The sequence below is a fragment of the Myotis myotis genome, unplaced genomic scaffold (assembly GCF_014108235.1).
Source record: "Myotis myotis isolate mMyoMyo1 unplaced genomic scaffold, mMyoMyo1.p scaffold_m19_p_1, whole genome shotgun sequence".
In the NCBI taxonomy this organism is placed as follows: Eukaryota; Metazoa; Chordata; class Mammalia; order Chiroptera; family Vespertilionidae; genus Myotis; species Myotis myotis.
The window spans coordinates 9,874,052-10,018,230 of record NW_023416313.1 but is presented as its reverse complement, the minus strand read 5'-3'; positions in this window follow the sequence as shown (position 1 = coordinate 10,018,230).

The following is a 144,179-nucleotide window of genomic DNA, read 5'->3' as shown; positions in this document are numbered from 1 at the left end:
TGAAATGAGAATAAAATGTTATTTTCTTGTAAGAAAGAAGATAATCTATTTCAGATCTTGGAAACTAATAAAATTATGAATAATTCTATAAAGACTTTCACATTAAAGTCAATCTCAAGGAAAAATTCAAGAATGCCCAATATCATTGCAAGAATTTAGTTGTGTTTTGTGACTTGTGGCTAATCTATCAGCATTAGAATACAAATAGGGGAAATCTATGCAATATATATTCTTAAAACCTAAAAATCACAACTAAACAACTGACAGCAATTTAATAGTATTATAATTTTGAAAATTAATAATATCATTTCAACATATAATTGTGCAATGAATAACTGCTGTCTAATAATATGAATGTATCCAAACACTCAAACTTCTCTATCATTAGAAAAATGAGCATTTAAAAATAATATGCCTATTTTATTGAGTTGACAGGCATTTTCTTAACGATAATAATAAAATGCTATTTAAGAAAATTCATGTTCTTTGTCATTGCTGATGCCAGTATAAATTATTTAATATTTTCAGTGGCAATTTAGCAATATAAATGAAAGTCTTCAACTCTGGCATTTCTTTTACCTATCAATGTCATTTCTACATAAACCCTCATAAAAATCAGTTGATAGGTGCCATCACACATATAGGGAAAAAAATCTTCACATTATAATTATGACAATGAGAAGTTCTTTAAACGTAAAATGATCCCAACTGGTGTGGCTCAGTAGTTGAGTATCAACCCATGAACCAGGGGCTCATGGTTCAATTCCTATTCAGGGCACACATACCCAAGTTCCAGGTTTGATCCAAAATGTGTCATGGGGGTTCATTCTCAATGACTCTTGCATGCTGTTCTCTTAAAAAACCAGTTCCAGAGTACCATAGTTTCACAAAACATCTGTGTTTCATGCTTTCTTGGCATCATTCACTTACTTATGCAAAGTGTCTTGTCTTATGTCCTCTTGAGTCATCATGTCTTATTCAATTAATCCAGCATCCAGCATTTAATACAGAATCTGATGCATTGTAGACATATAGTAAGCATTTACTGAATGGAAAAAAAAATAATGAATGAATGAATAGTGAATTTTATCCAACAAGCTTACTACACAATTGAATGGAAAATTCCTCACACTTTAACATGGCATTGCCTTTGAAGACAAATCAGAGTAAAATGACTTTCAGGTTACATCTATCTAAGAAACAGAGAACCAGAAATAAGATTGAAACAAAATATTTTGTTAAATCCCCAAATAACCTAAATAACAAAAATTGAGCCAACCTTTTCAAATAAAACAAAAATTCAGAAACGAGTTCAAACTGATACCAGGTATATTTATTTTAAAAATTATTTTACTGCCCTAGCTGGTTTTTCTCAGTGGATAGTGCTTCATCCTGCAGACTAAAGGGTTTTGGGTTCGATTCTAGTCAAGGGCATGTGCCAGGGTTGCAGGCTAGATTCCTGGTGGGGGGCATGCAGGAGGCAGCCCATCAATGATTCTCTCTCATCATTGATGTTTCTATCTCTCTCCCTCTCCCTTCCTCACTGAAATCAATAAAAATATATTTTTTTAAATGATTTTACTGAACTGATACAAAACAACCTAATACCCTGCAAGAGTTTATTTCAACCAGGACAGTAATAAGTAAGTCATGATGGGACTATTTGGGAAGCACAAAAGTCACTGTTTTGTTTGATATTCTCTCTGGCCTTAAAAGTAAAAGTAAAAATGTAATAACTATTTTATTACAACCCCATACTCCATAGTCCCAGTGATGACCAGATAATTAGGATATATCTCCTTTCCCAAAGGGTAAGGATTTCTGTGGAGCAGCCCAAGGACTTCTCTAGCTTCTGGATTTTTCTCTTATGTATCCAGTCATCTTGTGACCAAGTACTCAGATAAAGGCATGTAGAAGAAGAAACCACTCTTGAGACATTCCTATTTTCATAGTTGCAAAATATTCTTGAAAGAACACAAGAAGCATAGGGCCACACCACAGAAGTTGACGATCCGGGCGTTTCTTTCCTTGTTACATGATCATTTCTAGCCTATGGTGAAGGATCATAAGCCTTTATAAGCAAATGAGATATACAGACTGCACAGCATTACTGGAGGCTTTGAGTAAAAGGCAGAACTGGCTCTTTCATAAGCTTAAAAATGTCTTTGCTAGCTAACTATTCGAGGCTTGGAAGTAGGCACTTTGCATATGGATATTTCCAATGATGCTGACCACGGTGTTTTAGATAGGGCAGTGAATCAATAATGGTTGAATGAATAAGTAAATGAATTAATGGATACAATATCTTTAATGAAACACATTTTGATATAAGGCTGGAGGTGAGCTATTACTTCTAATCAATAATACCATGTAAAACCCCTGTGGCTAAAACTTTCTATACTAAGCAAAATTTATATATGGACATGAGCTTTGTATCATAAACTATACCTATATGAATTTATGTGTCAAAATTTATGAGAGACCTTAACCAAGACAGGAATCAGGAGGGACTGTCGGAGCTCTCACAGCCTATGTCAATTCCAAAAGTCTTACAGGAATAAATCTATGGTTAGAACTCTATGTAAAAACTCTCCTTCTAACTTCCTCTTCCCCTCTATACACCAGCTTTCTCTTCTATCACTCACTCCTCTTCTTTCAGGTGGCCAATCATGCCTATACATACTGGATTGCAATCCTTTCTTTTTTACAAATAAATCCTTTTCTCTGAAGAATACCTAGCCAACCTTTTGTTTATGGTCAACATGTGTGTGCATGTTTATGCATATATGTATTCAGCTTGAATATATGAGCCCAACGTTATGCAAAAATGTGTATCTTTAAACAATAAATACTTCATGGTTACTTTATAAAAATATTAATTTTTTCTGGTGTGGGTATTTTTAATTTCTTAAATTTGTTATCTACATTTTATAAATGTTCTAATATATATATTCTTATTATAATATTAATATTTTATTAACAAAAACATTCATTGAGTTGAGAAAGAACAGAGACTAGAGTCTCTGTACTATAAGGGGAATAAATATTATTCACTAGATTGAATGTATGAGACAGAAGTCCAAGTCAATAGTTGTTTTGCTTTGTTTTGTTTTGTGTACCATTCTAGGTGGAACTCTATGGGTGCTTTTCTCAGAGGATAGTTGTAGATATGACTAAAAATCACAGATGCTCCTTGCCTTACAATGGGTTATATCCTGATAAACTTATTGCACGTTAAAAATACCATAAGTTGAAAATGCATTGAATACAGCTAACCTACTGAACATCGTAGATTAGCTTGGCCTACCTTAAACATGTTCATAATACCTACATTAGCCTACATTAGCCTACAGTTGGGCAATGAGACCTAACGCAAAGCTTCTTTCACAATAAAGTGTTGAGTATCTTATATAATTTATTATGCATATCACTTTCACATCATTGCAAATTCAAAAATATTAAGCCAAACCATCATAAGTCTGGGACCAATTTTTCACCAAAAGAAGTGTAGGATAAAGCTTTTCTTAATGAGAAAATCTAATTAACTGGCAGCCTCTGATAAACTGAGGCTCCCCTGTCTTTGTGGGCAAGTATATATGTCTACTCTTGAGTTGGCCACCTCATTTTGTTTCAGAATTGTTCTTGGGAACAGGGCAGAGAACTAGAAAAAGAGGCCGTGTCCCTTCAGGAGGAGAAAGGATTTGCAATGAACTCAATGGAACCTTTGGCAGGAACTCTAAGAAAGACCTTGGTCCTTCTGACTGCCAGATTAAACAAAGCAGAGGATGTCGTTTATTTTACTTAAGTCAGCTCAGTTGATTCATAATGCTAGTGGTAAAAGCATCTTAGAGGAACAGGTCAGAGATCACTAATCCTTTCTCCGTGGCTTTATTATCTTATTAGATTTAAGCTAAAGGAAAAACAATCCGATAAGCAGCCAAGATACTTACAGAGAATTAAAGTGCTTTCTGAGATTATTTGAGATTGAGCACAGTTTCAATCTTAGCTTAAAATAACAAACAACTTTCCTTCCATTCAGTTGAATAAAAGAACACTATCTGTGTATTAAAATGTGAAGTATTTGGAACTTATAATCTCCTTCATGGCCACTGAAATAATCTTCTAATTGTTCTCCTAGTTTCCCAGTCCTCATTGGCCAGTATCCATCACACTTCTGTTCACCAGCCTCTCCTGGCTACACTACACACTGTTTACAGACAGATTTCTCAAAGTGTGACATCTGCAAGCCTAGCCTCAAAATTTTCTAGGGTGCAAGGAAAATAACTTTGGGAATAGGTTTCAAGCTCTTCCTGTGTTTCCTTTGCAAAGTAAGTATTTAGAACGACTGGCCTACCACCTACTATATAAATCCCTTAATGTGGCATTTGATATCCTCTGAAATCTGTCCCTTAGCTCATTTACAGAGGGCATTTCTCACTATCTCTCTTCATGCATAGATGGCTCAGATTCTTCTTTGCATCATGATCTCACCATGGCCTCGCAGGCCTGTGACTTTCTTCATTCTGTCTTTTAGTTGTATTTTTGAATTCCTTCTAATCCTGAGAGGTTTCTGAAGTCATCTTCTAGTACTCAGACTGTTAAGCCACACCAGAGACTCCCACTGCCCCCTATCTAGCCCTCAGAGCACAAGAGAAAAGATTTTGAACCGTGGGGCTGCATGATTTAGGGTTGTTTGGGAGATCAGTGATTCAGGTGTATGAGTATTAAGGTCATACTCTTGCCAGGCTGATGTGGCTCAGTGGTTGAGCATCGTGACCTATGAACAGGAAGTCACGTTTAGATTTCCAGTCAGGCCACATGCCCAGATTGCGGGCTCCATCCCCAGTGTGGGGCATGCATGAGGCAGCTGATCAATGATTCTCTCTCATCATTGATTTTTCTATCTCTTTCTCCCTCTTCCTTCCTCTCTGAAATCAATTAAAAATGAATATATATATATATATATATATAAAATTTAAAAAGTATGGGCTTTGGAGTCTAATAGTTCTGTAATTGGTCAATAGGAGTACCACCTACCACCTATGTGCTTTTGAACAAGTAACTTAATCGCATTTACCTCAGTTTACCTTTTCCTGAAATGGACATAATATCTCATCATTGTTATAAAGATAAATTGTAGAATTCTTATTTCTATTTTATATGTGTCTCCACATTGTTATTTCACAGAGGATAATGTAGTTTTCTGCTTCACATTGATATTTAAGAACTGCTAGCTAAACTTATTAATTAAATGAGTGGATGAGATGTTCTAAAATACAAATTCCCTTAAAAGTATTTGCTTTGCCTTTGCATTGCCATCTGTTTTGGGCTGAGTTATATCCTCCAAAAATTAACCAGCAGAACCTGGGAATGTGACTGAATTAGGGCATTTAAAGAGGTAATTAAGTTAAAATCAGGTCAGTAGGATGGGTGGTAGGCTTATAAGAATAGAAGATTAGTTTTTAGCTAATATGATATTTTACATCGGTCATCTTCTATTGGACAAGATGTGAATAAGGCTATCTAAATATATCCATTTCCTGATTTATGCAAACACATACGTACTTAGCACTATTATGCTCTTGGGACTGTGGCTACATGATAAACTTAGTTCTTGCTCTGGAAAATAGTTTTATTAATGAAAGAAAGCATTATACCAAATGGTGCATACTTATATAATTTATAAATATAATGAGTGCCATATTGGAAATGTACAGGACACTATAACAAGGAAACTAAAATTGTATTTTAATGACAAAATTTACTATATTAACCAGTTAATACACTTAATCTGATAAAAAAAATTAGCATTCTGTCCAACATACATGCAATTCATCATTTTTGTTTTCCCATTTTACACTCATCATGTGCCTAAGTTACATCATGAACTCTATTTAAATTACCATATCAAGGACCTCTATTTTTGTTAACTTGGTAATAAGGCCTTTATTCATCTTTATAACAGTGCTTTGGGCAGAACATTGCTAAGATCCATAAATTACATTGAAGACTTTGTTTCAAGCAGGTCACTCAGATGTTCATTTTGTTAATAAGAGGCAGGCCGAATATTTTTGCCTTTCCTGCTCATTTATATCAAAAGAACATCAGGAGAAAATTACCCCCTGGCCTTGTAGGTTTTGCCTGGCATATTATAATTACATATCAAGACTTTGCCAGGTTTGAGGAATGGGGACCAAAGTCAGGCCATGGGTGTGTGTGTGTGTGTGTGTGTGTGTGTGTGTGTGTGGCTGGAATTGTTTTAGTTATTAAACACTTTATTATATACTCTAAGTGAACAACTAAGTTTCTCTTTTAAGTAAAAAATAGCAGAGATGGCCATGTGGTACAGTGAAAAGATTAAGGTATTTGAAATATTTCAGAATGAAATTCAAAGCCAGGTTTAGACAGTTATCAAATATATGTCTGTAGGTAAATTACTTTGTCCGATATTCCATATTAATCTACCTGACTGCCCATCTAACTATATATGATAAAAATAACGATAGCTACTTCTTAGTGTCAACTTAGAATTCAATGAGTAAATAATCTCAAGTCTACAATGCCTGGCACATAATGGGTCCCCAGTCTGTTATTATTATTATAACTAAACTCTATAGACGCGTTTAAATTGAAGACATCAGTGAAATCAAATGAAGAGAAACCTAATGCTGGGGGGTTTTCTGATTTTCTTCTGAAATTAAATTTCTTATGTAGCAAAGATGGAAAGAATAGCAGATGTTCATTTCTGAATTTTGTAATCTTTAAACTATTGACAAAAATTTTTGGTGGTCTCATTGAGCACCAAAAATATTTAAGCTAATCGAGATGCTGGAGCTAGTCTATCACAGTTAAATTAGTATCACAGTTATTCAAAACTTTGTGAAGACGTAAACAACTGCGCTCTGCAAATGTTGACAGAGAATATCCAATTTAGAGTATATAGCAAGAACACCACAATTCACAGAAACTCTAAAAATGCTTAATATTTATCTGAGATGTCCAATATGACATATTGAGGGATTCATTTTCAATAAAATGATAAGATCCAACATATTGAATTTATATAACCAAGCATACAGATGAACTCACTTAAAATTACATAAAGGAAAATTTGCAATGGTTTCTGTGGACATGTGGACACATGAAAAGTTAAATTTATAAAAGGTTCTGTGTTAATTCATTTTGGTAAGAATGCAAATGTGTATGGAATCTTTACATGTTAGTATTTGGTGACAAAAGGTGAAAAATATTCTTATTAATTTTTTCAGACATACATTTACTCATTAATTCATTTATTTAATAAACACATACTGATCATAGTAATAAACATCAGTGTTATGGATATTAATAAAAGTGACTCCAATAATTCTTGCTGCTGACCAGTTGATGAGGGTTTCACATACAGACTCATAATTACAGTGAAAGTAAATATTATAGGAATAATATGAAATAAATGATTAATCCTTCACAGAGGGTTTTTCAAAGATGCTAATATATGAATTGAATTTTTAAAAAAGAGAAGTTTGGCTGCTGGAGAGAGAGAAGAAGGATAAAGATATTATAGACAGAATAAAAAGCATATGCTAAAGCAAGGAGGAAGTGTATGAATGACATTCAGTGTACAAGGATGGTATCTGTTAGTGTAGATTGATCAAGGCAGGTTTAGACCATATTGTGATGGTTCCTGTATGCTAATTCCAAAGAGGTAGTATCTTACTTCATAGTTCCCTTTCCCAAAGTCTCCCACACTATCCATTGAGCACTTACTATATGCCCACTACTGTGCCAAAAAAAAATGTATTGACACTTGTAACACTGGCAACAGCTGTAAGGCAAGTACTAATATTAACTCATGCAAAAACAGGTATTTGAAGCTTAAGAAGATGAAGTATTTGTGGTTGAGTCCAAACAGTCTAATTACAGGACCCATGTGGATGCATGCATGCTACTTGCTGTTGAGTCAGCTCCCACTCCTGGTGATCTATTAATGAGTGATTTCCACAATGTCCTGTCTTCAATCAGCCCTGCTCAACTCCTATAGACTCATGTCTATGGCTTCTTTTATGGAGTCAATTCATCTCATATTCGATATTTCTCTTTTCCTGCTACCTTCCATTTTTCCAGCATTATTGTCTTTTCCAAAGAATCCTGCTTTCTTATGATGTGCTTGTAAGTTCATTTTTGCTTTCAGTGTTGTTTCAGGCTTAATTGGTCCTAGGACCCACATTCATAGCCTGCATGCTATATATGTTTCCAATATAAACAGAGGAAATACAAACACAATAATATTAATGAAATAATTTTATCTGATTGGGCATTTAACAATTAACTTAGGGACATGAACTATTTAAGTTATAAGGGCATTATAGATTAGAAGGTGAAGAGATCGGGAGTTTATTTTCTGGAAGCTAACTAAAATTCACAGGAGTAAAATGAAGTAGAGTTTCATGAATAACTAATATGCTAAATTAATTATAAAAACATTGTCAAGTTCTGAATCAGTGTTTATGTGAGAGATTATATCACTATGAACTGAAATCCCTGGTCTAACTGGGCAGAGTAAAACAGCAAATTCTCCAAGTCCTTTAAAGATAACATTTTAGTATCTGGCTACTCTTTGCTCACTCTGACAGCACATATACTAAAATTAATAACTGGCTACTCATATATCTTGAAGGAACTGAATTTGTATGTTTATGTCTTCAAATACTTGCTATTCAACATACCATTGAATACTGTATTAGGATTTTTAACTTAGTTTTTGCTACTTAACAATCTCAAATATATAAAGAATCTTGGTCCTCTATGGCTCTGATTTAGAATCAACTAGTCTTGGTTCTGAATGGTGAGTTAGGTTCAACTGTGTTGCATGTGTTTTTTTAAATATTATTTTTAATCTGAAGTTGCTCATGTCACATTCTCGTAGCAGACTATACCCACATGTTTGAGTCCACATCATCTTCACTAACATTACTTTATGCAAAGGAAGTCTCATGCCAAGTCCAACATCATGGCACTGGAAAGTGTCCTCCACCCAGAACTGAATTCATCCAGAGCTACATTTAAAAGGGTATGGATTTAATGAAGGGTGGGGCCTTCATGAATGGGATTAGTGCTCTTATAAAACAGGAGGTATTCCTTGTCCCTTTCACCACGAGAAGACAGAGAAGGTGCCAGCTATGAACCAGGAAGAGGGCTTTTACCACCACACAATGTGCTGGCACCTTGATCTTGGGCTTCCAATCTCCAGCCACCAGAATGGTGAGAAATGAGCTTTTGTTTTTCATAAACAGCCTAGTCTGTGTTATTCTGTTATAGCAGCCCCAAAAGACCAAGATGCCAGCTTTTCCTCAAAGCTTATCAACATCGATATGCAATAGCTTGGTTTCTGATGTATGAATCTGAAATGAGAGCTAGGGTCAATTCATAAATATATACTCATCAAAATCATAGAGATCATTATCCTATGAATCATTTTATGACTACCAAAACACCTCTTTATAGAGTATTTGTTAAAACTCCATGCTTTTTAATATTTTATTATTTTTAAATATAATTGTTTATTGATTTCATAGAGGAAGAGAGAGGGAAAGATAGAAATCTCCATGATGAGAGAGAATCATTGATTGGCTGCCTCTTGTATGCTCCCTACTGGGGATCCAGCCTGCAACCCGCCCATGTGTTGTTGACCAGAATTGAACCTGGGATCCTTCAGTCCACAGACCAACACTCTATCCACTGAGCCAAACTGGCTAGGGCCATGCTTTTTAATATTTTAATAAATTAAAATATTTTTTAGTTTCATTTTCTTCTATAAAATGGAGATGACACTATCTACCTTTTAGGATTATTGTATGGATTAAAGGAAATGCTTTCTCTAACAGACAAATCACAGTGCCTAGAAAAACACATTAATTATTATAATTATTTTTATAAGAATTATTATATTTCTGAACCTCAATTTCCTCATATGTACAAAAATATGGTGATGAATCTCTGTGAGTATTCCAGGGGCTGTATAGGCATATTCTGAGTGTATCCAGCTGCCAGTGCCTTGGACTTTCTGATTTCTTTTAACCACGGAACTTGGAAAAAAACCAATAGCATTTCACTGAAACACAACAGGAAAAAAAAAAAAAAAAAAAACTACTGAAACCCAAGAGATAGAATTAAAAACAAAATTAAAACTCAGGACATTCTGGCAGGAAATTGTAGTCTGACTAGAGAGAGGAGAAGCAGGTAGTTGGAGGAAATGAGGACAAGTATTGGACTAGGTAATAAAGTGAGAAGAGGGAACTTCATAAAGAAAAGGGAGGTGCATGTGAAGTTAAAGATGGAAATCAACTTAATTCCTCTGGGAAGACTGGTAGGATTTTGGGCCAGTGTCTTACTAAATAGTTGGGGGAAGAAGAGAGTATGTCTTTTAAAGAAAACTCTGAATATATTACTAAAAGTCCCACCATCCAGTATTATCTTCCAAAGGGAAATAGAAATAAGATGGCAAGTCTTTTCTCATGAACCCATGGCCTTTAAAAACCTTTCTAATGTTATATTGGGAATTTATTTTAGACCCACTTAAAAAATATATCAAATCTGCTTATAGTTTCTTCCACAGATAAACTCTTTCAAATAGATCGTTTACCTTCAAATGACTGTTCTAAAATTGACTGGGAAATTGAATTTCCCAAGTCCAAAGTAGCCTTTAACATTGTCACTTTTGAAATTTGAAGAAGACCCCAATCTGACCAAGTTCAAATTCTGTTCAGGAATAATAAATCATGATGGTTTGGTATCTAACAAAAATACTTTGTACATTTATTTTTATCCTTTCTTTTTTATATAAAGGGCGCCCAGTATATTGGGACATCAAAAAATTCATAAAGGTCATTTAATAAATAAAAAAAAATCATGGCATCTAGTTTTGCTTTGAAAATGACATAAAACAAACAACCAGAGGGAAATATTTAGCGTGAGAGAAAACCCAAAGCTTTCAAAAATAATTTACAACATACTATAAACTTATAAAAGAACATTGGTATTAGTGTGCATATGTGACAGAGGACACAGAAGAAAACATTTTTAAAATACTGTTGAAATATTTTAGGTTTTCAACGAATATCAAATCATTATATTTTTGTAGTATGTGTGAGCAGAAAGATGTGATATATTTGCTAATAATTATAAAGGTAAATCCTTGTTTATGATCACACATTATTAAATAAAAAATAAATTAAGGCCCTGGTCAGTGTGGCTCAATTGATTGGAGTGTCTGTCATCTGTGCACTGAAGTGTAAGCTCTATCCCTGGGCCGGGGTGCTTGTGAGAGACAACCAGTCAATGCCTCTCTCTTTCTCTCTCTCTTTCTTCTTCTCTCTAAAATCAGTAAAAAAGTTTAAAAAATAATAATAAAACAGAAATTAATTACATTAAGAGGACATGCAGAACAGATTGGGGTATAAAATTATTTGAAATAATTAATCATCCTGTAGAAATGTTTTCCTATTTCAAATATTCCCTTCCCTGTGGAATATTCTCTGAGTTATATATTCAGTCTTAACACTGTGCTGATCATTTGGGCTATTATTATATCCAGTTCTTCTTTTCTAAACACATTGCTCTTCCCATTCCGTGTGAAGGTTTAAGTGTGGTCATATGTCCTGTTTGGACGAGTGAAATATAAGGGGAAGTGAAATGTGTCAGCTCCAGGTAGAAACTCTAAGATTCAGTGTGTGATTTTTCATGGATGCCCTGTCATGGTGATTATTAAAGTGTGTGTCAAGATTGAGCCTTTGTTAGCTCCATCCTGGGTTTCCACTATAACTGGAGCAACCTGCCTTCCTGCATTTAACCTACAGAAGGAATGAGAATAAAACAACATGATTAAGTCACATAGATGGTGGGGATTGTTTGTTATCACAGCATAACTTATCTTGACTGATATAACTGTTCTTACCTTTGTGATTTAATGTATCTGTGTATGTATATATTTATATGTTTAGCTGGCAGCTCTGTATACTTTCATTATCTAGTATGTGTTTGTTTTTTCATTAAATTGCAAATATTTTTAGGATCTGGTTTTTGTGTTTTCTTTTAGGCATTACTTAGCATATAGTAGGAACTAAAGTGTGTATTTTAAATAAATACTACTCAATAAATATTACTTTATTGACTTTTATTGCTAAAATTATGGAATTTGAATATTTTATGAGCATTTAATGGCAGTCAAACAAATATATCATTTCTGCCTGAAATAGTAAGTAATTGGCAATTAAAAAAATCCCTCCCAAGTCCATATATACTTTCAATAGAATACAATTTTAAATTTTGTATTGTCAAAATAAGGGTACATGAAACATGTAAAACTAGAAATAAGGGAAGTAGAATTAATAGCAATAAATTTAGTTCAGTTAACCCAACTGAGGTCAAGTCCCCGTGACATGAAAGTGAACTCACAGTCTATTTCACTATCAGTAAAATGTTTTCTCCATATGGTTGCAAAGGAACAATTTAATAAGTCTTAAAGTTGAGCGGTTAATATGTATTTCCATGTAATACATAACTTCCTTTTATATTAGTCAAGGTTTTCCCTCACACTCATCAAAAAAATTGTTTTCCACCCATTTCTAAGCCAAGCACTCCAAGTTGCTTTTCTAATGGAAAGTTCTACACATTTATGAGGCACTCCTCAACTGGACTCTTCAGTCTGTACTCATAACACAGTAGGAAGTATCCGAGAAGACCTCTCAGAAAGAAAACTAACATTTGTGTTGCATGATTTCATAATACTGAACTGAAATATTAGAGTACAATCATCCGTGCTTCAGTCTTTGTTTAATTGATTCCATCATGGAATAGGATGCTGGGAAGAATGTTCACATTAAAAAATGTAAAGCTGATTTTATATTGTATGGTGGTGGTGGGAGTAGTGTTTGAACACCAGCTACCCCTTACTTTCCTGTTGTTGAGACTTGTGACTACTTTCATACACCTACTCCTTTTCCCACACAGTGAAAATTCAAATCATTTTCTTGCAGTTCAGTGGCAGAAAATAGGAGGTATTATCTGGAGTCATAAACAAAAAGCTATGAGGTGGGTATCTAAATTATTCCAGGCAGGCAGGGGAGGGCAGTTAGGGGCGATCAGGCAGGCAAGGACAGGCAGTTAGGGGCGATCAGGCAGGCAGGCAGAGGGATTAGGGGCAATCAGGCAGGCAGGCAGCTGAGCAGTTAGGAGCCAGCAGTCCTGGATTGCGAGGGGGAAGTCCCTATAGGGTCAGGCCTAAACCGGCAGTCAGACATCCCCCAAAAGGTCCCTATTGGATAGGGTTCAAGTGGGCTGAGGGAACCCCCACCTCCATGCACAAATTTCGTGCACCGGGCTACTAGTAAATATGTATATGACAATAAACAGTAACTTCCCAAACCTGAGTCTTCACCTAAAAGTAGCATGTAATAGCCCTAGACCAGGGGTGGCCAAACTTTTTGACTCGAGGGCCACAATGGGTTCTTAAACTGGACCGGAGGGCTGGAACAAAAGGATGGATGGAGTGTTTGTGTGAACTAATATAAATTCAAAGTAAACATCATTACATAAAAGGGTACGGTCTTTTTTTTTTTAGTTTTATTCATTTCAAATGGGCCGGATCCGGCCCGCGGGCCGTAGTTTGCCCACGGCTGCCCTAGACAGTTTGGCTCATTGAATAGAGCTTTGGCCTGTGGACTGAAGGGTCTCAGTTTCGATTCCAGTCAAGGGCACATGCCCGGGTTGCAGGCTCTATCCGTAGTGGGGGGCATGCAGGAGGCAGCCGATCAATGATTCTCTCTCATCATTGATGTTTCTATCTCTCTCTCCCTCTCCCTTCCTCTCTGAAATCAATAAAAATAAATAAATAAATAAATAAATAAATAAATAAATAAATAAATAAATAAATCATGTAATACCTATTTCAGATTTACCATGGGGTTGAATAAACTTGTGAATGTGCTGGGAGACAGCTGCAGGTGTTAGGAGTACAATCCAAGACCCTGTCTTTACCAACCAGCTGGTATAGCTTGTTATAACTTACTCTTTGACAAAGTAAAATAATTGTGACCATCAAATTAATTTGTGCTTAATTTTTAATGAGTGATGCAGCTTTACAGTTTGCTGCTGTGTCAGGGTAATAGTAAGCATTCGGTATAATTACCCCTTTATTAAAAAGTTTTGGTAAATGTTGGTTTCCTTCTTCTGCAAACCCTTGTGAGTTCCCTTTAATAGATTTAGAGAACGTGTTCAATCCGGGCACTTGATGAGAAGGGAAGTTATTGCCTACTATTCTTCCTGTCCTTCCCTCTGATTCCTTGTGGCCCCACACCCTGCCCCCCTTTGCTGTCGTTCTTTTTCTGAAGGATTTGTTTTGTCTAGCGAAGAACTGGAAGGGATGTATAGCAAAAAAGAAAGACTTAAAGTGCCTTTTGGTGAGAGAGCATGCATACCAGAGGGAGGCAAGCTGCCAGGGAGATCTCAGCCAGCTGCCATGGGAAACTCATACCTGCATAATCAGGCTAGATGAAAGTCAAGAGCTCCCTCCCATGATGCAATGGGGGGAGGGGGGCTGGGGCTGAGGGGAAGCCCACATTCAATCACAGCTAGAGAAGAGCAACACAGGGGGAGGCAAAGGCGTTATTAACACTAATTGTGATTGAAAGCCATGGAAGGGTTCAGTGGTATCTAAGGGGCATGTAAAATGACCAGACCTGGAGCCTGCAAAGGATGGCCCAGAGGAAGGCTGTGGGAGCCAGTGTTTCTTTATCAAGGCTGTAGTTTAAATAAAGAGGGGAAACATAGTAAGACTAACAGCCATAATCTCCCCATGCTAGATAGAGACTGTCAGGTCACGGAAAGATTACTCAGCAGATTTTTCTTGCTGGGTAACTTATGGACCAGGATGTGTGTGCTTGAACACGATGCGCACACTCCAGGCAGTATCTCTGCACTTATTCTGAAATCTTTATGTATTACATAAAGTTGTACCTGTTTAAGATTCTATCTATTCCTCAAGAGAATGCATCAAACTGTGGAAGAAAGCCCATGAGACTGTTTTAAAAGGAAAAGGGTAAGAGATCTAAAGTATAAGTTAAAATACAAAACTGAGCAAAGCAACCAAAAAAAGAGAAAGAAATACATATGTATGTATTTTGGACAAAATGTATATATTGGACAAAGTGGAAAGAAAGTTTCTTTTTCTTTAATGACTAATAACATTAATGCATTTATTCATAAGACTAAAATATGAATATAATTTTGATAACAGTTTTCTTCCCAGGAATAAATAGATTTATCTTTTTTTTTCTGAGAAAGAAATTTGATGATGGGTCTGTTCAAGGGATTTGGGCTGATCTAGGAAAAAGGGGTATTACTAACATAGGCAGTAACACACAACAAGCTTTGTTGGGTAAACCTTGACCAGGATTGCATGAGGGGGAAATCCCCTGGGGGACCATGACCCAAAAGGGGAGAAGAGCAAAGGCGGTCCAGGGGAGAGAGGATACTAAGGGGCTCACATGTGCAACAGCCTGTGGGGAGTCTCTGGTCCAGAGAACTCTGGAGGATAGCTAGGCGTCAGAATAGTAGATGTGAAAGGAGGTTGAATGAAACTTACATAGGAGACAGGATCTAATTGATTAAAAATCCACTCCTTGTGTTATTTTTAAAAAAATTGTATATGTAAAAATTTGACCCTGGCACCAGCAAGCTTTTTAGCTCTCAAGTCTCAGACTGTAGTAAAAATATCAACAGCTAGGACCCAATGCATGAAGATCATCTCTGGCTCATTTGTATAATATAGCCTTATGACAGGATAGTGAGATGCTAGGACGATTCCTGGGCAAGAGGAATGAATAAACTGACACATGATTAAACAATGCCCAATGGTTTGTGCACTTGCAGCCAACCCTGAATCACAAGATCCTATTTTCCCCTACTAAGAACACTTGAGAGCAAATGGTTAATACCTCTCCCCCTTAATCAGAGAATACATAACATATATTACCCTAGCCTGGGAAAATAGAGAGCAAAGACCTCAGCTAAACGCAAGGACAAATAATACTTGGGGGATGCTAAGGCAAGAGGAGGTGAAGGGGCTACAAAGGAGAGTTTATCTCACCCACTGAACAAAGAAGTCAGCAGTCTTGGGACTTGCCAAGATAAAATCACTAGATATTCACATAAATTCTGGGAAAAGCCACAAGAAAGTAAAAAGGAGACCTTGAAATGTCATCCATTGCCTAAGATATCCAGCAGAGGAACCTTGAAACCTATAGACCAAAACGTATAAAAACCCTAAACCTCCGGTTGGGTTGTCCACTTGTTCATTATGCCAAGTGTATTTTAAATAAAATTTGCTTTTATTTGCTTCCTTAATAAAATTGCTTGCTTTGCTACAACGCTGCTGTCTGTCATTCATCTAAAACCTTTCTTAGAAGATTGTTAAGAGCCAAGGAGGGGAGAGCCCTTCCGCGCTTAGTCAGGGGGCTGTCCAGTAACAGTGCCACCATCTGGTTCATCTATTACTATTACTGCAGTTACTGAGGGTGTGGCCTAGAATGTGTTCCAAAAGGTACTGCCAGCCTCTATTATGGCTTGGATGTGGAAATCATGCTTATGCAAGCCTTGAGGGGCAAGGGATAAGTGGGCAGCTAACCTACAAAGTCAAGATTCTGTGTTTCCCTCTAGCTCATCTCTGACTGTGGCCACCAATATCTGATCTAAAGCCACAATGAGGATGAGAAAGTGTTTGGATTAAATGAATATATATATATATATATATATATATATATATATATATATATATTCTCCTAAGAATTCAGAGCCTCCCTTTTCCTTCTTTTAAATGGAGTAGGTAAGCCCTAAGAGGAAACTGAGTGTTCCATTTCAGCTCAATAGCACCGAATGTCTGCATACAATATAGATGCCATTTGTATTCCAGGCACTCTGCTAGGAGGCAAATACAAGAAAAGAAGCCACTACTCTTAAGAGTCTTGCAAGCTAATAAGAGGAATGAGACTCAAACACAATGGCTGTAGTAAAATAGCTGGAATCAGGTATGTGAAATACAAGTGATGTCCACAGAGTGTTACTGGGTTCAAAGAGGGTACAGCCACTTCTGATTAACACAGTTCTCAGAAGCAGAGGCACCTGAAAGATATTTCTTGCAGGATAGGTAAGCAGGGTGTTTGAAGGTGAATAGAGCTGAAGACAAGGGGTTCCTGGTGGGTGGAACTTCACTGGCAAGGATATGGAGGTCTGAAGGTGACCTCAGAGAACAGGTAGTAGCACAACCTGGTGGAATTTCAGGGCAGTGGTGAGCTGTGTTTCCATTTTTCTATTGCAAGGAAGGAGCTGCTGGAAATTGCTTCCTAGAGTTAGAGTCTAATTTTGTTCCAAGTAAACTTTCTAAAGTCTTAGATCCTATTATTAAATGTACAGAAATATGTGTATATATTAATGATGAGAGTCCAAGGAATGTGATTTCCTTTACAGAGAATGTGGGATACTTTTTTTCCATTACTATAAAGTTAAGTCTTAATTTAATTACATCTTTGTGCACATTACATAAAATTATTCAACAACGTGCTGCATACTGTTTTTAGAATTCTTCTTAGTGCATGGTATTGATATAATAATGAACAAGTCTAGATTTCCCTCTGTGCTATGGTTACTGTAGGTTTAAATGAGAACCATTTATCCAAGTATTCTCCATGCAGTTGCCACACACTTATACACACACACACACACACACACACACACACACACACACACACATAAATGTTCCTGACAGAAACACGATACCCCTGGTCCAGAGTTAAGCATGGTGGAGAAGAAAGGGTATCCTGTACAAAGACTGACTAAAGGGTTTCAGTTATGTTATGAAATAAGCATGCAATCACTTAATTTAAATTATTAACTTATTTACTCACTCAGCAAATATATCCTGAGCATACACTCTGTGCTAGGTACTGTTCTAGTTTCTTGGCTACCACATAGTGATGCATGCTGTAAAGGCAATTAAAGCTGGGGAAAGTGATTGTCAGAGATTGTTTTACCTAAGTTCACAACAGCAGACTTGGGGAAGACTTAGAGCTTACAGCGACAAATAACTATATATATACCTAATAAGCAAAGTGTCCCCTCGGGAGTTCGACCGATCGGGAGTTCAATCACTCTCTATGATGTGCGCTGACCACCAGGGAGCAGCACCAAACAAAGAGGCCCTGGCTGGCAGCCAGCAGCCCAGGAAGGGAGGCCCCGGCTGGCAGCCCACAGCTACTAGGGACCCTACCCATGCACACATTTTGTGCACTGGGCCTCTAGTAAATGATAATAGAATGAACACCAAAATTAATCAAACATCATGCTTTAGGTCTCACATGGTCTCCTGGCTAACTCAAGATTAGAACCCATGTCTTCCAAATCTTAATCAATGCTTACTAAATACTCATCGTTATAATGGAGGAAGGAGAGAATACATAGGAGAGTGGGAAGGTATCCAAGTCCGAGGCAGGTTCGGGAAGACTAGTATAGTTTGGATAGCATCTAAGGTTTCTATGTGAGACCAGTAGGGTAGGGCTGAAAATATGGATTAAGAGATTGTGAAGCAATAGAATGCTGGGCTAAGAAGTTTGTCTTTGAACTTTTACTTAAATGTGTATTCAGCTTTCACTACACAATGAAACAATGGAAACAGATCCAACCAAAGCTAATGCAAGTTAATTATTGAAAGACAGATAAATTTTTTTCAAGAAAAGATAATTGTCAATAGAAAGCAAGCTGATGTTAGACAGTTATCTCACAATGATTTTGGTATTTGCTGAATGCAATTTTATTCTGCTAGTCCTGTGATCCTGAATGCTCTTCATGATAGCCCTGAACTATTTCAATCAATTTCTCCCTGTCTGAAGTCCTATCTCCCCATTCCCAAATAGAATCTCATTAACTCACATTTATCCCTCAAGACAAAATTCAAACATCTTCTCACCTTTAGTTCTTATCTCAGAAGAATTAATTACTCTTCTTTTTTGGACTCACAGAGGTCGATGGACTTCCCCCAATTACAGAGCAGCTGTCACGTTGTCATTGGCACATCTGTATCTGTTTACGTCCACTCAAAACTTTGGGCAACCTGTAGCAGAAATTGTTAAACACACTGTCCCCACTATACCATATTGCACCTCAAACGGGGTAGATGGATTGAATGAATGAAACAAGTCTGAAGTGCCTCCAGAAAAACTGTTAAATCATTACAGTATGTTCTTTATGTGAATTATGTTTGGTTGTACTCTGGTTATTTGATAAACCATCAGACCTGGCCCATATTTTACAAGTTTCAATTGCTAATACAGTAATGTTCAATTATGGACACTGTGCCAGAAAAAAAAAAATGAACAATAAATATTTCCGTAATGAATATTGATTCAGTAAAACAGATGTCTTATTTTGCCAATTATTTCGAGGGGAAAAATAAACTTTACTTCTCTAGTAAACTACCTAACTACTCTATAAGAAATTTACAATGTTCAGAAATAAATATTTACAAAATCCTGTCACTTGAGTTAAAATACCAACTTCTTTTATTTCCTTTTCCCTCCAATGATGCAGCCTTTATTTCTTCCTGTTTTCTTTTTGGGGCTCCATTGATGCTTTGGTGTACTCTGATGCTTTAACAGTCTCCATTCTTCTGTTAGGTTTCTTTGTTTGCTTGTGTTTCTAATCTAATCATAAATCCAGTAAGCAAAGATTCCAACTGGTATTGCTCTCAGGGTATTTTAAACATAGGATAAGTGTGATTGATGATAGGTTCAAGAAAGTATGACTCCAAAGAACTATTGCAAGTCTGTAATTGCAAACATAACTATTCAAACTGAACTCTAGGTATAACTGAGCTAGTTACTTTGCTAGATCCATGCTGATGAACCAATTTAAGAAAATTAGTACAAGTTCCTTATTTAAACTGGTTTCAGAAACAGGATGTATACCTAAGGAGAACCTGAAATTACTATGCTCTGGGCATTGTCATTGGTTACTTTAGAACTCAATAATATATTGTCTCCATTCTAGATATAAGAAAACTGGTTCATAGAGGTTAAGCAAGTTGGCCAATTCTCCAGGTGGGCAAGGCAAAATATGAACCTGTACTTAAACTTACATATCATTTTATTTTTGCTGTACTATTTCTATTGTTCCAGCTGGGGAACACTGCCTCTCCCACCCCCCAGAATGTTCTGAGCACATCTCAGTAGTATTGGTTGCTAATCATGAAATAAATACATACATGAAAGAGGAGATGCAGCTAACATTTTCTCAGTCACTTACTAAATACTGTCCCAACATGTTCTTTCAATTATACACCCGGCAACCATGCATGAGAAATTTCCCTTTTGCTCTACTAACACTCGATAGACTAGACATTTTTAATTTTTTTCAATATAGTATGTAAAAGGTGGTAAATGTATTTTTATTTAATCACTAGTGAAATTGAGTGCTTTAAAAATGTTTATTATGTATATTTTTTCTCCTTTGATTTGCTGTTTCACAACATTCACTCAAATTTATTGATGTGTCTTATTTCACATTATTTTTGGCACTTTGTATATTAGGTGAAATGAATAACATCTATTTTATAGAGGAGTAAACTGACAGTTAAGGAAATTAGTTGTCCAACTGTCATATACACAATTTTAATTGATATCTTTGTAGCTATGCTATTAATGACTATATTCCAGTATTTACACCCCTCACCATATAAATCTATTTCCCTTAAATTTTGTTTAAAAATAAATCAGATCAAAATAGCAGAAATTTATACAGGATAGGGCAAAAGTAAGTTTACAGTTGTGAGTATGTGAAACAAAGTTTATTTTTGTATTATTATTTGTTATTTATTGTATTATTTTTTATATGAAAAACTGTAAACCTCATTTTGCCCTACCCTGCAGACATATAAACATATGTTGTTTTTCTTATTAATAGTTATTTTGAAAATGAATTTAACAAAGAAGTTCTTTATTACAATTAACTGTTATGCTGATGATGAAAACTTCATGAATAATTTCAAAAGTAAAATTTACTTAGATTTCAATATTCTATTTATCACTTTGGCCTATGATATAATTGCCATAAAAATGAGACTGTTTCTTTAGTATTTTACATACTAATTTTGTTGAAAAAATAATCATTCCTTTTTTTCTTTGATGTTCATCAGTTGTGTATTAAAATGCACTTTTTATTTGTAGAAATGGGAACATACATTAAAATGAAGAACAGATGTGTTATTATTGATTTCCTATATTTAACTCAATATATAATATGTTGGCCATGGGCTGAAAGTGATAATTATGTTTTTTATACTTTCAAAGAAATAAGTCAACTTCTCCTAATAGGAATTAATGATTATCTTCCACCTTAGTGTGTATTTCCTTTTATCTTTGTGAAGCAATACCTAATTTAAAGTTTAATATCTTTCTTCTGTTCCCATAAGCAGCAGATGGTCCAGGCAACTATTTCCTACTATCTAATTCCTTAGTGACATTAATTATTCATCTGTAAGGAAGTTAGGGAACATTATCTTTCCAATTCCTGGCTTGCTTAATCAAATAGTTTAAAGAAAATATCCTAAAGTTAGCCAAAGACAAATATTTAAACCCATAAAAGAATTGAGAAATATAATGGCCATGCATTGGGGACACTTCATTATTGTTCTGCCACATAAATAATTTGGTGGAAAAATGTAACTGATAGGAAACAAATGATAACTGACTTGGCAACAGAGCTCAGTTTACAGAGATATTTAGCTTCGAGCCATGGAAGTTTGGCCTACAATGAAGAGATTAACTTCTTGCCTGTTTCTGTGATTCTCCAATCTCTCCATGTATCTAACTAGAGATCCTACTTGCAGGTCATGGAAAATAAGTTGGATACTGATTCCACTTACACTTGAATCTCAGTGTTATTATCATATGTGCTTTTCAAAGTCAATCTCAGGGAATAGGCTATTTCTATATCTGTGAGTAGGAAAAGACAAAAAAGGAATCGTTTGATGACTGTATTACTTCATACATTATCTGATCCAAAGCTAAAAACCAATTCATCCTGGCTTAAATAATAGTGAATTTTGTTGTCTCCAATAACTGCAAAGATCAGAACTATTTCTCGTCTCAGATTCTGATGATTTAGTAACTCAAACAATATCATCAGTGCTCACTTGTTTTCTATGTTTTAGCTTTAATTTATTGATATTGTCTCTACTTGCAGGCAGTATTCTTCTCAAGATAACATGAGGGCAGCAGTAATGAGGGGCCTATTTTCTTGGCAATTGCAAAAGAAGGGAAGAAACTTTCTATTACCTATGCAGCAAAATAGCCATGATTGTCTCAGGCTGGATAAACTTTTTGCATGTATTTTTCTATGAATTCATGACTGAGGTCAGGATTGTGTAATCTGATTAGTTTAGGGTCAAGTCATATATCCATCCTTGAAACTAGGGAGAGACTTACCACCTTGCCAATCTAATTTCCTTTGAGATATTTTTAGCAGTCTTTGTTAAACTCCAAATATGTGGGAATTTTCCAGCTATCTTTCTGCTATTGATTTTAATGACTTCATTGTGGGCAGAAAATTTACCTTAGATGATTAATCCTTTTAAATGAATTCAGACTTGTTTTATGGCCCAGAATACGATCTGTCTCAATGAAAGTTTTATGAATGCATCAGAAGACTATGTATTCTGTTGTTGGAGTGAATTATAAATGTTAATTAGGTTAATTTATTTAATAGGTTTGTTCAACTATATGATCACTTTACTAATTTTCACTATATTTCTTCTGACAAGTACTATACTTGTGGATTTTGTCCATTTTTTTCCATTCAAATTCTGTCACCTTTGAAGTAATCACAGGGCCCTTTATAGAAAAGTGTTGCCCACCATTGATCTAAAACACAAGGAATCAAAGTTTGTGAACACACTGGCACTTTCCCATCCTTATATAAATTGTGAACTAATATCATGACCCATAAAGTCATTAGAAAATGTAATATGGAGGTTAGATTGTATTTATACCAAATGCAACTTAATACATCCTGTATATTTAACAGTAGAATTTTTATTTCTAGGGAAAGGGATGCAACATGTCAATGGGAAATGGGTTAAAGAATTAATTAAGTTTTAAAAAGCAATAAAATATTGGGAAAATGAAAGGGATAGTTTTTTATTTTTTTTATTGATTTCAGAGAGGAAGCGAGAGGGAAACAGAAACATCAGTGATGAGAGAGAATTATCAATTGGCTGCCTCCTGCACAACCCCCACTGGGGATCTAGCCCGCAACCCGGGCATATGCACTGACCTGGAATTGAGCTGTGACTTCCTGGTCCATGGGTGGACCCTCAACCACTGAGCAAAACCGGCATGATGAAAGGGATTTTTTTTTAATGTTTTACAAAATACACTTATAATCATATAGTGGCAATTTCACATGATTGTGTGACCAATGAGAAAGGACGGCTATGGTTATATTGCTGTATCCAACAAAATTATCTCTAGGCGTCTTGGTGAATGTTCTTTCTCTTCCTGATGACTTCTCTTTGCCTTGGGAGTCCATTCCTCCTGTCCATCCCAAATAAACTCAAACCTTTTGCTCCTCACTCTCACAACTCTCACTTCATGCTCTATGAATCTCTGACTTATATCCAATGCCAAATAATTCATTCTTGCTCTTGGTATCTACTGCTAAGTCTATGCTTCCTTTTTGGCGCTGTCCTTTTTCTAGCCACTTGACATCTCACAATGTTTACATAGGCCCTCGCATGGTTGATGTTGCTGAAATTATGGGCTCCAGGACCTAGATCTTACAGTTGCTTCTACCTCCTTGCCCTATTTCCAACATAGGTATAGCTCTGACTTTCTTTTTTTAATTAATATTTTCTTTATTGATTAAGGTATTACATATGTGTCCTTATCCCCCAATTACCCCCATCCCCTCACTCATGCCCTCACCCTCCCTAGTGTCTGTGTCAATTGGTTATGCTTATATGCATGCATACAAGTCCTTTGGTTGATCTCTCCCCCTCCCCCCAACCCTCCCCTGCCTCTATCTCAAACACCTTATACAGTTCTTCTAAAATGTGAGTGTAGTTAAGGAAGAGAAATAAATTGGAGTAGATGGTGTAATTGCACTGTATTTCAAGGCACAAAATAAAAAGTGGAGACACACAGAATTTGGAAATCCTGTCTGATATCATATTGTATTGACTACTGACATCTCTGTGCCATTTCCTCTCCTTCTATGTTCTCATTGCATCACAGGGGTGGAAAACTGAAAAACGCATTGCCCTGACTTCCTGGCTAGGTGGGCTGTAGCTTAGGGTCTGCCTATAAGGGGCACTTGTGAGATTTAGAATATGGAGGAGAAGGAAAAGGCATTGCCATTCTCTTGTGGCAGAATCTGGTAGAACTGCTGACTTTTTCAAATCACCTGCTTGCTGAGATCATTGACAGTGTCTACAGACAATTTCTGCACCTGCCGATTTCCTGGAAGTAATATGTTCTCACTGAATCATGCCCTCACAACACTTCCAGTTACACTGATTTTTTAAGTGACCACTCTTGCTTTAAATTTCTTCCTATTAAAAATATTTATTGTAGTTGATCTTTTATAACATTTAGGAATCTGGTTTTTTAGCCAGGACATTGTTTTCCTTCTTTGCTATTCTTGAATTTGCTATTTATAAACTTGAAATGCATGGCTGTGTTATCCCCATTGGAGTAATTAAGTAAATTCATATAGAAATATTTAACATGTGAGTGTACGAAGAGTGTATTGTGCATGAGTGTGTGTGTGTGTGTGTGTGTGTGTGTGTGTGCGCGCGCGAGCGTAGGTAGAGCAAAGAAAATGAGGGAGAGAGAGACAAGAAAAGAGTCTTATGATAAATATAGTAGAGATATTCTAGGTTGCTATTGACCCATTATTTGTACCCTGTAGTTTAATGGTTCTCAAGGAAATTGTGGTCAGCATTTAGGGCAGGCTCCTTTTGTAAAGGATCGTTCTTTGAAACAGAAGAAATGCGTCATCCCTGGCCTCCACTTACTAAATGCCTACAACACCTTTGTTTATTGTGACAACTCAAAATAGATTTTAAAAATTTCTCTAGGTGACAAAACCACTTCTGAATCACTATTCTGATCTATTACAAATTCACATCTTTCTAATAGTCTTAAGTGCATGGCTTTTCAATTTTATTCACCAAGAGACTTTGTGAAATGATTTTTTTCAAAATGCCTTTGTATTATGTCTCCAGAAATCCCTGCATACCATTTCTGTCTTCCAAAGTAAATAATGTCAGTGTGGCATAATGTGCATAATGTTCACAATAATCACGGCCTGACTCCTGATGAGCAGTTTTTTCTCTTGTAATCACTATAATTCAATATTTTTAAATTAAATTATATACAAATTAAAACAATATGGCATTTATGTCTATACAACTAGGAAATGTTTAGGAGTTTCCATTCTCATAGTGATGAGAGTACACCAATATAATTGCATATATTGGTGGTGGAGGGGTAAATTGGTCCAAAGCTTCTGGATGACAAAAAACAATGTATATCAGCAGCTTAAGATATATACTTTTGTGACAAATTGATTCCATTCTAGGAAACTTTCATATCCTTATTGTCTGTAATATATACACAAGTTTAAGATCAAGGGTACTCATTCTAGTGTTATTTATAATTGGAAGCAACTTAATGGTCTGACAACATGGAATGACCTAATGAATGGGGCCTTCATATGATGGAAAAGTATACACCCATTTCAAACATGCTTTATAAAATCATCCTATCATGGACAATATTAAATAAAAATACCAGGCTAGCCCTAGCTGGTGTGGCTTAGTTGGTTGGTTGTCATACCTTGAACTAGAAGGTTGCTGGTTCAATTCCCAGTCAGGGCAGATACTCAAGTTGCAGTTTGATCTTCATGGGTGGTGTGTGCAGGAGGCAACCAATCAATGTTTCTCTCTTTCGCTCCCTCCCTTGCCTTTTTTCTCTCCAGAGAAAATATATATATCTTTAAAATTGCATTTTAAGATGTCACCCAAACCATGCATAAAAGATATAAGCAATAAATCTTGTATAAAAATTCATTAATGCCCAGCTGGTGTGACTCAGTGGTTCAGTATAGACCCATGCACCAATAGGTAGATGCTTTGATTTCTGCTTAGGGAACATGCCCAGGTTGCATGCAGTATGGAGCATACAGGCTGCCAATTAATGATGTTTCTCTCTCATTGATGTTTCTACCCCTTTCTTCCTCTCCTTTCTCCTCTCTCTTAAATCAATAAAAAAAAATACCATATTTAAAAAAATACTGTAAGGTATTTGACAACGAGTGTTCCCTACTCATTCCATTTGGTGAAGGAGCAAGAAGATGGGTTAGTACATGTTCGAGTCAGCATTTACTAGCATATGTGCAGTAAAACACATACTCTCATTAACTTATAACAAAAATAATGTATTTCTCACTCGTACCATATGAAAGCTGAGTATCGTACTCCAAAGCATCCCTAAGACACAATGATGCTCTGGGAGTTTTTTTTTTTTTTTAATATATTTTATTGATTTTTTACAAAAAAGAAGGGAGAGGGATAGAGAGTTAGAAACAGCGATGAGAGAGATCGATCAGCCGCCTCCTGCACGGCCCCCAGTGGGGATGTGCCCACAACCAAGATACATGCCCTTGACCGGAATCAAACCTGGGACCCTTCAGTCCGCAGGCCGATGCTCTATCCACTGAGCCAAACCGGTTCGGCTGCTCTGGGAGTTTTAATGTCATCAGACAAATCTGATGAGTAACCTGAAATTATAATCGTGTGGTTAAAACTGTTGAGAACATCCAAAACACCACTGAAGGTGATGTGGGAATAATATAAGAGTAGCATAACTGGACCATGATTTCAATTTGAAAGTGGCCAACTAATAATTTTTATTAAGAAAGACTGTGAATTAAAAGCTACAGTAGTCTGGAAGAGCTAGAGGACACTCCAAAGACCACACAGTGAACACATGATTCCAGCACCAGCAATGCCCAAAAAAAGAGACAGATTTTCCACCCGCCTTAGAGCGGTACCTCCTCACCCTGACCAAACCTACCACTTGCCTTTGCTTTGTTTCCATGCTGTCTCAGCAACATTCCTATTAGGAATCCAGTTTCCCCTGAACTAAAAACTGGGGTGGAAATTCCTTGGATGGAAAAGAGAATAATTCTGGTCATTTGGAAGGAATGTCCTTTTTGAAATTAATTTACTGGTGGATGGTTCACATAGTTCTTTCTCTTATGTGTTTAATGGCTGTGATTCAGCCAATCCGACATCTGTGAATGCTGCAACACTGACATGAGGGTTTGAGGCACCAGGCTGATGCTGTTTTATGAGGTTTCTTTTTGAAAAATGAATTAGCCTTCACCTGCCACCCTGTATTTATGCCATCATCTGTCTCCCCTGTGCGAAATCAGAATCATCTCCTATGACTTTCCCACAACGAGCAAATTATAGCTATCTATAATCCTAAACTGAATTGGCTGATCATAGTATTGGAAGTGCCTTAATACTAATTGTTAAATGTCAGATATATTTCTAGTCAAATGTATAATTCCAGATAAATTTTATTGTCTGGATTCCCTTGATGTGATAACATGAAAATGTGATGAATGGTTCATAATTTTCATGTACTCTGTGGTCGAAGCCCATAATAGCATTATTTTGAGATTTATTTTTTCCTGCTAAGTCAGCTGATTATTTTAACTGCAATTCTATTTGATTACCCCCATACCAGCATTTGTTATGTGGTCTCAAAATGTCCTGGCATAGCCTGAGGTATAAAGCGATGTAACAGGCCTCACTGGTTTGGCTCAGTGGATAGAGCATTATCCTGTGGACTGAGGGTCCCAGGTTCGATTCCAGTCAAGGGCACATGCCCAGGTTGCGGGCTCAATCCCCAATGTGGGGCATGCAGCAGGCAGCCAATAAATGATTCTCTCTCATCATTGATGTTTTTATCTCTCTCCCTCTCCCTTCCTCTCTGAAATCAATAAAAATATATTTAAGTAAATAAAGCAATGTAACATCACTTCACAACACTCAACCATGTGCTACACTCCAGGAAATATAAGAACCTACCAGTGAGCGTCATGGTCACAACAGTTGTGGTTTACCTGTTTGTCCTTGCAACTTCATTTTTTCCTACATGGTTTTATGTAAATTATTAGCTCTTTTGGGTGGGTTATGAGGTTTGTAGAGGCACATTGCCTATCAAAATCTTAAAGATAAAATCGGAAATGGGGAAAATTTCTCCATAAAAGGAAAACCTTATGACCATTCAATGGAATGAACGCATTAATAAATCGTTACTTTTCTACCACATCACTAAATCTTGGCACTGAACAAAAATACCAAATGTAGCATTTCACAACCTATTTTTTTCCATAAATATTCATTCTTTTTACAGTTGGAGAAAAACATTGTCATTTACGTAGAACAAAAAACAATCACTAAAATAAAAACATCTGGTGAAAACAGGCCAATATGCTAAGATCTGAGAGGACGCATTCCTACTTATTAAATTCTATTTCTTCACAAAATATCAAATTCTTCAGAGAACTTTCCATATTTATTATAAATAGTATTTCAAGATAATAATAGCGCTACTAAATTATGATTCCCCACACATCATCTTGTGGTAAAATGTTCTTATAACATTACAACTTTATAATAAGTATAAAAGGAGTATATAATGTGAGTAACGGCTGGCAGGCAACTCGCTGCTCCAGAGACACTGCTTGAAGTTACTAAATCCATATTTGGACATTAAGTGATGTGATGTCTCTTTGGGAGTCAATTCAAAATGCATATTTTATTTCTGGTTAAATTCAGTTTCATGAAATAGAACACTACTTCATAAAACTCAAACACATATATAGTGAAGAACCTTTCGAAGATCAATACACCCCAGAGGAGTGCATAGAGATTGTTTGTTTGTTTGTTTGTTTGTTTGTTTGTTTGTTTGGAAAATATATGTTTTTTAAAAGGGGTTGTTCATTTGTTGTAGTTTATTTAGAATTATTACAAGATTCACTTTGATATTAATCTCTTCCAGGGCTTTCCTAAAGTGTACAAAGATAAAGCGACTATTTTTCCCCATGTAAGAAATAGAATTGACTATTTTTATTAGATAGAAACAAACACTTAAATAGGCTTCATCTGCATTTGAAAAATATTTCATTAGCAAATTTCCTTGTTTTTAGACTACTTTTATAAAAACAATTCAAGACTGGCTATCAGGTTTATGAAAGAAAATTAAAAATTTAAACTACAAAATCATGCTTGACAGTAGTGGTTTTTTTAACTTCTCAAAATCCACTCCATTTCAAACCAGAATGTCCATACTAATAAAAATAATCTCATCCTTTAGCTGGGAAATTATTTTTAGGCATGCATATGTCTCATCTCTGGCCAAAGACACAGGAATTACAGCTACTAGGTTTATTCCAGAAAATACCTGTTTATCAAAAGACACTGGAAAGACAGACACTTTATGCCTCTGGCCATTAGTGTGTCTATATGTGATGTTTGGAATTGGTGCAGCCATACTGGGCCATAAGGGTAACCAGAGCTAAGATGGCAGCATAAAAAATAATTCATTAAGGTTGTCAGTGTAGTGTGGCTGACATGGATCAGTGGTTGAGCATCAACCTATGAATCAGGAGGTCATGGTTAGATTTCTAGTCAGAGCACATGCCTGGGTTGCGGACTTGATCCCCAGTGTGGGGAGTGCAGGAGGCAGCAGATCAATGATTATTTCTCATCATTGATATTTCTATCGCTCTCTCCCTCTCCCATCCTCTCTGATATTGGGAAGTTTCGTTAAATTTGATTGAATTTATCCCACAATGATACAGGAATGAACCTCTACTGGTCATCCTAAGAATGGGGGTCATATAAAACATAAGGTTAATGACTAAAATAATGGAGTTAACATTTAAGGTTAAATGCCAAGCATTATGTAATTTCCTCACATTATGAAGATGGGTCATTAAAGATTCAACAGTTTCAAGCCTGCTTAACCCAAACAACAATGAAAAATACTCTAAACACAATTTCCCAGCTTTCAGATGAATGAGGTTAAATTGGGCAAGACAGCAAAAAACGAGGGATAATAAGGAACTCAAATCATCCAGTACATTAGCGAAGCTGATGTGCAGCTAATACTGAAAAAGATGTATCGCTCCCCTGGGTGAGGAGCAGGAAGAAATTCCTTCCTAAAGGGACAATGGAAGACTAACCCACGTGTCTCTCCAGGTTCAGGTAAAATCCTGCTTTTCAGCCCTCAGCTCATTTGTCATACTTTCCATGCTTCCTTTTCTTGACCCCCAAGCTGTCTGCTCACCTTCACAGTGTTCTATCTGTGCCTCCTTTGTGTGTGGTGGTCTGTCTTGGAACCATCGATGAACCGTTAACTCTGAAGAACAGAACACACGTGCACAGAGTCTCCTCCTGTCTAAGAACTGAGCTAGGTATTTTATTCTCACACCACATCTACGGTATACTGTGGGGATAAAGGACAAGATGAGGAGACGAGTGTCAAAGTCTTATTAAATTCTGAGGTCACACAGACGTGAAGAATCAAGCTGGGCTTCAGACCAGGAATGTCTGACTTCAAAATCATTATCCTTTTGTCCAGGGGGCAAAGCTCAGTGGTTGATCAGGGACCCATGCATCATAAGGACTCCAGTTAGACTCACAGTCAGGGCATGTGCTTGATGCCCAGTAGGGGGTGTGCAGGAGGCAGCCGATGGATGTTCTCTCTCACCCATGTTTCTATCTCTCTCTCCCTCTTCCGTCCTCTCTCTCTGAAACCACTAAAAAAATATTTTTTAAAAATTACTAAACTCTTCCTCAGAGTAAGCCTATTATTTAGATAGGACTTTCATATAGCGGGTGCGTGATAGGTTGGTTAATTCACTTAATAAAATGTTAATAAGTAGATTAGACCATTAATAAAGCATTTCTTTAATAAATTTATGTCCTCCCCCCACAAAAGTAGTTCTATGCCCATACATGGACTGAGAGGTGCAGGCTTGGTTGATTGAAGCCTCCTGTGAGCTTCAAGTTATCATTCGACCAGGGAGAAAACATACAGACATTTTCCAACCTTTTTTGAAAACTTTATAGATTGCTTTACATAGTATTTCTGGTTTCAGTAGCCTGGCACTGAAAAACATAATTGTTTTTTATTTAGCTGAATCTGAGTGAGAAAAATGGATTAGCCAGAATTTCCCCCTGGTGTTTGTTTTGTTTTTCTTCAACAGAAAGAGGCTAATGACATCTCAATAAGCTGATTGGGGTTTTAAAAGATTTTAAAAGTCACTGTGAATATATACTTATGAACATTGAAATTGCTGTCCCAGCCCAGCCTGTGTGGCTCAATGGTTGAGCATCGACCTATGAACCAGGAGGTCACAGTTCAATTCCCAGTCAAGGCACATGCCCAGGTTGTGGGCCCAATCCCCAGTAAGGGCTTGCAGGAACCAACCAATCAGTGATTGTCTCTCATCATTGATGTTTCTATCTCTCTCTCCTTTCCTCTCTGATAACAATAAAAATAAATAAATTGCTGTCCCAGTCTTTATCTATCCAACCTCTGTCAAAGGAATGTAATGTCTATGTGAGATATGTCAAACAGACACTTTATTTGGTCAATATTCCAGTTATTGCAGAAAGAGAAAGACTGCAAGCAAAATGCCTGTCATACTGAAAGAAATGGGGGGCTGGGGGGTTTATAATGAACCAAGTCCCAGAAAATGCCAGATTTTACATTTTTATTTAGACCTCCAAGTACCTTAAGATTGTCAGATTCAAATATCACAGTCATTTTGATTAAAATGACAAATTTCTACAAACATAGCAATGCTCTTGTAATTGCCCTTCCCATTTAAAGAGTCCTGGTAATTGTTTAACTCATCCAAAATGAGTTCAGTTCTGCTTGACATGACCAAGAGTTTTCATACATCTGAGACTGAATGTTGCCAGCTGTCTTCACTAATGATGTATCAGCTGGGAGTGCTATTGGCTTCAAGTAACACAAGAATCTGAGTAACAGCATTTTAAACAAGTAGGAGTGTATTCTTCTCACACAGAAGGATGCGGAGGTGGATGATGCCTGGCTTTGCTTCAGCTGTCCAGTGATGTCATCAAGGAGTCAGATTCTTGGCAGAGTCCTAAGACAGGGGCTCCTGGGAGAGGGGGGAGCCAGGAGAACAAGTTAGTAAAATGTATGCGGTATTAGATGAAAAAAAAAATGCTGTAACAAATAAACCTTAAGATTTCAGTGATTTGACGTAATAGAGGTTATCTTCTCTCTCAACTAATAAAACTGGGTGGTGGGAAGTTAGGCATACCAGCTTTTCTTTCTAAAGTTCTTTAGAGACCTAGGCTGCCTTCTTCAACAAATGCCTTCTACCGTCAACATGTGGATCTTGCATTCCAGCCTGCAGTCACAGAAGGAATAATGGGAGTAGTCTTCAAGCTCTACTCACAGATATTGATGATGACATTGTGAGTATTGGGGTTACATTGTGAGTATGGGAGGGTACCTCGTTTGAGACGCCCTGGCTCACTGTAATGACATAAGCATGGTCTTGTGTTAGGTAAGACATATTGTTTTCAAACCTTATTTCTATGAGAACTATGTTTAGTTATAATTTATTTCTCTCAAGAAGTTTCAAGTCTCAGAAAAACACACCGATAAACTAGAATTACTTCTGATTATTAATATTCTGGCTGTTTAGATTCCAGAAAAAAATAGGAGTTGGCCATGCCCTGTCATGCCTGTGTTCATTGTGAAGCCTTCTCACATTTCTTATAAATCAATTGTAAACTAATAATTTATTTACAATGGCTCTTAAATAAAAATCTTTTAATTTCAGTGAGTGCTGCCACTGTCTACCTCTGTGCTGGGTAGGGACTTTGCATTCTTCCCCTGGAATGTGCCGATGTGATCACAGGTATACATCTCCACGTCACTTAGATGCTGAGGCGCAGAGTGCTGAAATAACCTGCTCACCCTCCTCCTAATCCTATAGTTAAAAATGTACCTATTACTTTGACAACTTCCTCTCCCTCATCCCCCATAACACAACCAATTGCAAAGTCCTAGCAAGTTCATGTCTTTAATATTTCTCAAATTTACTTGAAAAAAGCCATTGTGTGTTTTTTTCCAATCCTGTAACCATTGCATCAATTCAGTTCCCTATCATTTGCCACTGGAGTGCCTGCTACAGTCTCCTACTTGGTGTTCCTAACCCAAGTATGCCTCCCCTGCGATACATTATACAGCCACTAGAGTCAACTTTCTAAAATGAAAACAGCAATCTACCTCTGCGTTGTATAAGGATAAAACATGTCTTTCTTATTCTCATTATTGTTATCATCATGGAGGCTGTCCCTTCCTCCTGTGAGGGAAGTTAAGTGGTTAATAGTTTCTTACTCTGCCTCTAGAAGCCTCAAACATCACAAAACCACTTTGCAAAATCCACAAGAATTACGATAGCACAGGAAACCTCAGCAAGGCCTTCCAAAGGAGGCACGCGGAGAGAAAGGAAATTAGAATGCAGCAAGTATCAGAGAGAGCATTTCCCAGGACTGAAATGGATCAGCTGCAACAAACCAGAGCACACAGGCAACTCCCCCCTCCCCCGGCCCCCGCCCCCCTGGCCTCCCATACCCACCATGTGGCTCTGTTATTAGGAGCAAGTAATTCCTTTGTAATGATGGTGTGATGATGAGAAGGAGCTTCTGGGGGTTATACTTCGAAGGCAAACTATCACAACAAAGGTTGCACTTGTGGGCAGAGGTAGCCTGTCTCTGAGTATTGTGAGCCTTTACCAGATTTATAAAGATCTTGGACTATTACATTTCAATGAGAAAAACTGACATTATCGCTCAGAGTTTAAGAACATAAACGATGTAGGCAAATTGTCCATGTGTTTCAAGCTGAATGCTGACACTGATTGTGAGACGGGCCAAGCTACGTGGTTTGATTCCCTGTGATTCAGTTTCCTCATCTGTACAATGTAGATAACAATGGTACCTAACAAGGAAGGCAACTCTGAGAGTTACCTGAGCTGCTGGTGTGTGTGTGTTGCCCAGAACATTGCCTGGCATATATTTTAAACTTTATGTTTCACCTTAAGCATGCATTTGCTCACCTCAAATTTACCTCAGCCTGCTTCTCTAGTAAAATCCTTTACTTCCAGAGGTTCTCAACCTTCCTAATGCCACGACCCTTAATACAGATCCTCATGTTGTGGTGACCCCCAATTTCATTGTTACAAATTGAACATAATTACAGCATAGTGATTAATCACAAAAACAATATGTAATTATAGATGTGTTTTCTGATGGTCTTAGGTGACCCCTGTGAAAGGGTCATTCGACCCCCAAAGGGGTCGCAACCCACAGGTTGAGAACCACTGCTTTATACTTTAGGAAGTAGAGACCTAGAGATGTGGCTATTTATTGAGAAACTCATTTCCAGTCAGAGGATACATTTAAATGATTTAACCGAGGCAATTCTACTCTTGGTTTGGTGTTCTTGCCAATAAACCGCATTATCTTAACCAATGTCCATGAGGTTCAGCATTTTCCTTGAGAATAAGTGGGGAGAAAGGACCATTTTCCTGGAGGACAGGCCAAAGCAGCTCATAAACCAGGTGATTTACACATAAAGAAACAGCAAAGAGGCAGAGATTCGAACTGCAATCCATGACTCCTTTTCCAAAAGTTCTTTCCCTGCCTGCAAAGTAATGAGCTATGACTTTGGGGATATTATACAAAAATTCACATCTTTAGATGCTCAAGATGAGTCATATCTTAAAATCAACAAACTAAGTTGCAGCACATTATGATCAAAATCCTAATGATTTTCTCCGTTAAATGCAACTATATATAAAGGCAAAAGTTATCTTGCATATGTTTTTCATTATTTTTGGAATGTTGTACTAGTACTTCTAATTCAGCATATCAATATGTAACTGGGGCAAAATCATTATTTTGGAGAGAAAGGGATAAAACATCCCTGTTATCTACTATTAAGTTCTTACATCTAGCAGAGCCATCTCCATAACAAAAGCTATATATCCACAAAAAGATATCAAACATTTGAAAGTATAAACAGAGGAAAATTATACGTAAGTCTGCAAAACTTCAAAGGAAGGAGAGGATTGGGAGAGCAAACATCTCACAAATATAGCTCAAATTCCTTTCTCTCTTTTTTGTACCTGAAGTGTCTGAGACCTTACAGAAAACCTTGGTTTCTAGAAAACGAAAGAATAAAAGTTCCAGACATTTCTCTGTCTTTTTCACTTGTTGTCAGTGAGTCCTGTATGGGGTTGGTGGGAAGAGACAAACCAAAGAACTTGCCTGCATAGATGCATAAGCCATGGACACAGACAATAGAGTGGTAGAGGCCTGGGATGGTTTGGGAGTGGGGGTAGGTTATAAGGGGACATATGCAATAATTTCAACAAAAAAGAGTTTTTAATGATTTTTTTTGTTAATCCTCACCTGAAGATATTTTCCATTGATTTTTTAGAGAGAGTCCAAGAGAGAGGGAAAGACAGAGAGAAATATTTATGTGAGCGAAACACATTGATCGGTTGCCTCCTGCAGGAGCCCACACCAGGGTCCAAAGGAGAGGAGCTTACAACCAAGGTACATGCCCTTGATGGAATTGAACCCAGGACCCTTTGGTCCACAGGCTGACACTCTATCCACTGAGCCAAATCAGCGAGGGCAACAATAAAGATTTTTTAAAAAAGAAGAAGCCGAAACCGGTTTGGCTCAGTGGATAGAGCGTTGGCCTGTGGACTGAAAGGTCTCAGGTTCGATTCCGGTCAAGGGCATGTACCTTGGTTGCGGGCACATCCCCAGTAGGAGATGTGCAGGAGGCAGCTGATTGATGTTTCTCTCTCATCGATGTTTCTAACTCTCTATCTCTCTCCCTTCCTCTCTGTAAAAAATCAATAAAATATATTAAAAAATAAAATAAAATAAAAAAGAAGAATTTAACATCTGGTTAGTTCTGGGGCTCCAAAATGGAAGAAAATCTATTTCCTAAAACTACAGGTTGGCCGAGACTATTTTTCCACGCAAGTCACAGGTCACTGGGAAATGCCCCTCAGCGTGATGGTGCACGTGTCCGTCTCCTTCGAAATGCAAACTGCATGTGTAGGGAGACAAGCCAATATTGTTTGCATGTTTGATTGCCTGTCCCTATCCATCTTAGGGGCAGCAGAGAAATCATTGCTCAGGACTTCAGAGTTTGCATGGCCTGTGCTCACTTAATACTGGAAAGAATAAAATATAATGAACCTGATATGGACAAGGAATGCAAGGAATAAAATATTTCTCTCCAATTGTCGGCAAGCAATGGAACAAATGAGATTTACGGCAGAATTGGATATGTGATTTATAGTTTTGCTTGTTCTTCATTTAAAAGAGGAAATTAAAACCACACTCGCATATGATTCAATCTTTGATCACTAGAGAATAACTGCTGTGAATTAATTATTATGAACTCTATTACCCTTGTTCACCCCAGGTGCTGTCTCCAGAACCTTCCAACTCATGTCCCAGGGGAAATGGTTTTTTTTTTTTGTTGTTGTTGTTGTTAAAAATCTGCAGGAAAATTATCTGGCATTTGGAGTTTCACTGAGCAGTCATTTATTACTTACGGCAGTAATTGAATAATCTCATGTAGAAGACAGAGGTAAAAGGAAGACCCAGATAAAATTCTTAGCAGCTTCTTACTGGCTTGGAGAATGTGGACATTTATTCTCTTTTCATCATCTATAATCCTAGAATCATATGATTAAATGCATGCATAAATATTCTCAGATCTTAAACTCTGATGGTTCCCATTTAATTCTATAAGTGAATGTAAAGCATATCTATCTATCTATCTATCTATCTATCTATCTATCTATCTATCTATCTATCATCTATCTATCTATCTATCTATAAACCTAAGCAACTGAACACCCAAACGAACCGTTGACTGACCACTATGATGCACACTGACCACCAGGAGGCAGACGCTCAACGCAGGAGCTGCCCCCTGGTGGACAGTGTGCTCCCACAGCCAACCTCCTGAGGTCCCTCCCCCCCACCAGCCAATTGGGGCCGCTGACCAACCTCCTGCAGACCCTCCCCCTGGCCAGCCAGACCCCATTAGCCCCACTCGGGACTGGGCAAGATAGCCCCAATTGGCCCCGATCACTGGCCAGGCCAAAATACCCCAACTGTGCACAAATTTATGCACCGGGCCTCTAGTCTATATATATAAAAGCCTAAGCAACCAACCGAACGACCAATCGACCAGTCGACCAGTCACTATGATGCGCACTGACCACCAGGGGGCAGAAGCTCAATGCAGGAGCTGCCCCCTTTTGGTCAGTGCACTCCCACAGCAGGAGTGCTGCTCAGCAGACTGACCCATCCTGGCAGCCCACCATCCTGGCGGCAGCCACTCACTCCCTCAGAAGTCCTGCAGATCCAATATCTGGAGAATGAGCAAGGCACTGATGGACTGGTGCTACCAGCATGATCCCAACAGCACTGTTGGCTTCCTGGAAGTCAGACTTGGGCACCACGGCAGCTTCCCTTCCCTAGATGCTCCACAAGAAAGAAATATAAAAACGGTAGCCAGGTGGCTCCCGACAACTGGCACAAATGTCAACAGGACACATCTGGATCCTGGGTGGGCAAGGGCGTCCCACTGTCGACCCAGAGTGCTGATTGCATTCCGGCCTCCCTACCCTCCTCAGGACGGGCGCCAGACTCAGGGCTCACAGCTGGTGAGTGCTGCTGCAGAGGTGCGAGCCGCTCCTGATCACGACTGACTGAGCACAAGCCTGTGGCAGGTGCAGTGGGGCTGGGATGAGCGGGAGCTGCAGGCAGGAGCAGCAGGCAATGGACTGCTGGTTTCGGCCCAATCCCTGCAGGCCACGCCGAGTGACCCCACCCATGCATGACAAATTTGTGCACCAGGCCTCCAGTTTATTTTATAAAAAAGATATTTTGTTAGTTTAGTCTCCATTTCAGGCAATAAAATATTTTTTTTAATATACTAGTACATATTTCAAGACAGTAAAATAAAACAATAAATCATTGGAGGGGCACTCTAAGATATGGCAAATAAGGAATCTGTTTAAAAGATGCTAAAATATTTTTTCAATATAAATTCAATAAAACACCTACTGTCATAATGCAATTAATCATAAGAAAGCAACACTCTTTAAACAGAATATTTCAAAAACTACTGATGGCATTAGATATAAATAATGAAAGAAACCCAGCCAGCGTGGCTTGCTGGTTGAACCAGGAGGTCACGGTTTGATTCCAGGTGGAGCATATGCCCAGGTTATGGGCTGGTTCCCCAGTGTGGGGCATGCAGCAGGCAGCCAATCAATGATTCTCTCTCATCATTGATGTTTCTATCTCACTCCCTCTCCCCTCCTCTCTGAAATAAATAAATATAAAAAAATAATGAAAGAAGAAACTATTCTACAGAGAGTCAAGAATATAATCAGATATTGTAACTAAGGAATGTCACAATTTAGATGTTTTACATGTTTGAACCTGTGAGCTGAAGGTTGGTGATGATGGAGCCCCCAACATAGACAATAGTGTGGTGAAGGCCTGGGGAGGGGACAGGTGCAGGGTGGAAGGTATCAAAGGGGGGAAAAAGAGACATCTGTATTACTTTTTACAATAGAGATAAATTTTTAAAAAAGTAAAAAACTACATAAAAACAAAGACAAGGCCCAGCAGCAATGCTGCTCACAGCTCTCACTGTTAGAAGTCTCTAGGAAAACGTGAATCCCTAGGAAAATGTGAATCTTTATCCTGGAAGTTGCAGCAGAACCAAAAGAATTGTTTATACTGATTTGTTTGGATTTTCTCCCATTTCTGGATCAATTATTTTTGCCAGTAATGAAATAAAACAACTGACCGTTCCAAGTCCTGTGCCCATCTCCACTCAAACCCCAGAGGTTACAAATATAGCACAAGTGGTCCCCACGGAAACTTCTGGATGCCATCTCCAAAGTACATGATAGAAATGCTAGGCAGGAAAAAACAACAGATGTCCACCACCAGCAAATTAAGACATTTTCCCAAAGTATGTTACTTTTATAGCTATTGCCAGTTGAACTGCACAAAGCTTGCCAGAAAAAAAGATGAAATCATTACTTTATTAAGCTATTAATTAATTTATACCTTAAAAATATAGCTAAGTATTACTGCTAGTTAGTTGTGTTTATGCATGTGAATTTTTTACTTTTTTGGGGGGAAATATGGGTTTTTCTTTATAAAATAACAATATTTTAATAAAGTTACTTTTTAATGCCAGCTTATCACATTTTAAAATATAATAAGGAATAGCCCAACTGGCCTGGCTCGACCGATGAGCATCAATCTATGAGCCAGGATTTCATGGTTCAATTCCCGGTCAGGACACATGCCTGGCTTGCAGGCTCAATCCACCATGGGACAGTGCAGGAGGCAGCCAATTAATGATTCTCTCTCATCATTGATGTTTCTATCTCTCTCTCCATCTTCCTCTCTGAAATCAACAGTATATATATATATATATATGTTTAAAAAATATAATAAGGAATGTAAATGAAAAAAGTAATCGTCCATAGCCCTACTTCCCAAAAACATTTTGGTATCCAGTTTTAGGTATTATTTCATCTGTTCTCTTTTATTCCAAGTTTGTGGTTATATATTTTTAATATTTAATTCTGATTATGTGTTACATATAATTTTATAGCCCATGTTCTTCGTTTAACATTACAGTAGGAACATTCTCATTGATATTATAAACTTTTGATGGGAATAATTTTAATGGATGAATAAAATTCCATCCACAAATATCCTTACTTCTGTATTTTAAAAGTTATATTGCTTTCAATGTTTTATGGTTATAAATAATGCTGCCATTAATATCTTCTTGCCAAAGCTTTGTTTTCTGAATTTCAGATTGTTTCCTTAAGAACATTTTCTAGAAATGAGATTCCTGAATAAAGACTTATGGATGTGTTAAGTGAGGATTGCCTTTTCTTTTAAAATGTATCTCAAATATTAACTTTAAAAATATTAGAATATTGAACTTAGTATTTATTTAGCAAATAGTTTTGGAACACATGTTAGGTGTTACAGAGCACACTGTAGGGATATCTAGTCCAGCCTTGTGAAGATAGTGAAGGCTTCTAAAGACTAATGACTTGTAAACTGAAGAATGAGTAGGGGTGAAGAGAAGAATATATATATATATATAAAAGCAGTGACCGTAACAACCGAAACGACCAATGGACTGACCAGACGCTCTACGCAGGAGCTGCCCCCTGGTGGTCAGTGTGTGGCCCTCCCACAGCAGTAGCAGCCACTCAGAGAGTGGGTTCACAGCCTGGGCTGACCCCCACAGGCTGACCCCCACCAGTGCACGAATCACAGCACTAGAAGTTGGTGGTTACTAAGCACCGTCCTGGCGTGGGCAAAGGCCACATACTCTCCACAGAATCTCAGGTAATCCCAGAACCCGCCTCACAGGTTTGATCTAAGGGTTTCTATTCATAGCTTTCAGAATGGAATGAGATCATCAGCTTGTAAGTAGTTGAGGAAAAACACACACTGCTCCTTTTTCATTCTCTTCCTCCTGCCTTCTTGCAAGAAAAAACCAACTGGATCCCAAGACCCCGCCCTGAGCGCTGTGCGGAGAGCTCACCAGTCCTCAGCTCCACGTGAGTCTGCCTTCCAATGGCCTTCACACCTAACACCACTGCCTGCACATCTTACTCAACCCGTTTCACTTACTGAGCCCCGCCCAGGGAGCCAGCTGCTCTGTCCTACAGCGCGTGTGTTCTGCCAGGAGAGGACAGGGGTGCGGGGAGGAAACAGCCTCGGACAGATGTGAGGTGCAGCTGTTAGAGGGCACGGGCACCATGAAACATGGGAATGAAGCCACATAGGGGCTCCGCGAGGGAGGGGCAAAGGGAGGCTCACTGAGGGAAACTGGACTGATGGAGGAGACCGAGGCGGACGCCTGGAGAAGGGCATCAGGCAGAGGGAACGGCCTATGGAGGGGCAGGAGGAGCAAGAGGCCGAATGGAAGGGGGTCAAGGCTGGGTCAGGGGGCATATCCTTCAGGGATTGAGGGCCCGTGAGAACCTGGCATCCCCTGAGTGCAGGTGGAGGCACCAGGGCTATAGGTGAGGACCAGCTGGCTTCTGTGTCAGGAGCAGACTGAGGGGGAAGAGGAAGCAGGGAGACAGCAGGAGGCGACAACACCCTCCCCGAGGGCGAGGCGGAGACAGTGAACACTGTGGAAGCCAAGGTGGCGGCTTTGGGGTGTACTGGAGGGAAGCCAGAGCATGAGGAATGATGTGGGGGGGAGGGGAGAGGAGGCCCCATGCTCCACTCAGCCCCTGGGAAGGCAGGGTCTCCAGCAGCTGCTGGCAGGGGGCTATCTTTTGAGGGTCTGACTGTAAAACCCAGACCTTAGAGTTTGAGCTCCACATGAGGGACGTGGAATGTTCATGACCAACCTCCCACCCTGAGGTCCAGGAGGCAGGTCATTCCCAGCTGGCTGCCCTAATCCATCCCCGCCCCGCCTCCCCGCCCCCCAAGCTCTCTTCAGTGATGGCAAGTACTTATTGGAAACAAGCAAATGGTTTTATTTTTGGTACAAAAAACCAACAAAACAGAATGTACAGTATTATGGAAAGCAAACATTGAAAACTAGGAAAATGAAACCCCCTTTTGGACACACAGATCAGCTGTGCCCAGAACCAGGTCATGGGTGACACAGAATGTCTCAGGGTCCAATGCAAAGGGCTTGCCCAGGTGATCTGACTCCAATCCCCGACTCCAGTTTCTAGGACAGAGAGGATCCTGTACCACAGAACAGAACAGAACAGTGGAGACCAGCCCCAAGTCCTGCGGCCTAAGGCAATGCTTGCAGTGCTTCTAGAGAAACAAATGCTCCTGAGACGCTGGGACAGGGTGATCAGCATCCAGATCACTGCCTCTAACTCCCACCCGGGGTCTGTGGTGCTCCCAGCTCTGCCCCTCCCTCCCCCTCCCATGCTCCTCCCAGGTGAACCACAGATGGCCCTTCCTATGCTCCACCCTCCTCAGCTCTGATGGCAGGTAGGGAGGGTAGAGGGTCATGCGGGGAATCTGATGGCCTCAAGGAAGTACTGCTTGAAGAGCCAGAGAAAGTGTCTCATGAGTGCGTGTTTAGAACCGGTCCCCCTCCCTCCCTCTGACTCTGTCACTTCAAAATTTGGCTGTCTTGGGCAAGTCGACCTCTGGAGTGTTAATTCTCTCTCCTTTAAAATAAAAACAAGAGCCTGGCAGGCGTAGCTAAGTGGTTGAGAGTAGACTTATGACTCAGAAGGTCAAGGTTTGACTCCCTGTCAGGCCATATGCCCAGGTTGTGGTCTTGATCCCCAGTGTGGGGAGTGCAGGAGGCAGCCGATCCATGATTCTCTCTCATTATTGATGTTTCTCTCTCTCTCACTCTCCCTTCCTCTCTGAAATCAATGGAAGATATCCTATATAATAAAAGTCTAATATGCATATTGTCCCCTGGACCAGGAGTTGGACCAGGAGTTCAACCGCTGGCTATGACGTGTGCTGACCACCAGGGGGTGGCACAGAACATGGTGGGCATTGGTGACAAGGCACTGGCAGCAGATGGCAGTAGAGGTGCTGCCAGCCCCAATGGGCTTCCTGAGACTGCAGGGGCCGGTCTGGCTCACTGTGGGTTTGCTCAGGAGCCGGTCTGCTGAGGCCGGCTGGGAGAGAGCGTGCTGCCCACCAGGCTTCTGTGCAGCGCCACTAGGCGACCCAGAGGCCATGCTGCACCCCGGCCTACGGTGTCTAGCCACACTTACCACATCTCTGCATGTGGACTCGGGCACTGTGACTTAGGCAGAGGGGGGCAAGTGGGGGCCCAGGAGCCCAGGTACTGCCTAGGGCCCAGAGGTCAGCTGGGACCTGCCCTTCCATGCCAGACACTCACACGTCAATCTCCAGCCAGGCCCAGGGACCTTACCCGTGCATGAATTTTGTGCACCGGACCTCTAGACTAATATATATAAGGCCAGTGGCCGGAACACCAGAACGCCAGAACGACCAAATAACTGGTCACCAGGAGGTGCATTGATGGGTCCCGCGGTGGAGGCGGGAGGGACTCTGGGTCCCATGGCGGCGGTTGGAGGGATTCTGGTTCCCATGGCACCAGCGGCAGGACTCTGGGTCCCATGGTGTGGATTTCATGTGCTGGGCCTCTAGTTAAATATAAAAGGAGACTGTATATGGGAAGACTATATCTCACAGAGAAAATAAAATGAGCAGATACATGGCATAACTGGAAAGATCACATGGATTTTAGTATAAACAGAGACAGGAGACTGGAGGGTAACAGAGGCTGGATTTAAAATAAAAACACACCTCACCTGCAGGAAAGGAGAGGGATTGGAAAGGGACTCAACAAAGTGTGATTCCTACGTGGCCTTTGCTCTCTTCCATACTACATAATCCCCCAGATTTTTGTCCTCAGTTTGGTGAACGTCTCTGCCTGACACAAATTTGGAAAAGTGGCATTACTGTATGCCACAAAGGACAGGTTGAAAAAAAAAGAAGAGTAAGAGTCTTGATCAGGGCAGGCCAGTGTCTGATTTGGGAATGTGATGTAGAAACAGCACTGACCTAGGCCTTTTCTTTCTCCCCCATAGAATGATCCCCAAGAATCTCCCCTAGTAAATGGTTGTTGAAGACTATTTTGCCTGAAACCAACATAGGTTCAGGAGCATATTAGTATGCAAATTTCCTAGAAAATTTTTAAAAGTTGGGTGAATACAATAGATTTTGTTGCACCCTTTGCCCATTTCAAACATGAGATGGCAAAGAGACCTATACTATCCATTTGGGGGGGAAAAACATTATTAGCCGATAATTTCTATGGAAAAATTAACTTCTCTGAGCCCTGCTGATATGTCATTTTCAGCTTCCCATGTGTTTGCCTTGTTCTGGCCTCATCTATCTTGGGATGTATAGTACTCAAGCGTCCCCCTCAAAGGCAGTGACACAGGACACAGATGGAGACACAAAAATGAACGTGGCCTGTACATCTCTTGTCCCTAACCCACCTGCCAGAAAGCCCAGACCATGTTTTTGTTTTTTTAAAAAAATCCTTAGTCAGGAAATTGTAACAGCAAAATAGTGATTGAGAGGATAAGGAATGCGTGGCTTTTTTTGGGAGATCTGGGTCCTTCATTCTGTCTTTCTCCACAACTCATTAGAGAACTTAATTGAACCACTTCCCTGTCACACTCCCCTGTCTGTGAAATAAGGAAAATTATGGCTGCCCTTTCCTTTGCCCTTTGATAACTTCACAGGGTGTTCAGGGATGTTATTAAGATTAATAAGCCAAATGCTTGTACAGTACTTTAAGTTCCCCACAGGGAGAGAGCAGCAAATTAAAATCCATTGCGCTGAGAGTGGGCGGGGCCAGAAACCAGCGCCTCAACAATCCTGAGCTCTGGCTCTTTTGTGAATGGTCGAGTGGGGCCTTTCCCTGCGTCCAGCTCTGGCCCATGGAGGATGGGACATCACCCCTATCCCAGCATCCCTTACTAGGTCAACCCCAGAATTTAATCTAATTGACCAGAGCTTGAAGTATTCAATGAACTTTTTTCTTTTTTTAATCCTCACCCGAGGATATTTTTCCATTGATTTTTAGAGAGAGTGAAAGAGACAGGGAAACAGAGAGAAATATCGATGTGAGAGAAACACATTGATTGGTTGCCTCCTGCACACACCCTGACAAGCACCTGGGCTGGAGAGGAGCCTGCAACCAAGGTATGTGCCCTTGGCTGAGATTGAATCTGGGACCCTTTGGTCTGCAGGCTGAGGTCTATCCACTGAGCCAAACCATCTAGGGCCAATGAACATTTTTAACTGGGGAAGGGTATACATGAGGTAGACTGAGTAATACTCCCCAAAATATGTCCACAGCCTAAGCCTGGGAACCTCTGAATATGTGATCTCATATGGTGAAAGGGACCTTGCAGATGTGACTAAGTTAAGGACATTGAGGTGGCAAGAGCACTCTGGACTATTTGGGCGATCTCAATGTCTTCACAAAGGCACTTACTTATAAGAGGGAGAGGCAGTTAGTAGTAAAAGATGTGATGATGGAGTCAGTGGTTTGGAATGATACCAGCATCACTTGGCCAACGAGGGCAGGCAGCCTCTATTCGCTGAAAAAGACAAGGAAACAGAAAGGACACAGCACTGATGTCACCTGATGTAGACTTCTGAGCTCCAGAACTGTAAGACAGCAGAAGTGCTTTGTTGCCAGCTGCTAAATTTGTTGTAATTTATTATAGCAATAGTGGGAAACTGTCACTGTAGATATGGTGCGGTGTGTTGAATGGTGACCCTCAAAAATATAAGTACACATCCTAACCCTCCAAAGGTGTAAATAAATATGAATTTATTTGTTGAGGGGCTCTTTGCAATGCAATGGAGTTAAGGGTCTGAAGAAGAGGATGGCCAGGTGGGACCGGATTTCAGTGATAACTGTCTTTATAAGAGAAAGAAGACACAGAAGTGGAGAAGGATATGAAGAATGAAGCAGAGATTGGAATTATGCAGGCCAGCCAATGAATGCCTGAAGCCACTGACAACTGCAAGAGTCCAGGAAGGATCCTCTCCTAGAGCTTTCCGAGGGTGCATAGCCCTGCCGACACCTTAGTGTTGGACTTTTGGCCTCCAGGACTATGAGGTAATGCATTTTTGTTGTAGTGGCATTGAAAGATATGTATGGCTTCACAGAAACAGGTGTGTAGGTCTGATCCAGCTTTGATCAATGCAGAATAAAAGAGAAAGCAGGAACAGCTCTACCTGTCTCTTTTTGGAAGGGACTCCTAGTTATATACCACTTTCCTAAACTTGGTCATCTAACTACTATCAGTTGCCAATCTGAATGAAATGGGGATGTTTAAACAAATAAACTGGGTGAAAAAAATATTGATTGGGTATCTAGAAAATGTCCAACACATCCCCCCTTTGCAGAATTCTGCATTGAGAGTATCTGTCAGCTACTGGATGAGGAGTACGTGCCATTAACCTTCCTGAGGGTCAATGATTCCTGGTAAGATGGGGAGAGAAATGGATCATGACCATCCATAGAGTAATGGCTAAGTAAGAATATGGGAATTATTGGCAAACTATAAAATGAGCAAGAATTAAATTAAATTTCCCTTATGATGATAATTCTTCAAGTAAGTTAGCATTAGAAAAGTTTGCTTGCCAAAAAAATAGCACTTACATGTCAATAATGGCTTCTAAAATGTTATGGCAACTGCATGATTAATTGACATCTACCACAGCCAAGAACCCATTTGTTAGCTAGCCCTGGGAATGAACAAAGCCTGGCACAGGAAGTAGTAGAGCCATTCCTCCCATCCCAAGGTACAGGTGGAGTCCATATCTGCCAGCTTCCTTTGCAGTGATGTGCACCATCTTCCTGAGTATAAGTAAAGCCTGGCACAGGGAGTAGTAGAGCCATTCCTCCCATCCCAGGTACAGGTTGAGTCTATATCTACCAGTTTCCTTTGCAGTGATGTGCACCATCTTCCTGAATATAAATGATAGATGCCACTCAGAAGCCTGACCTTCAATTTCCTACATGATATTTCATGCTCTTTCACTATCTACAGTTTGAACAGAGAGAATAGCCCCCATAGCATACAAAGAAACAGGATAAAAGAACTTGGCTTTTCAAAAATAATTTCCTATATTTTTAAATAGTTTTCATTGATTTCAGAGAGGAAGGGAGAGGGAGAGAGGGATAGAAACATCAATGATGAGAGGGAATCATTGATGAGCTGCCTCCTACACATCCCACACTGTAGTTAAGGGTCTGAAGAAGAGGTCATCCTGGATTACCCAGGTGGGTACTGACTCCAATGATAACTGTCTTTATAAGAGATAGAAGACACAGGACTTTATAAGAAATAGAAGACACATTATAAGACACTTTATAAGAAATAGAAGACACATGTGCCCTGACCTGGACTCGAATCATGACCTCCTGTTTCATAGATTGATGCTCAACCACTGAGCCATGCCGGCCAGTCTAATTTCCCATCTTTAATTTACTTTTAATAGAATTTATTGGGGTGACATTGGCTAGTGAAATTATATAGGTTTCAATTCTACAGTGCATCATCTATATATTGTGTTGTGTGTTTACCACAACAAGTCAGGTTGTCTTCAGTCACTATCCCCCTTTACTCTCTTCTACCTCCCCCAGTCCACTTCCCTCTGGCAATCACCATACTATTGTCTGTGTCCAGGAGTATTTCTGATTTTTCTTTGCTGGCTCCCTTTACCCTTCTCACCCAGCCCCCTGACAGCTGTCAGTCTGTCCTTTGTATGCATGAATCTGTCTCCACTTTGTTAATTTATTTTGTTCATTAGATTCCACATATAAGTGAAATCATATGGCACTTGTCTTTCTCTGACTGGCCTATTAGCATAATACTCTCCAGGTCCATCCATGCTACTGCAAAAGGTAATATTTCCTTCTTTTTATAGCTGAGTAGTATTCCATTGTGTAAATGCCCCAGCTTTTTTTTTAATATTCTTTTTCTACTCTCCTTCTGGGATTCCAATTATATGAATTTTGTCATCTTTTAATATTGTCCCACAATTCCCTGAGGCTCTGTTCATTATTTTTCAGTTTATTTTCTTTGTTTTTTTTTTCTTTATTGATTAAGGTATTACATGTGTCCATCCACCCCCCATTGCCCATCCACCCCCCCCACTCATGCCCTCACCGCACCCCCCCCCCCCCCCGTGTCTGTGTTCATTGGTTGGGCTTATATGCATGCATACAAGTCCTTTGTTTGATCTCTCTCCCTTACCCCTACTCTTCCGTACCTTCCCGCTGAGGTTTGACAGTCTGATCAATGCTTCTCTGTCTCTGTATCTATTTTTGTTCATCAGTTTATCTTGTTCATTATATTCCACAAATGAGTGAGATAATATGATATTTATCTTTCTCTGACTGGCTTATCTTGCTTAGCATAATGCTCTCCAGTTCCATCCATGCTATTGCAAATGGTAAGAATTCCTTCTTTTTTACCACAGCATAGTATTTCATTGTGTAGATGCATCATGGTTTTTTAATCCACTCACCTGCTGATGGGCACTTAGGCTGTTTCCAAATCTTAGTTATGGTAAATTATGCTGCTATGAACATAGGGGTGCATATATCCTTTCTTGTCCCACTCATCTACTGATGGACACTTGGGCTGCTTCCAAATCTTAGCCATTGTAAATAATGCTGCAATGAACATACGGGCACATATATCATTTCAAATTAGTGTTTTGGATTTCTTACGATAAATGTGAAGAAATGGAATTGCTAGATCATAAGGCAGTTTCATTTTTAATTTCTTAAATACTCCATACTGCTTTCCACAGTGGCTGCACCAATCTGCATTCCCACTAACAATACATGAGGGTTCCCTTTTCTCCAATTCCTCCCCCAAATAACCTGAATAGATGCTTCCTCAGAGAGTAAATTCAGATGGCCAATAATCATATGAGGGGATGCTAAACATCACTAATCACCAGAGAGATGCGAATTAAAACCACAATGAGATATCACCTCACACCTGTCAGAATAGCTATCATCAATAAATCAACAAAAAGAGCTTGGCTTTTTAAAATGACTGCAGCAAACTGAATGCTTAAGAATCTATACACACTGTGATGTGACAGATAAACTGTTATTGTGCAAAAAAAATTGTTTGATATTTAAGAGTCTTTGCCATTGCAGTTGGCTTTGTCTGACCAATACACATGGGTGTCCCAGTGATGGGTAGTGGTTGCCACCCAGGGTGCAGGAAAAAGGGGGATGTTAAGACTTTTAAAACAGCAATAATAAAACTCAGTCTGATTTTTATTATTACCATACACTGACAAATGTAAAGGCTATACATGATAAAATGTTACTTCCCATGTGATGGAAAGGCATTGTGCGTGCATGAGCGAGTGGCGTGTAGGAGACAAAGATAGCTCTCTATTCCCATTGCATCCTGCTTAGTACATGACTGCAAAGGGGGAAAAACAGAACAAAACAAAACAAAACAACACAACACCAGGCTTGTGGACAGAATATATGGCTCTAAGTTTCCACTCTGCCACTTGGAAATGGGGTTCTCTAATACTTCTGAATTCATTAAATCTTCTGAGGATCAGATGAGCCAATATTTGTGAAGAAAATAATAAATTATCATAAAATGAATACTGGTTTTGTTATAACTTTATTTTAAAAATTATTTTGATTCCCCAGGCACAAGGTTTCCATTTTTAGATGTGCGATTAGTCTACTTTATTGAGTAAACTCCCTCTTTTTCTTTTCTTTTTTAAAGATATTTTAATTGATTTCAGAGAGGAAGGGAGAGGGGGAGAGAGATAGAAACATCAATGATGAGAGAGAATCATTGATTGGCTGCCTCCTGCATGCCCCAAACAGGATGGAGCCTGCAATCCATGCATATGCCCTGACCAGGAATCGAACCATAACCTCCTGGTTCATAGGTCAACGCTCAACCACAGAGCCATGCTGGTTGGACAAACTCCCTATTTTTTATACATCCATTTCATAACTCCAGATACACTTATACCAGTGATGGCGAACCTATGACACGCGTGTCAGAGGTGACACGCGAACTCATTTTTTTGGTTGATCTTTCTTTATTAGATGGCATTTAAATATATAAAAAATAAATATCAAAAAATATAAGTCTTTGTTTTACTATGGTTGAAAATATCAAAAAATTTCTATATGTGACACGGCACCAGAGTTAAGTTAGGGTTTTTCAAAATGCTGATACGCCGAACTCAAAAGGTTCGCCATCACTGACTTATACGGATAGATAGTAACAAGCAGACATAAATGACCAAAATGCTCCTTATGAACAAATATTGCCTTCTGGAAATATCATACTCTTTGCGGGGAGGCGCCTTTTACATTTCTTTAAATTATGCCCGAAGTAACAACAATTAAAAGAAAATATCTCTAATGTTCTATTTTCATCTTTTGCCTTTCTTTCCTCCATCCATTCTGCAGAGAATGTCCCTTAAACATGTGCTGCACTCAGTCCTGTTGTCCGGATGAAGAGGGCATGCTTCCTGCTGTCACGAGAGTCTGCAGAGGCATCATCTCCACAAAAAAGCGCTTGAGGTAAGTGTGGACAGGTGCTGCGGCAGATGTGTGGATTTTATAAAGCAGTATGTATGCATCCACTCTCACCTGAAAACTGAAATGTGATTGCTAACTTTTGACTTTGCCAAATACATTGCGGAAACCCAATCACTATTGCATTTTCATAAACTATGAAACAATTTAACAGCAGATGTGTAAGAAGAACACAGAATAAAGTCAGATTCCTAAGTTCACATATGGGGTTTTATTTTTTAAAATCTCAGTTTTTCTTATTTTACTACAGACTCTTGAACATTTTATTTTAGGGTATAGGCCCCGGTCTTAAGATCTTCGTGGCAAAATGGAGCCCTGGGGTGAGGGCTACAAAGGGGCTGTGTCTAAGGAGGATCCCCTCCTGTCAGAGGATTCTCTATGACTGTTGACCCCTAAGGTTGTGGCTCTGAGGAAGGGGAGTGAATTCTAGGAAGGTCAGGGTGGAGTGTGGAGATGAGCAGCAAACTCTATTCACTGGACATTGTCCAAAGGCTGACCGCTAAAAGCTGAAAATGTATTTACCACTGGGCAGAGGATCGGGTACTGGAGGTGGCCTTCCAAGCAGAGGGAAGCCACGTGGACTAAGGCAGGGAGACACACAATAGTACAACACTGAGGTCGCTCATTGTGAGCTAAACATGGTGGGTGAGGGGCTGGAGATTGAGGGTTGCAGTAGAGGAAAGTGACTAGAAAAGGCACCTGCCATCATCCACTTCCTGTATTTCAAAATAATGCTTGCCATTAAATTAGAATAGACTATTATGACATGTGAGATAGTGGAATTGCCATTTGTTATGAGAGTAACACCTTTTAACTAATTACAATTTCAATACCAATTGTAGTGTGAAACACTAAAGAACAGTACATTCTAAGCATTCTCATTATGAATTGTGATGGGATGGCCTTTTCTATCATAAGCCATAGTGAAGAGAAAGAAAAAGAATTATAGGAATAAAAAGAGGGCTATTAAACCACTTTTATGATGCAATTTGTCTTTGGAAAGGGACGGGTACATTCTGAATGTTAAAACAGAGCATTAGTAGGACTTAGCGAGTTAGTAGCTGGCCTCAGTAGAGAGCTGCCTCTGCTATCATTGTTGTTATTCTAAGATATCTGGATTAACAATAGAGAAAAAGCAAGTAATGACCCATGGTCCAGATCAGCTCTTGATCCTCCATCATCCTGAACTGAAGCTCCTACTGTACCTTCCTCAGCAGTAGAAATCCTAAAAGTGGCAAAAGACCTATTAGGAGGCTTAAGACTTAGAAGACCATAAAAAGGAGGCAAGGTGAAGGGCCCCAGGACAAAGAGAAGCAGAGATCAAGGGAAGCAGTTAATTTAAAAGGTGGTTAGACCTTAGTAAAGAAATATTTTTATGGGACCATGCAGAGTCATGGCCAAAACTTTCTGCTTCTGTGGGTATTACACTTCACCTAGCACATCTGTCTTCTTGAAATTCCTCATAAAGAAGGAATATGCCACTTTTAAAATGGAAGGAAAAGCAAGTGAAAGACTGAAAGTTCTTTGGGTTTTTCTGAGTGTCTGCTGGAGAACAAAAAATAAAAAATAAATAAAAAGGAAAACCAGTCAAATTGCCATCACCACTACAAACAATGATATATTTGAAATAGCTCAGCAATAAAAATGAAGAAGCTACAGTTCTTTTATTCAAATGAGTTGAAAACTTATCCTATATAATAAAGAGGCAATATGCAAATTAACCCTCATGCCCTCACAAAATGGATGCCTACAACCAGGCCCCCAGGGGGCTTAGTGAGGGACGACCAAATGACTGAACAAGCAGGCTGTGTGGGGTGACCAGGCTGGTGGGGGGGCCATGAGGAGCAACCAGGTCAGCAGGGGGGGCAGTAAGAGGTGAACAGGGCAAGCCGAGGGGGGAAGTTGGGCATGACCAGGCCAGCAGGGGGGGTGGTAAAGGGTGACCAGGCTGGAGGGGGGGCACTTAGGAGTGACCAGGCCAGCACGCAGAGGCAGTGAGGGGCGATCAGGCTGGCAGGGGGGGGCAGTTAGGGGCAACCAGGCAGGTAGGCAGGTGAGCGATTAGGAGCCAACAGTCCAGGATTGTGAAAGGGATGTCCAACTGCCAGTTTAGGCCCAAATCCAGGCTTAAACCAGCAGTTGGACATCCCCCAAGGGGTCCCAGATTGGAGAGGGTGCAGGCTGGGCTGAGCTAGCGGACCCCCTCGGGCCTCTAGTATCTACATAAAAACCCACACATAAATGTTTATAGCAGCTGTGTTCATAATTGCCAGAACTTGATAGCAACCAAGATGCCCTTCAGTAGGTGAATGGATAAATAAACTGGTACATTCAGACAATGGAATATTAGTCGGTGCTAAAAGGAAATGAGCTATCAAACCATGAAAGGACATAAAGGAACCTTAAATGACTATTACTAAATGAAAAAAGCCAATTTGAAAAGGCTACACTCTGTATGATTCTAATTACATGACATTGTGGAAAAGGCAAAACTATGAAGACAAAAAAAGATCAGAAGTTAAAGGGAAAGAAGAAGGATGAATTGGCAAAGCATAGTAGATATGAGGGCAGTGAAACTGTCCTATATAACATTGGAATGGTGTATACAAGTCATTATATGTTTGTCAACATCAAGAATGAACTCTAAGGTAAACTATAAACTTTGAGTGATGATAATGGGTCATTGTCTGTCATTGTAACAATGGCACCACTCCCTTGAGGGATGTTCATAATAGGGGAGGCTGTGCATCTATGGAGGGAGGACTAAATGGGGATTCTCTGTCTATTTTATGCAGTTTTGCTCTGAACCTAAATCTTCTCTTAAAAAATAAAATCTATTAAAAATAAGAAGGTAAGGCTGAGAATAATGTTCACTTAATCAGTAAAACTGACTCCCATTAGTCTCCCACAATTCTCTTATGGATTACTAGATCAATAAACACATCTATACTGTATGCTATGTGACATGCTTTATAAGTACAATGGCACAGATAAAAGAAAGAACATCTCTACCCTTAAGAAGATGCTGTGTATTGACTTGTATAAGTCATGACATTGGACTAATGAGAAGCTGAATGAATAGCTGGAGAATGAATTCAATGAAGAAATTACCAATCACTAGAGATACAAAGAATCAACTCTTTCTAGGTGATGTTGACTAAACAGCAACAACAAATGATTTCCAATGAAGATATTCGGGGGTTTGTGTCGGGTTCTTCATAGAAGAATAGTTGGTTGCAGTTAACTCAAAGTGGCTTCTAGGCATATGAACTGCGGATCTCAAAGCATGTTCAGACTTGGGAAAAATGGAGTACTCATCAATAACCCAGAGAAATTACCAATTGTTCAAGTTTCAGTTTCTGCCTCTTCAAGGTGGGAAAATGTGTCTATAAGCTTGGTAAAGATTCTCTAAATAATAGATGTGAGTTTTCTATTAATTTAACATTTTGCTTATATGTCCTTTATAATGAGTAGACATATATTCATGGACTTTATTTGAATTGAGGAGCATGAAATACATTTAAAGTTAGGCTTACCAGGCAGAAGAAAACATCAAATCAATAAAAAAAAAAAGTAAAAAAAAAAAATGGTATCATTTTTCTTAGTGGTGTCCCAATACAAAGTAGAAGGAAAGGGGTTTGAGTGTATTTCTGAAAGGGTTGGGCTCAAATTTACAAAATGGTATAAGAACCTTGGAATAATCTATTGGAATTATAATCTAATTTATCTTGTAACATTTGTACAGATCAATCAAATTTGCTCTCAGACTGCTGGAGCCCTGCATTTCTTATTCAGAGGCCTTGCTTGACCCCAGCACAGAGAACAGAAGAGTGCCCTGGAATAGCTCTCATCCCCAAGGCCCCAGGATAAAACACAGACTGCAATGTGAGTGCTAAGCTGACTGGCTCTGTAACGTAAAACAGACTTGCTTCTGTTGGGCCTTTGTAAACTCTCCCTTCTTCCCTTAACACCCCAGAGAACTAAACATCTAATACCAGTGAAAACAAAGAAGATACCTTTGGAATGAATTTAAATATCCGCACATCCTCCTCACTGTGACTCAAATACAACATAAATTTCAATATTTGAAAGTAACTCACTAATGTCTTTCCTATACAACCCTCTTTAAGAAACTGTTATGACAAATGCATATTTAAGACATCTAATTATTTATATTAACTTTGAATTGCAAATAAATATGAAGAAATCCACTTAAGATATCTAGCATTTCTGACTCTCTAATATAGGATAATATGCAACTCTTTGTCCTGTTGTTCTTTTCTTTTAATATTTAATTGCAAAATCACAGAAGTTAATAGGCAATATACAAAGATGTATGCAAATATAAATATGTGTATGTGTGTGAATGTGTATATATACACGTGTGTACATTTATGCATGCCACATCGGAGATTTAGGTCAATGTGTTGCTTTTAAGTTATGGCATTTGCTTTAAAAATTGGTTTCTGTTTGAGGAGTAAATCTCTGGGAATACATTTTATAATATTAATAAGCTCAGATAATTTGAGGTCTCAAGCAATTCTGATGGAACTAGGCCACATATTATTCAGACTTCTATTTTTATACTATATACCAGTAAACCAGGGTTTCAAGGAAATCAAGTTCAGAGAAAATGACAAAATGCCTCTTCATTCTGTGAGACATTTGAAATGTTAGGATTTGATTTTACCCACATTCCTTTTCCTTTATACATGGGACTTTTGTTTTCCTTGTGAGGACTTCATCAATAGTTTGGGGCCTTCAGAACCATTGAAAGACTCCAACTGTCTTCTGTCTTCCCCACCCTACTCCCCTCTTTAAACTCAGCACTGCAGCCAAACAGACCTGATTTGGTTCTACTTGCATTTTCCAGTGGACACAGGTAGGACTGACCATCCAGTATCCCACCTGAAATGATGTGAAACTGGGCCTCGCTGACCTTCTGTTTCCTCATTTATAAAATGCTAATAACAAGCCCTGCCTTGCAGGCTGATCAGGATACTTAATATTTAGAAAACACCTTGTATACAGAAGGCACTCAAAAGACATCCGTTATAATTTTGCTATTAATACCTTCTAACTTCATACTGCGAGCTACTTGGGAACAAACAATATCTCATTAATCTTAAGTCTCCTGGGCCAGAAACGTTTCTATTACATAAGAAGTACATGTTATATTTGAGGAACTGAATAAAGTTGTCTTCCGTCAATCTGAGTCACTTTATTCCTTTCTCATCACTCTTCATTGCCTTTACATATTCCACCTATCTTGGCAAGTCCATTTATAGTCTTCATTTTTATAAGCCTCTCATGCATTGGACCCTCCTTATCTTCTATGCAGCAGGAATTAATTTCCATTTTGTATAGTTTTCTGAACATATCATGTAGCTCATCCTTCACTGTTTTGCATAGTTTATTCCCTCTGCTATAATGGTCTCTCATATAGAGTAAACATTTAATTTAGTAAGTATTTATTGAGCACCTACTATCTGGCAGCTATTCTGCAAAATACTGTGAAGTACCAAACCAGGTATGGCCCCTCCCTTGATGGAATCATCTCCTCTTTCAAGGAAGTTCTAGTCCTTCCTCAGAAGTGCTGTGAGGTGGGGCAGTGGGAAAAATATTTCATTGCCGGCATTGTTCAGACTTGCTGTCTCAGGGCAAATAGTCATTACTTTCAGTATGTTTTATTTTTATGGTAAAGTATCTACAGGCAATGCACCACCTTATCACCTGCACCCAGGGTAGAAGTCTCCTTGGCACCCCCAGTAATAGTAAAAAGAACAATTGGCAAAGTAGCTTAAAACATGAGGGGACATATGTCATCTTTGAGCATAATGGCCAGAAGATAGGCTGGAAGTCAATTAGTATTCATCATGAAAAGCTTCAAATGGCATCTTACTTTTAGACTTTTCACCTAAAAGCCAGGCTACTAGGAGACAGGAGAATCCCCAACATTCTTCCAGAATCAGGAACCAAAACCCTGACTCCTAGCTCCTAGAGCAGCGGTTCTCAGCCTGTGGGTCGCGACCCCTTTGGTGGTCGAATGACCCTTTCATAAGGGTCGCCTAAGACCATCCTGCATATCAGATATTTACATTACGATTCATAAAAGTAGCAACATTACAGTTATGAAGTAGCAACGAAAATAATGTTATGGTTGGGTCACAACATGAGGAATTATATTTAAAGGACCAGAAGGCTGAGAACCACTGAGAGGGATTTATGGATAATGGCACGGGGCTCAAGAGGAAGCAAACGCTTTAAAGTATTAAGAGAATTAGATGGATGTAGAAGGTGAAAAAATAAGATTGAGTGTTAGCCAGGAAGCCCCCCCCCCCCCCCAAGGGTGAGAGTCACCAAACCTTGAGCAAAACTACTAAAAACTATAGGAGTTTGAGATGCAAATTAGAGTTGACAAAAATCCTCTCCTGAAACTGTATTATCTTACGAGCTTTAAGTGTTTTGGAGCATGCTACATGGACTTGAAAGAAAAGTCTGATGGTATGTAGGCTTGGAGAATATCTTACCAGATACCACTAGGACTGTGAAATCTGGAATATGCCAAAAAGAGTTCAATGATGAGATTACATATATACACCTACCACAGTTAACTAACAAAAAATTACTTTCTCACCATCATCTTTCCTCCTTCTCTCTGTTTGTTATTGAATTGAGTCTATCTGCTTTTTTGCCTGGTTCTGGAACAAAAGCAAAGGGCCATGTCTCCCTCAGGGTTCATGTTGAGTGTTTCCAGAAACTCTGGGAATCTTTGCTGACATATCTACATCCCACTTCTAATGAGCAATGGAAGAGACAAGTTGATTTACCAAAGAGATTGTCATCTCAGGGGACATTGGGGAAAAGATATCTCGTTGCACAAGTGAGCCATTTGCTTCTTTTACAATCTGCCACCCACTTTGCTGGTAAAGGTGGAACAGCTGGTTGAAAATGATGGATGACTCTAAATGGGCAGCTACTGAAATCCTGCAACTTCGGTGGGTCACACTGAGCAGAAGATAGCCAGCTTTTCTGGCAACAGGAAAAATTGTCCTCATGTCACATTAGTGTTCCCAAGTGGCCCTGCACGCCTGTCAGATGCAAAAGCCAGGAACATTTCTCTTTCTTTGATTTCCTTTCTTATCTTCTCCCCAGATTTATTCCTCTGATGTCCTTTGAATTTAGGTATCTGTTATTCTTCACCTGAACCTTCAAGAGCCTTACCCACTGATGAGCAATCACCTAGCTGGGATTTAGCAGGCTTCATTTTATAGCTGCTTATATCATGAATGTCAGAAGTGTCTTGTTACCTGACATTGATAGAATTAGTATCTATTCTAGAATAATTTTGTAGTAGCAGGTAGTAATCTACAGTAAATGTTTGTGTTTAACCTCAGCTTCCCTGACAGGTGAATACTCTAATTTATCAAAATATTGTTTAAAAATACCTACTTCATCACATTTCATAGAAATTTTTTAAAAATCCATTTTTAAATTTATCTTATTGATTTCAGAGAGAAAGGGAGAGGGAGAAAGAGGTAGAAACATCAATGATGAGAGAGAATCATCAACTGGCTGCCTCCTGCATGCCCCGCACTGGGGAATGAGCTGACAACCAAGGCATATGCCCTGACCAGAATCAAACCATGACCTCCTGGTTCATAGATCAAAGCTCAACCACTGAGCATGCCAGCCAGGCAAAAACAAATTCCTTTTTTAAGGAAAATAATCTGATATATAATTGAAAATATCTACTCAATAAGCTTTTGATTCCTCCCCACTGGCAGTTCTCCATATATTCCTCTTGGATGACTGGTTCTTTACATAACTGGTTAAATAAAGCAATCTACTCCTAGTGTTCACAGACTTATTCAGAAAATTCAGCATATGATATTTACCACTGTTATATATGACTAGAGGCCTGATGCAAGAAATTCATGCAAGAGTAGGCCTTCCTTCCCCCTGCTGCCGTCACCGGCTTCCTCTGGCACCAGGGACCCAGTCTTCACTCTGGCCCCGGCTTCCTCCCAAAGGACGCCCGGAATGACATCGGTCGATTTAACATAATACGCTTTTATTATTATAGATGACAGCTTCTTGGAGTCAGGAAGACTCCAACCTCCAACCTCCAACCTCCAACAATTCTGAGAATATGAGCATGTACTTTATCTTAGTGTTTGTAAGTATCTTCATCTATAAAACTGAGAAGAAAACAAAACCTAGAAAACGATTGGTGTGAACATTAAATGACTTGTTATAATTTAGCCACTTTACACAGATTCAACACAATGAGTTCAGCAATATATATGTCCTATCTCTTGATCTTCCTTTCACTTTCCTACCCTGGTATGTGTTGCTTAAATGCTACAGAAAGCAAAATTCCATCAAATGAAAACAATATCCACTGAAGCTGGAGAATGAGCCTTTTTGACATTCTTGTTAAAACTAGCAATTTCCTCTAAAAATTGTGCCACATGGCAAGAATAAAGCAGATGTTTCGCTGACCTCACCTTCACTCATGAGAAAATGATTATTTGTTCACCTGTTTTCTTCCAAAAGAAGTAAGTCTGAAAGCAGATTTCTAGCCGAAAGGTTTGAAAAGAATCACTGCTTTTCCGATCTGTATATTAGTCCCCACTTTGAGCCATATCATGGATTTGGTTTGAGAGCTAGAAGGTACACGTACATCACCATGATAAGTGGTAATGGCTTGCATCACAAATACTCCCCACACTCCAAAATAACTGGAATCTTGACAAAGAAAACATAAGAAAAACAGTTGCTTTAATCAAACACATCTTTTGCATTGCCTTTTACTAGTGAATTACTTCTCATTAGCTCTTATTATGTGATGCAGTAACCATGGCAAAGATCTCCCTATTTCATAGATGCCATAAAACACATGGTATCTGGGCAGCTGTGGTGCCATAGTTGTCAGATGTTTTTCTTCTCTAGCAAAGCTGATCAGATAACTACAAAGCAAATTTTAATTTCTGTTCTGTCCCAGGATTGTTGAACATTGGAATAATAGGAGATAAAACTTCAGAAAGCATCTTTTCATAGAACTTTCCATGAAGATGAAAATGGTTCCTATCTTCACTGTTCAACAGATGAATTATTTGCCACTTGCAGCTCTGGAGAACATCAAGTGTGGTTAGTAAGACTGACCAAGATACCAAATTATAATATTTTACCACTGAGGTGATAAATAACTGAATAAAAATTAGGCTTTATAACCATAAAAACCAAGGTCTGAGGCTAGCTCAAGCACTTATTTAAACTTTGGCTACACTCATTCAATTTCTCTGAAACTTAGTTTTTTTCATATATAAACATAAATATTATAATAAAACCTTCTTTATTGTGTTGTATTGAAAGTAAAATAAAGTGTAATATGCAATATACTTGGCAATACACTCAGCATAGCAGGTCTACTAGGTGTTGGCAAACCTTGGCCAATCTGTTTTTATAAATAAAATTTTATTAGAACACAACCACATCCAGTTATTTAGGTATTGCCTGTGGCTGCATCATACTACAACAGCAGAGTTGAGTATGGTCTAAAAAATCCTAAAATATTTTCTTTCTGGCCCTTTACAGAAAAGGTTTCTGACCTATAAGAGACACAAAGTAGTGGTTAGTTTTATTAGTAAACTAAAATTCATAATCAAAACAACTTGATTTTTATGGCAGGTCTTTGAGTGTTTGGGATCAAAGAATAGTAATTAGATATTAAACAATACTTACTATTTTGCTTCTTTTAACTTACTGAGTTCTCAAAACAATGTTGTGAGTTAGGCTCTATCAATATTTCCATTTACCAATGAGAAAAGTAAAGCACAGAAATATTTAATAACTTACCTACAATAGACACAACTAGTAAGCAGTATTGCTGGCATTTAAATTCAGGCACAGAATCCATGCTTTTACATATTTATCTTCAAAGTAAGTCATATAAAATTCTAAAGGATGCAGTCTTTATATCCAGGCAGCATGGGAAGAGATATATTTTGAGTTGGGGGACCTTTGATTAAGTTTAAGATTTATTTTGACCTGGCAATGCATAAATGATCCTGTAAGTATTTGAGAAAACTAGAGAAATGGAAAGCTAACATGACTTTTGAGTTTTCTGAAAGTTCTGGAGAAGCAGAAAGTGGAGATTTTGCTAAAGGAATTCCTATGAGTTTGAGAAAAACTAATGATTTGGATGAGTCAGTGTTGTGTGTGTGTGAGAGGAGAGAGAGAGAGATTGATTTTTGTCCTTGGTGAAAGCTAAGTGTAGTGTAGTACTCTGCGTATCATTTACCGATATCATCCAAGCCCATTGAAGTCCCCATAACCTCCAAGTTGTTTAATAGATATCACAAATTCACAGATAAGCAAATGCCAAGATAAGCAAAGATGAGGAAAGAGGAACAAAAAGCGAGGGAGGAATGCAAGAGATATTTAAACAGGTAGAGCGCTAAAAGTGCCCAAGTAGCATAGGGTTAAAAGAACAGACTGTGGTTAAAGTCAGGTTTGAACCCCAAGATTATAAATGGCGCACTGGGTGACTTTCTATAAGTTGTTTAGTTTTTCTGTTCTTTATTTTCATTTTCTGTAAAAATGCGGATTATAATTGCACCTGCAACGTGTGCTTACTAGGGAGATTAAAGCATGTGCTACTTTTGAAATTCTCGGCATACAGTAAAGAGTAAAAGAAAACGCTTATTGCTATGTTCTAGAGTAGACTGTCAATGCAGGAATTGACTTTTTCATTTCTGCATCTTCAGTGCCTAATGCACTCTCTGGCACTTAATATATACTGGATAGGTGTTGATTAAATTAGAAAACTGCTGATCCTCACTTTCTCTTCTGAGTAGAAACATATCCCTTTCTCTTACCTAAACCCATCCTACCAACCTGTCAGTGGAAAATAGTCATTGTGTAGTAGATAATGTACTGGCAGTAAAATATAAGTACTTGATCTCCTACTTTACAAGCTTAGCTTTAAAGCTGTTAAATTTAATTAATACTATGTGACATATCTATCTCAGAATAATTGTAGACATTCAATTAAAAGTGTAGAAAACTTTAGGGAGAAGATATTATGTAAGTGTAAAAGACTCCAGTATTCTTTGTTAGTACCTGTAACTATTCCTGATTTTACCTTCCTATAGTTCATCCTTCACCCAGTAAGGAGAATAACTTTTTTTTATCAAGATGAAAGCCACAATATGCCACTTACTCAATTCAAATCATTGAATCGCTTCTCAACAGGCTCAGATGAATCTGAAATGATCTCCATGGACTCCAGAACTCCCCCTCCAACTCAGTCTCCTCCCCACTCCCCAGCTCCCACTCCCTGCATTCTAGTTCCTTTGGTCTTCTGTCTGCTCATAAGTGTGCCAAGAACACACCTAACTCAGGACATTTGAACATGCTATTCATTATGTCACAAATATTCTCTCCCACAACTCATTCTCTTAATCCCATGTTGGTGTCTGCTCAAATATTATTGCTTCTGAATGTCCTTCCCTAGCAACTTTTTTTGCAAATTATTTTCCCTAATGCCCTTTCCACTTTTTTAAATTTTATATTATGAAGCACTAGCATTATATTGAATGACTATATTGCATAGTGGTAAGCACTTATAACCAGTCTTTTCCAACTAAAATGTAAACTTTATAAAGCAAGGAATGTTTTCATTGAATTTTTTTGTAGTCTTAACCCCTAGAATAGTGTGTGACACATAATAAATGCATACTAAATACTGAGATGAATAAATAAATGAACTGTGACAGCATGGAAGTCTCCTGACCTGTTGTAATGAAAAGAATGCTACATTATAAATTAGGATATCTGATTTCTAGTTCTAGTTCTGCTAGTTAAATATTATATTGGGCCACTGGATATTCACTAGCGTTCTCACTTGCAAACTAAGAGTTGACTGGTACCTGAAGTTTTCAAATTCTGCACAAAAGAAACAATGTGGGAGAACTTGGTTGAACAAAGGAGATGTTTATGAGTTGGGCTTCAGAACGCAAACTCTACTTCAGCTAAGAATTTTCTGTTCATGCCTGTTTTATAGATTGGTCACCCCTAGCAGCCAGTGTTAGTGTTTGAAAAGTAGATTTTATGGCTAAAGGGAAAGTACAATCTAGCCCTGATTTCTTGGTTTGTTGATTTGCTTAGAATGGATGTCTCTTCTTGCTCAACAAATGCATCATGATTCATTATAATAAAGCAAAATGTAACTATAAATATGATTGTCAACATAGTCTCAGCATTGGAAAAGTTAATTCAATACTACGTTTTCTCTTATGTCTTGGAATTTATTAGCTTTGGAAATTAGGAAGCAGAAAAAAATAATTTTAAGCAATAAGTGTAGGTATAACATTAGTTTTGCTTAAGGGTTTTTAGGACTAAAAGGGAGACAAGTATGAGGGATAAATCAGAGGAAGTGTTATTTCAAATACACATATTAACCATTTTTAATTTCCATAAATCATAAGACAGTCTAAGTATATTAGAGCTTAATCTGGAATCCAGAAAGTAGACCAACAATTGCTGCATTTTAATAGCACATGTGTGAATAATCCTTTGCTGAACTGAGATAATATTTTCAGCATCAATTTCTTTGAGCTTTTCTACAAAAGTTTTATAAAATGTAAATTAAAATAATCACCTACCCCTAACTACATGCTCTGGGTAGCTCTCAACTTTATCTTAGGTAACTTTAAATAAATTTACTAGACTTTCTGTAGGGAGGTTAGATAACTCCGCTGCTACAAAATGCTCCATTGAAGTGGAGAGAGTGGCTTAGTTGGTATAGTATTATGAAACTTGGACAGAATGCTTACTTGCAAGTCCTCCTTTATTATTTTTATATAAACCTGGCTTGGAAACACACTGTGATAGGTTGACTTAGTCCTCTAAAATCTCCTTCAGTCTTAAATCTTCAGCATGCAGGTCCAAGAATTTCAAATTAGGGTCATTGGATATTTGTCCACTTTTGTATCCAAAGCATGTGGAGAGTGGGAGAGGGAACAACTCTGGTTTTTTGTTTTGTTTTGTTTTGTTTTAAGGAGACATAGAAATAATTGAGTTGAAGTCTCAGCTGTTCATGTCCTAAGGAAATGATAGCTCTGGCAGCTCTGTTCTTGGAGATGAGGTAAACTGACAATAATGTCACTTTGCTTCCCACACACTATTCTGACCTATTTGCTTTCACCAGTCTTCATTTGCCGTCAACAAATTTGCAGTGACAACACGCACACACAGATGAAGGCCGTTCATCTGACACAGGCCAGAACAATGTGCTGGCTCCTTAGCAGCAGCGTGGTAATGATTCCTGACAGGGTACCCTTCAATTAGTCCCCAAAAGGTGGGCCCTGGGGAGGTAAATTCACTGAAAGCCTTTAAAAAAATAGGTGGTGGCTGGAACCGGAAAAAATAAATAAATAAATAAACCAATGGGTAATCTAAGTGGGTTGAAACCCTTCTCCAAAGCAAAGGAAGGGCCTGCATCCATCATGCAGTGACATTATAAATTCGTATGCTTTGCAAGGCAATGACATGAAAAATTGGACTGAACAAGCCACAGATGCACAATTTGTCAGCCTCAAAGAAAAGGTTAATTCAAGTTAAATATTGACATGTCAGCAATAAGGATTATGCCAATTATAAATTTACACCAACACCGGCTGCACTTTAATGACGGTGACCCTGACAGGTCAACATAGGGTAGAAGAATGACAACCGAAGAGAACATGATAGAAATGCACACACTTGGACTTTTTAATATCTCAGCTCTTTTTTCACCATTATTTTACACTTATAAAAATAGAAAGGGGTTTGTTATTAGAAATTGTCTCACATGATTTGGGAAACTGACAAGTCCCAGGATCTCCATGGTGAGTCAGCAAGGTTGAAACCCAGGAGAGCTGATGGTGTAGTTTCAGTTCAAGCTCAAAGGCCTGAGAACCAGGAGAGTGGATGATGTTACAGTTCCACTCTGAGACTGACAGGCTAGAGCCCCAGGAAGAGCTGATATTAGAGTCCAAGGGCAGGAAGAAACACTGATGTCCCATTTCAAAGGCACTCAGGCAGGAAGACATCTCTTTTACTCAGAGGGTTGGCCAGGCTTCTTGTTCTATTTGTGTTCAACTGATTGGATGACGCCATCCCACATTGAGGAAAGCAATCTGTTTTACATGGTCTCTTGATTTAAATGTTAATATTATTTTAAAAGAATGCCATTCATGTTTTGATTGGTATTGCAGTGGATCTATAAGTTGCTTTGAGTAGTATGGATATAATCCAGAAAACCCTCACAGAGACACCCAAAACAACATTTAACCAAATATCAGACTGCCTGGTGGCCCAGTAAAATGACACATACAATTAACCATCATAACTCGCAGATTCTTTTGTGAGTAAATACTAGCATCTAACAATTGTCAAACATGTTTAGCACTGTGCTAAACACTTTACCTTTAAGCTTTTGTAAAAAGCATAAGACAATCCTATGAAGCTATTAGCATTTGCATTGGTTCCATTTGCCAAATGAGAGGTTTAGTATAGTAAATGAAGGGTCCTGGATTAAAACAATGGATTGGAACTCATAGTATTAACCACTGTACCATATTGATGTTCTCACTAATTTGTATTCAAACTACTTAGTGAGAAACTTCTATATAATGTTATAAGTGATGGCATCTTCATTTCATAAAATGTTTTCCTGCTTGTGCACCTTCTTCCTATGGAGCATTTCAGGAACTATGTAAAAAATATTTATTAAAATGTAACAAAAATTCATCAAAACAGTTACCTAGGACGGAAAGGAAAATATTAATGACCCAGCATAACTAAATTTAAAATTAAGTTATGATTATTATTTGAAATAAGCCTATTTTATTAAATGAGGAACTTGATGCATGTTGTGTAATTTTGAATCTTTGATACAATATCAGCAGTAGGCACTGTGAGACAACCATTACACATGTCACATGGGTGTGATCGCCTTTATTTTTACTAAAGTTGACTGGTTTAAGCAAAATTATATATCTACCAGAGGCCCGGTGCACGATTTCATGCACCAGTGGGGTCCCTTCGTCTGGCCTGAGGGATTGGGCCCAAACTGGCTCTCTGACATCCCCCGAGGGGTCCCGGACTGCAAGAGGGTGCAGGCCAGGCCAAGGGACCCCACCGGTGCACTATCAGTACCAGGGAGGGAAGCTGGAGGTTGGCCAGCTGGGGAGGGACCACAGGAGGGCTCCAGGGCATGTCTAGCCCATCTCGCTCAGTGTTGATTGGCTGGACCCCAGCAGCAAGCTAACCTACCAGGTGGATCTTCTGACCCCACCAGTGCATGTCATAGAAGGTGGTTGAGCAGCCTTAGCAAATCATTAGCATATTATGCTTTGGTTGAATGGCCAACCAGACGACTGGACACTTAGCATATTAGGCTTTTATTATATAGGATTTAAGAAAAGAAAGTGTAAAATTTTGGAATAAAATGTGGCTAACAAATAAATTCAAAGGGGATGTCTTAAGTAATATTGGAGCATTTTAAGTTACTTCAATGTAACTATAATGTGAAGCATTCAGACGTATAGAGAATTCCTAGTAAATCATCTTTTGGTAAGAGATTGGATGTGATTAATTTTCTCATTATATGAACCAAAATAGACAACTAGGAGTGGCCTGATTTTGCTAGCCATTCATAAAAGTACTGAGATATGTCCTTTAATAATTCATGAACATTCTGAAAAGGCACTTTGGGGACAATTAAAAGTTTGCATACATATTAAGTTTTCATTGTGCACCATCACTCTTATTAGATGCTATTTAATTTAATCTATTGACTATAACTTGTGAGAAGTTATAACATTAAAAAGAAGTCAAAATCTAAAGAGCACTGGCCACTGACCTATTATTTCAGTTTAGTTCTTTGCATCTCTACAGGAAAACACTATTATCCAGGTATCTTCTCATGATTAGTGAGCTTAAAAATGCACAGATCTATAATTCTTATAAATTTGCTCAAAGTAACCAGTGAAGACTTTCTTAGTAGTTGTGTTTGCAGAGTAACTATTTGTGTATCGCTTCCAGAAATCTCAACCTTGTAACCAGGCCCCACAAGAATAACATTATTGCCCATTACTATACAAGATGGAGCTATTGGAAGTCAGTCATAATGTGGACCGATAGGGAAGAAAAATGAGCTGAGAATAAAATAAATGAATCTTATCAAGATAAGGACAAGAACAGGGAAGCCAGCCTGGCTTTGTGGGTAAAGCTCAGCATAAGCCTTACCTACAGATTAGAGTTTAGTTGGTTCCTTGTGGAAAATGTACCATTGTAATAATGTTAGCATAAAATCTTAACCATGGAGAAAATTTGGTGAGGTAGGGTATATGGAAGCTATCTATACTTTGAAACTTTCCTATAAATTTTTAAAATGTTTTAGAAGTTTATTTAAATTTAAAAAGTGGGGCCCAGGCCCAGCATGTTGTCCCAATTGTTTGGAGTATTGTCTCTTATACTAAAAAGTTTGCAGGTTTGATTTCCAGTCAGGGCACATACCTAGGTTGTGGGTTCAATTCCAGTCAGAGTGCATACAGGAGGCAAGCAATTGGGAGGCAACCTATGGATGTTTTTTTCTCTCACATTCTCTCTCACACATTCTCTCTCACACATTCTCTCTCTCTCTCTCTCTCTCTCTCTCTCTCTCTCTCTCTCTCTCTCTCTCTCTCTCTCTCTCCAATGAAAATATCCTCAGGTGATGACTAAAAATACATATGTATTTTTAAAAGTGTGACCCAGGCTTATAGGAGAAAGAATTGCCATGAATCAAATACCTAGTTCCCAAACAATCAGTTGTAGGGAAAATCCGGCCCCTAATGATGAAATGGAGTCAAGAATTGAGTTAACCTTGATACTGTGACTTTAAAACAAAATAATACTTCTGTACACTGTCCATTTATTTATTTATTAAACAAGTTTGTTGTCAAGCCCAATGTCTTGCACAATAACAAGATATGTTCTTTGATTTAAAGAATCATGTAGTCAGTCTAACACATAGGATAGAAGAAAAGCCATGGTTAAATTATAGTGAGAGAATTTCTATGAAATGTACAAAATGAGTATGATAATACAATAATAATAATAGTTGCAATTGATTAGGTATCTTTTTGTGTAGATACATGTAGTGAGAGCTAGGGAAATTGGATATTTAATAAAAATGGAGAAATCAGGAAATATATTCAGAGAAAATAATCTTTGATCTTAGTTTTTTCAGAATTAATGAAATTCAGAGAGGATTATAAGGCAGAGGTAGTCATATCTGACAGAAAGAGTGGTTTATTCTAAGACATAACGAGATGAATTAGCCAAGTAAACTAGCAGCAAGTGACAGAGATGAAGTACTGAAGGTTACACAGGTGACAGAGCCAGGTATTGGGGAGTCCTAATGAGCTAGCAAGGTAGAGACTGTTATCAGGGAGGTATGATTAGAATGGCTGATCTTCTGCCTTAAGAATAGATTATTTTTGTCACTTGAGAAGAGTGTTGAAGCATGATAAGCTCTATTACTAATCAAATAAAGTAAATGAAAAGAATAATCTGATACGAGAAAACAGTTTTCTGTATCAAAATGAAAAGAATAATTTGCTATGAGAAAATGTCCTTCTTCTATCAAAATGACAAAAAGTTTAAGAAAATGTTGCTAGCCAGTGCTGGTAAATAAAAGGAAAATGACATGTTCATTAAAACTATTATAAGAATAAATTGATATGAGCTTTCTGCAAGGTGTTTTGTAGTATAAATCTTAAAACTTAAGAGTTGTTTGACCAAGTAATTTTATTTTAAGAGTATTCTATACATATAAAATGATTGAGAAACAATGTAAATTGTTACATATGAGAAAAGATGTTCATTGCACCATTAGTTATAAAGTTATAATTTCCAAAAAACAAATAATTGGACATGGCCATAGTATATAAAATGTAAATGTTCAATCAAATTATGGCACACCTACATAATTAAAAATTTTGAAACTATTCAAATTAATTTGACTGAATTGTGCCCCTAATAAAATCTGTATGTTTGAGCCCTTACCCACAATGTGAGTGTACCTGATGACAGGGATTGTAGGAAAATAATTAAGGTTAAATAAAGTCATAATAGTGGGTCTATCTATCATCTATCTATCTATCTATCTATCTATCTATCTATCTATCATCTATCACAATAGATCTAAACTGACAATCAGTATATATTTACCTTTTGCTTAGTGGCATGTGAGAAACAATAATAAAAGACTCAAGAGTAAAGAGCTCTATTCAGAATAGCACAGAACGGAATCGAAAATCACCAAGTGTTATGTACATGATTGTGATTGTCCGTTCCATTTAATTTCCATTTTAATTGGAAACGGTGCACTGGAGAACAAAAGAAATGATAAGCCATCACGGAAGTTATTAATTCCAGGAGTAAAGAAGATAATGTTTGTATTTTCCAGAGAAGAGGCAATTAAAGTGAGATGATGATTGAAGGGGATAAGAGGAAAGGCATACAAAGTAGAGACAGTAAAATGTTCAATGGAATAATAGCAGCGAGAGGGGCATGTGACATTGTGATTGGTTATGATAAAACTTTCCAGAAATATAACGGTCTGTCATATAATTTGTCCTATGTGATGATAATAGTCACATTAATAAATGATGGCACAATAAAAGCAGTGTGACATTAGACACACTGAGCAATATGTCATAAGCTCTAATCTGCAGATACATGAAGAATAACAGATCTGTGGCATTACAATAGTAGTGATATCCATAAAACTATAACAATCATAGTAATAATAATTATTAATATTTTTTAAATTTGCCAAACACCTAACTACATCACTTTATTACTTTAGTTTTTAGTTTATACTTGTATTTAAAAGGCTCCTTTAAATTATAAATGAACCTTTGAGAACATGCTACTAAGAGACACCTTGACCCTTATTTGCAAGTATGGAATCCAACCATCATAGTCTGCTTAAGATAAGGCACACATGCCCTAGCCTGTTTGGCCCAGCGGGGGGAGTGTCACCTGCAGACTGAAGGGTCACACCCAGTTTGATTCTGTTTAAGGGCACATCCCTGGGTTAGGCTTGATCCCTAGTGTGGGGTGTGCAGGAAGCAGTCCATCAATGATTCACTCATCATTGATGTCTCTCCCTCTCTCTTCCTCTCTGAAATCAATAAAATATATATATTTTTAAAGATAAGGCACACATGACTTGTCCTTGGAGGTGGGAGGAAACTTGTTCTGGCATTATCCATTCCATATGTCAGAAAATGAACTGTATCTTAAGTGAAAAGGAAATTTATTTTCTCATATATCAGAGAAGGACAGAAATGGATTCTGGCGCTCAAATATGTTATTAGCAGAGCTGAGGATTCTCTCTTTATCTCTACTTGTCTTTCCTTCAGAAAGGCTCTTGCCATGTAATGTGTATATTAAGCACCAGGAGCTTTTTTACTTTTCTATATTTGCAATACCATTGGAAAGGGACCTTTCTCCTAATCACCAAATATCAACATGATTGGTTATATTTGGTCAGATATCCATATCTAAATCTGGTGTATAGAAACCATGCTTCATTGATCAATTAGCTCATTCTCCCATCCTAAAGGTAATAGCAGCATTGTGTTATCAATAGACCTACTGAGACCACATGGCACTAGGGAAAATCTATACTAACTAAAGGGCAATATGCTAATTAGACCGGGTCGACCGGACATCTTTCAGACGACCGACTTTCTTCCTGACAGAGCCATGGTGGCAGGGGCCAAGGCAAAGGCGGTTAGGGGCGATCAGTCCAGCAGGGGAGCAAGCAGTTAGGGGGCAATCAGGCCAGCAGGGGAGGGTAGTTGGGGGCAATCAGGCTGGCAGGGGAGGGTAGTTGGGGGTGATCAGGCCAGCAGGGGAGCGGTTAGGGGCAATCAGGCCAGCAGGCAGAAGCGATTAGGGGTGATCAGGCAGGCAGGCAGAGGCGGTTAGAAGCCAGCAGTCCCAGATTGTGAGAGGGATGTCTGAGGGGTCCCAGAATGGAGAGGGTACAGGCCTGGCTGAGGGACACTAGTTTCTTCATATTTCTTTTAGAAACATGAACTTGGAGAATGGGAAAACATGCCCAAGACACATACAAAATGTCAACTATATTCTACTACGTAGGAAAAGTATATCTTTAAGGAAAATGTTTTCTTTTTATGCCACTTAGAGGTTTTGCTCTTGTGTATTATTTACATCTAACAGATCTAGTAAGTTTCTGCCTTACTCTTCTTTGGTTTACAATGTCACAACTTTTTTAATGATATACCCTTAGTTTACATGGGCATGTACGTGTGCGTGCGTACACATAGACACACATGAACACCATATAAAATGTTTGCAGGATAGAAATGGTGTCACAATTCTCAAAAGCAACACTAAAAAAGAAAATGTAATCAGTGCTTTAAAAAATTCTGAGAGAAAACAATGCCAACCTATAAATCTATAACTAAGCAAACTAGCAATCAGTGTGTGTATATAATAAGGTTATATTCATAAAATAAATCACCTTAGGGAACCTACTAGGCCCTTTAAAAACAGTTCCTCATATTGTGACCCAACCATAAAATTATTTTCGTTGCTACTTCATAACTGTAATGTTGCTACTGTTATGAATCGTAATGTAAATATCTGATATGCAGGATGGTCTTAGGCGACCCCTGTGAAGGGTCGTTCGACCGCCAAAGGGGTCGTGACCCACAGGTTGAGAACCGCTGTACTAGAGGATGTGCTTCAGCAAAATGAAAGTGAAAAGCATGAAAGAACAAGAAACAGGCTCCACGAAACAGAAAATTCAATCCAGAACAGAGGCTGGGAAATTTCTGGATGTTGTGTAAAAAGAGCTGTGATAGCAGTTTGTGATAGGAGCAAACAGTTAGAATTCAGCAGATTAAAAAAGAACAATGCTCCGGAAGATATGCTTCTAAAACATAAGATAAATTTATATATTATTGAATGTCTTTGAACACTGAAAAATACTAGCACTATTGAAAAGTTTGAAAATAAGAGTATGAAAAGGACTATTAACTCTAGGAATGAGAAAAGGTTGTATAACAGTGGAAATATAATAATTGTACAATGTGTGGCACAGATATGAATAATACTTGGGTCACTAAATGAAATCGTCAAAATTTGATTTTGTGCCTGGCCGGCATGGCTCAGTGGCTTAGCACTGAGCTTTGAACCAGGAGGTCATGGTTCCATTCCTGGTCTGGGCACATGCCCGGTTGCAGACTCGATCCCTAGTGAGGGTCATGCTGGAGGCAGCTGATCAATGATTCTCTCTCATCATTGATTTCTCTATTTCTCTCTCCCTCTCTCTTGTTCTTTGAAATCAATCAAAATATATTAAAACAAATAATTTTTTATTTTGCCAATAATAAAACTATAAAAATTCTGTGGTTTGCAAAATGTGCCCTGGACCACCAGTGTTAGGGTCACCTGAGAAATTGTTAGAAATGCAAATTCTTGGGTCCTACCTCAGGACTACTGAATCAGAAACTCTAAGAATGAGTCCCAGTAACCTTTGTTCAAGAAGCCCTTCAGCTGATTCTGGGGATTAATGACATTTGAAATCCTCTGCTCTAATTATAGTAGAAGGATATGAATGGCCTTCAAAGACAAGAGTAGGAAAGTTAAACGCTTATCTTCCTTATTAGAATGTAATGGAAAACAGAATAATCAGAACAGTAATATGAGGATATTCGTAAACATAGATATCAGTACCAAATGGAACAAATTTATGAAAATTGTTTAATTTGGGGGTTCAAGAACTTTACTATTATTTTTCTTTGTGACACTTTCAATGGTATTTGATTTTTTAAATAATGTAAAAAAATTAATAAAAACAAAAATAATAATTTGCAATTAATAAATAAAAATTGGCAAAAGCATTGATTTCCAATAAAAATAGATGAGACCATAATATTTGTGCATGTGAATAATATCAATTTGTACCCTTTGAAAATGTGCTTTTATCTATCACTCTTTCCATTATTTGCCTCACCTAGAGTCTTTTGCATTTGCTACTCATATATTATTTTCTGAAAATAAGGTGTCATAGCTAGAGGTTAGATGGCCATTGCTGGAAGCCTTTTAAAAAATAAAAAAGGGGGAATTTGCCGGGAGCCGGTCCATGCTTGCTGTTTCAAGGGACCTGGCATATATGGCATACTGTTCTTAATATGTTTGCTCACCTTCTTGGCGATATGTGTTTTAACCAAGGTCTCTGAGAAAGGTTGTTTCCCCAGGTAGGGATTTTCCCCTGAAGTTAGGGAGGGAATAAAATCCCTTAACTAAGTGCCAGGCGGGTAATTAATCACTTTAACTACGAACAATCATGCTTAAGCTACATAATCTTTACTCCCTGGAATGGAGATAAGAAACGCCCTAACCTTTGTAATAGAGATTGATAGGATTGAATCAACTGGTATAAATACAGTTGTAACAAGACAGCAAGAGACAGAACTTAGAATACAGAACTTAGAACACAGAACTTAGAACACAGAACTTAGAACACAGATCTTAGAACACAGAACTAAGAAGACAGAACCAAGAAGTCAGAACTTAGAATACAGAACCAAGAGAGATAGAACCTAGGCACAGAACCTACACAGAACGTTCTCTAGAGACAGAAGAACTTCGCTGGAGAGAACATGGCAAAAGATCCTGGAAAGAAACTGGCCTCAGAACCGAGAGACAGAACCTAGCGAGAGAACATGGCAAAAGATCCTGGACTGAACCTGACTACAGAAATTGGCAAGAGAACCTGACTAGAACCTGGTGACTGAACCTGGCTGGAGAACCTAGCGAGGGAACTTGGCTACAGAACCTGGCTGGAGAACTTGGACAGAACCTGGCAGGAGATCCTAAGCAGAACTTCGCTGGAGATCCAGACCAGAACTTGGCTGGAGATCTTGGCTAGAGATCCTGGCTAGGCTGCTGATCAACTGAAGACTGTCTCTATGTCCTTTCTTCTTCGCCGACTCTGTCCACACCTTTGGGGACCCCTGGACCCGCTGGGGTTGGACCCCGGCATCTGGCGCCCGAACAGGGACCCCTAGGTAAGCGCCCCGCACTCGGGACGGATAGGACTCCACCGTAGGAAGAGGGTGGATAGTCTTTGCCCCACAATCGGGACAGATCAGACTCCACCGTAGGAAGAGGGTGGATAGTCTTCGCCGACTCCGTCCACACTTTTGGGAACCCCTGGAACAGGATTCCCCTGGGTAAGCCCCCCCTCCATTGAGAACCCCCACATTCGGGATGGATAGGACTCCACCAGGGTGGTACAGACCCCCCTATAAAGAATAAGTAGGGTAAGAAGGTGGATAGTACAGAACTTAGATTGAGAAGATGTGCCATACTGAGTCCAAAGAAAGAAGACTCTGTATTGATCTTTAGATTAAGAAGATGTGCCATACTGAGTCTAAAGAAAAAAGACTCTGTATTGATCTTTTCACACATATGCTTGCTAGCAGAGGAATTAAGGTTACTCCCAGTTAGACAGAACGTTTTATACAAGAAGTATGTCCATGCTTTTCTGAGGAAGGAAAGGTAAATGTAAAGGCATGGGAGAAGGTAGGCCCAAGGAGCCTTATCCTTAACCCCACTGCAGCCTTTCCACCCCGGGAAAGTGCAGGATTGGCAAGCTCTCCCTGGGGTGATAGATCAGGACTCAGGTAATAGCGGAAAGCGCCAATCCTACTCTTAAAATGGATACAAGAGAGCATTTCGGGGTTTTCTTTTTAATGCCCGCTTTTAAAAAATAAAAAAGGGGGAATTTGCCGGAAGCCTTTTAAAAAATAAAAAAGGGGGAATTTGCCGGGAGCCGGTCCATGCTTGCTGTTTCAAGGGACCTGGCATATATGGCATACTGTTCTTAATATGTTTGCTCACCTTCTTGGCGATATGTGTTTTAACCAAGGTCTCTGAGAAAGGTTGTTTCCCCAGGTAGGGATTTTCCCCTGAAGTTAGGGAGGGAATAAAATCCCTTAACTAAGTGCCAGGCGGGTAATTAATCACTTTAACTACGAACAATCATGCTTAAGCTACATAATCTTTACTCCCTGGAATGGAGATAAGAAACGCCCTAACCTTTGTAATAGAGATTGATAGGATTGAATCAACTGGTATAAATACAGTTGTAACAAGACAGCAAGAGACAGAACTTAGAATACAGAACTTAGAACACAGAACTTAGAACACAGAACTTAGAACACAGATCTTAGAACACAGAACTAAGAAGACAGAACCAAGAAGTCAGAACTTAGAATACAGAACCAAGAGAGATAGAACCTAGGCACAGAACCTACACAGAACGTTCTCTAGAGACAGAAGAACTTCGCTGGAGAGAACATGGCAAAAGATCCTGGAAAGAAACTGGCCTCAGAACCGAGAGACAGAACCTAGCGAGAGAACATGGCAAAAGATCCTGGACTGAACCTGACTACAGAAATTGGCAAGAGAACCTGACTAGAACCTGGTGACTGAACCTGGCTGGAGAACCTAGCGAGGGAACATGGCTACAGAACCTGGCTGGAGAACCTGGAGAACCTAGCAAGAGAACATGGACACAGAACCTGGCTGGAGATCCTAAGCAGAACCTCTCTGGAGATTCAGACCAGAACTTGGCTGGAGATCCTGGCTGGAGATCCTGGCTAGGCTGCTGATCAACTGAACGCTGTCTCCGTGTCATTCCTTCTTCGCTGACTCCGTCCACACCTTTGGGGACCCCTGGACCCGCTGGGGCTGGACCCCGGCAGGCCATCTCAGAATATTAAAGTATTAAAGATCTTACCAAGGACATTGATGGAGAAAATAAAGAAATAGTGTGATCAATGTTTGGAAGAAGGGACTACTAAGTGTGTGGCGAGCTTTCATGGAGAAGAAAAAGAATCAGAGTCAAATATATCTATGACAGTGGCTTTTGGGAACTGGAGAAATTGCCCTGGGAATTGAAAGCAGAAAGCAGGAAGAGGACACAACTTCTCAGAAGATTCAGATACAGATAGAAAAGCAAATGGGTACTCAGACCTGTGGTGTAGAAAGAATAAAAAACTGGGGCTATGGAGTTGTCCACTGTCTTCTCTGTAGGAGAGGAGGTTAAAACTAAGGTCTGAATCAATTGAGAAAGAAGAACAGAACTTTCTTGAGGCTCTTGACATCACTGGTGTGTTCTTTAGTTTCCTCTTCAGACTGTGATGGTTCAATAATATTATTGGTGATTGCTTTCCTAGTGCTACAGCTATGCAGTGTCTAATATAAAACTAACACAAAACGTTTATATTTTCATGATTACTTGATGGTTAACTAAGCAGAATATATATATATATGCAAATAAATTGATTAACCAGTCTCATCTTTCAAATAACCTGTTTTGTATTCAGCTTTAACATAGACTTTTTTAATTAATCAGAAGAGTTAACTGTATATATTACTTGGGTTTACATAGTGTAGAATAAGTTTTAATGAAAATCATTTATCATCTTCGGGACTCAGCCAATATGTGTATAAATCAAGCCTGTTACTCCTTTTCAAGGTTCAGCATATTGCAATGGGCTTACATCAACTCTTAGAACAGGTTGCAGTTTGAACTCAGCATTTAGAAAATATCAGAAACTCAATATGACTTTTATAATGATACCTCAATCTTAAAAGTAATTATTATTCTTAAGCCTTTGTAACTCAGGCTCAATAATAATGATACTAAAAATCATTTATTGAGCATCTACTCCACACCAGGTTCTACGTTAGGAGTTTTTATACATCAGAGGGCTTCCATCTTGATTTTCTTTAAAGCTCACTTAGGTTTCTCTACATTATTGATATAAACATTGAAGTTAGGAAACTATGTGAGGATGACTACATGAAAATATGGTCATGTAGTTGTTATGATAGGAACATTAAACTCTAACCTAAGTTCTCTCTCTACAGAGTTATTATTTCTCCACACTCTGAAACAAATAAGCACCACAAAGAATATAAATTGATCTCCTGTTTATCTGTCTTTAAAGTTCACATTTTTGGGTTAATGTCAAAGTATATCACAAAAGAACTAAAGAAGTCAAACAACTTTATCCAGATACTGCATAAAACTTTCATAATGTTAAATAATTGATAAATGAATGAATGACAATGAGTATTTGCTGGCATATACTAAAATCCTGCCATATATCACTGCAAACAGGAGAACAAAACATAATAGCTATCTGTCATTTATTGAGTATGACTTTACACATGATGAAACAGAGGTTGAGAAAATTTAAATCTAGAGAATAAACAGTCATGGATATGGGGAATGCAGGAACTGAATCCTGGGTTAGCCAACTTCAAAGCACATTCTTTTAATACTATGTTATGCTACCTCAAAAATCGAAGGCAATGTTCCTTGTCAAATTAGGGAGACAAAACTAGCATCCTGGTTTAAATTTACATTGTGCAGTGCAAAATAATGTTGGATAAATTAAGAAATAAACACTGTTGAACTATTACTTGCTGAGTACCTACTAAATCCCATGTGATATGTATAGTGCTTTAAATAATATGCTATTTAATCTTTATCATCATAACTTTAAACATAAGATATTATGTAGAGCATACTAACTGTTATACAAATAGTCTCTAGAAATTACAAGGCTCAAAAGGATTGGAAATTTACTTCTTGCTCACAAAATATTTTCAGATTGGTAGCAGCTGTCTTCCATGCAGTCACTCAAGGTCCTAAGAACGGAGGCCTTCCATCTTTAATATGCATTGGAGATCACATCCAGCCCAGGGGGGAAAGCCCTCCAGGAGAGTCAGGGGGGAGGTTTATATTGGACGAGCATGGAAATGGTGTTCATCACTTCAGTTCACATCCAATGGCTGGACTGTCATGGCTGTACCACTACAAAGGATGCAGAAAGGGTGGCTCTGGAAGGGCAGCCATTTCTCAGCTTCAATTTCCATTATAGAAAGAGAAATATGAATTTTTGGAATCAGCTTATCATCTCTGACACCCTTGAATATAAGTGGCTCTATTGTTCATATAAGGAAACTTAGGCTTAAAGACATTGAGCCCAGCTGGTGTGGCTCAGTGGCTGAGCACTAACCTATGAACCAGGAGGTGATGGTTAGATTCCTGGTCAGGGCATATGCCCATGTTGCGGGCTCAATCTCCAGTAGGGAGAGTGCAGGATGCAGCCAATTGGTGATTCTCTCTCATCATTGATGTTTCTTTCTCTCCTTCTCCCTTCCTCTCTGAAATCAATAAAAACATACTATGCCTCACATATTTTCTATCTGTCTCTTCACAGAAGAAGTTTGCTGATTACATGGGTTTTCTGTTGCTTCTGTAACAAATTACCACATATTTGGTAGCTTAAAACACAAATGTAGTGCCTTATGGAACAATATTAGTTCTGGAGGCCAAGTGTACAAATGGCTCTTCCTGGGCTAAAGCCAAGATGTTAGCAGGAATACATCATTTTGGTGGAGGCTCTAGGGCCCTACCATGCAGACTAACACTGAGCGCTACCCAGAAAAAAGTAGCCCTGGGAGGCCCATGAACACAGCTCAAGTGACCCACTTCTGAAGAAGAGGAGGAGAGCCCATGGGGATGGACAGCCTGGCTTCCATGGGATCACTGAGAGACAGAGCTAGACCAGTGGTTCTCAAACCAAGCTGCATAGAAACATCACTGGGAGCATTTTTGTTAAATACTGATGCCCAGGCTTAGCTCACTTGTGTAAAATTAGGCTCCTTGAAGGAGGCGCCCTGATGTGGACTTTTTTAAAATTCTCCAAAAGTGAGCAAGAGAATCAGTTTCTTTGTCTTTCTCAGCTTCTAGATCAGTGATGGCGAACCTATGACACACGTGTCAGAGGTGACACATGAACTCATTTTTGGGTTGATTTTTCTTTTCTTTTCTTTTTTTTTTTTAATATATTTTATTGATTTTCTACAGAGAGGAAGGGAGAGAGATAGAGAGTTAGAAACATCAATGGGAGAGAAACATCGATCAGCCGCCTCCTGCACATCTCCCACTGGGGATGTGCCCGCAACCCAGGTACATGCCCTTGACTGGAATCGAACCTGGGACCCTTCAGTCCGCAGGCCAACGCTCCATCCACCGAGCCAAACCGGTTTTGGCGATTTTTCTTTTTTAAGTGGTATTTAAATATATAAAATAAATATCAAAAATATAAGTCTTTGTTTTACTATGGTTGCAAATATCAAAAAATTTCTATATATGACATGGCACCAGAGTTAAGTTAGGGTTTTTCAAAATGTTGACACACCAAGCTCAAAAGGTTCGCCATCACTGTTCTAGATTCATCTGTAATCCTTGGCTTGTGGCACCTTCAAATGCAGTGATGGCTGGTCAAGTCTTCCTCATGCTGCATCACTCTTCCTTCTTCTTCTGGATTTGAGGACCCTTGTGCTTACTTTAGGCTCCTCTAGATAATCCAGGATAATCTCCCTATCCGAAAGACAGCTACTAACCAACCTCAATTTCATCTAAAACCTTCATCTCCTTTTGCCGTATCATCTAACATATTCCCTTCCCATGGTTTAAGACATGACATCTTCAGAAAGGCATTATTACTCAGCCTGTCACACGAACCCCTGCTCCATATTCTACATAATCATATCTTTTCATTCTACCATCATTTTTCCCTAAAAGAGATATACACTTTGATACAGTCATAAAAATTGAATCAATGCTACTTAGGAAGTGTAAAATATAGATGCGTAGAAAGGATGGGAAAGAGCATGCAAGGACGGAAATATTTGGAGGAATTACAGGGAAAGGGTCATTGAGTCAGAAATGTATAGGGTATGCAGTGAATGAGAGTTCAGGGATCTGCATAAAAGGAATAGTCAAAGACTGGAAGTTGGATCTAATGGGGTAGACTCATATTATAAGGGCTTTAGGAAGACAAAGAAAAATACCACTCTTTATTGTAAGGTTAAAAATAAGGATGCTATCCCATTTTAGGGAAAGGATATTAAAATAATTTGCCCTTTTGTCTTTCAAATTTGGATGTGCTTATAATAGCAGCAATATCTATTGAACATCTACTCTATATAAAGTTTCCTCTGCAAAGAAGTCATTACTGTTCCTGAGTTATGGATAAGAAAAATGATACCCAAAGTAGTTGTTTTTAAGTTTGGGGAAGCACACTGGACCTAAGCTTTCTACCCTGAAGTTTCAAACCAGGTATTTGTGCTATATAGTCAGGGTAAATATTGGGAATGTCCATCTGTTTTCTCAATTTCTTGGATCCTGAAGTCTAGATCTATCGTGGGTCATGACAAACCCACCTGAAAATACTTAGGCATAGCTGATATCTATAATGCGATGTTTGTCTTCCTTTGTTGATTGATAAGATTCACCAATAAAAAACCTATTTGATTAAAAATATGGGCATTTTAAAGATAACATTTGAAATCATTTTCAGAATACCATTTGAGGATGAATTTTATGGGTCTACAATGCTCTCTTTTGTGTTTTGAATTGAAAATGCCCTACTACCATCTCTGCAGGTCAACATGAAATTCCTCCAACTGTTCTAAATACAGAAAGAAATGAATTGCATTTTCAGTGCCATGGAAATAATTATATTTTCAAGGTCACAATCAATCATCATAAACTCAGTACCTTCCTCCTGGGAGAAAAATGATTCAGATCTGCGATGTATACTTTTTGTCATTTTGAAAAGACTGTGCCCACAAATACAGTGAGTTATGAAACAATCTGTGTGATATTCATTGCACTCTGCTGTGTTTTTACTTTTTGTTCCACAAAATAATAGCAATGATGGTAATAATACTACTATGTATAATTATATGTATAATTATTATTTTTGTGGTACTTCATTATTTAAAAAATGTTTTTATGTCAGAATCTTATTTAGTTTTGGTAATAGTCCTTTAAGTTGGGACAATGATGACAATCATTTCTATATTGTAGACACAGATGGCCAGGGACATTTAGAATGTTTTTCAAGGTTACACAGTTAGTAGGTAGAAGAGCTGGAAATTAAACCCACAGCTCTTCAGGAAAATCCAGATAGTCATTGTGCATATTTTTAGAAATCCTATGAACAAAGCAAGTCCTTTCTTCTCTCTAGCCTGTGAACACAGCTGACCAACTACAACAGTTTATGTGGCTGATTTTGATTTTAATGTTCCCATGTTCTGTTTTATTTTGTTTTGTTTTTTCTCACCTTCAAGTACTCCTCCCCCTTTGCTGCAAATGGTGGCTTTATTATCTTATATGTTTGCTACTGCAGAAAACTACAGGGTGATTGTTCATTGAATTCCAAAGAGGCACTGACCTCCCTCTCCATCTCAGTTCTCATTTCACTTAACATCAGCTGTTTCTTCTCACTGATTCTGGTTATTATTTTAGTATTTCTTAATACCTCCCCCCTTTTTTTGAGTTTGAGTGTCTAATGGAGGCCCAAACCCATCTCATTGATGAACTAGTTGAAGTTTGGTTAAAACATTCCCATGATATGAGAAAGATTAGAATGGGGGAGGGGCAAGAAAGAACAAGAAAGGAAGATAATTAAAAATGAGTACAAATGAAAATAGAGCAGCGTTTCTCAACCTGTGGGTCGCGACCCCTTTGGGGGTCGAACGACCCTTTCACAGGGGTCGCCTAAGACCATCGGAAAACACATATATAATTACATATTGTTTTTGTGATTAATCACTATGCTTTAATTATGTTCAATTTGTAACAATGAAATTGGGGGTCACCACAACATGAGGAACTGTATTAAAGGGTTGAGGCATTAGGAAGGTTGAGAACCAATGAAATAGAGGGTGTATAAACTTAGAGAGGCTGGCTGACATAATCCAGCTCAACGAAAGGGCCCCGGATGTTGGGAACACCAGGACCAGAGGCCTCTGTTAGGTTACAAATGTTCTGGACTGTTGGGTCCATAGACCCATGCTGACTTAGGAACACAGAGAGATTCTCTTTGTGAAGGAATATGAAATGCATGCATAAACAATAACTATGCTCAGCAGTGTTCCTCCAGGCAACTGGTCATAGTAGGCACACTGATCACTTCCTGAGCTGCCTGCGAATCAGAGAGTGCCCAGGTGAAGTCAGGACATTACAGCTTTTAGAGAGAAGGCACTTTGTTCAAATTGACAACAAACTCAGATACAGATTTTTTACTAATTTAACAAAAATGTAAATGAGATGTTTGCTTAAGACAGCTCAATGCAAGTGCTCAAAACAGATTGCCAGGAATCTGTCCATCTGCAGCCTTTGGGTCTGCTTTGCTCCATGTTGGCTTCATTCTTAGGAAATAAATCACATCTTAGTGCACACCCTAGGCTTGTACTGAACTCCACTTAGCAAGGATCCAGAACCCCTTAACACAACACAGAGCTGCTGGAACATTTTGAGAATAGAGTGTGGGTGGAAGAATGTGGTGTGGAAGCCCACCTCTAAAGGCCATCTGTAACACACCTCCAATAAAAAATTATATGATATATATATATATATATATATATATATATATATATATATATATCATTTAGCTTGTTGCAGAGAGAAATGATTTACCTCAGAATGCTAAACTTCTGTTTTTCTACATTCAGAAGGAGAAAATTAGGAAAGATGGATGAGGAAGTGTTTCTGGATATAAGATCAGCTTCTTTACAACCTATGTTATGAGATCTAAAGAGAAAGGGGTTTTGCGGCATTTGAGTGTATCTGGGTCCTGCTTAGGAACAAGCGATTGCATTAATTGACCTCTGAGTCAGCCTTGAAGTCCTGAGGAACACTGGATTATCGGAAATTCATTTTGCCATAAGTCTCAAAACAAATCATCTTCAGGGGTCAGTGATTCTGATTTTATTTGGAAATGTCATCAGAATACACTGTTGCCCTTTGTTTTCCCAAGGCTTTTACTTGCTTCTCTAATCAAAAGATACCTCCTTGACAGCTAACACAGAATGAGGCCTTACAAAGAAAGCAGTCTTTTTTCTTTTTTTTTTTTTTAGCTTTTTTTAACATCTGGTAGGAATCCAGTATAGCTGTTTGTATTCTAGTAACAATGCCACAAACTCATAGAGGCACAAGTCCAGTCCTCTCTCTGCCATGAACTTATAGAATAGATTTGGTCATCACCTCTCTGGCCTAAATTTTCTAATAAAATAAAGGAAGAAGATGGATTAATATTTTATCATACAAAATTATGAAAGCTGATAGGTTTGGATGTCCTCAACATGCAAAGCATGTTAGGAAAAGCCATTTAATTATAATGATATAAAAGCCAAGTATTTTGGTACACAGTGTCATCAACAATTCATCTGGATCAAGGATATTTGCAAGCTTCTGGCTACACATAGTTGTTGGCAAATTGAAATCAATAAAGCATTTAAACATTATTGATTTCATTTCAGATTTAAGGGCTGCATGTATATAAAATATATTGAAACTGAGTTGAAAATATATAATCTTATATGCTTTAATGACATCCAGAATGGGATTGGTTTAGAACGAAAAAAAGCAAATCTTGCACTTCATCTCTTTCTCACACTAAATAAGTATTTATTTCTCAAATTATCAAAATAACATTAGCAATAGCTACCATTTATCAAGTGCCTACTTCCCAGGAGAAGCTGTGCCCATATTATCTATAATTCTCACAATAACCCTACAATATAGGTATGGTATTGTTAGTACCTTCTTATAGATAATATTGGGTGTGATCAATAGTGGATTCAGGGTGTGAATCCAGGTGTAGCAGATCTAAAATTGTCTGAAGTGTTCTTGATAACATACTTCTCCATAATTTATCTGAGGAGGTAGAAAAAGATAAGGGGGGGGGTATAGTGCTTGTCTTGAAATGTCTCCCCATCCCCACACTGATGAATCAAGTCTCCCACGTGGATGCATGTTCTCGTCAGTCCTATTCCCTTGAGTCTAAGCAGACCCCTCATGTTAGCCTGTGACTAAGAGAATGCAGCAGAACCATGGTTGAGTGACTCCAGAGGCTAGCAGAGCAAGGCAGCTTCCGTGGGACTTTTCTGGAATGCTCCCTCCCAGGGAACATTCTGCAACCTAATCCCTCTCTTTCTAGCTAACCAGCCTTCCTGTAACAGGCCCAGGGCCATGCTTCTACTGAGATAATGATAAACTAGAATAATCTAGATGGATGTCTATGTGAGACAGATGCCGGAGAAGAGAACAGATGCAGAGAGAAGAATCCTAGGCTACAGTTTTCTTGGTTCCTTCCTTTCTTCATGTGAAATGTGAGTGATGCCCTGTGCCAGGCCCTGGTGGTATTGGGATGAACGAGATAAGGTTCAAGACCACAAGATGCTCATCGAACAGAAAGAGACACCGACCCATGGCAAACAATTTAGAAAAAAAAATTCAGGTAGATAGTACAGCAGTGTGGTAACTCCTGGCTAAGGGAGTTTGTGGGACAAGTACAACAGGTGCCCAGGCCTGGAGTTTAGTGTGAGAAAGGAGGAAACGACATTAGCAGAGGCCAGGAGGCAAGCAGAGAAAGACTGCGGAGGGCCTTCTATGCAAAAGGAGAAGAAAAAGGAAAGCAACAATAAGCTAAAGGAACACAGGCCTATATTTTATAAGAAGAGTTTTGATAAAGTCCAGGAACGTTTGTCTTTTAGAAAGTCCATGGCACTTCTCTCAACCCAAAGATACTAAGGGTAGTTTCCTATGAGGCAGAAAGCTATTAACCATTTTTCTTTGCCTTTGGTTCTAATAAGAAAACAAACAGAAGCACTAAATTAAATCAGGTTTTTAAAAATTATTAGAATCCAATATGCCAGGCACTGTAAAGGAGTTAAAAAAAAATCAATATAATCCTTACAGTCATGGAGTGTAGAAATCAGAATACAGGAAATGCTGTGAAGCAGTGGGGGAATTTGAGGAAACATATGTTAAGATAATTTCCTCATTTGGTGACTTCTAAAATAACATTAAGTAACATTTATTGAGAGTGTAGCACTTCTTTTAGTGCTTACACTATTAGCTTATTAAATTTTCACAATAGAGGTGTGATCGAGGTATTATTATACAGTGCATACTTGTGCTTCTTTTAAAGATGAGGAAACTGAGGCAGAAGGAAGTTGAGTAACTTGCTTAAAATTGCACAGCTTACAACTATTTGGTGGAACCTGAATTCAAAGCTGGCAATTTGGTTCTCATATTTGCTTTTAACCCACGCGTTATACTGTATTTTATTGTTTCTGATAACGGTTTCCAAATTGCAACTTTCCCACTGCAGGTTTCCCCAGTGCCCTTCCAGAAATGATATGGGCTTGGGGCGGGGTCCGGGCATCACAATTTAAACAGCACCTCCAAGTGAAGGAGGCTGTCCCTGGACCATACCTGAAGAAACACCCCTCCAAAATGTAGCTCAGCCACTGGTGGGCATGCAAGGCTATTGGGATGAGTTGTAGTGATTCTTATCGGTGTTCTAGGGAAAAAACACGAGCTCTGAAACCGGGTCCTTCGGAGCTTCCTGGCCTCCTCCCCAATCCCACAAGACATTTATTTATATAAATCTATATATATATATAAGCCTAAGCGACCTTTATGACAGACTGGTGGACTGGTCATTATGATGCGCACTGACCACCAGGGGGAAGACGCTCAATGCAGGAGCTGCCCCCTGGTGGTCAGTGCACTCCCACAGCCAACCTCTGTGGTCTTCCCCCCTACCCCACCGCGCCAGCCGGCCCTGATCACCCCAATAGGGACTGGGCAAGATGGCCCTAATGGGCCCCAATCGCTGTCAAGGCCAAGGAACCCCACCTATACATGAATTCGTGCACAGGGCCTCTGTACCTATATAAACCTCCAGGAGGCCAGGGAATAAATAAAAACTTGGCCCACCACTTCAGGAAGGAAACGCCTTATTCCTTCTCCATGTCAGTTGTAAAGAGAGAAATGTGGCCAGTTCTGGCCTATCCCAGCCTGCTTGTTAAAAATCTTCTAAATTAACCTCACTCTATTAAAATCCTAGGTTTATTTTTAACCATATATTACCAACTCCAAGACTAGCTATTTTAAAAGCACAATCAAGACATCTCTTCTTTGCAGTGTTATAACTGTTCTGTGAGAAATGAGTCATCCACATGGGTTTCCAGAAGAAAATGAGGAAACTAGGGCATTGCAAAGATTTTTTTCACGCTAAACAACTCCCCACGAGCAATACTACCTACAAGCACATGGCAACATGTGTATATGTTACTGCAGGAACTATTTCCATGTCAGCACCTCCCTTGTGATCATGCCAGTCCGTGGACTGTATGATTTGCTGTAAATGCTGCCTTACAGGTCACTCTTGGGGAGTGGTGGTAGTGCATACAGATGACCCTTCCAGACAAAATATATTAAGTTCCCTTATGGTGAAGGGTATGAATTCTATTCCTATGTGATAATGTGGTTTCTTCTCTGAATTCCACCTATAGAAACTAATACCCAAAGGTGGGCAGTGACTTGGGGTAAAGAGGGTAGAAAGTTTAGAAGATATTTCTAGAAGATGGCTAAAAAATAATATAAAGGTTACATGCAAACTTCTTTCAAGAAAGGCTGCATTGGTTATATTGCAATGGACTTGTCCGTTTATGTGTTTCTTCTCTCACTCTCCCTCTCTCTGGCACACATGCACTCGCATACATTCATGCTCTCTTTCTCTATTTATTTCTTTCCTGAGCTGGATATGTTAATTTTTACTCAATTATATCACTAAGATATAGGAGAGGGAAGCTTCTATTGATTGTGTATTTGTGTTCAGAAATTATCATAAAACTTAGCATTTAGATTATAAGGCAACATTATAATCGTCCAACCTTTTTCCTACAGGAGAGTTCAACCTTGCCAAGTTCAATCATCTATTTATATATTTGTTCAGCAACATAATTAAGCACCTTCTATGAGCTGCTAGGCCCTGAGCTGGGCTACATGACAAATAAGTAATGAATTTAGGATGTGCACACATTTTGTTTGACCCCCAAATTCCAAAGTGTAATAAGTTTCAGGATTAGAACATGGATGGGAAAAATATCTTCAGATTAGTTATTATCCATTTCACTTTGGACTATTCCCCTGCCTCAAATATATGCATTCTAGTTTTATCTAAATTGTCTAGAGTCTCTAGACTCATTCAAGAAATGGAGATACTTTAAAGAGCAAATTTTTTTAAAAAGCAGCAAACAGAGTTAAACAGAATAGGAAAATAATTGCCACTTATAACTGAAAAATCCTGGATATATATCTTCCTTTGACAATGGGTGTATCTAAGTGTTCAAATTATATCATCATGCATTACTCTGAATCACCACCTCTCTCTCTCTCTCTCTCCTTTCTCTCTTTCTTTCTTTCTGTCACCTGTCACTCTCTCCCCTCTTTTTCCTTTCTCCCTCCCTCTGTTCCCCTTCCCCCTCCCTCCCTTCCTTCTTTCCTCCTTCTCCTCTCCCTTCCTTCCTTTCTCCCTTCAATCATTCTTTTTTTTCCTTTCTTCCTTGCTTTCTCTTCCTCTTTCCTCATATGGGTTCTGCTTTCCTATAGGTTAGTTAGAATTTTCAGACTACTTTAAAATATAGAGGTAGAGTTTTCTATCATAATAGTGCTAACAAAATCATGAAATTGAATGTTATTTGGCCAACTTAGGTTACATAGTTATTCTTTTTAAAAATAATAAAACCGCCTGGGCGTTTTGCTCAGTGTTGTGCACCAATCTATGAGCCAGGAGGCCAGGGTTCAATTCTCTTTTAGGGCACCTACCTAAGTTGTGGGCTAAATCCCCAGTAGGAGGCATGCCGGAGGCAGCTGACCAAAGATTATCTCTTATCATTGATGTTCCCAATTCTCTCCTCCTCTTCCTTCTCTCTGAAATTAATAAAAATATATTTTAAAAAAAGAAAGAAAGAAAAAAAAGGGAAAAAAAGAAAGATAGAAAAGAACAAAATCATCATGAGACTTTTTCTTATCAGTATGCTTGTGTCGCTAGCATATCCTTGAAAGTGGGAAATGGAGCCCCACATGAAATACATTGTTCAACGAAATATAACAATAGATATTAAGTACCTGTCATATGCCAGACATATACCACAGGTGGAGGATGCATCAGTGTCTGCATTTAACAATACTTCTGTTATAATGAACACAGAACAGAGTATCAGCAAAATTCTCAAACTAAACCCAAATTCCATTACCTGAAGAAAGGGCAACAGATGCGCGCGCGCGCACACACACATACACACACACACGCACACGCACATGCACACACACCAATAGCCAACACAGGAAGATGCATTTTTATTGAGGGTAGCATAATTTACAGCCAGAAGAAACTATATATACACAGTTCATCCTATATTATATATGAAATAACTGAGGCCCAGAAAGGGCAAGTAATTCAACAAGTAATAGAGGGCACTGAGGTTGGGTCCCTGTTACCACACTTTTAACCCAGAGTTCTTATTCCAAAAAGACCATGTGCTGATTTTCTTTAGGTTCCTAAGTCAATCCTTTAGCTTCTGACATTGATTTGCTCATTGCCATAGGATAATGTGACTGAGTGTGGTGGTGTAGGAAAGACATTGGGCTGGGGTCAAATTTTTCAGTACTTTCTTGCCTGTAATATTGTTAAGAATTTCGAAGCACTCATTTCTCAAAGAACTAATCCTTTGGAAAGATTATGTAGATTCTAATCATTCCCTGAAATTTATAGGGATTTGAATAGATCTTAAGCTAAAATAAAAACAAGCCAAAATCCCTGTTCTGTGTTTTCACTCAGACCAAAATCCAGCTAAATCCCTTTTTGCAATGCCTCTCTTCCTGAATTTTCCTCCACCAAGTTCATTTTAAGGGGAAAATTCCAAGCACCACACTTAATACCCCAACCACTAATTCCTTCTATTTCTCAGGTGCTTCCTGTTTAATGATTGTTTGCCTGATAAAAATATGTAGAGAAATTATTATTCCAAATTGTTAACTCTCATTTTTTATGGAAATCCCCCTATATATTTTAATGATAAGAATCATTTTTTTCTAACCATGTTTATTGTAGAAATCCCATTATATTCTGTATCTCAAGCCCTCATTATTCTAATCTGTATTAGAATTCCCATGACAGATTTTCATGCCTGCAAAGGCTTGCCAAATCCACAGACATACATGAAGTCTCAAGCTGGGAAAATCTCCAGATCCTGCCCCTTCTCCCCCAACACCTTCCAGGGGAAATCTATCTTGCGAGCGTTCAGTTTATTGGAGTAATGGTAAAAATATATAGCAGGGTTTCCACGGTTTCATTTTAACATAAGCCCTGGTATCCTCTATAGCCAACCTCAAAGACTTTCAAGTGGCCATAAGTATCATAAGATAGATATACTAGTATACCAGGCTCCTCAGCATGTTTTCTGAGCTTGCCTGTGTTTACCAAGCAACTCCTGCTTCTACCATTCCCTACTAAATGTTCTTTTCTAGTATTATATATCTTCTGCTATTTCCTTACATATACTAAAGTTTTAATATGCCTTCAAATGTTTGCAAATGCCAAATGACTTGTCTATTACTTCCTGCCCAATTGGCCTGCCTAGTGTTCTGGTTTCTTGTTATTAAAATACTTAAGTTACATCTCACCTACTCTAGGAAGTCTTCCTTGATGATACCTCATCTTCAGATATATAGGGTGATCAAACATAATGTAATACATTAAAAATGTATGATTAATACATTCAAAATTGCACATTGAAAATCTATTATTTCATAATATAAAACAACCATAAAATAAGGTAGAAGGTGATTTATACCTCAAAGAAAAACTCAGTTCCTAATGGCTTTCAGGTTATTTCTGCCAAATCTTCTTGCAATAGATTACAAACCTACTTTTTTTGTTGTTGCTAATTCTTACCCGAGGATATTTTTGTCAATGATGTTTAGAGAGAGTAGAAGGGAGAGGGAGAGATACACAGAGAGAAACATTGATGATGTGAGAGAGACACATCAATTGGTTGCCTCTCGCATGCACCCAGACCAAGGCTGGGGGTGGAGCCCGCAACCGAGGTACATGCCCTTGACCAGAATCAAACCTAGGATCCTTCAGTCCATGGACAGACACTCTATCCACTAAGCCAAACCGACTAGAGCACAAACCTACTTTTGTTTAAAAACCTCTCCACAGCTAGTTGATTCTATGAAACCAGTGTGAACTTATTACCAAAGACAGAAAAAATGGTACAAAAAGTGAAAATTACAAGCAATGTTCCTCACTGCCATAGGTGCAGACAATTACATTAAATATCATCAAACAAAATTCTGTAGTATTTAAAAATTGTTATAATCATAAAAGAAAATGTATCATATACAAGCTAGATTTAGCCCAGAACATAAGGGTGGTTTAACATAGAAATGTATCTTTCCATCCATCAAGTTTATACATTAGGAGAGAAAGTAATTTCATGAAATTCAAAACCAATTTAGAAAATATTTTCCCAAACTAGGACTAAAATGTGTATTCTTTATCCTTATTAAAGGTATAGTCAGTTCACCCAACCTCCCACCCCAAGTACAGGAAACATCAATCTAAATGATAAAGAATGTAGAAGTTTTCCCCTACCAGCATCAGAAGTAAGACAGGTGTGTCACTATCACTGCATCCACTTAATGTCATCCTCAAAACATTAGTCACTGCAAAGTGAAAGAAAGAAAGAAAGAAAGAAAGAAAGAAAGAAAGAAAGAAAGAAAGAGAGAAAGAAAGAAAGAAGCAAAATCAAGTACTTGATATTTATAAATGATATAACTATAAATTATAGTTATAACTAAAAATGATAATCTACAAGTAAGCCAAATCTATAATAATATAAGTGTAATATGCTAATTAGACCAGAAGTCCTCCCAGACGACCTTCCAGATGAAGCTGGGGCTGCAAAGGAAACCCGGTCCTGATGCCAGAGGGAAGCCAGTGCCGGCAGCCAGGGGAAGGAAGGCCTACTCTTGCACAAATTTCGTGCATTGGGTCTCTAGTAGGAATATAATAAAAAATAAAATATTTACAATAGCTACAAAAATTAAAATACCTAGAAATAAAATATGCACAATATTTTAGGAGAAAATATGTTACTTTGGTGAATAAAAAAAGAATATCAAAATAAATGGAAGGGTATACCTCATGCATGAACAAGTAGATTTAATATCATAAAGGTGCTATTTCTCTCCAAATTGATCTGTAAGTCCAGTCTAATTCTGATGAAAACCTCACCATTCCTTCTTTTCTTTGAAACTTAACAATCTGTTTCATAAATACATGTGAAAGAGACAAGTACCAAGTTAGAAGAAATCAAATAAAAGGTGCAAGCATGTTCTGCCAGATTGGAAGATCCTATATAACAAAAGCCTAATATGCAAATTGACCAAATGGCAGAACAACCCGTGGAATGAACAGTCTCTATAATGCACACTGAGCACCAGGGACAGATGCTCAACGCAGGAGCTGCCACCAGCCTGCAGGCACCAAGCCAGCCAAGGTGGGTGCAAGCAGGGGCCCCCCTGATCACCCCGCTGGTCACCCCACAGAGGGAGGCAACCTGTGGCAGTGGTGGGAGGTGGGGGGTTGCTGGGGGCGGCGCTGGTGAGTGGACGGGGCCAGGCCGGCCAAGGCAGGTGCCAGTGGGGGCCCCCTGATTGCCCCACCAGTTGCCCCACAGATCGGCCCTGATCGCCAGCCAGGCCTAGGAACCCTACCCATGCATGAATTTTGTGCATTGGGCCTCTAGTGTATCATAAAATTAGGTTATGTATCTATATGAAGGTGTACAAATTGACCAATGGGGTAAAGCAGAGAATCCAGAAACAAAATGGCATTAAACATCAGAGAGAAAAAGACAAAACCACTTAATAGATGGTATTGATATAGTAATATTCTTTAGCAAAGTAAATATAGATAGATTCCTCCCATCTGGGTAAATATTAAAATGAGAAAGAAAAATTTCAAAATTCTTAAAAATATAAACTGCTACCTTTATAACTAGGTTTCTCCTAAAATAGAATAAAACTGCCCAGCTGGTGTGGCTCAGTAGTTAAGCGTGGATCTATGAACCAGAAGTCAGGGCACATACTCAGGTTGCTGGCTTGATCCCCAGTAGGGGGCATGCAGGAGGCAGCTAATCAATGATTCTGTCTCATTATTGATGTTTTATCTCTCTCTCCCTCTCCTTTTCTCTCTGAAATCAATAAAAATATATTTTAAAAATCAGAATAAAAACTGTGCAGCATAAGAGATTGATAAATCTGACTATATTAAAATTAAGAATTTGTTTTCATTAAAAAATGACATTAAGAAATCTGTAATGTGATGTTCTTCCTCCCAGGAGCACACCCAGGCCTTTCCCTTCCCCTTCTCCACCTCCCACCCCCACAAGGCATGTTTACCTTACCCCACTTTCTCCTAAGCTCCAAGGGCCCTTCTTTTGCCTCTATAACTCCTTTCCTCAGCCCATTTATTTCTTTTAACACTCATTTCTTCTACCTCTGGGATTTTTTAAATAAATGTTTGCTTATAAAAAAATAAATCTAGATTTCTCTCTGGAGTGTATACAGAATTCCTAAAAAAAAACAAACAAAACATTAATGAGAAAAAAGCCATATGCCCCAGTTTAAAAGTTTGCTAGACAAGATCAACTATAGGAACACAATAGTAAAAAATAGAGTAAAGATAAATTAATCTCCAGTTGCAATCACAGAAAGACAAATAATGACCATGAGAAATGCTATTTATTCCTCCTGGATGTATGGCAAAATTTAAGAAATATGACCCCCATCAAAGTGTTGCTAAAGCTTTGAAGAAAAAATATCACTCATTTGGTGCAAAGAACAATGTAAAGTGGTACGACCACTTTGAAAAACAATCTAGATTATGTCATAAAATTAATCATACATGATCTGGTAGTTCTATTCAGCTATACAGTTTAAATCAGCCCTAGAGAAACACCTGCCTAAGGAACAAGGATACTGGTCAAGGATGGGCCAGAATTGCAACTTCTATTCTATTGCTACACGTCTTGAACCCTGTGTGTGTTACATATGTTCTACTAAACTATGAAATATTGCATAATTTAAAGCATTAAAATCTTAAAAATTTATGACATACAAAGGGCATAAATAATATTCTAAGAATATTCGGAAGAAAGCATTATTGGTTTTAGTTTACTTTAAGATTGTGAGAGCAGGGAATTTCTTGTGTGGTAGCATTTTAACAGACCCTAAAGGATGTATTATTCATTATTTATATCTTGCCCTGTTTTTCAAGTGATTTAAAATTGCATATTAGAATGTTATGAAAAAATTTAAATAACAAGGTGCATAAAGCAAGGTTTAGGGGGAAATGATAAGCAAAGAAGAAAAAGGAAGCAAAAGGCATACACTTAGCAAATTGGAATTCACAGTATGCAGTTCATTTTTGTTTAGGGGGTGGGATGTCATTTTGCCTCAAGCCAAATGAACACAAAAATGCTATCAGTTATTATATCAACATTTAATAAGTCCATTAAAGGGAAAGGACGAGGATGTTTTAGTTTGTTGCTTATTGGTTTGTGTTTTGTTTCTTCACACTATTTTCTTCAAAGAATAGACTGGGAACCATGGCAGTAAATGCCATTCTGAGCAGAAGGAAGAGAATTAAAGCATCACTATAAAAAAAAGCAAATAAATAAATTATTAAGTGGAAGGCGTAAACAGGACTCGATGAAAAATTCAACCTGACTTTGCTATAGATGCTTGATGATCATTAATGCGGTTCCAAGACAAACTGAGAGTAACAGGCAGTGATGTTCAGGGCAGTCCCAGACCAGACACATCAGCAACTCCAAAGAACTTGTAAGAAATGCAAATTCTTACCACACTTCAGACCAACTGAATTGGAAACCCAGGGTAAGACCCATAAATCTCTGTTTTACAACCCTCAAAGCGCTTCTGGTGTATACTAATGATTGAGAACCCCATGGCTAAGAAGTCTGGAATGTAGACTAAATGTAATAAAGGGTCACTGAAGGTATTGTCCTATCCCAAGTCCCTTCAGATTGCTGTGCCCCTGTGTTACATGGTCCAGGATCATTTCCTGCTACTGTCACTCAGAAGTGGAATTATCAGCCCAATTAGATATCCCTGCCTTCTAGTATATTTCAATCTTGAAAGAAAATTCTAAAGCAGGAGTTCTTATTCCAGGCTGGTAATTCGCTTGGTGAGAGGTGGTGATAGGGCTTTCAGCATCCAGTGATGTTTAACAGCATTCATGTAAGATATTTAAGAATATCCCTAGCATCTCTACCCACCAAATGCCATTAACATCATTCTCCTAAAAGTACGGCAAGCAAAAATAACTCCAGAAATTGATAAATGTTTTCTGGGGGACAAAATATGGAGAAATACTATACTAAAGTATTTCCAAACTAAAATGTATAGTCTGGGTATCATTCAACCCTGAGGATTATTCTCACCTATGTCTCACCTTGGTGCTACCAGCACTGTAATCAAAGTTCAGGTTCAGTAGAGAGTTCTTCTAAAGTACTGAGTTGCCAACTCAGAGTACATACTTCAACAAAGATGATGATCATTATGCAAAGAAAGTTCTTCTAAAGTACTGAGTTGCCAACTCAGAGTACATACTTCAACAAAGATGATGATCATGATGCAAAGATCTTGAAATGTTCCTCCTCCAGATGAAGAACCCAGCAATATAAGAAGTGAATTCCAGAGACTGTCTATGACAACACAGACTCCATGAAAGTCATTATCACCCCAGAAGAATTAATTTTAAGAAAGGTTTTAGATAAAGGCAGTCTTTATATTTGAGTGTATTATTATCTTAAAAACCTATTAAACATTCAGATTCCTGGACTTTATATTCAGTAAAGTTAATAATAATAGTTAACAAATATATAAAGTACCTAATATATATCAGGCATTAAGTGAACCCCTTAGACACACAGATACATACATACATATGTATATACATACAAGCATACGGACATATCAGATACTTGGTGACACTACTGGTAAATCTTGGGTCAGGAAATTAGAACTAAATCTGTCTCTCTGCAAAGTTCATGCCCATAATTATTACAAAGCGGTTCGACTTGCAATCACCAAGGGCACAGTTTTGAATCATACCTGTTCCAGATGAACATTCAAGGTACTACATCCCATGTGTTGAGGTTAAAGGGAATGTTCTCATAGACAATGCTCAGCCCAGATGCAATGCAGTTCTCCAATTCTCAAATGGAATTTGTTTTACGACAAATATAAACTTAGTAATATTTTTTAAAGTTTCTGGCATGGAAAGAAATACTACCACATATGGGTAAATATGAAATCATGAAAGAAATATTTAAAAATATGTATTTGAAGTGTTAAAAGGAAAATTATACTTTATATTTCTTATCACCTTTTGTAAGTGTGAAATAGAATCCTGTTTACTTTTCTATGCTCTGTTTTGTAGCCTTAAGACGGGTTTCAAACATATCTGAATGGATCAGAGTAAATGCCCTACATGGTGTGATGCTGCATTATATATGAAACTGTGTGCATATACTAAGTACATATACATTTTAAATATACATCTTCAAATTGAGAAAACACAGTAGTCCTTTCTTGCCAAAATCTCTTATCATTGCTGCAGGCCTGGAAGAAAGAAATACATAGAAATTCCTAGGCAGCACATTCACAGAACAACAAGACTGGAGTAATTCCAGCATCTTCACAAGTTTATTTAATGACAAAAAATAGAAATAGTTTGAGAAAAGGAATACTAGTGAACAAGATGCATTCATCAAAATAGAACATCAGCCTCTGAGTCAGATGTGTACACGGGGCCCAGAGAAGATACACATTAGAAACAGAACCAGGCAATGGAACAGAACCAGGACCAAGATCCTTTTGTAAGCACTTTATGCTAATTACCACCCCTGGTTGTTTAACATTAGCGTTTCACAATGCAACTGTTATAAGTTTTAGGACAAAAATGCCTTCCTTGCAGAGAATGTCTCAAGCACTGTGGAAGGTTTCTCTCTACCCTATAGCTAGTCTCCACCCACCCCACCAGGCAAGAAATGTCCTTGACCATCAAATGCTCCTTAGCGGTAGAGAAACACCTTCATCGGAGAATAATTAGTTAAGCCTGTATTCTTTTTATTGATAAAATGTGTGGTGAAATATTTGTTTAAAGAATTGTAATATTGATTCCATAAGATTTGCTCAAATAATCTTGTGTGAGCTAATGCTATCTTTAAAAAAGAAACTTTTCATGTATAGGTAAGAAAAAATACTTAAATTTCTTCAATTCATTAATGTTTAGTCATTATTCCAGAGGACATTTGTCTGCCAGGGGTAAATGGTCAGGCTCCGCCTTCATCCTCCCATTCTGAGAATGGTATCCAGAGAGAGCCACCTGTTTAGATATTACCATGATGTGAGTCACTAATGTGTATTATCTTTATTGTCCTCCACATTTAATTTCAGAGATTAAAAATAGACAATCCCAATATTTCTATTCCATTCAGTTCAATCCTATTATGATCACAATGCAAGTTCAGTGACATTATATTTATACCGATTATAGTTTCGGCACTGTACTAAATGTTCATATAAAGTAATAACCCAGTTCAGCCAGCATGGCTCAGTGGCTGAGCATTGACTTACGAACCAGGAGGTCATGGTTTGATTCCAGGTCAGGGCACATGCCCTGGTTGCGGGCTCTATCCCCAGTGTGGGGTGTGCAGGAGGCGTCCCATCAATGATTCTCTCTCTTTCTCCCTCTTCCTTCCTCTCTGAAATGAATTAAAATATATTTTAAAAAATAAATAATAGCCAAGACATGGCATGGACCTTGAAAAACTAATATTGTAAGAGGAGATAGACATATGAGAACAAATAATTAGCATAGAATGGGATAAACGCTAAAAGAGATGGCATAAATCCTGAAGCAGCACAGCAGAGAAAGTTAGTACCCAATCATAGACAGAGGAGGCAATTTAGAAGATACTATGATGCCAAGATCCTACAAATAAATAGGCATTAATGACATGAAAAAATGAGGAGCATTTTTTCTAAGCCTAGTGACTAGCACATGGAAAGATAAAAAGCCTTTAAAAATAATACATTATGGAACAAAATATTATAATATTCCTATAAAGACTAACACAGAGTAGTAGGAAACTAGCCTAGAGAAATATTAGATTCAGCTCATTTGGAACCTAATGCATGAAAAGTGACAATTTCATCCAATTGCTTAAAACCCTCAAATCAGTCTCTGTTATGCAGAACACTACTCAGTAATTAAAAGGAATGAACATGCCCCACTGTGGATAAAGCTCAAAATAATTATGCTGCGTGAAAGGATCCAGACAAAACAAGAGTATAAGTTCTATTGTTCAATGCATGTAAAACTTTGGAAAATACAAGTTCATCTATAATGAGAGCAGATCAGTGGTCGCCTGGGGATCAAAGTGGGGTGGCAGGAGAGATTACAAAGGGGTGCAAGGAAGCTCCTTTAGACGACAGATATGCTCACTATCTTGATTGTGGGGATGGTTGCATCTATATGTCAGGAGTTTTGAAGTTATAGATGACAAACCTGTCATTTTCTATATGCCAATTATAGCTTTAAAAAGTTGACCAAAATATCAAACAAAAAAGAAGCCTCATACATTGCATATGAATTCATAAAAACTCTATGAGAATAAACATAGAATTCTTATACCATTGGAGTGGTATAAGAACTGGGTGAATGGGTCCCAGAGAGAAATAACCATGTAATTTAATTTAAAATATTAAAAAAGAAAAAAACAATTTTATTTTTAAAATACTTATTTCTGAAATTATTATTATTGCATTTGTGTGTGTGTGTATATATATATATATATATATACACATACATATACACACATATATATATATGAATATGATGTGTGTGTGTACTATTCATATTATTACATAAAGACATAGAATGCCTTTCTTGGCCTAAGTTATTCACTTTATTTCTCTCAAGGCAGCTCTAAATTGCTCCCTACTTTGTGAAGTTTTCTCTACACTCAGTTATACACCGAGCACCCCTCTTTGTATGTCCTCCCAAAGCCCCCACCATACCTCAGTCATATAACCTGCTGAATATCCCTTCACTTACTTATTGGCTTGGGTGTCTCTTCCACTGGAGTGTCATCTCCATGAAAGCCATGATCTGTGTATTCTGAGCAATCCTCAAAGTACCCAACATATGAGTGTTTACTTATTAAAAGAATTAATGCCATGCTTCTCTTTCCTATGTTTGTATAAATGTTCTAAGGCATGGATGAAAAAGAAGTATGCCAATCTGCTGTGCCAACTCCGGTCTACCGGGATTGGTGAGTGCTCTCTACTGACAAGGATTCTAATGTTATTTCTGAATTCTAGACAGAGGGTCATGCCATGACTTTAGTAGGGCAATATGGGAATATAAGTAATACATATTTGTGATTTTTTAGGTTTGGGAATGTATACTTAAATTTTATAGAAAATAGTATTTTAAATCAACTTTTTCCATCCAAACTGGGGTGCCATTATTTCTTTCTAGAATGTATGGCCTTCCTTCCACTTGCCATTTTGGGTGGTAAAATAGAGACGTTCTTCATCTTCTCACATGTTCTTATTTAGATGAGAAAAATCAGTGACAGATATGTGGCTCTAGAAAAGAATAACATTCAATAAGGAGTGGTTGCAAGGTGAGAATAGAGAAAAGGGAAAGAAGAGGAATCAAAGATGACTTAGTGGGGTGAACAAAGAAATATGAAATGTGAGAATTCTTCCTGATAGTAAAGGCCACAGGATTTGTATACAAACAATGTCAACGTCTATGGCAAACCTTCCCCATGTGACTGGTGTTTCATGAACTTGAAGGGATTTCAACTAAAATCTGAGCCATGTCAGAGAGAAGAGAATGGCTACAGATGTAATGCCACCAATAGATTAGAAAGTGTGGTGTAAGCTTGCTGAAACACAGAGTTAAAAGTGACCATAAATATATAAAAGTTACACAAATCTTAGAGAGGCAACAAATATTTTATGAGACCCGATAGGAGAGTCAAGCAGATTAGGGACAGGGTAATCAGGGTTACAAAGAGCATTATTATATGATCATATACTTCTTTACAGAGTACAATAATCTTTGACCATGATATTGGATTCCTAAGACTATTCTGAAAGATAAGCAAGTCAGAAATTATTATCCATTTGAAAGAATCTGAGGCTTCTAGAAGTTAAAAATCACCCTGGAGCCAGTAAGTCAGGGAGGAAAAATGTTCAACAGGCCTCTCCCACCCCATTTTCCTCCCACCTCTCTCTTCTCCTCTTCCTCCTCACTTCCTCCTTTTCGTTCCCTCTCACCCCCACTTCCTTTCTTCCCTGCTTCTCTCTCTCTCTCTCTCTCTCTCTCTCTTTCTCTTTCTCTCTCTCTCTCTCTCTTCTCACTGAGCATATGTTAATCTTCATTTAATAGTTGGGAAGAGATCAACCAAAGAATTTGTATGCATATATGCATAACCCATGGACACAGACAATAGAATGGTAGAAGCTTGAGGTGGAGGCGGGGTGGGCTATAAGGAGTCAATGGGAGTAAAAAAGGGGACATATGAAATATTTTAAACAATAAATATTTTTTTAAAAAATTCAAATATAAAAAAAGCTGTCATGGTTTGAAACATAAGTGATAAATGTATATAACCATAGATGAGGCACTAGGAAATAAAAATGATGAAGCCACATTTCTATGGGAAGGTTGCCTTCATAGCCGATTTACTGTGTTGTTGTTGTTAATCCTCACCCAAGGATATTTTTCCACTATTTTAGAGAGAGTAGAAGAGAGGGAGGGTGGAGAGAGAGAGAGAGAGAGAGAGAGAGAGAGAGAGAGAGAGAGAGAAGCATGGATATGACAGAGACACATCAATTGTTTGCTATCTCCCACCTGAGCCCAGGCTGGGACAGGGGATCCAACCTGTAACTCAAGTATGTGCCCTGGACTGGGAATTGAACCTACGTGGGGTGGGGGTGGGGTACTCTAACCACTTAGCAACACAGGCCAGGGCCCAATTTACTGAAATAAATATCTATATAAACGTATGTGTTATCATCAATTCCCTCCTGCCCCCAGCAAGTAAGCACAACAAAACACTGATTATACAGGTCTGACTTATTTAACCTTATTCACTTAAACTTTTATGAAAATGCGGCTTCTTGCAGTTTTATATATATGTATCAGTGTGCTATAAATACACGTATATGTATAGTATACCATATATATGATGTTTGTGTGTGTATATGCAACTTTAAGTAAATAATTTTAAACCAAAACCAAGGAACTCCCTCTTCATTTCTGCGGTTGTTTGACTAGGTTAGGAAATTGCATTTGTAAAAGCCCCTTTGGCTGAAACAATGTTATGCTGTGGATAAGAAACTTCTCTCTTCTTTGATGAAGACAATTTTGTTATGGGAACTGAACTATTCCCCAATCCCCCTGGTGGGACATGAATTAATATAGTAGAACAGCGTTTACCCTCAACAGCTGCAGCTTGCACCTGTGCTGTGTTTTTTTAATCCTTGTTCACTGCAGTATGATAGAGAAGAAAACAGGAGGGAATGCTTTATGGGACCTTCCAACCGAGATGCTTAATGAATTATTAGGAACAGAAATTCTCAGTGGGATTTAACCAGGCCTATTAGGAATTAGGCTTAAGAAACCAAATATGAAAAGTATATGACATTTCCCCAAGCTGCCCTGAGATTGGCAGTGGGATCCACACTAGTCACTTCCTGGTTTCTCTCCAATCTGTCATCCCAAGTTCCCCAGGTAATTTCATCTCCTGCCTTCCTTGACCCACACCCTACAGAGCAGAGGCATTTATAACCCCACATTGGCATCCCCTGAGCATCACTAGCCAAGACAGAGCGCAGCATCAGCTTTGCATCGGCCTGCTCCGCCTCATTAAGCATTAATGAAGTGATCCCTAATTGTTTTGCTCCAGGCTCTTGATTGCTTGGTACTCTTGTGTAGCTTCCCTTGAAAGTCAAGTTAACCCTTCCAACCGTTGAGATGGCAGGCACAGGCTTCCCTGTGGAGGCCATGACGTTAACCTGCTATGAGTTGGAAGGCAAAGGAAGAGGTAAGAATGTTCCCAATCATGAAAATCATAGTCAGTGTTACTTTTACTGCCAGTTCTTTTACGTCTGAATCCCAAGTACTGCCCTTACTCTCAGCCTCATGGGAAGAGCTATGCCATCAATCAAAACTATCTGAGCACTATCCACTGCTACATGAGGAATTTTTTAGTGATGGGTGTACATAAATGTGTCCAGTCTGGGAAGCTTCTCTAGAGAAAACTCTGTAAACCATCTATAAGAGACGATTGTTGGGAAAATACAGAATATTAAAAGGAAAGCAGTCAGCCAATTTACACCTTCACACAGAGATAAGGATGTTCTATGTGCCCTGTATATATATTCTGAAAAGGATGCTTTAGAGGTGTCTGAGCCAAACAATTTCCTCCCATCAGAATAGAAATAAGGATCGTCTTACATGTGTGTTTTGAAGATAGAAATTTTTATTGCTGACTGTTAAAAAGGAAAAGTAAAACAATCAAATGTTAATAAAGACTGTGGCCACACTTGACAATTTAATAAACGAAGAGTAGGAGAGTATTATCTTAGCAGAGTATTTCACTTCATGCAGACTCTCCCCATAAGGCATATGTGGCAATTCCAGCTTAGAATTCAGTGCCAGCTTCTACACTGGACAAATAAGACCAGAAATTTCCAAATGCAACAAACCGTTCCTATTGATCAAGTAGTAAAATAAAACTCAGGAAGGGGTAACGCCAAGTATGCGAAATTCAACAGCCTCAGGAGTTATTAGACAGGGGACTTCATTTTTAATGAGGGCAGTAGGGGATTTGGGGTACACAAATAAATGTGGTTCTGATTAAAAATATCAGTCACATATTGCATGCAAACATTGAAAGGAAGGCCAAGTTGCAATAAAGTTCCTACGGGGTCAGATTATGTCAAAATGCGTTGTGAAGAATTAATTTAATTAATATGAATTCATTGCATAATAAAGGGAGTAAATTCCAATTATTTTCCACTTATTTAGAAATATTAGTGCCCAACTGGGGAAACCAAAACATCCAATAAATATGCGTTCCTTTAGGTATTCATTTGGTCATTGTTTTAGGTCACTGAGTTGCTCTCTTCCCTTCAGGATTCCCTGTAAAACTGTCAGTCGGCCATATTTTTGTTTAAGTAGATGCATCTGCCTCCTTTGACTTAGTTTGCTGCCCTTGTGGCTGCAAGGGTTGAGTGCTTATGACAGTGCCCTGCAAGAACACGTGTTGGTGGCTGAGACCTCTGCATGCCTGTCACTTCTCTTTGGTTTGTGTTACACAGTTGAGTGGGTCTGTCCTTTGAATCACTATGGTGACAGGGCCTGGGAGATTGTCAGAAATCAGAGTGACAACTTCACTCAAAACAGACCCCTCGTCACACATTGATGTGCTTCCGAGGACAAGTGCCTGCAGCTGGCATTTCCACTCTGGGCTTAAAAGTACCTGCTTACTTAAAGCCATAGGATGATCAGATCTGCATAGGAGCTTAGACTTTTTCTTAGTTTACCATTGAAGAAAATAGCACCTGCGAAGCAAAGGGCACTTTTGTCTGGTAAATGTCAGGATGTGGATTTGAACTTATGTCTGCTGACTTGCTGCCCCTAGAAACAAGGCTCTTTCCGTAGTCCCTAAATGTTGCATTATTTTATAGCCCTGGATCAGGGCATCTAGGGTATTGGTTACATCAGTGGTGGGAGCAGAGTTTTTCTCTCTTTTAAGATTTCAGACCCCCTCTTATACCACTGAAGCTGCCTTGCAATTTTGAAAAATTGATTTACAAGAAGAAATTTAAATGAAAATATGGCTTACTCAATATAATTCCATTATTCTTTCTGGGAAAGCCATTAAAGTCTAGGTCTTGTTTATGTGTGATCTCTCGGTATATGTGGTTAATATAGAATCTCTAAGTAGATAGATTAGGTACGTAATCAGTGTATTTTACTTTAGTCAATTATTTTCTTGAATTATTTGGGGATGTGTATGTGTAAAAAACAGTGAGCTGTCAATTAAACAGATGAAAGGCCAGCAGAATTCAAGTCTATTTATAACATGGAATAATTCTTCCCATGAAGAAGGTTATATATACAGTCGACAAGTGCTTCCAGCTGTACTATCTTACCTCTGCACCAATTTACCTCTTCCTGGCCTAGGCAGTATAAAAAGAAGGGTGTTAAGAGGGTGTTAACAATAGGGCTGGAAGGAAGGTTCAATCCATTCCAGATGTGGTAGTTGACACCTTGTCGTAACTTTGTTCTCAGTCTAACAACTCATATATCATTGACAATGGGCCAATCAGGAACTACACCGAAAAACTGAGGTATCATGATTAGGTGTTAATAATTAGGGTAGGAATTCCTTTGACTGAAACAAACATTTTGGTAGTCTGTTTCTCAGAGTTTCACACTAGATCTTTTTTACCTGACTTTGCCATTATGCTTTTTTTAACCCGATTTTTCAATTATGCTCTTTTTCTTCTCTCGCTCACTCTTTTGTGGAAAATTTGGTTGTGCTTTGTTTTCTATTTTTCATACCTGATTTGGAAACCACAGGGTAGAGCATTCTGAGCTATACTGCAGAACCTAATTCATAAATAGAAATGGGGTTAATGCTGCAATTTTGCAGAAAAAAAGGGAGTGAAAAGGCAAATAAGTTCTTAGTTTAATTTGGAAAAGGGTTCTGATCCAAAAGACTTCTCAAAGGAGCTTCAGAAACTACCAGGGACCACATTTTGAAAACACTACCTTTAATGATGTTCTCATGAAAGTGACTATGTTTACTGTAAGAGTGTGGACTATGGACATATATGGAGGGGATGAAGCAGGTATAGAAGCTGAGATTTAAAAATGAATAAAATGCTGAAAAGGTTGTTAGCCACTTCTTACACTAGATACATTAAGAGCAAATCATTGAGGAAAGAAAATTCTTGACTAATGTACAATTGGTTGTTCTAAAAGACCCATGTCTCTTGAGATTTGGCAATGTTGATACAGTGCTTCAGTGAGGGAAAAGTCTAAGACATTTACAGGTACTTAATGATTCATTCTACTTCTATCCACCTCCAAGTAAGAAAATGTTCTCCGAAATCCAGATCAGAACTATTCTCCAAAACTCACCTTCATGGCATTGTAGAGAAGCAAGAGTGCACCAGACCATTAAAAAATAAATCAAGTTCCCTATCAAAACAGAAATGAATGAAGCCAGTTACCATAGACTGCAGGACCCTAAACTGGGTTGATGTTGTAATTCTCAATTGGATATTGAAGTGAGACCTCATTGAGAACGTGACATTTAAACAAAGACTTGAAACACATGAGGGATGTAACCATGTAGATATCTGAGTGAAGAATATTTTAGGCAGTGGAAACAGCCAGTGCCAATGCCCTAGGTCTAGAAAATGCCTAAAGTGTTTAAGAAAAATCTATAAGGACACCAGTGTGGCTAAAACAGTGCAACATTGGAAATGGTTGAGAGCCAAATTATGTAGGGTTTTGTAGGTCATTGTACGTACTTTGGCTTTTACCCTAAGTCAGATGGGGAGCCATTGCAGGGTTCTGAGCAGAGGACTGACATAATCTGTCTTGTATTTAGAAAAGATTAATATTGATGATTCAGCAATAATTGAGTGAAGTGGGGCAACGATGGAAACAGACTCATGAGAGACTACGGTGAAGAGTCCTCAAGGTGCTATCTTCAATTTATTCCCTCCCTGTATTATGCACTTCTAGCTCCTTCAACAGTAAGAAGTGGAGGCTTACTCCCTCTTCTATAATCTGGGGTGGACTTATTGACTTGTCTAAGTAATAAAATGAGATGGAAGTAATGGATGGACTTTATAAGAAGTCCTGCATCTTCAACTAATTACCCTGGAGCTCACTTGCGAGAAGCTCCAGCTTAGAATCTAGCCCCCATCCAGGAGACACCCAAACTGCATAGAAAGACCTTACATAGAACTCAGCTGAGTTCTAGTCAACAGCCGAGTGAGTAAGCCATCTGCGACATCCAGTCTCATGTGCCATTTCACTGAGGATGTGTGAAAGAGCTGAAGTGAAAACCACTTAGTTGAGCCCACCCAAACTAGAGCATAATGAAGAAAAATAAAATATTGCTTAAAATTACAAAGTTTGGAGTAATTTGGAGTTATCCATGCAGCTAGAGATAAATCAAGCCTAGGCTACTGCTGAATCTACAGGGAAGCAGCATATGAGAAGTGACAAGAATTTGGATTCTCAGTACCATTGATGTAAACAAATAGATCATCTAGTGCAAATGGATTTGAGGAAAGGGGAAAAATTAAGGATGACTGAAATATTTTACTCAAATGATAGGCAGGAATTGCTATCAAATACATTGCTGGATGATTATAGATGGAGCAAGCATGGGGAAGGAATAGGCTTTTGAACAGTGATGTAAGAAAAAGGTGACTTAGGAAATTATCTGGTCCAGTGAGTAGGATTGGTAAAAGAGAGGAATTAAAATTACTGGAAGACAAGACTTATAATCCATCTGTGAGATAAATATGGCCTTCTTAAGAGCAGTTTCAGAATGGATGGCAAAAAGAAGAAAATGTGTAAGTTGAAGAAAATGTGTAAGCCAAAGAAAATGTCAAATGAGACAAATGACAAAGTCAAATGTCAAAGGGAAAGTCATATTATTTGGAAAATATAGGCATAGTTTATGCAGTAAGGCATAAAGGTGATGTCAAGGGGTCTGTAGCCAGAAACAGAAAAATTGAGATTCTGCTAGAAATGAGAAATTTGGGAAAATGTATCAAATATCTTGAGTAAATTTTTCCAGTAATAAATGGATAAAGGAAAAAGGAACATATGTACATTTCCCTTTATGGAGAAAAGCCACTATGGATTATGATTTTTGTGTTATAAGTGTATGCCAGTGTATTTTTTGTGTGTCTGTATTTACTCTATTTCTTTATGGAGATGATAGAACATAGTTTTAATTTTGTTTGTTTTCAGGAGGAGTATAAATTGGTAATTTTCTGTCTTAATCCAAAGTGTTCAGTTTAAATTTTATGGCTTTATTTGTAACCCAAAGGCACTTGAACTTTCAAGGAAAATCCATATCTTAAGAGATTTTCAGAAGAGCACAATATATTAGTGATCCAAATGTATTTGTATAAGCTTTGGTTAAATATCAACAAGTTAATGTTCTCTGTTCACAAAACATCAAACCCTCTTTTTCCCTTATGGATTAAGAAGAAAGCAAATATAAACACTTTTTAAAAATCAATATCAAACAGAAATGTTTTTACAACGAAGAACAGAGAAAAGAGAGAGTTATTTGTCTTTATTTTTGCAATCTTGTCTCTGAGTTATTTGTCTTTATTTTTGCAATCTTGTCTCTCTGCTTTACTCCTTTGAGAAAAGGAGATATGGGGGTAATATAAGAAGTGGAAGAAACTCCCATTTAACCCAGTGATCCCACTTCTAGGAATATATCCTAAGAAACTAGAAACACCAATCAGAAAAGATATATACACCCCTATGTTCATAGCAGCACAATTTACCATAGCTAAGATTTGGAAATAGACTAAATGCCCATCAGCAGATGAGTGGATTAAAAAATTGTGGTACATCTACACAATGGAATACTACGCTGCTGTAAAAAAGAAAGAATTCTTACCATTTGCAACAGCATGGATGGAACTGGAGAGCATTATGCTAAGTGAAATAAGCTAGTTGGAGAAAGATAAATATCACATGATCTCACTCATTTGTGGAATATAATGAACAACATTAACTGATGAACAAAAACAGATCCAGAGACAGAGAAGCATCGATCAGACCATCAAACCTCAGAGGGAAGGTAGAGGAGGGTGGAGGTAAGGGGGAGAGATCAACCAAAGGACTTGTATGCATGCATATAAGCCTAACCAATGGACACAGACACCAGGGGGGTGAGGGCATGAGTGGGGGGTGGGGGGTAATGGGGGGATAGGACACATATGTAATACCTTAATCAATAAAGAAAAGAATTAAAAAAATAAAATTAAAAAGAGAAGTGGAAGTCGAGTCAATCCCAGTTTGTCAACCACAGTGAGGATCAACACATTTAGTTTGCTGCTTTAAAGTCACTTATAGTTAAAGCACATCTCCATCTTCATCATATAGACTTGCTGCACCTATTTTTTTTGGGGGGGAGGGGAAGAAAAAAATTTATTGGGGAGAAATCAAAGCAAGAAGGCAGCAGGAAGGGGGCCCAAAAGGGGTTACCCTAAAATCTTGTCCACTTCTCACTGCCAGTTGTCAGAGCTGTTCTCTGAGAGCCATAGGTGGTGTTGACCCATTTTCCATAATTTTCCTCTATACTCTATGCTCAAAGCATGATAGCTGGTACTTAAAACTAATTTTTCAGCCTCATGGTCAGTATTTGATATTGGAAATTCAACTTACACCTATGAATGCCCTGTGTAAGCCCCAACCTCCTCTGGCCCCAGCTTTGTTCTTTGTCTGAGTTATCTGAGTATCTCCCATCTGCGTAGCTCCTGTTGCTCCATATCATATGCTCTTGCTGTCTTGTGCCTGGGAACATCCAAGCTTCTTGAAAGCAGGCAGACATAAATCTAAAATATAGTACCAATCTGCTTTCTGCCTGGCCTTCAGTGCTTCATGTGACTGTCTGATTTTTCTTTAAAACAAACCTTTAAAATTGGAAAGTTGACCCCTCCCCTATCGTGTACAAAAGATAAAGTTAAAATCACATTTCCAGAGGCAAGTTGCATATGTTGGATCTGGGATTCCAACCTAAATGCGATTCAAAATCTATTCTATTTTATTTAATTTTACACTATGCAATATACATTGTATTTTATCCCACAGGAAATTGAATGCATGCAGGTCCATTAATTATCTGTAGAATCTTCCCTATCTACATCAGCGTTTTAAAAATAAAAGCTTACTGTTTCCTGAGAAATATGATGATTTGACTTTTACCAAATAAAATTTTTGGTGAGGGGAAAAACAGTTTAAAGATATTTTACTTGAGATTTTTATTTTCTTCTGTCTCTCCTCCCTTCTTTTCTTTTTCCTGTTTCTTCCCCCTCCTCTCCTCCTCCTTTTCCTTCACCTCCTACTCATCTCGCTTTCTCTCTCCCTCTCTCTGACTCTCTGTCTTTCTTTCTGTCTGGTATTAGTATTTTAAATTAATGGGAACCATTTTTTGACAGTCTAAAGCACATTTTATCTTTTAAGACACTATTAAGATGTTATAGACAGTATTGATAGAATTTGTAAATCATTTCACAACAAATAATAGAAACTAACTTTTTTGTTTCATTTTTCAAGCAGTTAGCTATATATGAGGTTGGTAAAGGAAAGAAGAGCAAAGAGAAAATATGTCAAATAACTTTTCTTGTAAGTTGATGAATGGTTAATGGGAACATTGTTTCTGATACTATTGAAATAAGAACTATGAATTGAATTATTCCATAGAAAGACAAATCTCTCCTGCTTTCCTGTATTGTGGATGCTCAAGTGTTCCCTAACCTTAAAGCCACTGGGGAAACTTCTATCCATGTCAGTAGCACGTGAATCAAGTAAAACTCAAGAACTGTGGAAAAAGGTCTCAGGAAAATTTAAAACTTGATGTTCAATAGCAAGATTCCTCACATTGCTCTACCTCATTGATGTATTTTAGATCTGTTGACAAGTTGTATTTTGCAATGTATTCTAAGATAAAGTTAACATTTACTGATAACTAAATATTAACCAGTCACTGTAGCTAAAAACTTTACATCCATTATCAGATTTAAGTCTCAATGATTAAACTAAGTAAAAACAAAGAGGTTGAGAAATGTGTGAACAGACATTACACCAAGTGGGGAACACCAGGGACAGAATTGTGAGAAAAACCACTAAGTAGATGTGCTCAGAGCAATAATGTTTACTAGAGGCCCGGTGCACAAAAATTTGTGCACTGGCGGGGGGGGGGGGGGGGCGGGGGGGGGTGGTGTCCCTCAGCCCCACTTGTGCCCTCTCACAGTCTGGGACCCCTCGGGAGATAATGGCCTGCTGGCTTAGGCTGGCTCCTGGGTGGCAGAGGGCAGGCCCAATCCCTAGGTGCAGCCCCTGGTCGGGCTCAGAGCAGGGCCAATTGGGGAGTTGGGGTGCCGCCACCTGTCATGCACAGAGCAGGGCAGATCAGGAGGTTGTGATGCCAGCCTTAGTCACGCTCAGGGTAGAGCCGATTGGAGGGTTGGGGCACTGCCCCCGTCACACTCAAGGCAGGGTTGATGGGGAGGTTGCTGCACCACCCCCTGTCACGCACAGAGCATGGCTGATCAGGGGGTTGGGGCACTGCCCCCTGTCACGCACAGAGCAGGGCCCATCAGTGGGGTTGGGGCTCTGTACCCTGTCACACACAGAGCAGGGCCGATGAGGGGGTTGGGAAGCTCCCCCCTGTCACACACAGAGTAGGGCTGATAGGGGAATTGGGTCACCGCCCCCTGTCACACACAGTGCAGGGCTGATCAGGGGGTTGGGGCACTCCCCGCTGTCACACTCAGGGCAGGGCCGATGGGGAGATTGCAGCTCCACTCCATCACACACAGAGCAGGGCCCATGGGGGGTTGGGGCACCGCACCCTGTCACACACAGAGCAGGGCAGATCAGGGGTTTGGGGAGCTCCCCCCATCAGGCACAGAGCAGTGCCGATCAGGGGGTTAGGGCGCATTGCCCAGTCATGAATAGGGCAGGGCGGATAGGGAGGTTGTGGCCCTGCCCCCTGTCACACACAGAGCAGCAGGGCGATCAGGTTTGGGTGCTGCCCCCTGTCATGCTGCTCCAAGGGCCAGGAGGCCTCGCGGCTCTGCTGATCCCAGTGCTGGGAGGCCTCGCGGGTCCGCTTGACACAGGGGCAGTGAGGCCTCGCTGTTCCGCTGATCCCGGTGCTGGGAGGCCTAGCTGCTCCACTGATCCAGGTGCTGGGAGGCTCCCCTGATCCTGGTGCTGGGAGGCTCTGCTGATCCCGGTGCCAGGAGGCCTCACGTCTCTGCTGATCTTGGGGTGTGAGGCCTCGCAGCACCGCTGATCCTGGGCTCAGGAGGCCTCGCAGCTCTGCTGATTCCGGTACTAGGAGGCATATTACCCTTTTACTATATAAGATAGAGGCCTGGTGCATGGGTGGGGGCCAGCTGGTTTGCCCTGAAGGGTGTCCTGGATCAGGGTGGGGGTCCCGCTTGGGTGCCTGGCCAGCCTGGATGTGGGGATGATGGCTGTTTGCAGCTGGTCACACCCCCTTCAGGGTGGGTATCCCCACTGGGGTGCCTGGCCAGTCTGGGTGAAGTGCTGAGGGCCGTTTTCAGGCTGGTGTGTGACTGAAGCTCCCAACCTCTCCTTTTTTTCTTTTTTCTTTTTTTTTATTCTGGGATTTATTTACCTTCTATGGCTGTCACTGGAACTGAGAGCTGGCTTTAGCTCTGAGGCTCAGCTCTAGCTCTGAGACCTCGGCTGCTGAAAGCAGGTATCTGGGTTTGTTTGGGTTCTATAATTGAAACACTGTTGCAACTCCAACTCGGCTAGCTGGCTGAAAGCATGGGGTTTGTTTAGCTTCTATAATTGCAACATTGTTTCTTAGAGTGCAGCTCAGAGCCCAGCAGTGGCAGGCGGGGAACCTTGGCTTCTTCCTTCACTGGAGCAAACAAGCCTCCTGTTCGCTTCAGCTGCCTGGCTGCCGACCGCCATCTTTGTTGGCAGTTAATTTGCATATCTCCCTGATTAGCCAATGGGAAGCGTGTCAGAAGTAAGGTTAATTACCATGTTTGTCTATTTTTTTTTTTAAATATATTTTATTGATTTTTTACAGAGAGGAAGGGAGAGAGATAGAGAGTTAGAAACATCGATGAGAGAGAAACATTGATCAGCTGCCTCCTGCACATCTCCTACTGGGGATATGCCCGCAACCCAGGTACATGCCCTTGACCGGAATCGAACCTGGGACCTTTCAGTTCGCAGGCCGAGGCTCTATCCACTGAGCCAAACCGGCTTCGGCATGTTTGTCTATTATTAGATAGGATTAGGGGCCCAGTGCATGAATCTGTGCACCTTGAAAGGAACTGTGGGCCATGAGGCTGTGGTGGGCACAGGGGAAGGTCTCGGGCCCTTCCGCCACAGTCCCCATCCCCTGTCTGCCAGCTGCCCCGCTCCCACCACCGTTGCTCCCACGTGCTGATGATGCCAGCCCTGCTCACACTGGCTGATGGCGCGGAGCAATTGGGACCGGCACGAGCAGCAGGTGCACGCGATGGCTCTAGCACTGGAAGTGGATGCAAGAGGCAGCTGCCAGCCTTGATCGCCCCTCAAGAGCAGGGGAGGTAGAGAGGCCCCGAGGGGAGATCAGGACCAGCAGCCGCGGCTCACACCCACTGACAACACCGAATGATCAGAACTGGTGCTGGGAGCTGGCAGTGGGTGAAAGCACTGGGTGGGACTATGGCGTGTGGGAGCAAAGAATTTTTAGTAACCACCAGAAGCTTGCTCCGATGACAGCAATCGGCACCCCGCTTTGGTCTGGCACCCCCGCTCACCTGCTCCACCATTCTGCCGCTGCTGACACCCACCATGTTCCACACTCTGCCACCTGCTGCCGATGCCACCATGTTCTGCGTGCGCCCCCTGGTGGTCAGCACATGTCATAGTGACCAGTTGTTCAGTTGTTCTGTAGTTCCACCATTCAGTCTATTTGCATATTAGGGTTTTATATATATAAACTAGAGGCCCAGTGCACAAAATTCATGCATGGTGTGGGGGGGACAGGGGTGTACCTAAGCCCAGGCTGCACCCTCTTCAATCTGGAACCCCTTGGGGGATATATGTCCGACTGCCGGTTTAGGCCTGATCCCACAGGGATCGGCAGTCAGACATCCCTCTCACAATCCAGGACTGCTGGCTCCCAACCGCTCACCTGCCTGACTGCTTGATTGCCCCTAACCACTCTGCCTGCAAGGTTGACCACCCCTTAACCACTCCCCTGCCAGTCCAATCGCCCCCAACTGCCCTCCCCTGCTGACCCGGTTGCCATCAACTGCCCTACCCTGCCAGCCATCTTGTGGCTGTGGACGTTGCCATATTTGAGGGCGTGGCAGTCAATTAGCATATTCCCTCCATATTGGCTATGGGTGCTGCCATTTTGAGGGTGGAACAGTCAATTAGCATATCCCCTCCTTATTGGCTGTTGATGCCGCCATCTTTATGATGGTGTGGGGGTCAATTAGCATATTCCCTGTTTATTAGATAGGACTAGAGGCCATTTGCAGGAAGATTCCTGCAAGAATAGGAATTCCTACGGCTGGAGCGAAGCAGAGAAGGGAGCGAAAACCGCTGAGGCATGCTTTGCTCCTGTCTCCACCACCCGGCTTCTTTCACCCCAGCCTCCCTCCACCACCTAGCCAGGCTTGTTTAACCCCCGCCTCCCACCACCACCCAGCCTGGCTTATTTCGCCCCTGCCTCCCTCTACGCCTGGCTTGTTTTGCTCCCGCCTCCGCCGCCTGGCTTGTTTTTGGCCGCTTGGTTTGCTTCCCTCCCAGCCAGTGTATGCGAATTAACTGCCATCTTTGTTGGTGGTTAATTTGCATATCATGCTGATCAGACCATGGGAGGTGTAGCGAAGGTACGGTCAATTACCATGTTTGTCTATTATTAGATAGGATTATTTTCCCCAAAGAACAGCAGCTACTAGAGTCACCCTCACTGGAATTTAATAAAAAGAGTCCATACCTGTAGTCTACCCTATTGTATAAATTTCTGCATTCAGTGGCTCAAATGGCATATTTGCTATGCATTCCCTGAAATGTATTCTGAAAGGACAAAAAGCTTTGCTTGATCATTGACTAGTGCATTCTCAATTATTCTCCAAGCTTGTTTCCTTGGATGAATAGTGATGGGATTTATGCTCACAGAGAAATCCAGCTGACATGCAAATAAAGATAAGGAGGAGGTTTAGCTCCAAGCTAGTATTGTCCATAATGATTGACTTTATTCTATGAATTTTAACAGTTGAGCAATTAAATTTTAGACTCCAAGCAAGAGGAAGATTGTTCTATGAGTACAGAAATAAGTAGCATTATAAGGTTGCATAGACCTGGGCAAGAAAGAAAGCAGGTATTATTCTGTCATTACTTTTGTTGTCTTGAAAGACATCTGTAAAAGTTTATGTACCTGGGAAGAATGCAATTAGAGCTCAGATGATAATACTGGTTCACCAGACACCAAGACAAATGCACTGAGACTGATCTCAATATATTAAATATACAGCAATAATATGCAAAAATAACTATTATACATAGAACTAATTAGAGTTTTTAAATGCAAGTTCTATGGCACAGAGTCAAACTAGTTCTTGGATATTTCATTATCAAGGGGAATCTTAGTTGGTATAATTAATAAATTCCAAATTTCAGTAATTCCCTTCAGGTGTTCCCATGTGGTGGAAAGGTGGTTTTCTTCCATGTGTTACCCAGCCATCTTCTTCCTTGGCCATCCAGGGCCTGTCAGTTTCCAGATCCCCTGGAGGGTGTAGGAAGTGAGCCAGACCAGATCACAACCCCTTCTTAAACACCTTAACTTGAAAGTGACATACATCCTTTCCATCCATAAACCAGAGCAAAGGCTAGTGAAAGGATTCTACCTACACAACAGTGAATCTGGAAAATGAAATTTTCACCTGGAAAGCTGCTTCCCAGAGATAGCACCTTGTTATGGAAATTTGGTAGGTAGTTGTAGCCATTTGTGCCACAGGTGTCCATGAATGGGACAAGCACTGCCTACCTGAGTCATGAGGCTTTCACAGAAGTGGTGGCACATGTCTCAAGACTTGAATAATGAGCATGCATTATTCAGGATGATCAACAAGAAGGATGTCCCAGGTGGACTGAACCACATGTGCAATGGCCGGCCAGTTAGATAGAATAGATATAAACAGGAAAATTCCATTTTGCTTCTTCACTAACATGTAGTAGTGAACAGTAGAAGATGAATTTAGAAAAATAGATGAGTATCTGACAATGAAGAGCCTAAATGTCAGAATTCCCATTGATTGGGTCTAGGTCCTCAGAAACTATTGTTCTTATTCTCACTCATTCATGAGGATAATCTCCTTCTAGATGGGGCCATGAAAAGGAAAATGTTTCTTACTGAATGACTGACCTTTTAATTCTCCCAATTGACTGCATAGATAAAGCCTGGGCATGTGTCTCTGCCAATTGGCCCTCCATTGAGAAGGGCAGTGCACAGTTCTCTCATTGACACAGACATAGCTTGCATGTACTGCGTACATGGCCAAGGGCTATTCCTATAGTGTCTACTAATTAACAGCCTTTTGAAATAGAGGCAGTTTCATGTATTGTGTCTTGGTATTGTGTTTCCTCATTGATACTCTTCAGGCAAGAGAGTCCCATCCCCAGTGACAGCAATATGTTCATCTATAATATTCCGTGACCTACTCGGGTTATGGCCTCATTAAAAAACAATTGATGTCTTTGGCATAAGCCTGTGAATGTCCTTGTTGTCTGCATTTAAACATGATGAAAAAGAAAAAGGGCTGACCCAGATCTTTCCAAGACTGTAACAAAAACTGACAAGAGTAATTGTTTGCTACTACGGGGACTTACAAAAATAGATAATCAATCAAATGAGGTCAGTAAAATTTGCTTTTTCTATCTGTGTTTGAAGAGGTCTTATATTTAAAGTTTTAAATGACTAACATTAATGGGAAAATCTGGCTCCTTACTAATTCTATTTAATCATTTTTCTGCATAATAATAGAATACCAGATTATGTCAAAAAATTTTGAAGCTCTTTAATGGAAATCCCACAAATCATATTTTTGTTGCTCTCTCTACAAATACTGTGCTGTGGAGACTTATGAATAATGTGCATTAGCATGTGTGGTCTGAAAATACTGACAGCTGTCAAGCGCTGTGACTATCACTAGATAACTGGAAAATTTACAGACAGTTACCTAAGGTAAAGGTTTTGCTTTAAACAAAACATTTTTATACTTATGGGTTTTTGATAACTGATATTCAGAACAGAATGGCATATTTCTCCTAAAGCAATTCTCCTGTGGAGTCCTCTGAATGACACAGGAAGGGCTGCATCCTGCTATGGATCAGTTTGATAATAACTCCATTGTGTGACAAATTGATTATTTGGAAACTGGATGTCAACGTTTGGTGCATATATTAACTCAAGCACTGACAAAATATCTAATATCTGCCAAAGGATGCTGTGGGAGTTGGAATGCAATGGTCAACTGGCTTAGTAAGGCCCCTGACATTAAGGTACTTATAGTTTAATAGGGAATGTGAGCAGGTGGAATTGATTCTACTGCATTGGCATATGTGTTAGAAGAAAGATGAGCACAAAGTTCTCTGGGAGTAGAGGGATATTGGAGAAAAAAATTACTTGGGACAGTAGGGTTACATAAATGTGGGTTAGAATCCCAGACCCTCTACTCCCCTATCAACTATGGATGGTGTGACCTTGAGGTCATCAGTTTTCTTCTCCAATTTCATGGAAATGTTCATGGGGAGATTAAAAGGATTAATCCAGGCAAATGGCTGAAATTGTGTCTGATAGAGTATATTCCCCAAAAAGTCAGTTCCTCATTATATGAATATGAATGGAGATGGGTAATATTTCACACCTGTGATATATAGATGGGTTTTTAAAGAAGAATAAAGGTTTACTAGGTAAGAGAAGAAAGAAAAGAACAATATTCTGAGCCAAAAGAAAACGATGTGAAAACACAAAGCTGTGACATCACTAGATCAATAACTTAGGGTTCCATTTCCAAACAGAAAATTCCTATTTTAAGAAGGAAATTAGAAAACTAATGCATATTGAATAGCCTATGTAGCTTAGTAAATTCTCAGGTTCAGTGCGCCCTATTTTACCAGTGAAGAAACTAAGATGGTATAGACCCGTGGTTGGCAAACTGCAGCTCGCGAGCCACATGTGGCTCTTTGGCCCCTTGAGTGTGGCTCTTCCTAAGCCTTAGGAGTACCCTAATTAAGTTAATAACAATGTACCTACCTATATAGTTTAAGTTTAAAAAATTTGGCTCTCAAAAGAAATTTCAATCATTGTACAGTTGATATTTGGCTCTGCTGAGGAATGAGTTTGCGACCACTGGAGACGAATTAACTTGCTCAGCAGTATCATACTAAAATATAAAAAGTACAGAACATTGACAACTCCAAATGCTCAGAGGGTGGGGAGCAACAGGAACTCTCATACATTATTGGCGGGTGTGCAATATGGTATAGTCATTCTGAAAGACAGTTAGGCAGTTTCCTACTAATATATATTAGTGGTACCTCCAGACAATGGAATATTATTCAGTGCTAAGAGAAAACCAGCTATCAAGGCACAAAAGACATGGGTTAACAGTAAATGCATATTCCTATGTGAAAGAAACCGATATTAAAAGGCTATATACTGTATGACACTCTGGAAAAGGCAAAATTACAAAGGTAGCACAAAGATCAGCAGTTGCCAGAGTTCGGTATGGGGAGGGACAGGTAGGCAGAACAAGAGGAGTTTTAAGGCAGTGGAAACAGTCAGTATGATACCAGAATAATGGATAAATGTTTTATACATTTTTTTCAAATGCATAGAACGTACAACAACAAGAGTGACCATAATGTGAACTATGGACTCTGGGTGATTATGATTGTATCCATCTAGGTTCCTCAATGTAACCATGTCCCACTCTGGTGGGGGCTATTGAAAATGGGGAAGGCTATGCTTATGGGGAAACATGGAACTATATGGGAACTCTTTGTACCTTCCCTTCAATGTTGCGGTAAACCTAAAAATCCATGCTATTTTCACCTTATCAATACTTAGGTTACGATCTGACAATTCTAATTAACACAGACTGTATTACGGATAGAATCCATATCATGCAAAAATATAAAATCACCATAAAAACCTCGACTAAGTTGGTTGTCGGACTGAATTCTCCAGCTCTACCTGCTTAATACTCATCAGCAAGGAGGTACAAATATCCCTGAATAGAAACTGAAGCTCAGAGGGATAATACTGAGGGGGTCTAAGCATGAATGAGGACACTCAGAAGTCTAAAACGTTGGTGTCACCAGTTAGCAAGTAGTAGAGTTAAGAATCAAACCCAGTTTCATCTGATTCCAAACGCCCATGTTTTTCCACCACATCTGGCTGCCTCTTTTGATTTATAACTTGGCCAAAGCCAGTCCCTAATTGGAAATGACTGCATCCGGACACACCTGACGGTCCCTTGGACTGCTGTCTTGGGTAAATTACTGAAGAAGATCAATAACTCTCATGATTTTTCATCAGTTTCTTTTCGGGAAAAACTGTATTTAAGTAAATCAACCAATAAATGAGATGGAAGCTCACACTGAGTGTCAATATGAGCCAGACCAACTGCAAAGTAAAATCCCCCAACATTATTACCATACATCTTGGATCAGTGGGTCGGAATGTACTTTCCCAAGGAGACTATTTTGGCTCAAATGAAATAGTATCCCAAAAAACTGATAAAACAAATGTTCTCAAAACCAGTAAAATCAAAACATTAGTTCTCGGGCAGCTAATACAAACACAATCACAATCTAGACACTCAGGTTTTAAAAATATTAATTCTCATCTCAGTAAACACAACGATCTCAAATTTTGCAGCAGTATCAGTAATGGGCTTAAAAATAAGATTATATATAATGTATTATATATAATTTATCTCTCTATATAAATCAACTTAAATGCATTATATATAAGTGAATTAAGATTTGAATATAAACACACATACATATGCAACAGTATATAATGTAAATAGTATACAATATATTGTATAAGCTATGATATTTATAAATATTACATAAGCTAGTTCTTTTCAAGTTATTTTCAGAAATGCAATGGTTATAAAAAAATGCGGCTGTTTTCAGCCAGATCTCAGATATTATTTGAAGAATGAGAAAAAGTCGACCTAGAATGTGGCTGGGATCCATTTTCTCTACTTAGTTTTTTTTTTTTTTTTTTTAATATATTTTATTGACTTTTTACAGAGAGGAAGGGAGAGAGATAGAGAGTTAGACACATCGATGAGAGAGAAACATCGATCAGCTGCCTCCCACACATCTCCTACTGGGGATGTGCCCGCAACCAAGGTACATGCCCTTGACCTGAATCAAACCTGAGACCTTTCAGTCCACAGGCCGACGCTCTATCCACTGAGCCAAACCAGTTTCGGCTCTACTTAGTTTTTATTCAACATATAATTGACATTAATTTAGCACATGCTATGAGCCAGATATCAGAATGTGCATGTATTTCCTAATGCAGTTTTTAGACCACCCTTAGGAAGCATACATATTATTGTCCTTATGCTGTAGATGAACAAAGGGAGGCACTGGTAGGTAAGTAACTGCTTGTGTTTGTATAGCTGATAAGGAAGAGACCAGGATTAAAATCCAGGCAAGCTGGCTTCAGTGTCTACGCTCGACTTCCTCTCCAAGTGCTCATTCAGTGTTTACTGCACATGGCAGGCACTGTGCCAGGAGGTTTCACTACAAATTCCAACCCATTCATTCTCTTAACTCCTGGGCACTTGTGTTTGGGGCAGATCAGGTAACTGACCAATCAAACACATCCCTCCCCTTTTTACCCCATAGAAACTCTCCAAATTTGGATAAGGAGTGATCCCCACAAAACAGGAGATGACATTGTGAGAATACCCCAATGTATTCTAAGAGGTGTCTAGTGCTCCCCAAGTAGCTTTTGGTGAGGGCTACAAAGCAGATAACAAGGCATGCAACCTTTTGAAGTCCAACCAGAGGAAGGAAAAATTGGTGGCCCAGCTGCAGTGCTCAGACCTACAGAAAACCTCCTCTGCCAATTCCCAGCCATCTTCCCAGGGAGCCACATTGTTCTCATCAGCATGCCCCATCAATTTTGCAGTAGGATGCAGGCTGCTGGCTTGAAGCTGACACTGATTGCAAAACCTCGCCCCGGGCCAGGGCCAACTGCTGCAAGAAGAGAACTTGGGGGTCTGAAGGAAACGCCAGGGCTTGCTGTTCAGCAGATTTGTCAGCATTTAGAGATCACAGGAAAGAGAGAGAACACCAAGATAGGGCTAATTCTCCCAAGGGAAATGTTGTGGGCTTATGATATTTTTTTTTCTTTTACTTTGGTCAAGCAAAAACAAAAATTCAGTCTCGGGCAGGTTGCTCTTGGTAGCTATAGAAAGACGTGAAGGAGATTCGGTCTGCCAGTTTTTCTGTTCTTGTTGTTATTCCCTCTTTACCTTCCAGTGAACTTTCTTCTTTCTCCCTTCAAGCAATAGAGGGTGACCTGGTTTCCTCTCATTAGAGAGTAGCCAAGGGCTCTTTAAACTAATAAAGCAGGAGAAAAATCACAGATAAAACAAGATAGGACATTCAGGTAGAGATGACAAGGGAGTGCCCAGAGGGTTATGTTAATAATTACAGTCAGAGGAGTAGGAATGGGGTCTCTAAAAAGAAAGCTACTTTATGATGTCTTTACAGCAAAATGTTCTTCATAATAAAGCCAATTTTGCAGTTTCCCCACCCCCTCCCCCAATAAACATGGCTGTTCTCCCCAGGACAGCATTCAAAAAGCCAAAGTAAACACTTTCCCTCTCCAAGCAGAACTAAGTCATTTTTACAACAGGAAGAAAATGAGATAAAACATGCACTATAATACACCAAGCTTGCCTTCTGTAGCCTGTTGGAAATTCTGGAGGGCTACATTTGAATCCAGAAGGCCATTTCCTTTGGCATTGGCTAGTAAAACGTTTACAATCCCCCCCCCCCCCTTCAGATTCTCTCTCGATTCTACACTAACCAATTCCAAGTGTTTTCTTTATATGTCTCCCTTGCTTTTCTACCACATTTGGAAGTATCTGTAAGTGGATAATCTGCTGCTTTACTACACTTCTCTTTAGTGTTTATTTTTTTATGTGATTTTCTGTCCAACAGCTATCTGGGACAAGAGCACCGGCTGGTAGGTAGTAATGCAGAAATGAATGGAACTAGGTCCTTGGTTTGATCTGATCATACCAGTAAAAAATTAAATAGACATGCTAATCGGTAATTATACATGGTGAAGCATTATAATGTAAGATTTGAAAACACATTCATGAGGCCAAGTGCACTTGGCTTTGAACATGTTCTTTCCACTTACTGAGCACACTGACCTTGGTCAGGTTACATTAAGTTTTCTGAACCCTGATTTCTTTACCAGTAAAATGGAGAGAATAATGCCCACTTCCAGGGGTTCAAAGCAGAGAAGAAAATCAGGTAGTATATGAAATGCTTAACAGTAAGCATTTAAGTAACGTGGCAAATACTATGATAGACACATGCAGTATTATGGTAAAACAGAGGAAGGAAAGGCTAACTCAGCTAAGGCTTCCAAAAGGTACGAATTTGAGGTAGTGTCTAAAGAAAACAATCACAGGTATTAGTTAATAAGTAAGTAACAGGAAGTCCTATAAGTGAGATTCATATACAAGAACATAGAATGAACAGGAGGAGGGAGTATGGTAGGTTGGATCACTATTCCCTAATTATTTATGGTCATCTCATATATATCCCCATCCTTTTCCAGGTGACCTTGCAATGCCTCCCACGGGAAGTAGGGCATCTTTCCTTGTCCCATTGGTGTTGGGCTTGGCCATATATGATTGCTTTGGCCAATGGAGTTTGAGTCAAAGTATCAGTATGCCAATTGCAGCTGAAATTTCAATAGGCATTCCTTATTTCTGCTTGGACTCATGTACTCCAGGAATGCCTTAGGAGAAATGTATGCTACAGGTAGCATTTGATCCAAAGAGAATGAGGAAGAACATGGGGTGCACCTACATCCAATTCGTAGCCTGAAGAGAATCCTAACCGAGCCCAGCAAAGCCACCGCCGGCAGCAAGCTTTCCAAGCTAACCTGCAGATCTATCAACAAGAGAAGTAAATGTTTGCTGCTGCATGCTCTCTTGAAATGGGTTTTTATTCAGCACTATTGTGGCAGTGGCCCCCGAATACAGACAGAAGCAGTGATATTTCAATATCTGGTTCCAATTTGCTCCCAAGGCCCAACTACCCCCTACCATTGGATTCTTTGAACTGCCACACTATTATTTCAATTAGTCTTTTCTCTCTTTCTTTTTTTTAAGTGAAGTAGAGCGGTTTCTGTTATTTGTCACCCACTGAATTTTAGTATGCTTATAATACCGCTGAGATACTTTAATTTTAATTATCTTCCCAGATAGAGTGGTAGAATAATGAGGCCGCATGTCGGACCAGGAATTATCATAGATAGGAAAGGATAATTTTATTAAAGATTTAAGGAATTAACTCATAACAGAGTGGATTCCACAGCTCCATACTATAGATTCCCTTTTGGCAGCTAAACATCTTGAAACCATGTTTCATTGATGAGTAGCAAAGAGACAGAATTAAAGAGCATGGATGGTATAAAAATTTAGGATGTGGTTAAATAAATAATAGATTGAGAAGGAATATGAATGAAAGGAGAACAAGAAATAACAGTGTTGTTAATAGGAGATGAGAATTTTATGAAAGAGAAAGTGGTAAACAGTATCAAGTCAAGAGAGATAGCAATTAGGTTAGATAAACATGAGCAGAATCACGTTATGAGTGAATTTGCCCTCAGAGGAATTAGTGATGTTTGTGCCAATGAAATCAGAGAGTCTTCACAGAGGACAAACTTCCATAGAAAGAAAAAGCTTTCCAGATACTGAAGAGTAATCTGGACAGGAAAGGAAAGGGAGATAGAGAAGAGAGAAAAGAAGAAGAAAATAGAGATGAGCTTCAAGGTTGTGCATAAAACATTGTTACCCACTTGAGTTGACTATTCTCCATTGTCTCAATTTCTTTTTTTTTTTTTTTAAATATATTTTATTGATTTTTTACAGAGAGGAAGTGAGAGAGATAGAGAGTTAGAAACATCGATGAGAGAGGAACATCGATCAGCTGCCTCCTGCACATCTCCAACTGGGGATGTGCCTGCAACCCAGGTACATGCCCTTGACCGGAATCGAACCTGGGACCTTTCAGTCCACAAGCCGATGCTCTATCCACTGAGCCAAACTGGTTTCGGCTCCATTGTCTCAATTTCTAATAGACTGGGATTGGTTATGAAATTAAATCTATTTGTGAGTATTTATATTATAGTCATGCTTGAAAACAACATACATTTTTAGAAAACATCATTTAAAAATTGTTTTTACTGTGTGTGTTTTTCTCTAAAATTCCCACATTAAAACATTTTTTAATTCTTATTAAGTATGAATAGAGGTAAATAAAACTGACCATGTGGTCACAGTTCCTGTGCCTAACAAACTGTATTAGTTTACTTTGTCTTTTTATCTACTATAGGGAAATTGTTTCAAATCTGGTGCTTGAACAAATGGACTGTCCCTTAGTTATGTCTTTCCAAAAAAGTTGAATTAATGTAAAGAGCATATGTACTATTAATGCCCTGACTGAATGAAGAGAAATAATTGTATGTGTCCTTTTAAAATTACATTTTTTGTATATAGAACAGTGTCTGACAAATAGCGGTTTTCAGAGAATATTGGTTGAATGAAGTAATGAGTGAACATGTGTCTTTGCTTTGTTTGCCTTTCTCTCAATGTTAAGTTTTGGACTGTCTTTTTCTCTATTTCAATCAATAAAACCTGGATCAGATATTCAGCTATGATGAGAATACAGTATAGTGGTATGTATGTTTGCATGTTTATATAGTTGTTATGCCCTCTCAGTACAGCATCCACATCACAATATCCTTGAAAGAACTGACAATCACTCTTGTGTTATGCATCTTTGGAGTAACTACTAAACTGGGTGAGCAGAGTAGTTGATGCTTCAAAGTAGTGGTATAGCTATCCTCAGTGCACAGATTAATACAACAGGCTAGTGTTAGTGTGAGTTTGCTGTGACAGCAAAATCTGAAACAGCAACTTGGGTGCAAATAGTTGATTGGCAAGGTGATGCCAGGGAGAAGGAACTAAAGAGTGAGCTGGGGAAGAAGAAAAGGCAATCAAAGGTATGTTACTGTGCTCTTTCCCACTGTGAGTAAGGGAATTCAATGGTACCTCAGAATTTTCCTTCTGAAGGATGAAAGTATCTCTTTATCCCCTGGCTCTCTTCCCCTCGCAGTTGAAAGGGTGGCCCAACTAGTGATAATTCTTCTAAACTTCTGTGCTAATCTGCAAATATGTCCTGAGACAGAAGAGCTGAGATCAGTAAGGTGCTTGAGGTAGCATGCTCCCAGTGTATACAGAAGTGCCTGACCGAATTGCAGATTACACCAGCATGATGGGCAAAGGAAGTGGTATTCTCTAAAAAAGCCTTTCAAACACTCTTGTATCCATGCTTGCCCCTCTTGAAACCATTCTTTACTCTGTCTCTAGAGTAATTATTCTCATGCAACACAAATTACGTAAGTGAATTCAACTTGCCAGGCACTGTCTTATGTATTGGTAAAGAAGACCGATTTTTAATGTCAGAGAATTTACATTCTAGAAGGAGGAAGATAAAAACATGTGAGCAGGAAAAAGCAAGCTAGCAGCAGTATCAGATGATATGTCCTATAAGAAAACTAAAATGTGTATGTGAAAATGCTGGCTAGATACTCTAAATCACATAGAAGGCTACGGTATGATTTAATGGTGGCAGATCTATAATAGGTTCAGTTATGAGTCCAGGTTCAATCAGAGAAGCAGAACCTCTACCATATACATTTTTATGAGAGGAATTATTATAGAGACTTGACCAAATGCAATTGTGGGAGCAGGTTAATCAGTTTCGGTAAGGGTATTGAATTCATGCCTGATGCTAAAGCTTGAAGTTTGCAGGGCATGTAATTGGGAAGGGAAGATAATATCAAGTATGAGAGAGGAAGAAGAAGCTGAAAACCACAGGCAACACCTGGAGTCCAGGAGGGCCAACAGAAGCCCGTGTTCATTCTCGCTGAGTCTGACCTTTATGTCTCAGGCGTCTTGCAGAAGCCAGCACCCTTTGTCACAGAGCCAATCACACCTCCCTAGTGCAGCAAGCAGAGCTGCTGAAGATAGACCTAGGGGAGCTGGTGTAGTTGCAGGCATGGCCACTGCCTTACACCCATGTGTGCATTAGTAGAGAAGGCACTGTGGGTGGGCTACACAATGCCTCCTGCATCACTTGCTCCCTACAAACCTCACACGAGAATCTCGCTTGCGGCCCACACTGATGGAAAACATATAGGGACAGGAATTCTGCAAAATGAAGTTCAGCTTAGCTGGTTGCCACATTTCCAAAGCCAACATATTTTTTTGGCCCAACAGAGTTACAAATGTAATAGATATTGAGTAAATGGGTGGCAATTTGGGGTGGGCTGATGGATGGACAGGTGGGTAGATGAATAATTGCGCAGGTCTCTGAGTTCTTCCCAAAGGCTATTTCTTTGCCAATCTGCTTGTAAATGCCTTATCACTGATTTAAATCATGTGTTTTATGAAAACGACACATGATTATGATTAGAATCAACATAAATTAAGATTAAATATTAACAGGAGATTGATTCGAAGTTTGAAGTTAAAGGTCTAGGTTTAATATTAATAGCTAACTCTTCCCAAGCATGCACTTGGTTACACTAATGGCCTGATTTAATTATCTCAACTATGAGACCAAGAATAAAATTATCCTCATTTTGCACATGAAAACTGAAGCTCAAAGAGGTTAAATAGGGAAATATTCTTTTGTCTAGTGTTTTTTATTCTATTTTTTTGGGGGGATATCTGTCAGTGATGAGGACATTAGTCCACAATGGAATGAAGGCAGATGATCAGAAACCCCGATCCCAGATATTTATCTCTTACTGGTTCTCATACATTCCATCTTATAAATATAAAAAAGTATTTCCGTTCTTCCTTCCAAAGGACAAGAATTTAGTTTTGCTTTAGGGCTATTGAGATACAATTCATCTTTTCTCAGATCTAGATTTTATAAGCTGATATCCAAAAGAATACTGCTCTTCTCCTGAGCAATCTTACTAATAGATATGATAGATTACCTAAAACGGTGTCTTCTCGCACACCAATACCAATGCACAGAGTTGGATGGGTTCTTCTGAATCCCAAAATAAAGAACATAAGGAAAATTTCAATTTTGGTAAGTGTAGGATATCTGATTAAAATGAAAAAAAAAAAAGAGTCATAACCAGTTTTTGCACCTTAGTTACTTAAAAGTGATGGAAAAATAGGTTCCAATGAACTATTTAATCTTATACATTTTATTTTAGTAAGATTCAAAATGTATTCTCTACATAGAGAAAAATTATGCAAGTAAGAAATTATTTATACCTAACATATTTTGAGTTTATTCTCTAATTACTCTTCCATATTTATTAATTTGTTGGAATAGCTCAAATTGCAAACAAAATTAAAACTGATGTTATTATTTACCCATGAATTGAAGGCTAGTCAGGAAATGGATTGTCTGGATTCTCTGGAAAATTTCTAACTTAAAATTTACTTCCAAACATTTCAGAGGACATTAAAATCACTGTAACATAACTAGCTGAACAAGCTATTTGTCTGAATTCTATTTGAGGTGGATTGTACCGTTTCTCAACAATTTTAAAACACTTTCACACTAAGAAAATGCACTTCTGTCATCATGTCTGATTTGAACACATTTCCTCCTGTAGGTGAAAGGATTCAAGTTTGTGAGCACCTGTTATATTCTAGGCACTGTGTAGAGAACTTCAGAGTGATCATCTCATTTAGTAAGCAAAAGCTTACTAAGTATTTTAGCTCTCAAGTTTTTACTCACTGAACTTTAAATATTTTATGGACAAAGATTTGTTGTCCAAAGCATTCTTCCAGGTATATAGTATAGTAAATATTCTATCATAATTTATGAATTAATTAATCAATTCAATTCAGTCTAACCATTATTGAATCTCTGCTCTCTGCCTGATATTAAAATGCAGAGATAAATCAAATGAGGCACCTTCTCTGAGGACCTTGAAATCTAACAAGAGTCAGGGCTGTGGGCCATAACATACAATTAAGTATGGAGAGCATTGCTAAAGATACAAGGGGGAAAGTACCTTGGAAACAGAGGGTTGAGCAATAAAGTCTTGATGTGCTTTACCTTGAAGGAGTGTGGGACTTGTCTAGGAAGAGGAAAGGACCGACAAAAAATTGCAGTGGGATAAAGAAAACTCACATATTTCATGAAACAGGAAGAATAGAGCAGAGGGGGTGGCAAAGGATGGTGGTCATTTCAGTATGGCTGCAATAAAAGTTAGGTGGAAATGGAGGGGAGGGAGTTGGAATAATGGATGGAGATTGTAAAGGCTTTTGAGTATCAAGCTAAAAATGTGGATTTTGTAATGGAGACAAGAAACATTAGAAATTTTGATTTGGGTTACTTTTGATTTTAGGAAGATAAACTCCTGGGAGCAAGATGGCACACTGTGCAAAGGAATTTTCATATATGATTTTATTAAATGTTTCTAAAAAACTCATGTATGGATACTATAATTATTTTCACTTTTTACACATTAAAGAAAATGAGGCTTACAGAAGTTAAGTGTCTTGCCTAATATGTTAAAGACAAGCTACAAAGCCAGGTGTACAAAGCCATTAGCTTCTATTATATCAGTCTCTTTACAAGTTTCTAAGCTGGATCATATTGTCAAATGGACCCTCATATACATAAGAGAGGCTCAGTATGCTGTGGGTGACATATTTTTACCAAGTAGAGCCCTACAGGCAAAATTGGGCTTCAACAAGTCTAGTCATGGTAAACTGAAGATATAGCCAATAATAAAAATAAGTTTGAACATGGAATTGAGTTAAAAAGTAGTGATTTAAAAATATCTGATTAATAGCTGAAAGTAACAACTAAATTTTATTTAATACAAGTTTAATTGTGTATCCTTATAGCTTAGAAGAAACTCATCTATGGCCCATCCATACCTCACTTTCTTCCAGTATAATATTGAGAGACTGGAACAGATATTATTTAAAGCTGGCATGGATTTGAAGTCTCAGAAATGGTTTGTCCATGAGTATGTAAATGTGTGATTTCTCATTATCCATTTCATCACCTAAAAAATGGATGCAACATTATTCATACTATAAACTTCTCACATGCTTAAAGTGAAGGGTTGGTAGAATCATGTATGTGAAAGTCCTTTGAAAACTTTTAGGTCCCCTAGAAACATTTGCTTTCATCATCATGATAGCACTTTGATTAAAATCCACTTTTAACCATTGAAGAGGATTCTGCATCACGTCAATATGATATTGGGATTAAACTACCTTATTTGAAAAATATCAGAACACCTACAACACAGGTCTATACATCGCTTCAACATATGAAGACTGAGTACTTAGTTGAGGCTGTGCCAAGACTCTATCTGACAAAACCATCCTTAGACTTCACAAGACATCAACACTCCCTGTGGGGGCATAACAAAGGCTCTTTTGTTACTCAAGAAAGAAGAATTAAAGATGGAAACAGCCAGAACCTTATTTTATGTGAAAGAGGAGTGGGGGGAAGTCTAGTAATACAGAAGTAAAATAAATTCAAGGACAATGGCCATAATCTAATCAAGGTCTGTAATTACAAATTCAGGACATTTAATAAAGAAAACTTTGCATGTTCATTTCAGCAAAGTCAACTCTAATGGAGCTGGGAAGCATAAGTGAAAACCACTGCAATTTATTAACTGAGTAAAGCATACAAGAAATGGAAAAACGTGTTAGTGTAGTCTCTCCCTGAAAACTCATGTTTATAAGGCAGTGAAAACAGGTAGAGGAAATAAACACTTAAAGAAATAAACAGAATGAACCACATGGACGTTGAAGGTTGGGAAACAAAAACATACAAGTAAATTAGCCCTAACCGATTTGGCTCAGTGGATAGAGCATCAGCCTGCGGACTCAAGGGTCTTAGGTTCGATTCTGATCAAGGGCATGTACCTTGGTTGCGGGCACATCCCCAGTAGGGAATGTGCAGCAGGCAGCTGATCATGTTTCTCTCTCATCGATGTTTCTAACTGCCTATCCCTCTCCCTTCCTCTCTGTAAAAAATCAATAAAAATATATAAATTATATATATATATATATATATATATATATATATATATATATATATACACACACAAGCAAATTAATGGTAAAAACATAAATTAAGATAAACTGCTTGATATGGTAGCAGGAACAGAAAAATGAAAATCAAAGTATTTGAACAACACAGACTTTGTAACTAACAAATATGGGACTTTGGGCAAGTCAGTTGCCCCATCCATGCCTCACTTTCCTCTCTTATAATATTAGGAGGTGGGACAGATAATATTTAAAGTTGGTATGATACTATCATTCTAAACAAAACTAGAATAACCCCCCACAAGCTGGCATGGCTCAGTGGTTGAGCATCGATCTATGAACCAGGAGGTCATGGTTTGATTTTCAGTTGGGGCACATACCTGGGCTGTGGGCTTGATCTCCAGTGTGAGGCGTGCAGGAGGCAGCCGATCAATGACTTTCTCTCATCATTGATGTTTCTATCTCTCTCTCCCTCTTTATTCCTCTCTGAAATCAATAAAAATACATTTAAAAAAACTAGAATAAAACCAACTTGTCCATCAAAATGCTGAGTAGATTGTGGTTTAGTGATGTGATATTAAAGTTAGCAAGAAAACTTTATTTTACTAAAAAAAAATGTTACACATCACACACCTCAATGTTCCAAATGCCTAAAAGAATCTATTAGTTTTCCAAAGCTGCCATAATAAAATATCACAGATATATGGCTTAAAACACAGAAATTTATTTTCTCACAGTCCTAGAGGCTTGAAATCCTAGATCTGGGTATGATCAGGTATTGGTTAAGGTTCTCTTTCCCTGTTTGCATAGGGCTGGGATCTCTCCACAGCCTTTCTGGGGTGTGTACAGGAAAGAAAGGGGGTGGGGAGAAAGGAGGTGCAGGAGACAGGAAAGGGGAGAAAAATAGAGGGGTTGGGGGAAGAGAGAAGAGCAGGAGAGATCTCATCTTATAAATGTACCAATGCTATGGGATTAAGGCTCCATCCTTATGACCTAATTTAACCTGTATTAAATCCTAAAAGATGTATCTCCAAATACAGTCACATAGGAGATTATGGCTTCAACATAATGAAGGGAGGGGGCAAAATTTGGTCCATAGCATCAATACTATTGATTTGAAAGATGTCTATGCCCTAGCCATTTTTGCTCAGTGATTAGATCATCGGCCTGCAGACCAAAGTGTTCTGGATCCAATTCTGGCCAAGGGCATGCACCTCAGTTGCAAGCTTCTCTTCAGCCTGGGCCCCTGTCAGGGTGGGTGCAGGAGGCAACCAATCTATGTATTTCTCTCACATCGATGTTTCCCTCTGTCTTTCCCTCTCTCCTCCACTCTCTCTAAAAGATCAATGGAAAAATATCCTCAGGTGAGGATAACAGAAAATAAAAATAAAAGAAGTCCATAAAATTACTATATTTTCCCAATAAAGTGCCTCCCTTCTTATTTGTATTTAAGTTATAGGGACAGATAGGAAATTATTTTTTTATTGTTTGTCTTATTATTGTTGTTTTTATTTAGGCAGCTTTGAGTGAAAATCTGGTGGAACAGGAAGCTGAATTAAAAATGTCCTAAAGGTATGAAGAACCACAGATGACACTGATCTTTACCAAATGAAAGGAACTAGAAGTATCCATGCTGTCACTGAAGAATGCTGTTAGTTTGAGGGTTGCTTGCAGTTTGGGTGGGTTAATTTACCAATCTACCCTTGGGTAGATATCAACTTTAGTCCAAAAATCTGAAGAGAGCAAATTAGATCTTTACCACAAGGAGATAAGTAAGCCAATGTCAATCGGATTTATTTTGTTTGTAAAGGAAACCAAAGAAACAGATGCTGGAAAGCCTTAACTTTCCTCAGTTTCTGAAACTCATAAGAGGCTAGTGATAAGGAAAACAGTCAAATAGAAACCATACTCTATTTCTTCTTTCTATACTCTTCAGTTATTTAGCTTTGAATGTTCTAAACTAGACAAATCTGCATGTGAATGAATAGTCTATAATAGTAAACCGATTGAATAGATAAATGGTTGTATTCATTAGCAATGCCTCCATGTCCAAGTCCAGGTTAAATGGCATTAAGTTTGGAACCAACTTAAGCAATCTCTGGTTCTATCATGTCTTTGCTATTGATCTTGGTTGAGTAACTTGAATGCTCTTATTCTCAGTTTCTTTTTTCTTTCTTTTTAATTTTTAAGCCAAAAAAGTAAGAGTTTATTAGTTGAGGAAATGGTGACAAGTCAAGAGTCACAGGTAAGCTAATGCTTAAAAGACCTGGCTCCCTGATGATTTCCAGGGGTGGGTTGTATGTATAGGGGACAATCATTAATCATGGTGGCTAAAGAAGTTGGGGTCATGGACTCTACTGATTCTCTCAGCAAAATTGGATACATTATTAGTACCTGATTCAGAGGGCTTAATGAGGATCAAAATAGATAGTAACCTTTAGTGAAATGTCATAGTTGGCATATGTTAATTGCTCTCCTACTACTACTACCATTACTACTACTAGAACTACTACTGCTGCTGCCACTACTACTAGTACTACTACCATTATCATCATTATTTGATATTATGTAGAGAGGACATTTGCCACCATCCAGTCTATACTGGTGGCTCAGTACAAATTAGTAAGGGTTTTTTTTTAAGTTTTGCCTTTATATCTGGCAGCATGTAGGAACTTCATGGGAAAGAGAAGAATTGTAAACTGTATTCCTTAGCATTAGTAGGCTAAGAATTTAGCTGGTGAAATTATAATAAATATTATCAAAATCCCTTTGGTAAAGGTAAATGAGTCTAAGATAGAACTGGAACATGTTATTCGAGGTGCCAGAGCAAGGAGCATCCACGGTGACATAAAAGTTCAATCACTTGATTGGAGCATCAAGCTCACTCCTCCAGAACCCCGCTGGAGAAGGGCATGGCTATACCAGATGGGTGGAGCTATGACAGCCCCCAGAGACAAACCAGACCAGTGACCTTCGGCCCCATTAGCGCTGGACTCTCACCAATTCAGCACACAATTGCTCCACAGCTCCAGTGGACAAACTGGAATTAGCAAACAGGAGCACAGCCCAGGGGCCAACTTGACATTAGTTTTGGTTTCTTTAGCACAGATAACATCTCTTCCTTATTGTCAAGCATGAGTAAAGCTGAGAAAGGTTTCTCTGGAACAGAGAGAGATGTTAAACTCGCCCACACACCAGTGTCCCACATTTCCAAATTCACTCAAAATGCTTGCCTTAAAAAGCATACAGTACAGGCTCGGGGTCAGACCTAGCTTATGAGGTTAAACAAAGGTGAGAGCTTAAGTTTCCGCACATACCAGAGACGCCACCGCTGTGTTTCATGACTTTCTGGAGAGTGGCTTGGCAAAGGAAGTAATCGCTGTACTGTAATTTTTTTGTGCAATATTTGTACATTCCACACCCGGACTCCCACCTATAAACACTCCAAGGAAATCATAAGCATAGTTAATGGCATAATAGATGTGAGGCCTCTGTTTCCCAAGGACATTCCCCAAGGCAGTTGTTCAAAGGGAACTTGGAATTTTCCATCAGAAACTGTTCTCCTTCCTAATAATAATGTCACGTGACATGCATTCCTGGTGTGTGTGTGTGTGTGTGTGTGTGTGTGTGTGTGTGTGTGTGCATGTTTCACTCTTTTGATAGATCTTATACTCCACACTCTATGGGACATGCTATTTCTACAGAGCCTGAACTTCAGTCTCAGAAATGCAGGGTAATCCCAGGAGGTTAGTGAGAGATCTTCTGATGGAATGTATTTGATCTACAATACAGCCAGGCCCAAAGACATCGGCAGCCAAGTTTCCGAAGAAGTCCAGGTCCTGCTCAGCATCAGAGCAGACCAGAAGGCAGACCACACTCCTCCCCTGGTTTGCTCCATGCAGGATAAATCACACACCCCAACTATGGGTGGGGCCACGGTTTGCCAACTAGATCTGTTTCCTCCTATGAGAAACTCACAGTTAAGTGATAAAAAACAGCCAACGTGACATCTTTTAAACATCCAGGAGATTTCATAGCTTCTCAAAGGGAGTAGATTTCCAAGTTGACTTCCAATTGTAAACTTAGGTTGAAATATTTGTCTCTGCTCCTTAAGCGCCCCAGTCTATTGGTTGATATAATACCCTGACATGTGACCGGCCTGGAGATGCTTTGGACAATCGGGTCTTTTCTTTAAAAGAGCACTTTTATTTGCTTCAGAAAATGACTTACACACTAATGTTCTAACATTGAGAAGCTAAAACCTCTCTTTCAAAAAAATGTATCCCTTTGAAATATCTCACATGAACTGCAGAACTTCTTTTTCTCTCTTTCTGAAATAATCCATTTGTTACTGCTACAAAGGACTTCCTGGAATAAAAGAGGAAGTCTAGAAGTAACACTTTTTGAATTATTCTAATAATGAGGCAAATGTAATGCATTGTTGGGAGGAAGAAAAAAGTTATTCTCATTCGTAAAATAGTTTTCAAGTCAACATTATTTTTTTTCCTTCTGAGCATATACAATCAACAGCTTATATATGGAGTTAGATTGTATAGGTTCCTATCTTGGGTGAATTCTTTCTCTATTCTTTGACAAACAACAACAACAACAACAACAACAAAAAAGTATTAATAATAATACCAACTTTATGGGGTATTATGAGAATTAAGTTTGTTAATACATGTAAAACGCATAATAAATACTCAACAAAAGTTAAGTATTACTGCCAGTAGTAGTAACGCTATTTGGTTCTTTCAAAATCTAAACTTGTCATATTTTTCTTCTAAACTTGTATCTCTATGCATCTCAATAACAATACAAAAAATGTGTGTGTTCTCTGGAGTCAGCTCCCTCCACCAGGACAAGTGTAGCAGTTGTTTCTAATGAAAGTCACTTTCTTATTTTACTATAAGTCATATTATCCCTCTCTGTGACACTTTCTTTACATGGTAATTAATATCCTTGCTTGGTGTCTGATACTCTAAAAGGCAATTGTCTAAGCATATACACCCTTTTCTAGGGATGTGTTTGTATCAGGTAAAAAAAAAAATGAACATAATATTCTCTGCTAAAAGATTACTTGCACATATGTTGTTTAAAACAACAAAACAAACAAACCCAAACCTCTGTTTTACCAGGAACAACATCAAGCACCCTAAGAATAACAACCTTGGGACGTAGCCAACTCAGGTGTGAATGCCATCCATCTGTATCTTCAGCAGTTTAGTAAGAGATATGAGTTGAGTTGAGTTGGAGACAAGTTCTTGATAGAACATTGATGTCAACCAAAAGGGGCACTTAAGGAGAATTTAATGATAGGTATATTTATAACCTCGGGACAGGCTTCAGAAAACCAACAAGAGCCTGACTATATGGCAAGACTGTTCATAACTTCTCTCAACCTGAATGAAAGGAAGGCAACAGCACCAAAGTGCGGCGCAGGCAGGCTGTGCCTGTAGAAGTTTGTGGACAGGTCCCATGGCCATTCAGGAACTGCCAGCAGGCCATCTTGTCAAGAGGAAACAGGTAATACATGCCTCACACTTTCTCTTCTTCTCTCCAGACCCTGCCAGGGCATCTCACTGGCCAAATGTAAACCAAAGCCAGAAGCTAAAAATCTAGATAATGCAGTCACTGCCGTCAGCTTGCCAAGAACTTACAATAAGGAGGGAGGAGAAGAAGGTGGATCTGGAGATGCCAGTACTCTGCAAAGTCAAGAAACACTCTGTAAACACATTGATATATTTCACTTCTGTAGCCTCTCCCAGGCTGTAAAACAATCCAGAAAGCTGATGTTTCAAAACAGGCTTCCAGATCTCAAGGAAGTTCTCCAAATTAGAGTTTCAGATTGTAAACATATTAAAATTCTTAAAAAATCAGAAAGGAGTTTCATTTTTATCTAGAGGATTTTCTAGGTTTATATTAAAGATAGTTTGAATTACACTGGGCACTTTATCACTTTTTTAAAAAAAATATTTTTTATTGATTTCAGAGAGGAAGGGAGAGGGAGAGAGAGATAGAAATATCAATGATGAGAGGGAATCATTGATCAGCTGCCTCCTGCACGCCCCCCACTGGGGATCGGCCTGCAACCCAGGCATGCGCCTTGGACCGGAATTGAACCTAGAGACCATTCAGTCCACCGGCCAATGCTCTATCCACTGAGCAATAACCAGCTAGGGCCACTTTATCACTTTTGACTGAAGAGAAATATATTCCCATTAGTTTAGTTGTTTCTCCTTTAAAATAGGAATAGCCAAACTCTTTTGACTATAAACTCTGTCAACAACAAAAAAGAGCACAAAATCCTAATATATGTGTTCTTATTAATAAAGTATATCTCAACCACTCTATATTACACATTGCATGCATTATGAAATATGTAAAATTGGAAAGTAATAACAGATGCAACAAGACAAACATAAATGGATATTTTCTCCTCACGCAGTGCATAACTGACTCACTTCACCCTGGAGATCCCCTCAATCCAATGGCCATTCTGGGCACACTTTTATTCTACCCCATAAACATTTCAGCAGCCAGACTCTTAAGAGAGAACCCCACATTCAGGATTTTCTGAATGACCAGAAGATGCTAAATGAATCACTGGCCCTTGAGAAACAGGTTAAGCTCTTGCTAAGTGTGGTCAGCAATTGTTTCACAATAGCTCTGTGAGGGAGGGCTCATCTCCATTGCACCAAATAGGAAACTCAGGCATAGAACATTTTAGTAACTAGTTCAAGATGATTTTTCTCTGCCCTAAAACCCAGGTTTCCTGAGTTCTAGTTGAACATTTGCTCCCAAGATACTGGACTTTCTGCTTAGTGAATTTTTTGTACAAGAAATTTATGGAATGAACCAGCACTTCACCACAAAAAGGTCTCTCTGGAAAGATATGTCATGGTCCCTACAAGAAATTATTTGTTCAGAGAACTTAAGCTAAATGCCTGATGCCTGCTTCACCTCTTGGCTTCTGCTTTTGCTGTTAGGGTAGAGAGATTCCAGCATCTCTCACTGGAATGTGAGTCACTCTGGGCCAGGTCTATTATCATTGCTTTCCCCAGCACCTTACACGGAGGCTACCAATACAGATTCCTAACAAAATAGCCAAATAAAAAACAAATGTTTACTGGAACATGAACTTTTGTGTCTTCAAGGCAGGGGGGAATCTGCAAATCAGAGTTAGGAAATTATTTTAAGATTTTAAGAACAGATGCCATTTTTAAAATAGACTATGATCTTTAGAGATCATGAAAACCATCTCAAAATCTACCCTGTAGTTAACTGCAACAAAGGAAAAGAATTCTTGGCCAGTAAGTCCACCTCGCTCACAGCTTTCACCAGTTAACAAGGTACAGCTCAATTCTCTGTTGCCTCCAACTCCTTCTCATTAAGTCTGGCTCAGATTCAAGCTCCAAGCCCCTCCCACTGTCCCTGAATGGTCCCGATGTTTCACTTCAGTAAAGAAGAGATTAATTTGTAGAAAGGCTTCAGCACATTCCTGGGCTGCTCAAGTGCATTTCTTTTCATAGAACAGGCTTTTGATTTTGCGCTTTAAATCAAAGGCAGAGAGCAAAAATTCCAAGTATGTATGGGGCTTCCGACCTTTAAAAAAACAGGATTGTTCAGATGGAATTTGACACAGAAATTTTCTATCTTACAACCCTTGTTAGTTTGATTCTGCCTCAAGATACCCCCTTTCTTCTTTCTACTAAATATCAGCTTTTCAATCAAGTTGGTCTTTGGCAAAGCATTAAAGATAAGTGAAGAGCTTGTGTTAGTAATTTATTCATATTGACATTTAGGAGTTTCATTTCATTGGAAAAGATGTTGGCTCCAGCTAGGAAACCTGTTTGACTGAAAATATATTATTATGCTATGTTCTGTGTTGTGGGAGATAACATGTTTACTTGGACACTGACTCAGGCACTGTTAACAAAACTATGGTATTTTGAATAACTTGTGAGTCACAGATTTATGAATTAGAGAGAAGCATAGACAACATTATATAGTTATAAGGTACCTTTAAAGATTGCTTTCATTATCCTTGAATCTTCTCTAAATATTAGAATTAAGTAATATTTAAATAGATATTCAACACTAACTTTGTTTAATTTCTACTCTATACCATTGGGCTCCCATCTTGCTGATAAAGCTATAACCTGAATAGACTAATAACATCTAATGAAATTAAAGCAGTAATAATAAAATAAAATAAAAACTCCCAGCAAACAAAAGTTCTAGACCAGATTACTTCTCAGGGGAGTTTTACCAAACATTCAAAGAACTATCCTCCTCAAACTATTCCAAAAAATTCAAGAGGAGGGAAGACTTCCAAGCTTTTTTTTACAAGACCAGCATGATCCTAATTCCAAAACCAGATATAGAGACTACAAAGAAAGAAAATTATAAGCTAGTATTCCAAATGAACATAGATGGTAAATTCTCAACAAAATATTAGCAAATCAGATGTAGCAATATATTAAAAGACCAAGTGGGATTTATTCCAGGGATACAAGGTTGGTACAATATTCATAAATCAATAAATGTGATACATCACATAAAAATGAAAAATAAAGATTACATGATCTATCAATATATGCAGATAAAACTTTTGATAAAATCCAGCAATGATTTATGATTAAAAAAAACCTCTCAGCAAAGTAGCAATAGAGGGAATATATCTCAACATAATAAAGGTAATATATAACAAACCTACAGCTAACATCATGCTCTATGGTCAAAAATTAAAATCATTTCCCTTAAGATCAGGAACAAGACAGAGATATCTGCTTTCACCACTCTTATTCAACATCAGAAGCCCAGTGTACAAAATTCGTGCATGGGGGGTTGGGGGGAGGTGGTCCCTCAACCCAGCCTGCACCCTCTCTCAGTTGGGGATCCCTCGGGGGATGTCCGAATGCCAGTTTAGGCCCTATCCCACAGGGACCCCAAAAATGCTCAGCAATATTGAGAAATAAGGATAAAGTTGGTGGGAGCACAATACCAGATATCAAACTATACTACAAGACCATTGTAATCAAAACATCCTGGCATAAGAACAGGCATCTAGATCAATGTAACAGAACAGAGACCCCAGAAATCAACCCATGTCTCTATGGTCAATTAATATTTGACCACCCAGCTGAGTGACTCAATGGTTGAGTATCAACTATGAACCAGGAGGTCACAGTTCCATTTCTGGTATAGGCACATGCCTGGGTTGTTGGTTCAATCCCCAGTGTGGGGCATATAGGAGGCAGCCAATCAATGATTCTCTCTCTCATCATTGATGTTTCTATCTCTCTCCCTCTCTCTTTCACCCTAAAATCAATCAGAGATCAAAATTAAAAGCACAGTGAGATATTACCTCACACCTGTCATAATGACTACCATCAACAAATCAAAAAACAACAAGTGCTGGTGAGAATGTAGAGGAAAGGGAACCCCTCATGCACTGTTAGTGGGGATGCAGACTGGAGCAGTCACTGAGGAGTTTCCTCAAAAATTAAAAATAGAACTGCCTTTTGACCCAGTGATCTCACTTCTGGCATACATCCTAAGAATCCTGAAACACCAATTAGGAAGAAAATATGCACCCCTATGTTCATAGCAGCATTTTTTACAATAACCAAGATCTGGAAATAGCCCAAGTGCCCAACGGTAGGCAGTGGATAAAAAAAAAAAAAAAAAAGCCTGTGGTTGACCTGGCTGATGTGGCTCAGTTGATTTAGTGCTATCCTGTGCACCAAAAGGTTGCAGGTTTGATTCCTGGTCAGGGCACATACCTGGGTTGCAATTTCATCCCACACTTGGGTACATATAGAAGGCAACCGATCAATGTTCAATTTTCTCTCTTTCTCCCTCTCTCTCTCTCCTTTCCCCTCAGGTAAATATATTTTTTAAATGTAGGTAGAGTTCACCATACACATCATACTAATACATTTCCTCACCAGCACTTGGTAGTGGTATGAATTTTGTTTAAAAAAAAGAGAGAAAAAATGTAATATTTGAGAAGCAAATGTAGGCACAAGATGAGCTGGTTTTCAAAGTGAAGTTTAACTGCCGAAACCGGTTTGGCTCAGTGGATAGAGCGTCGGCCTGCGGACTGAAAGGTCCCAGGTTCGATTCCGGTCAAGGGCATGTACCTGGGTTGCGGGCATATCCCCAGTAGGAGATGTGCAGGAGGCAGTTGATCGATGTTTCTCTCTCATCGATGTTTCTAACTCTCTATCTCTCTCCCTTCCTCTCTGTAAAAAATCAATAAAATATATATATATAAAAAAAGTGAAGTTTAACTAAAAGTCATAAGACATCCCATTATCTCATCTTTCTGTAGGTTACAGGTAGAGATTTCTGAAAGAATAAAGTAATACGGCCTCAAGAAACACATAATCAGTATAATTTGACCATACTGCCCCTTGGCATACACAAAGAGAAAAAAATCAACCCATCAAGGAAATCCATTGGCAATAAAATCAAGGTGTCCATGTGTAAACAAATCAATTACTGGAATGCATACACGCAGACAATGTCTAAACAATGCCAAGCCATGATTAATTTTAGTTTGAAGAATTCAACAAAGTAATATTGTCTATTCAGAATCTCCGGTCCTGCTGAGATTCTGGGATGTTGCCAGTGGCTCAGCTACTATTCACAAACCCTGGCAACCTTAGTCTGAAACTTTAGCCTTTAGATCACCAGAGATGCTACCAAGATTTCATCTCTCTGCTTCTTTTGCTGAAATAGAAAACGATGAAATGGAGCAGAAATTACTATCTCAAAATATGTCTCTTTGCCATAAGGATTATTTTAGACTGATTATTATTTTTTTAATATATTTTTATTGATTTCACAGAGAAAGGAAGAGGGAGAGAGAGATAGAAACATCAATGATTAGTGAGACTCATTAATCAGCTGCCTCCTGCATGCCCCACACTGGGGATCAAGTCTGCAGCCCAGGCATGTGCCCTGACCGCGAATGGAACTGTGACCTCCTGTTTCATAGGTAGATGCTCAACCACTGGGCCACTCTGGCCGGGCTAGGCTGATTAATTTTAAGAAACTGCAGACACAGGAAAAGCTCTGAAAACCAGGTAGTAGTTACCTTTTTGTAGGACACATTTACATTTTAAGAAAAATCTCCATTTGTAAGGATGTCTCCTCCTCTACACCAGGGAGAGAAAAATGACTAAATCTCTAGAAACGCTTATCAGTGGAGAAGGCAAGAACTTAAATTTGCATTTACATCCATACACTTGTTTATTGTGCTTTGACTGATAAACTCCCATAACTGGCTTCCCCAACCCCTAACATCTTCTTTTGTCTTTATCTAGAGATGGTATATAAAGTGGTGGCCAGGGTCATTTCAGGGAGTTAAGTGGTATCTCTCATGTTCTAGTTTATAGGAGGTATACTAAACTTCTGTATGTTTTCCTCCTGTTAGTCTGTCTTTTACATAGGGAGTGTCTCAGCCAAGAACCTCGAAGGTTGGAAGAAAATTATGAAGGGCTTTTTAAAAGAGCAGAGCTGCTAATCAGCCCATTGTGGCAACAGGAGAGCAAATGCCAGAAGGAGTAAGAGTTTCTGTGGGCACCATATTTAACTTACAAGGATAATTAGTGGCCACAGTCAGTATTAGCTCAGTGGTAGCCTGAATTAGGCAGTCAGTGCATGGTTCACCTCAGATACCTAGAGAGAAAGAAAGACCCTTCCTCCATCCCACTTCTGAATACCCTGAGGAACCCGCAAGAGGGCTCTGAGGAATCACTTGTCACAGCCCCCACTACTATTTTAACAGGGAAAAACCATCCAAGTAAAGCTATAATCTTTAACACTGGACCTGTGACATCCTGGTGTTTTATTCAGAGGTGTTTTTTTTTTAATTTTGTTTTATTGCTTAAAATATTACAAAGAGTAGTGCATATGTCTCTTTTTTTCTTTTCCCCTTGACCTTTCCCTGGCCTCCTCTCCCCCCAGTGTCTTGTGTCCATTGGTTATGCTTATATGCATGCATACAAGTCCTTTGGTTGATCTCTTACCCACCCACCCCCAACCCTCCCGGCTTGAATTTGGGTTTTCAGGTAAACTACATTTTTAAAAAATATTAATTTTACTTTTACTTTAGAAAGAAGGGGAGAGGGATAAAAACATCAGTGTGAGAGAGAACCATCAATTGGTTGCCTCTGGTAAGTACCCTGACCAGGGATGGAACTCGCAGCCTGGGCCTGTGCCTTGACCGAGAATGGAACTGCGCCACGCTGACTAGGGCCAGATGAACTAATTTTTATTGAGTGCACAAGGACCTTTGAATATATCAAGTCTCATCCCCAAACAAAAGCAGGAATAACTCCCCAGCAACCTGGATGGATGGCCACCTAGTTAAAATCACCTCCAGCAGTGGGGCTCTGCATAACTACAGCTGTCCATTACTATAGAATTTGCTGAGAAAATATCATTGTTTACTTAATGCACATACAATACCACAGAAAAGTTGGCTGGGTTTTTTTTTCTATTTTTCTGCATTAGATATTGATTGAAGCTATCACTACTGTAGAATCCCTTTTATCAACTCTGATCAGGATGAGCAACGGATCAGTGAATTGAAAAGGTTTAATATAGCCAGAAAGAAATATATTTAATTTAAAACCTATAAAGATAGCATGCCTATGTCCATCTTTGTATTTCCTTTATCTTTCTTACATAAATTTCACCATAATGCATCAATTATAATTTCCAATTCCTATTTATTTATTTATTTATTTGTTTTTGTCTTTTAAAGATCACCTACTCTTTTTTTCTTTATTGATTAAGGTATTACACATGTAGCCTTTTCCCCCCTATTGTCCCCCCCACACACACACTCATGTCTCACCTCCCTGTTGTCCGTGTCCATTGGTTAGGCTTATATGCATGCACACAAGTCCTTTGGTTGATCTCTTCCCCTTACCCCCACCCTCCCCTACCTTCCCTCCGAGGTTTGATGGTCTGATTGATGCTTCTCTGGCTTTGTGTCTGTTTTTTTTTTGTTTGTTTGTTTGTTTTAAATATATTTTATTGATTTTTTACAGAGAGGGAGAGCGATAGAGAGTTAGAAACATCAATGAGAGAGAAACATTGATCAGCTGCCTCCTGCACACTCCCCTACTGGGTATGTGCCCACAACCAAGGTACATGCCCTTGACCGGAATCAAACCTGGGACCCTTGAGTCCACAGGCCGACGCTCTATCCACTGAGCCAAACCAGTTAGGGCTGGATCTGTTTTTGTTCATCAGTTTACATTGTTCATTATATTCCACAAATGAGTGAGATCATGTGATATTTATCTTTCTCTGACTGGCTTATTTCGCTTAGCATAAACTCTTTTACACTTTTACTTAACTAGTGTATGTCATATTTAATAAAGTTACAGAGGTATAATGACAAGGATTATTGACATAATTGAATTGGGAATAAACAAAACTGGCTCAGCCTAAGTTCAACAAGTTTGAGTGCCAGGACACCAACAAATGAGAAAGGAGGCTTTCAGACCCTGAGTACTGAAAGGGTTGTGGGTGTCGATGTGTCTTACACCAGGAAGGCGGAGCTCCATTTGGTGACTCTACTGTGTGGTGCTTGCTAAGAGAATTTTTTTTAAAGTATTTTATTGTGGACATATATGGTAGCACATTATTCATAATTTTAGTTATAATCATCTCCTATCACCAAGTAGAATGGAATCTTGCAAAGAAAGGTAGGAAAAAAAGCCTGGGATCTGGAGTAAAAGTCCCAAATATGCAATTTAAAAACATGTGAGTTATAAATCAAGTTTATTTGCAGTATAATTTATGGACAGGCCAACTAGTGGCTAAGTTTCATCACAGCCTAAAACTTGAGTTTCATTTAGAGCTGAGAAAGGATGCAAAGCTGATATTTCCTGTCCTGTCCTTCTGACAAGGGTGTCTGATCGGTCCCCTGTATAAATAGCTGACACGTTGTACATATGTCTGCACATGAGCCAGTACTTAATTAAATCATGAAATTATAAATGGTACTCTAGAGTATTATCTTCAAGAATTGTGCCCCATGAATATTTTATCTGGAATTAAGAACCACATTTATAGAATGTCTGAGAGAAGAACAGACGTCGTAAAGCCCTTGGCATATAGATGGTAATAAAAATGTCAATCATCTTCATATTCTCTATTTTACTAAAATAGTTCCCTTCAGCCCTACTGGTTCATAACCAATTGTTTTCCAAAGTAGTTGTACTGATTTATTTTGTCGCCACCATGGATGAGAGAATAAAGCATGTGGAGATCTTCTCCATATTTTACCAGTATTTAATATTGTCAGACTCTTTTAAAAAATTGCCAATCTAACAGGTAAAATTATATCTCATTATTGTTTTATTTGCATTTTCCGGGTTATTGGTGAAGCTAAAAATGTTGCTATATATTTAACAATCAGTTGTGTTTCTTCTTTTGTGACATGTCTGTTTAGGTCTTTTATTCATTTTTCTATTTAAATTGTTGTTGTGTTGTGTTGTGTTTTCTTTATTTTTATGGGTTCTTTATGACCAAATGTTAATAATAACGCACTTACTTAGTTTGATGACTTTTTTGTTGACATCATCTTAAATTATATGAGAGAAATGTTTTCAAGGACTCTAAAATAAAAAAGCAACCAGGACAGACAGAGGCACATCGTGGGTAAACAAATAAATATTAATTGAACAAATGAATAAAGGACTAACAATACAGGAGCTAAATGCCATTATCACCTAGAACATTTTTCCTGATGATTGTTCAGAAGATATACTTTAAGAATAAAGTTAATCAGATTATAGTTTCAGAAATATATATATATATATTCAAAATAGCATTCCTATAATGATCCAAAAATATGATTCACTCTACTTATGAATTAAAAGCAGTATACTTGCACTAACCGGTTTGGCTCAGTGGATAAAGCGTCAGCCTGCAAACTGAAAGATGGTAATAAAATACCATTTTTATTACCAGGTTCGATTCCAGTCAAGGGCATGTACCTTGGTTGCAGGCACATCCCCCGGGGGGGGGGGGGGTGTGCAGAAGGCAGCTGATCAATGTTTCTAACTTTCTATCCCTCTCCCTTCCTCTCTGTAAAAATCAATAAAGTATATTTAAAAACAAATAAAAATAAATAAATAAAAGCAGTATACTTTTTTTAGCAGTCTTACCTCAAAAACTAAACACTATTTTTGAATGCATGACCTTGTTTAATCCTCCCAAGACTATTTGACTATTTTACAATGAGCAACCCGGGGAAGCCTGCAGGTACCTTGGAAGCATTAATGGGAAGCATCAGGGTTTACTTCTGAGTCTCCTTGACTCCAAATTTCATGTTCTCTCCAGAGGAACATATTTTTGTCTTAATACTATCTTTTCCTTTGGAGGAAGAAAACAAACAAACACACAATCAATATGGGGTCTAAAAAGAGGAAAGAACCAGTGTATACTGATGATATATTTAAATCAGATATTTCCTACACTCATTTGATCATCAAGACATGATGATAAAATCATTAAATCAGCCCCATTTTTATAGGTGAGTAAACTGGAGCTCAGAGAAGTTAAATAATTTGCCAGAAGAAGTCAGATATTAAGACCAAAGTTAATACTTCAAATTGATCTTTAGGCTGTGAGAAATCTAAAGCCAAGGAAGAAAAATGGCCTTATTAAAGGCATATTTAACTAGAAATTTTATATATTTTAAAAATGTCTGAGAAGTTCTTATATTCAATCAATGTCTAATGATAAGGAAACTGAGTCTCAGAGATGTTAGGTAACTTGCCTAAAATAATGAGATCAAAATTTAAAGTCTATTGATTGAACATGATTTCTTCCCATTAGAAAATAGAATTGTTTAGTGGAGGGGACTTTAGAAATAGTTGAGGCTAGGCTTCTAGTTTTATTGATTAAATAAAATAAGGTGTGAAGAAAATGTTCCTGGGAGGCTGGTGGGGAGCAGGAATGCAGAAAGAACACCATTACTTGCTATCCACTGGGAAAGAAGTTTCCAGCTACATTATTAGAAAGTCACTAACAATCTTAAAGAAATTTAATTATGTACAATTAATGATTATGATAACCTTAATTTGGAAATAATCCTACAGATTTCTTGGAGGGATCTCACAGGGGGCTGAGCCTGCTTTTGCAACTTAACAATTCTTCACGCTTGGTAGGCACTCAACTTACGTTGGATAAATGAATGAGCCAATAAATAAGAGAACGTATTTTTAAGGAAGTGCCTATATATTTAAAGGCATATTCTATTTTCAACTTTTTGACAAAAACGGACTTTACTATTTTACCTATTAGGATCTGTATCATCCTTTCCA